The sequence below is a fragment of the Uloborus diversus genome, chromosome 2 (genome assembly GCF_026930045.1).
Source record: "Uloborus diversus isolate 005 chromosome 2, Udiv.v.3.1, whole genome shotgun sequence".
Classification (NCBI taxonomy): Eukaryota; Metazoa; Arthropoda; class Arachnida; order Araneae; family Uloboridae; genus Uloborus; species Uloborus diversus.
This window is the reverse complement of record NC_072732.1, coordinates 189,246,577-189,390,755: the sequence shown is the minus strand read 5'-3', so window position 1 is coordinate 189,390,755 and position 144,179 is coordinate 189,246,577. Positions and strand designations below refer to the sequence as shown.

General features: G+C 32.3%; 1 protein-coding gene across 3 annotated transcripts; it reads right to left on the bottom strand.

The window, feature by feature from the left end:
- Positions 1-27,782: 27,782 nt before the first annotated feature.
- Positions 27,783-129,489, bottom strand: LOC129216216 (elongation of very long chain fatty acids protein 7-like). Of its 3 annotated transcripts, XM_054850411.1 has the most exons (9): positions 129,407-129,489; positions 110,521-110,651; positions 48,377-48,495; positions 43,158-43,348; positions 40,411-40,491; positions 38,349-38,405; positions 36,079-36,184; positions 31,748-31,884; positions 27,783-28,885 (listed from the first exon to the last, which is right to left on the bottom strand). In XM_054850411.1, exons 3-9 carry the CDS (start codon positions 48,453-48,455, stop codon positions 28,628-28,630), a joined length of 909 nt encoding a protein of 302 aa, XP_054706386.1. In that variant the 5' UTR covers positions 48,456-48,495; positions 110,521-110,651; positions 129,407-129,489; the 3' UTR covers positions 27,783-28,627. The 3 variants fall into 3 exon arrangements, with proteins under 3 accessions (XP_054706386.1, XP_054706388.1, XP_054706387.1); XM_054850413.1 differs by lacking the exon at positions 110,521-110,651 and having other exon boundaries at positions 129,407-129,462; XM_054850412.1 differs by lacking the exons at positions 110,521-110,651; positions 129,407-129,489 and adding an exon at positions 80,490-80,906.
- Positions 129,490-144,179: the final 14,690 nt, after the last annotated feature.

Here is a 144,179-nt window from a genome sequence, read left to right as displayed (position 1 = left end):
TTATATGCTATGCAGCTAGCTTACATAGAAATAGCATGCCAATCTATGCAGATGCTAACTTACTATGCAAGCTTGTTCGAGAGCATGCAGTGGTAGGTACCTTAATAAGCAGTTTTATGCTTTTTTATGCTAGCTAGCATGATTTGCTACGCAGCTAGTTTATGTAGTAATAACATGGCAACCTATGTACAAGCATCACATGCTATCTTGCTGTTCAAGCTTGCTCGAGAGCATGTAGTGGTAGGTACCTCAATAGGCTATTTTATGCTTTTTTATGCAAGCAAGAATGAGTTGCTATGCAGTTAGCGTACGTAGTAACAGCGTGGCTAGCTATTTACAAGCATCATATGCTAACTTGCTGTGCAAGCTTATTCGAGAGCATGTAGTGGTAGGTACTTTAATAAGCTATTTTATGCTTTTTTACGCTAGCTAGCATGATGTGCTACGCAGCTAGTTTACATAGAAATAGCATGGCAATCTATGTCGTAGCATCATATGCTAACTTGCTATGCAAGCTTATTCGAGAGCATGTAGTGGTAGGTACCTTAATAAGCTTTTTTATGCTAGCTACCATAAGTTGCTATGCAGCTAGCTTATCAAGTAATAGCATGGCAAGCTATGTACAAGTATCATATGCTAACTTGCTGTGCAAGCTTGTTCGAGAGCAAATAGTGGTAGGTACCTTAATAAGCTATTTTATGCTTTTTTTATGCTAGCTAGCATGAGTGTATATGCAGCTAGCTTACATAGTAATAGCATGGCAAGCTATGTACAAGCATCATATGCTAGCTAGCTGTGCAAGCTTGTTCGAAAGCATGTAGAGGTTGCAACCTTAATAAGCTACTATATGCTTTTTTATGCTGGCAAACATGAATTGCTATGGAACTAGCTTGTGCGGTAATAGCATGGCAAGCTAGATTCAAGCATTTCTGTGATTATTAGCTGTTCGATCTGATTCGAAAGCATATAAAGGTAGAAACCTTAATAAGCTATTATATGTTTTTTTTTTTTTTTTTTTTTTTTTTTTTTTTTTTTATATTTGCCAACTTAACAGGCGTAGTTGGCCAAAGTTTCTGTAAGCTTTGGGGAAAAAAGCAGCATGACATGCTATTGTATCACTAAGAAATGCTCATTTACATCACAATCTTCTGTAGATCAAGGATAGCCACAGAATCAGACCCGGATCTTCATGTCCACAGGCCCTGTAATGCGGGGCCCTACACCCTAAAGGGAGCACAAAAGCAGGCCCGTTATTTAGGGGGTGAGGAGGGGCAATTGAGCCTCCCCCCCCCCCCGACTTTGTGAAATCAATTTATTTTTCCAAAATCTGCACATGGTTTGTTGTTTCTCGCTATAATATGCTGAGTATACCCTCCCCGCCCCCTAGCAAAAATTTGAAATGACCCAGAAAGCAAAAAAGCGTGAAAGAAGGGCATATCTGACTTTTGGGCAATCAAGAGACAGGTATCAATTGCCCCCACCCCCCTCCTCTGCGCTGATTTTGGAAACCACCTAATTTGTATGTGTGTGTGTATTTTCCTGTTTTGCCCCATAAAAAGCATTGAGTATATACCCCCCCCCCTCCCATTTGTAAAACTTTCAAATGACGAACCCAAAGCGGATCTCTTTTTATAATTTAAATTCTTTTACAATTTAAAGGGGGGGGGGGGGCATAATCGCGTGAAGGAACACACTTTTGGGCGGAAAGAACACTTTTAATTGGAGAGTTCGCAGAAAGTACTTTAGATGCAATAGTATTAACCTTGCGTTACCTTCATGATGGTACTAACCCAAATAAACAGAAAGAACTTTCCTTCTTTCTTCTTAAAATCAGCCACGAAGTTACTGCAACCGAATTCATGGATAGGTGTAGAAATTTATAGAAACCACATATTTATCTTTATTCTTCTTTTTTAAATTTCCCTCTTTTTGATTTTATATTAATTATTTTCTATTTGGAAGGGAGGGGCAGCAGCCACCCTATACCCTCTCTGGATACGCCCATGCCGAGTGATATTCAAAATGTATATAGAGTTTACGTAAAATATAAATAGTTCAATTCGGAAATTTCCTCCAGTATATTTAATTTATTAAACGTTATTATTATTATTATTATTATTATTATTATTATTATTTTTTTTTCAATAACACGTTCATCACACAATGCGTTCGTAGTTAAAACTTGCCTTTTAATGTTCATTAACTAATTAAAGTTTCGCTATGCTACATAAATAAATATGAACTCTGTTTCTGAAAATCGTATGAACTTTGTAATAAAAAAGTTAGAAGATGACCACAAAATCTTCGAATTTTAGCGTCGGTTACCAAATTCAAATTTTTTTTGACGCTGTGTCCCAAATTTTTGTATTAGTACGGAGGGAGTTGGAAATTGGCTCGTACAAGAAGCAGGGGAGGACCGCCCCGCCGGCCGATACGCCCTCCCGCCAATGCGCCTTTTTTGCCCTCACGTCTAAACACTTAAAAAAAAAATATATTCAAATTTATTTTCTTTTTTGGAGCAACTTCCTTATTATTATTATTATTATTATTATTATTATTATTATTATTATTATTATTATTATTTGAGCAAACAAACCGGTTTCGACTTCACTTAATTTTTTTTTCTTTAACCCCCTAATCCTGTGTACTAGCTTCTCCCCCCACCCTTTTTTTCCTTTTCTTTACACTTTTTTTTTTCGCTTTTTTTTTTTTTTGTGTGTCCTTTGGAGGCCCAGGTTGGCGCCCTCTTGTGGTTCTCAGTCCGCTCCTGACAAGAAAATCTTATTGGTGTTATAAGATAACTCTAATTTTTGGTTAATGTCTAAAAATAGTCCATAAGTAATCATTGCTTGCATCATAATAAATTATAATGAACTGTTTGACTTATTTTAGTACTGTTATAAAATATTGTCCTTTGTCATTTAAGATTTTTTTTAAAAACCAATAAAAAAAATTGCAACTCGATGCAGTGCAAAGAACTGCTAAGGTAGCAGAAATGATCGCCCTATTTTTATACGAAAATGCTTAAGAAAAAATTATGAATAGTCAGGGGTGTCCAACCCCTTAAGGGCAAGACGCACCCCCCCCAGAAATATCACGAAGACCCCCCAAAGCAAAAGCCCCCCCCCCCCCCATCATAAAACTTTCAATGGCGCAGTCTGCGGTTGAGTCCCTATTTTAAAACATGATGGGACTCAATCGTTTAAGAATGCTTGCTGTGACACCGGTGCCTGTTTTTTTAACTACGCAAAAATTACAAGGAATTGTCCCAATTGCCTTAACAAAAAACGAAGTTGAATTCACACGCAATTATATTGAAGAAAATACACAATATGTCCCCAAAACTATTTAGAAGTATCCCCAAATCGTTCCTGAATTCTGGGACATGTCCCCAAACAGAGGTTCAAAAATACGCTCACCTTGACTAAAAAGGAAAAAGTAAATTAAATTTGACACATATTTGAAAAATGAAACACTTAAATGAATCCAGGAAAGAAAGTTTAGGTTTGCACGTGGATGTTGAAAAAAAAAAAAAAAAAACTTGAGACTTTTCTGTTTTCCCCGTCTCACTGATTAACTGTAACTTTCTTCTTTCTCTGGCGCCACCAGCGCGCGGAGTAAGAGCGAGCACGTGGTCTCTCGTACAGACTCTCTACGCTTTACCTGTGGAATTACGTTATTTAGGAGGTAAGTTTTATAATTTATTTTACTTACAGTTATTGCAATCTCTATCATAATTCTCGCAAAAATCTCGTCATTACGTTACTTAATTTACTAATGTGTGTGTGTTTTTTCCCACGGCCAATTAACATGACGGGGGAATATTCCATAAATGTGCGATGTGTTTTATTTTTTTAATTTAGTCTTATATCGTGCGCTATTTAATTTAATTTTTCTGTGCGTACTGCAACGATATGTTCTAATTTTTATTCCTCATTCCAAGTATTTCTTTTTACGAAAGTAACTTTTCGATATAAACATGTAGGAAATAAAAAGTTTAACTTTATCTGCTTGTGTCATTTATTATTACCCTAGATTACGATCCATAATTCGTAACCATTTATTCATAGCATGAGAAAGATCGAATGATACCATCTAAAAAACCCTTAAAACCAGCCAGTCGTGTAGTTCCTCAAAATGTAGTTTTGGATACATACAAGGGTTTTGAATAGGACAGTAAAAACCTTGCCAACCCTGTTTTCATTTGCACACATGCATAAGTAAAATCGAAATTTGTTTACTATTATCAAAAAAAAAAAAAAAAAAATTAATTAAAATAAACTCATGCATACAAATTGAGATTTTAGCCAAGAATTCTACTTCTGTGTATTTAAGTAGATTAAAATCAACTGCATAAATAAGTTGAATGTTCACATTGAATAAATGTTTAATATAAAATATAGTTTTAGACACTTTCGGACACTAGGGTTTTGAATAGGACGGTAAAACCAGGGTTTTTACCATAGTGTCCAAAACCTTGCCAACCCTGGTTACAAGTGTTTATCTACTAGTTTATTTCTGTTTATTATGATCTATAGTCTAACCTCTGAAAAGCAAAAAAAATTTAAAATTTTTTGTTTTAATTTATTTTAGGTTTTAATTTATAAGAATGTCAAAATAATTCTACTTCCTTAAAATTATCTCTTGTTACAATCATTTTTATTCAATAAATTATGAATATATATATAATAACCAGAGTTATAACAAACACTCATAGTAGATAGTCAGTTCTTGGGGGGGGGGGGACTGTTATTTTAAACATTTTTGACTCAATTTTTAACAATTTTATAACAAATTTTAGTCTTGGTATCCATGTCATAATTACTTATTTTGCCTTGTGAAATATCAGAATAAACATTTATTATCAATTAATTTATTTCAATTTCCTTGTTTTATGTGAATGGCTCGAGTGACCACAGATGCTGCACAGCACGAGATAAGACAAGTCAACAAACTTCTCTCAGGTCAGTTTAAAATTCTGTATGTAAACTTTAATTCAAGAAAGAATTGTTCAGTTGAAGGGGGAGAAGATATTTAAAAAGAAAAACAAATTATTTTGAATTAAATTTGCCTTTTTTTGAGTTGGACATTATACTTGACTGTTCTGAATTCTATTTCACAAAATATATTTTATCAATAGATTATTTTTTAGTGAGAGGTAACACTTTAAATTGAAGTAGATAAATTCAAGGCGCCTGTTGTCTACTTAAACTTCTATCTCCAGGTCCTGATTTTTTAGAAATTTTTATTACTGTGTCATAATATCTTTTGTTGGGCATTTTTGTTGCTGATTCAACTTACAGCAAAGAAAAAAAAAAGAAATATTAAAAAATGGAAAAAAAATAATTAGAATTTTGACATCATAAATTCAAATTATGTTTTTTGCAATCACGAGTGTGTATGTAGACGTGTGTTTGTGTGTAGGCATGTGGTGTAGGGGGTATGTGTGTTTGTGTCTGTGTGCTGATATAAGTGTGTATGTGTGCGTGTGTGTAGTTGTGTATGTATGCGCGTGTGTGCAGGACATGGATGCAACCTGGAGATGGCTTTCCCTATAGGAGCAGCATCGTGAGCAGCCGTTCGACGGTGATGGTGCGGGGGGGGGGGGGATAAAATGATAGGAATTCAAAACAGTCAAGTGAGAACAATAAGTAATCGTGATTGCTCAGAAAAATTTCTATTTTTAATCTCATCTTTTGAAAATGGGTATATGGTTAGGCTTATCATTCCAGCAAGTTGTTTTAAAAGATTCAGTATATTTTCCTTGAAATGAATATTAATTCATTTGTGGTCAATTTAAAATGATTTAAACATAAAAGTATGCAATGCCATGACTTTATGAAATAAACTTCGCTCCATCATAACAAATAATAAGAACCCAGCGGTATACTTATTCTAAAGCTTGTGTGCACCTGCGCACAAAATAACAATTTCTTCAGAATATGCTGGGCCCAGCCTGTTGCTGGTCTTCACATTTGTATTTGATTGCAATCAGATGCTACCAATTTCTCTAATGCACCTTTAAATTCTCAGAACTCATCCTCGTTTCAATCCAAAAAATATACGTCACAAAGTACCATTTTGTCACCTTATAAAGATTTGAAAAGTGCAATATTGTCTGTAATTTCAACAAGAGCTTTAGATTTGACAACTACCTGCATGAGTTATTTAAAACAACTTAAATGTATGCTAGCAAATACAGGAAATATTGACAAAGATGTTTTAGAAAGGCTAAGAGTTGAAATTGAAAAAAAATAATGAATTAAAAAACAAGAAAATAAAAATAGTGGGAAAAGAAAGATTCCATTCAGAGGAAGTATCTGGAATAGAAACTGCTAAAAATATGCTTATGAAGCAAAGTTTAACCATAGGTGCCTGGGTATAAATATTACGCGTAGAGGAAACAAGCAAGAAAGAATTTATCGGCAAATATATGGCTGTTGAGGGCAGGGCCAGATTTGGAAGTGTGGGGACAACGAAGCAGTGGAAGCCCCTAATCAGGGTTCGAAAAGATCATCATAGTTTCAGAAATATCTGATACTTTGATATATATCCTTATATTTTTATATGTATATATATATATATATATATATATATATCTGATTTTTTTGGCCCTTGAAAGTTAGGATGTTTTGTAAAACCTTTATTGCGGGGTCCCCGGGGCGGTAGCCCTGCCTGCCCTCCCCTAGTTGAGGGAAATATTATCAGATGAAATATTTTTTAGAAATCCGAGATGGGAGTTTTTATTTTATTTTTCCTGATGTAGACAACATGGGTTTCATTGAAAAAACATCAAATAATAAAAAAAAAAATTAATGGGCCAGAATAAAACTATAGAGGCCATTACTTTTTTTTAAGAATGACAAGTATGGATATCATGCATTGAAAGAAACCTTATTAATATTTTGTCAAATTTACTGTTAGCACTATTTTTTTTAAATTAAATAGTTAAATTTTGTTAACTGACTCTTAAGTCTATATTATCACACTGCAATGAACAAATAGTATGCGTTTTTATCGCTTCTTAGACTTTATAATACCCATTTTACCCCCACAGGCTACCCATTTTCACCTGCATGGGGTAAAATGGGTATAGAAAACGACACTCCTCTCAAAAAATAAATTTTATCAAATTATGTATGAAAATCATTTAATTCTACTCATAACATATGTCATGTATACATAACACAAAAAAAAAAAAAAAAAGAAACAAAATATTTTGACAAAAATATTTGAGTCAAAATCCAAAAGTAGGCCATGGGTTTACCCATTTTACCCCACCTGATCCTACTAACCGAATATTCGGTTCCAACACAATTCAATATTTTGCAACCAAACAACAAACATTTAAATATTTGACAATTCGTAAACGAACATGTTTTTTATACATGAAAGAAAGTTACTGTCGAAAAAATCACAATACAACATTTTTACTTATTAATTTTATCTAAAGTAAATTTAATGTAAAAAGAAAACGTATATATGTTAAATTTTAAAATCTTATGACACATTACATTAGCCGTACTAACTGCTTTAAAAACTATTGCACACTAGCCAGAAAAAAAAATCATAATGTTAAGTTGTAGTTATAAATATGCAAAATCAATTTATTGCTTAACTTTTTATATAAAATACACAGCTAAGAAAAAGAAAGGAGAACAATTGGTTGTCAGTTATAGACTAAAAACCACCTGTCTGTCCTAAACCCAACCCTGAATAACACTTTATCAGTTACCAAAAAGATTGACAGATCAGAAAATTACTTGAAAGAAATGTAATTTATTGATATTTTAAGCAACTTGGATTTGTATTTGTAAGGAAACAGCATGACATAACATATTATCGTGATTAACAGTTACCAAATTGTATATCAGGAAAGAAAGTAATTATCCATTTATGCGGATGCAGATAAATATAAACCAAATTAGCCATTTACAGTATTAATTTATTTTTTCTTTTGAAATGATTAGTAATAATTATATTTATTGTAGATTAATTTACATTACCCAAAATGGATTAATATTTTCAATTTTGAATTGCTGTAAAATGTAAGCAAAAAAAATTTCAACAAGTATTTGGTATTTATTCTGCAGAATATGGTATTCAGTGCAATTATATTTTTTGTGATACAATATTTCGTGTTGAGGTTTTACAATCTGATTTGCTCGATTACTCTCGATATTATAACAATCTATTAAATTTTATCCGCTATACAAATTAGAGTGGAATTTTGTATTTCAGTAGATTTTATCTTAATTATAGTTGTGTAGATTGTAAAAATTGAATACATCTTTTTTATTTTTTAATTCTTTATTTCCTTGTGTTTTTGAGTTTGTTAACTTTGAATCGTATTCCCAGTCATTGGATTATTATTTTCTTATTCATATTAGTGTCCTGCACTTGTCAGTGAAGTGCTGTTATCTTTTTTTTCTTTAGCAATATTTGAATTTGATGCTATTTGTCTTAATCAGTGTATTTTAATCTAAAACAATGTGTCTCAAGAGTCAGCATGTCAAATACAGTTGAACTTGTTTAATAAGGTTAAGTTTAGTTATTTAAATTAAAAATTTCATTATAATACATACATTAAATTGAAAGCAGTGATGTTACCATCAATTTTTCTGAGGGTAAACTCCCGGTAATCCACTATACACAGTATGTGTATGCGATCATATGCATAATTTGAAAATTTTTGAAGCTTGAGGGCGTATGGAGTATACCTTATGGTAACACCACTGATTGAAAGTCTTGGCTCAGATGAACAAAAATTTGACTTCTTTACTTAAAGTGTTCAAGATTAAATGCTGTAATTTCCTTTTTAAGAAATAATACAACATTTTGTAAGGTAGTAGAAGCATCATTGTATATTGAGAAAAAAATTAAAGGCCCGTCCATTTGTTTACCTGTGGGCATTTCAATTTACTTAAAGATAAATCTTCAACTTATATAAATTGCAACTTATTCAGCGATTATCCATTATCACCTTCCTTTTTCAAATGTATGTACAACTTTCTGAATGTACGACTAATTAGATTACAATAGGTATTAGTAGTAATATTTTTAAAAGCATTTCTTTTTTTCACAGTTATCACTCATTCACGATTCTTACGAATAACGGCTAATTTGAACAAAATCCTGGGTTTTTTTATATTTCGCATTTGAGTTCAACTCTCAACATGATAGTAGTTCAATTTTACTGTTATATCACTTCAATAATATAACAAGCCAAGTGTACTGAATTATTGTACTAAAAAATTCTTTGTGGTGATATAAAGTGCCTTCTTGGAATACTTATTTACCTTTTGATTAGGGGAAATTTGGAAATTATTTAATATGATAATTTGGAAATTATCATATTAAATTAATCTTACAATTTACCACAAAAAGCATCTTATCTCCTTTCTCAATGCAGCAGCTGATGCCAGGGTTCGTACGGGTCATGGAAATCCTGGAAAGTCATGAAAAAAAAATAACAGAATTTCAGACCTGGAAAAGTCATGGAAAATTGAAATTTTCATTGAAAGTCATGGAAATTTATTTCAAGTCATGGAAAAATGTCCTGGACAAAAAGAAAGGAACAGTAGCTAAAGGAGCATTAGAAATCTTGAGTGATTTAACAGTATAGCACATAAAAGCTATTAAAAGTGGAAAATTGAACGATCCAAAAATCAAATCTGAATTTTGAAATCTCATTGCATCCACTTCTGTCGCAGCCGCTTGCCATTTTTTGCGATTTGATTTTACTGCCTAGACATCACGTATTTTGAATCTTCTGTTATTTTCAACACTTATGTTTCATATTCTGTAGTAGCAAAATTTCACGTTCTTAGTTTTGCCACGCCCACTCAAGAAAAAAAAGCAATTGCGCATGCAAGTACGATTCCATCACTCGTAAGGACTTTATTATTAAATTTATCAGAGTTTATCTTAATTTGTTGAATGTTTTAGAAAATAAAGATCTTAAGTCAGGCGCGATAGAATACAGAAAAGAAGGAATTCTAATGCTCTAAAACAGTAGTGCCCAACATACGGCACGCAAAACTAATCCATGTGACCCACTACTACGTTCAATGTCGGGAATTAAACGTGCTCTGGAATTTCTGAACCTAATAATTTATATGCATTTGAAAATATGCAAATTTGTAAACAAAACAAATATACTTTTGAATCAGAAGATTGATTCATCACTGATTGTTTTTTTTTTTTTTTTTCAAAAAAGATCTGGTTTAGAAACATAAAGAAATAACTATGTGGCTTTACTTTAAAGAACCAAAATACTGTCAAGTTACGTGGATGATTAAAGGCACTGTTGACACTAAAAAGTAACTTTTGAAGCAAATTTATTGAAACTTAGTGATGACTCATTCAACCTTTGTCCCATTCAATATCATTTTGCCTGTTTAAAAAAAATATCAGACATTTAAGCATCATCATATTCGTTTCACTGCATTTTTACTTTACTTAAATTCATATGATGAAGACAAAATAAGAATAGTTTAGTTATTTAAGTGTACACTTATATTTTTTCCATTACGAGTAAATGTTTCAATGAGGCTGTGGCATTCATATAGACGTTTTGCTAACGCTCATTTCCAAATCTTACCAAGTTTCAGATTTAATAGTGAATTAACAATTCACTTCGTGTAACGAGGTCATGAAAATTTTCATTGAAGTCATGAAAAAGTCATGGATTTTTTTCATGCAAATAGAGTATGAACCCTGTGATGCGCTAGAAATCTCTGTTTCGAAGGTTTTAGACAACATTAGATGGTTTATAATTTTAACAAGATACTGAAATATTTGGCTTCCTATTTAAATTTTGTACTCATATAAGTTAAATTTTAGACAGGGAAAATTCAGGGAACTTTAAAAATTTCTATTAAAATTGGAAATTTTACTATTCCAATAGAAATTCCCAATTTTAGAAATTTAAGTTGCTAAACGCAATGTCTAAATATATTAACTACAAAATAAATAAATAATGAAAATGAAATAAAAAATTACATTTTTTTATACCTAAGTAAATATTAAAATGTCTATCATAAGAACAATAGGTTACATTATGTTTTTATTGACATATAGCTTGAATTGTACAAAATTAATTCAAAGAGATTGCGATAAGTTGTCTATTCTGTTCAGTTTAACTTTTTCCTTTTAAGATGTAAGCAATACATGGTTAAAAGTTTTTTTTTTTTTAATAAAAAGTTCGGCCTAAATGTCAGTTACCATGCTGCTATTTCAAATATGATAAATTTTTCTTTACTTATGCTTAATTGTTTTTCCCCCCTGTAATGAAGCTATCAGCAAATAAATGTTAATATTAGTGTTCTTTCATTTTAAAACTGCATATTCATATAGGGAAAACACTTGAAATATCCCCCCCCCCCCCCGGACTTGAGTGGTAACCATGTTAATGAAACAGAGAAAACTTCATCGCAATTTTTTTCCCCAATATTTATGAAGCACGGAAGTACATTGCTTGTACATGCAGCAAACAATAAGCGTCATGATTTTTCTAATTGTGTATTGATTATTAATAAGGGCTGTAACAAATACTTTTTGAGATATTTATTGCAATTTCGCAAATTAATTTGTTAAAGATAGCCAAATGTTGTTAGGTACAAAACATGTTCTTTTTTTTGGGGGGGGGGCTGAAAGGAAATAAACTTTCAGAAAGTTAAGTTGTTTCATCCCCTCCCCATCCACTCATCCCTTTATAATTATACTTCAAGGCATTTGAATTAATTGTTTGTTTTCATATGTTTCTTTTATCTATCTAGGATTGGCAAAAGGTGCAGAAAAGTTAAGTGGTGTAACTTCTGGCTCTTCATGATTATGAGTTATCTTTTTCCCGTTATAATATATATATTTTCTGTATTACTTGTTTCAGAAATAAATGTTTCTTCTTATAAATTGGTGTGTATATTTTTTAGTCTTTTTTTAGATTGAGTTCAACTTGCTGAATAAAATCCCATATGTGTATAATGTATAACAAGACCGACACTAATTTTATTGATTTACTGATAAGTAGATACTGATATGTTGTTAAACGATTTTTTTCAAGCCTAATGCAGCATTTTTGTAAGGTAAAATTTCTACAGGTCATCTTAGAACAAAAGAAACACTAAACAATGCAAATCGTTACTAAATAATTTACATTAAATGTGCATTGTGAAATCCTGAAATAGAGGATGGATTTGATAACTTAGTGTTTGTGATAAGAATATTTAAAAGTTATTTATTAAGCTCCAATATAATAAAAGAATACATGAAGGTTGAAATTTAAAAAAATTGTTAACAGTTACTATTTAAACGTTAATTACTTTTTACATGAACCTTTTTATTATTTTTTAAATATATATATTTTTAATTGCTGTAATGCAGCATTATTAGTTTCATTATTGATATTTTAATGAATATACAAAAAAATTGTTTCATACATAAAAATAATCTTCACAAAAAGGAGAGGAAGTGTTATACAACTCTGCCTTTTTTATGGGGATGCTACTCACTAAGCTTCAAGATAATGATCTGAGAGTACAGTGAAAATGTATTATATGCATGTTACAAAGTCATATACACATAGCAGTAATAAAGAACCAGGAGTAGTTCAAAAGAACAAAAAAAAATGGTTAACATTTTCATTTCTTCTTCAAAACTAGAATTCAAAAGTAAATACAAATTTTTTTGGTATGACTTTTTTTTTTTTTTTTAAATTGAAAACCAATTAATTTTTTGTAGGGGAATTTCAAACAAGGATATTTTACAGTTCAACAAATTATGAATTGATTAATAATCAAAACAAATAAAGTTCCAGCCTTCTGGAGCTAAAAACGTAAGCAAACATTAAATGAAAAGAGGCATGTTTTTATTTTCAGGAAGATTATTGTAGATTTTTCAATAAGAAATGTACACATTTAAAAGTTTTTCAAAAACTAATTTTTAACTTTTAATGTTGACAATATGAAAAAGCCGACACTGAGAAGTATAATTTTGGGAAATTTTGAAGAAGTATAAATAAAGTTATCTTACCAGCAGCCAACAAAAACAAAGTTCTAAAACATAAAAATACGAGAAAAGAATGGTAGAAAAGCCTAAACTAAAAGCATCAGATTTTAAAAATCATGTTAGGAAAGCAACTGATATGGAAGGTAACTGGAAAAAAATGCAGCTGGTGGTAGTAAATTACTGCTAGAATAGCAGCAAGTGGTGCTAGTATTGCTGCTAGGCTAGCAACTTGTTCTAGTAACACAAACTAGAATTTGTATGCTAGCTAGCATTAAAAGTAGGCCAAAACAGTGCATGGCATGCCAGCACTTCTGCTAGAACTAGCAAAAATTAAAGCAACACATGGTAGAGATCTTGTTAGAAAAGCTAAAAAAAGAGCACTGGATGGTTGCTAGCAAAGAAAGAATAGCATCTGGTGGTAGTACATTTATGCTAGAATAGCAGCAAGTGGTGCTAGTAATTGCTGCTAGGCTAGCAACTTATTCTAGTAACACAAACTAGAATATGTATGCTAGCTAGCATTAAAAGTGGGCCAAAACAGTGCATGGCATGCTAGCACGACTGCTAGAACTAGCAAAAAACTAAAGCAACACATGGTAGAAATCTTGCTAGAAAAGCTTAAAAACGATCAATGGATGGTTGCTAGCAAAGAAAGAATAGCATCTGGTGGTAGTACATTTCTGCTGGAATAGCAGCAAGTGGTGATAGTAATTGCTGCTAGGCTAGCAACTTATTCTAGCAACACAAACTAGAATTTGTATGCTAGCTAGCATTAAAAGTGGGCCAAAACAGTGCATGGCATGCCAGCACTTCTGCTAGAACTAGCAAAAAATTAAAGCAACACATGGTAGAAATCTTGCTAGAAAAGCTAAAAAAAAAAGCTCTGGATGGTTGCTAGCAAAGAAAAATTAGCTCCCGGTGGTAGTAAATTACTGCTAGAATAACAGCAAGTAGTGATAGTAATTGCTGCTAGGCTAGCAACTTATTCAAGCAACACAAGCTAGAAATTGTATGCTAGCTAGCATTAAAAGTGGGCCAAAACAGTGCATGGCATGCCAGCAAGTCTGCTAGAACTAGCAAAAAATTAAAGAAACATGTGGTAGAAATCTTGCTAGAAACGCTAAAAAAAAAGCAATGAATGGTATCTAGCAATGAAAAAATAGCATCTGGTGCTAGTCAATTACTGCTAGAATAGCAGCAAGTGGTGCTAGTCAATTACTGCTAGAATAGCAGCAAGTGGTGCTAGTCAATTATTGCTAGAATAGCAACTCATTCAAGCAACACAAGCTAGAAATTTTATGCTAGCTAGCATAAAAATTGGGCCAAAACAGTGCATGGCATGCTAGCAAGTCTTTTGCTAGCTAGCATAAAAAGTGGGCCAAAACAGTGCATGGCATGCTAGCAAGTCCTTTGCTAGCTAGCATAAAAAGTGGGCCAAAACAGTGCAAGGCATGCTAGCAAGTCCTTTGCTAGCTAGCATAAAAAGTGGGCCAAAACAGTGCATGGCATGCTAGCAAGTCTGCTAGAACTAGCAAAAATTCATGCTAGTTTATGCTGTTTTACTTGCTGGGAATAAGCATGTAACGCTATGCTAGCAAAGAAATTCTAGCATGAATTTTGACCTGGGTGGCACGTTTTGCATGTAACAAGCGAAAAAAAATTTGATTTCTTCCAATGCTTTAAAATCTATTACGTGACTTGGCTTCGCGAATGAAAGTCTTCACTCCCTCCATTTTATCTCTTCTCAATGGTTCGGACCCTCTTCTGAAATTTTTATCAAGGCTAGTCCGCCTTGGTTGAAATGAAACAATATTCAGAAAGTTAAAAAGAGAGAGAGAGAGAGAAAGGTAAACTGGTTCTTTTCTCCTTCGAAGTGACGAAGAAGTGAAATGGTGTTGAATTATTTTGTAAACCTTTAAACGAAACGAAACAAGTTTTGAAGTTCTACATTTTTTGAACTTACTGTTTCCCATTGATAATTCAAAGAAATTGCAGTCAAATATTTTTTCCAGAATTTTACACATGGAGAGATCTTTTTACTGGCGTCATCTGTTGGTGGTTAAGAAAAGTAGAACCTCTCGTATTTAATGTTCCTTGTGCAATAGGATCCTTGCTGACCACGAACCCGGATAATTAAAATCATCGGGCTTGCTTTCTTGTTGATTTTTGTCAAAAGTTTTGCGTGAAATTTTAGTGAAAAAGCTTAAGTGAAAGCTTTTTGGTTCTGAAGTTTCAAGAAATATGAAGAGTTATTTATTTATTTATTTATTTATTTATTTTTTTTTTGTAAGAAGTAAAAGTACTGAACGAGTTTATAACATGTACCCTAGTAAAAATAAATAAATAAAAAATAAGCACACGGCACAGGTCCGTGATCCGTCAATTAGGGGTTCAGGAGGATTAGAGGGGTCAATTGTCCCCTTCTTACTTCGAAAAATTAATGTATTTATATTGAAATGGGTGCTATTTTTAGTGTAACTTCCATCAATTGCGCGCCTTCCCCCCCCCCCACCCTTCACCCCCAAAAAACTGGAATAATTTGAAATGAAGGGCCTGCCCTAAACCTCTCTAAATGACGAGCCTGGTTGAAAAACGTTAAATGCTGAATTTGAGAAGAAAAGAGCCTAATATATGCTCGGGACTTTTATGTACATTACAAGCATCACAAAACTTATCAAACAAAGAATGAATATAAATCTTGCCAATGGTCTGTGATCCTATTGCCGCAGGAGCGACAAAAATTCTATCTCCTTTTCAAAAGATTCTAGTTATTTTAAATACCAATAGATGACGCCAGTGAAACTTTTCGTCGGCGTTTCGCAATCTTTTTCGAGTCTGGGACCGATTAGATTTGTAATAAAATTTCGCGAACCAAAAATATATTTTTTCCCTAAAATATTGTACGATTTATATTATGATTTATTTACAATAATATTTGAATGTAAAGTCAAGTAATTATTGTAGATTAGGATTGATTGGGGTAAGTGGGACCCCTTTTGAGAACAGTTGGTTTTGGAAACCTCATGCAAAATTTTGGGAAAAAAATGCATAAATATATAAATAAACTTATTGTCTTAATTTATCTTGCTTGAAATATTCTTAGCGAGTATATTTTTTAAAAATTAGGTGGGTGTCTCACTTACCGCCCTCCTTTTATTTCTATTGAAATCGAGCATATCCAAAAAAAGGGGTAAGGGGGGTTTACTTGATAAAGTATGCAAATTTTTAGTATGAATTAAATTTTTGTAAGTGCATCCATTTATAAGGTAGTTACTGTCCTTCAAATCTGTTTGACTGAAAATTTTAAAATAAAAACCAAAACAGTTACAATTGTGAAATTTATTGAAGAATGTAGGTACACATTTTACTTCTGCATATAAAGGTGTGTTAAATAAACGTAATACAGTTGATTAAGATCAATTTTGGCAAATTAGTCAAAACTATAAATTAAAAAAGAAATTGGAAACACTAAATGGCTGCGTTAATTTTAAGTAGGCTAAGAAAGAACTATTTTCATTTTATCCTTAGTAATAATTTCAAAATCATCTGCAACAGCCAATAAAAGGTCACTATTTCTATTCATTCTTGCAAATTCAGCAGTATTTTTTAAAATTTGTATCATTAACTTCCAACATTAAACCTACATTGCACTTTATGATTTTCTTTGATGTAAGTTTCACAAATACATAATCACCAGATGTAGTAGTTTTGTAGCTGAACTATCAATTCCTTCTAGGCTGTCAAAGTTTTGGACACTACAATAAACCGCAGTAAAAACCCTAGTTTTTACCGTCCTGTTCAAAACTGTTCGAAAGTGTCCGAAACTCGATTTTTAACAGAAATAGTATTTTGTGAGAAAACATCAAAAACAGAATAAAGTGTATGAAAATATTGTTTTATATTCAGTATGAACATTCAGCTTATTTATGCAGCTGATTTTAATCTAGCTACATAGAAGTTGAATTCTTGATTAAAGTTTTCAATTTGTATGCATGAGGTTTTTTTATCTTTTTCTTTTTTTCTTTCTTTCTTTCTTTCTTTTTTTTTTTTTTTGACGGTTTTGTAATCAAATTTCCCTTTATTTGTGCATGTGTGCAAATGAAAACAGGGTTGGCAAGGTTTTTACCATCCTGTTCAAAACCCTTGTGTCCATAACTGTCCAAAACTATTTTGAGAAATTGTATTTTGTGAGGAAATATCAAAAGCAGAACAAAATGTGTCAAAGCTATGTTTTCTTTAATATTTTTCAATGTGAACATTTAAGTATAAATATATATGTAACTAATGATATACAGTTGATTTTAATTTAGTTACGTAAAAGTTGAATTCTTTATTAAAAATTTCAATTTGTACGCATGAGTTTTTTTTTTTTTTTTTTCCCATAATAGTAACCAAAATTTTCGACATTTATGCATGTGTGCAAAAGAAAGCGTTGAAAAAATTGTGCAATAATTGACTTAAATGAAATAAATTACAATTTTTTTTGTAGGGTAACACCCCCAGTAATTGGCACGGCACCAGTGATTGGCACTTCCAACAGAAATGTCCTAAAAAAAGACTCGTATCCAATTTTTTTAAAACAGAAGGCTATATACCAACTGAATGTACATTAATTTTACAGAGTATAACTTCAATTCATGTTACTAAATGGCAGCAGTACGTAGGAAAGAGAAACAATTGTGGCTTGTGTCAAATCAGCCAGTTTTGTTGCAAAAGCTTCTTCTCTGGCTTAAGGGAAGCATGCACATAAATCCATTAAAATCTGTTTCGTTGTCAAAAGATTTGTTTAGTTGAAAGGTGTTACTTTAATTGTGTAGAAGTATATTTTCGTCCCTATTTGGAATTTTAAAATAATGATGGGTGCCATTTACTGGTGCTTCAATTTTGCTAGTCCCCAGTAATTGGCATGTGTGCCAAATACTGGCGCAATAGCGTCATTTCCGTGATGAAACTGAGTGAGGTGTCATTATCTTCAGTTTTTGCGTAGATTACGAATATGATAAAGTGGAAATTGAAATCGGTAGCTTTTGTACAGTAATTGTCAAAAAATGCATCAAAATCATTAATTTTTGAAGTTGCGGCTTCTTTGTCAATTGGAGTGACTTTCACCAGAAAAAAATCCAAATGAAAGTTAATCAGTAATTTATTTTATACTGAGGGCTCCGTCCTTTGTTCAATTCGCTCGCTAACCCCCGTTCGCCACCTACGGTATATCAATGCCGCCTGCAGCGGGTGGTTTTTTAAGAGAAAGAAAACCGGCTTGTTGCATTTGATAAATAAAAAAAAGAGGAAAACTTATGCAAAAAAGTATGCTATATGAGTTTTTAACTATACTTGGGGCAAACCTAACTTGGTAGCATTCGTAAAATCAAAACTGTAAACCAAAGGATGAAACAGCATTAATTTCACAATCTTTTCCATGGAACATTTCAAATTTATATATTTTATTTCTCTAAAATATTTTTCCAAGATGAAGGAGAGTGATTTAGCATTAATTTATATAAAACTAGTGGTACCCGCACAGCTTTGACCGTAATAGGAAAATTAAAAGGTCTTTTGGTTCGCCTGTGTGGCGAATTTTCTCTCCAGTTGGCTTGTACCCATGTTACGGTTTCACGTTATGATAATTTCGTATCTCGCCAATTGGCTTGTGCCCATGTTACGGCTCCATGTTATGATAATTTCGTAATTTACTCGTTCATCTTATGTTATTTTTGTTCTTAAAATTGGAATAGAAAAAAGACTACATCGAATTTTCGGAAAATCGCTTCGAGGTGCACACCCCCATGCTACAAACTAATTTTGTGCCAAATTTCATGAAAATCGGAGGAGCGGTCTAGGCGCTATGCGCATCACAGAGGTCCAGACAGGCAGACAGAGATCCAGACAGAGAGACTTTCAACTTTATTATTAGTAAAGATAAAGAAAACAAATTCTTCCCCATATTATCAAATTTATATGAAAAATGGGTTTAAAATTGGAATAGAAAAAGAACAAAATCGAATTTTTGAAAAATCGCTTCGAGGTGCACACCCCGATACTATAAACTAATGCTGTGCCAAATTTCACGAAAATCGGCAGAACGGTCCAGGCGCTATGCTCGTCACAGAGATCCTGACAGACAGATAGACAGAAATCCGGACAGAGAGAGATGCGGGCAGAGAGAGATAAGAACAGAGAAACTTCCAGGTTCATTATTAGTGAAGATAAAAAAGAAGAAAGATAAACACATTCTTCCCCATATTATCAAATTTATATGAAAAATGGGCTTAAAATTGGAACAGAAAAAGAACTTCATCGAAATTTTGAAAAAATCGCTTCGAGGTACACATCCCCATGCTACAAACTAACTGTGCCCAATTTCATGAAAATCTGCCGAACGGTCTAGGCGCTATGCGCGTCACAGAGATCCTGACAGACAGAGATCCGGACAGAGAGAGATCCTGACAGACAGAGATCCTGACAGACAGAGATCCTGACAGACAGAGATCCTGACAGACAGAGATCCCGACAGAGAGACTTTCTGCTTTATTATTAGTAAAGATTACCTACTTTACATTAACATTACTCATGTTTCTTATGATGATAAAATTTGTAAGTAATTTAAAAGTAAAAAATAAAGTGATTTTCCAGTTCTATTAACATGTGCCAATTACTGGATCACAAGGTGTCATACACTGGGGTATCAGGTGCCAATTACTGGTGATTTTGGTAACTTTTAACATGCATAGTTTTATAAAAGTATCGATTCAAATATTTTTGATTTTAGTGAACCAAATAGATGCACAGATGTGCACTCTTTGATACAAAAATATATGCAAGAGAGGATTTTTTTTCTAAGTACTGAAAACAGAGGTAAGTTTAAGGACAAACTCTTAAAGTTCTAATTACTGGGGTCTTTACCCTATTTAAAGAATGTATTATATTAAAAATATGAACTAAAAAAGAAATCGAACAAGTTTTAAAGTATAAATGCACATAGTTAATCTTCAATTTATTGTTCTTCGATCTGTGATTTAAAAAATAATTTTCGTTAATACATCATGTAAAACATATTTGCAAAGACCATTAAGAAAATTAAGCTTTTTTTTTGCACCTAAATATTTTACATTTAATTACACTCCTTTGAGTTATATATGGAACTTAAATTAGTTGTCTTGGTAGTGTTGTGAATTTCCTTTCATAACTCAACCAACTGTTACATAATTAAGTTTTTATGTAATCGAGTTATTGAAAGTTTTTTAAGAAAATGTTCTTTTTAAATGAACATTTTGTAGAAAAGTATTATCAAATACTCACATTAATTAAACCTCATTAATATTTATATTTATGCATTACAAATATTGCAGCAAATACGAAATGATGGGATTGCACCCTTTTACTTTTAGCATACTTTTGGACAGCTTAAGATACTTTTGAACAGTTTCCGACAATTTTGAACGGTAAGAACCACCTGTGCTGTCCTAAACCAGTTTCGGACAGTCCAAAACCCGACCCTGGTCATTATAGTTGTACGGTTAAAACCATCTGTGCTGTCCTAAACCAGTTTCGGACAGTCCAAAACCCAACCCCGGTCGTTATAGTTGTCTTGTATTTCACTAATACAAATCTTCACTATTATGGGGAGAACCACTTATCCCATGGTGAGGGTACCCACTTATCTCTTAGAGTGAAAATTTACGGGATAAGGGAAACCCCACCTCTCAAAATAATATTTTATGCAAAAACTCCTGATGCAATATGTACTTTAAGTTTAACTATACACGACTATTTTAATCATTATTAAAATTAAAAAAAAAAGAAAGAAAGAAAAAATAACTATAACCTGGAAAAACTTCTTTGAAAAATGTTGCTTGAACGAGCAAAAAAATATTTTTCAGACTTTTTTTTTCAACTAAGTTATATGAGCTAGAAAAAAAATTCCACGAAACCCAAATATATGCAAAACCAATCACTGATCGAACATGACATGATCAGTGTAAAAAAAAAGATAAAAACCATATCCATATTTCATTTTTAGCGGGATGACTCACTTACCCCAGTGACCCCCTTTCTCCAACCAACCCTTTTAAGTAAGTAAACCGTTCAGAAAATTGCAGATTACATAAAAAGTACTAATCGCAAAGTGAATGTAAAACTGTCGCATAAAACGTTGGCATTGTTAATTGTAGTATTTAATTATTTTTAATAAATATTTTTTTAACTTGGATAATATTGAGATTTTTTTTTTAATACTAAAGACTATTTCTATAATATAAGCTTGGTTTGCCCTGAAAAGTATGAAGTAAAATAAGTTTATGATTTCTTGATTACAACACTGAAAAATTGTAGTTTATCATAATAACCCTTATGTTTAGATGAAGCAGCCGAAAATATTTAACTTAAAAATTTGAGAGAACAAGTAAGCGGTGTACAGCTTAGTACAAAAAGCTTTTACTACACTGCTGGTATTTCCTCTTTTCCTAATTTTTAATTTTAGTTTTATTGCCTACTTTTGAATTAATCTTAGTAGCTTTGTATTTCGGTTAGGTGCAATTTTTGAGCGTTATAATCGAGAAATCATTTTCTAATTTATTCATACTTTTTAGTGCGAGCCAAGCCAGTAGTTTTTTTTAAGTATTTCTTTTAGTTTTAAATATGTATTTCCGTTTCGAAATATATTTGACAGAAAACTTTTTGAAATTTAAAACTTATTTACCTGCTACCAATCCTCCTTTAAGGAAAAAACCGGCATTGACTTGTTTAAATATAAGTATTGCAAATAAAGAAAGAATTGCTTAAATTTACCGTTCATCTGCTCTAAACATTGCAAGTTTATGTGCTCAAATTTAAAAGCAGCTTGGAACAAGTAAGGTAAACACACAAATAGTAGCCACTATTTGAAAAAATAGGAAATGTTTATTTTTAGATATAATTTAATACTTTGTAGAAATCTTTATTGTAGTATTACTTATTTGACAATGACCTACAAATGTGCTAGAGAGAGAAATGTATTGTTCGTAATTGCAAAAGTATCCAGCAACTGGAATAATGACATGAATAATTAACTGTACAATGGCGTTTAGAACAACCCTTCGTAAAGCAAAATATTTAAGTACGCCACACCACGCTTCACCGTTTTTTAAGAAAAACACAACACTGCAAGTGAAAAAAAAATCTGGAAACACAGGGACCCATCCCCCTAAGAGCAAAGGCGAACTGTAAATGATCTAAGCAAATACCACGAAGACCCATTCCCATTCGGGCGCCAGCTTCCAGAAAAGAGCGAGAAAAAGAAACTATCACCCCCCCCCCCCGCACCATGACCCCCTTAAATTGCCAATTCAGGGCCAGGACCCCCCTATCCCTCTGTGGCCATCCCTAAAAAGCACGACTTTAAGGCAGTTATGTGCAAATCCTCATATAAATAATAACTAATGATTGAGTAACTCGCGAGTTTTAACAATGAAACTCGTGCCACGACATGATGAATTGATAATATGTTTGGTAATGTTTAACATGCAGGGAAAGGCTTTATTGGGACAAGGCTGAACTCAATCGGGTAACTTAACTGTTTTACTGGTAAGACTGTCATTTTAGGAGAGAAAACAACGAACGCTACCTACTGGAGTTTAGGGGTAATCCACTGGAGTTAGGGTTACGATTTCAAGTATCAAAATATCACCAAACAGGCAATTTCTTCGTTCAAATGTAGAAGCAATTTTCATCCGTCATGCCTTGACGGGCGATTTTCTAGTTTTTGAATACTTATTCCGTCATTTAATTTGAACTTTTAAGCCTATTTATCAACAGTTGTAATTTTTACAATTAGTGTTAGATGTTTAATATAATGATCATTTTACAAATAACCAGCAAATCTACAATGGGGGAAAACTCTGTCCATTCATAATCACAAAAGCATCTAGCAAACTGAATTTTTACCCAAATAATTAACTACATAAAGATTTAGAGAACGATAAATCTTTCAGCACATAAACTAATCGTGCCACACCACGTGTCACCGTTTTATGAGATAAACACAGCAATGCACGTTAAATAAAATCTAAAAAACACAATTTTAATGAGAGTACGAGATAAAAAACATTTATTTTGGAAATTGCCCTGAAAGAGATGTCTACATTTTTTCTGATGATTTTCAAAATTATTATTGGAGCTGTTTATTGTTTTGATCTTTTGAGAATTAACCTGCTAATCTGCAAAGGATGAAATTTTGGTCTTTCATAATCACAGAGGCATCTAGCGAATGGAATTACTAGGCAAAAAATTAACTATAAAGATTTTACGAATATCCATTCTTTCAGCAAAGAAATTAAGTGCGTCACGTGTCACCGTTTTCTCAGATAAGCACAACAAGTGAAATAAAATCTGAAAAACACGATTTATTGAAATTACGAGAAAAAAAAAACATATTTATTTTGAAAATTACTTTGAACAGATCCTACATTATTACTGATATAATTATTGGAACTGTTAATTGTTTTGGCCATTTGACAAATAACAGGTAAGTCTGCAATAAGGAAAAATTCTGTTCATTCATAATTACAAAAGCATCTATCGAATGGAATTTTGCTACATTAATAATTAACTCTAGAAAGATTTGAAGGAAATACCTTCCTTTCAGCTCAGAATGCAAGTGTGCCACACCACGTGTCACCCTTTTGTATGATAAACACAACAATACAAGAGAAATAAAATCTTAAGAACACAATTTTTATACGATTGCAGCAAAAAAATAACATTTATCTTGAAATAAACCATGAACAGATGCCTACATTTTTACTGACATAATTTTCAAAATAGTTATTGGAAATGTTTATTGTAATAATTGTTTGACAAATAACCAGTAAATCTGCAATAGGGAAAACTTCTGCTCATTCATAATCACAAAAGCATTTTGTGAATGGAATTGCTACGTAAATAGTTTACTATACAAATATTTTAAGAACATACCTCCTTTCAGCTAATAAGGTAAGTGTGCCGCACCACGTGTCACCGTTTTGTCACATGAACACAACAATGCAAGTGAAATATAAAGTCTAAAAAACACATACCAGGTGGGTTTTCAGAGCGGAGTTTCACACATATCTAGCCAAATAAACAATAAACACGCATTCTCTCTCTAAATAAATAGCGACACGTAACTAGAAATCCAAGCACTGCGCCGAGTTACGTTTTCAAGTTCAAATTAAGCACGCAAAGGAGTTCCGCGCGTATTTGGGAAGTGTAGGTTCATCGACCGACAAAGTACGCGAAGCGTGGAAGTTCAGCATTACGGTCGCAAGCTCCTGTCGAGCTTGAACTTTTCGGGCCCAATATTGCATAATTAACGGGAAATTTTTTTGAAACAGTGACGTCATCTGTGTAAATATGTCGAGGAGTCTAAGGATGGCACTGGACAACCAGCATAAGGCGTCGGAATGAGCTGGTGGTCGTTATGATTTGACTGGATGGTGGCAAAATTCATGATTCGCTATTTTGAACCAAATAATTGTTCAAATCTTTTTTTTTTCTTTCCTATCAAATTTTGTTTGAAGACAAAAACAGCACAAGTGGTTTAAATTGAGCCTCCCCCCCCTGTTACCCCTAGGATTGCAGTAAAATCTTGATGGGGTTTCAGTTGGTCTGAGTTCATGAAAGTTCGCATTAAACAAAATAACCTACATATACAAAAACAAACTACGGTACATAGTAAAAATTGTATTTTGAGCTAATGAGAATGATATACAAAATTGCATAAGAGAGAAAATTAAGTTGAATGGGGTAACGGCACCAGTAACAGACATGCTTAAGACATCGCTCTCCTGTTAACTCAATTGTCTGAGTCTTTTAATATGTTTAGAATTTTAAAACTAATTTTCTCGCATGAAACTACATCTCATCTAACATTTGGCTGCTTCTGGATCCTCTGAATAAGTTAATTCTATTTTTATTTGCTCCATTTCGAAGAAAAGGTCCTATCCCCAGTAACAGACACCGAAAAATCTGATAATACCCAGGGACAGATAGGATGAGAAAAGGATGAGTAATGGACAAAATTTCTTTTTTCTCTTCAAAATGTGCAAAAGTTCTTTATTTTTAGAACTAAAGCCTTATTGAATTCCAATGAACATAAAACACAAGCTAACCTCGTGGTATCTGTTCATAACCTTCCACCACTGCCTTGTAAATTTCAACTGGCTCATAAAATTCATTCTGATAACACTAGATGGTTGCACCGTATTCATGGGCCCCAGCAACATCAGTTTTACCCGTCTAAATTTTTTATTATTTTAATCCAAACTTACGACTGTTTGTTACTGGACCCTTGTCTGTTACTGGTGCCGTTAGCCTATGATGTATTAGTTCACTTAAAATAAACATTAGATAAAAAGCTATTTTAACATGTTATTTATACTGGATGGGCATCTAAATGGCTGTCCGGATTTTGCGAAGTTAGGTTTAATAGAGTACGGATTAAGGAGATTTTACACTAGCTACTGATAAGGAGCATTCCCAGTACAAATCGTGTTGCCATCAGTACTATATTTAATTCTAATTAGATTTCGCCTCAACAAAAATATTTTAACTTTCATTCCACAAGAAGGTTCTTAGTCCGTTGTTTCGAAAACTGTTTCTATGTCCATATTCAAAAAATAAATGAACGCTAATGTCAAACCTTTATTATCAAAGGGTCAAAAATGAATTTCCTTTAATTATTCATTTCAAACACTTTTACTACTTTTTTTAATTAGTAAATTCCATGTCAGAAATTTTCTCAGCATTGCAAATATGAGCATTCTTTTAACTTTGCAGTGTTTCTGCTCTAAATTTTAACGATTCATATTTTATCTCACAAATAATACATTTAAAAAAAGATTTTAAAACATTTGAACGTGATTATATGTTTTCTCATTCGTATGTAGCCAAGTTTGCCATTTCCGATGTGAACATGAGCATTTTATAAAGTACTCTAGCCTTTATTTATCCATTTTTTATTCCGGTCAGCCGGAATATATTCGAGCTCGAATATATTCGCGCTGTTTGATGAAGTTAAACATCAAATGGACGTTGTCCCATCGCCATTATTTCAGTTAATTAATAACCAATATTCAGTTCATTATTTCAGTAATTGCTTTGTATGCTGCCTTATTGCTAAGCAGGAAAGCAGTATATCGCTGTTGAGCAAGAAATGAGAAATTATAAATATTAACGAAATAGGGAAACAGTTCTTCCCCACCGTATGCTTGATTTAGATGACGCTTATGCAGAAATATTGTTTTAACATGTACTTTGTTATAACATATATTGTTATAACAAAGACAATGACTCGTTTTTTCTAAAGTGTAGACGTCTTCGTTTCTGCATGGCACGACAGTGTGCTCCGCTTGCATTTGCATTGCAAGCATTTAAATTTTTAACTGTTGTAGTATATTTAAGAATTTCATGAAAGTGAGAAAAAGAAGGCAGCTAAACTTGCTAAGTGTTTTTCCAATTTCAATATTTTACTTGTCAGAAATATTGAATCAAGTTCGACTACCAAAGTTTTAACACGATCTGATCATTCTGCTAGCTTATTTGCATTAATTCTACATGAGTGGCAAGTTTGCCTTTGGTTTCACGTATACCAATCAACACAATTTTCCATAGAATAAATAAAAAAGCCAGCAAATGTGAATTAAATGGTTTTGAACGGAGATGTGCAGGCCGAAAGTTATAAAAATCAGACGTCAAATAAATTTGTTATTTTTTATTTGTCATGTTTCTACAACAAATTTATATTGTAAAAAGTACAAAAAGCTTTAACACACATTACAGAAAATTTAATTACACTACACAAGTATATGGCATGAAATAGAATATATAATCTGATAACACACTAAATGGAGCTGTGCTATAACGCAGAGAGTTTTTAAAATTTCTGTTCGTCCTTGAACAGTATCAAATAATTTCCGAATGTGTAACATTCGATTGATTTGTGATTGTACGTGCACACTACATAAACTTATTTTCTGTGCTTGAATACAGATATTCATTTAATTTATACTTGTGCGTGAGTGAAGACAGTCTTTGAATACCGTATTCACTGAAACTGATTGAATTATCAGAGAAGTATTTTATCCGTACCGCAAGCAACTGAAATGTTTTTTTTTAAAGCAATCATTATAAAAGTGAGGTAAATATTATTTAAAAAATTGCACCATTAAAAATACTGATAAAAACAAATATTCTACTGAAATGTGAAAGAAAAACAAATTAATAATAAATGTATATATATCAGACCTTTAATACTTTCATTTCTTCCTACCTAATAGTCTACACACAGAGCGATACATGTTCTGCATAAAAACTATTTATTTAACTTTGACTACTTGAGATCTCATAAACGATTTGTTTTTCAAAAAAAAATACATAAAATAATTTTCATAAAAGTCATTTCAAAATTTACTGGTATGGGAAACAAAAACATTTATCATTGTTAGTTACGCTTCGAAAAAAGTAAATATAAATAGACAATTTAAAAAACAATTACATTGATTTAGAGACCCCAACAGTTATCTGGGAACAATTTTGTAAAAGAAAGAAATCACTAGTCGAAGCTGATGCGTGATATGCAAAAATGAACTTCAAGGAATCAGCTAAAAAAAAAAATTGATCGATAGCTGAGCTGATAAGAATACATAGTTTATTTTTAGGAAAAAATCTGATTTTCTCTTCGGAATCAGTACAGTACGCATTTTTGTATTTATTCACATTTCTAATATTAATCAACAAAAAATAAGGAGACTATTCTGAAATAATTAAGAAACCGGGGGAAGTAAAATGGACTTAACCAAAATAGTATATATTCTAAAACAAAATATACTGATCTCGTTATTAATAATACTGATGAAATTGATATCAATTTTGAAATTTGTTTTAAACACTTAAATGAAAACATGTCCACAATTGCATAATCCTTTAATTTCATTGCGTGATGGGAAAGCTTCACTTTTGATCACAATCAGAAACCTAGAAAAGTTAAGCAATTTTTTTTAAGGATGGGAAATGATCAATAGCTGTTATGGATCTCATATTTTTCAGCATAACTGAAATGTTCTTTTCTGGAGGGGGAAGGGGAGGGGGGGTGAGATAATAACTTAAAAGTTGTCATAGATTTGGGTTAGACTGCTGGAAAAACGTCCACCAAATATTAACAGTGGCTGCGACCTAAGGGGCGCCCCGATGGGAGGTCACAATGACCGTCCAAAAATTTCCGATTTCGAATTTTTGTCTGATGATTCGGCAAAATTGTTAGCATTTGGCGATGTTTGGAATTCCATTCGGCAAAATTGAGAATTTCTGCCCTCCCAAAAATTTTAAGTTCTGGCACTCCTGTATGAATCCTATAATATTCACTGATTGGATTCATAACTATAGGATTCTCGTTAAATATACTTTTGCTAGCTGAAGTTGTATGACTTGTCCAGAGTACACATGCACATATCATGCATCAAACATCAGACGAATACACATTTCAAGAGTACAAAACACTCTTCATCAGTGACTACTGAATGAATTTAAACAGGCGTTTGGCGACATGTGGGGTCTCAGACAGAACTGGACGGACGAGCACCATTAGCTACAAAAAATAGAAGTCTTTCTAGTTGCACTTCGCTTTCGAGTGTCCATTGGACACGCTGTCTCCGTTGGCGACGGATTTGGCGCAACCATTTCCATTTTGAACTTTGGCGTCATCTTTCGCTTTCTGTGGAGTGAAAGATGTTTTGTAAAAATTGTAAAAGAGAACGAAGAATAATCCTGCGGCACACACGTTGATCCAGAAGGTGCTTTTCGTTGCTGTGCATCCGGTGACGGGCATTACCACGGTGACGAAGAGAATGATCAAAATAAACTGAATCTGAAAACAAAAAAAAAAAGTTTTTTTTTTTTTTTCAAATAAAGAAAATCAAACAGTAGTAGTTCATTGAAATATAGAACAAAACAGGCCTGTCATTTGGAGGGAAGTTACCCCCTTTACTAGCTTTGAGAAATCAATGTATTTCCATATAATGCGAGCGTGGTTCTCACTGTTTTTCGAAATAATGTGCACTGAGCACATACCACTCGTCCCCCTCCCCCGGTAAAATTTGAAATTACCTGAAACAAGACAAAGAAAGGTTCAAAAACAAAAGCGTTCATGAAAGGTGTAGTTGTTAAACCAAATAGAACCCGTAGAAGAGTCTGCAGAGCCTGCAAACATGCAGAAAGAGAAAACTGAGAGAAACTATTGACTGTTATGATGTTGTGAGATTCTGGGCTGTTGTGCCGTGTTTTGAGTGTTGTTTCCCCAAATGTTTCGACCGCATCTACCGAACACCAAAGAAATTGCCGTCTGGGCCACACCGAAAAATTGTCAGTCGCGGAACACACTTTTAGTGATGGGACCCAGGACATTAAATTCAAAGAATCCAAAATACTTTCAAGGACTTCCCACTATTACGCCAGATTGAACAGAGTAGCGATTGAAATGTTCAAACATCTCAACAAAAAGGAAGAACGAGTTAAGATAAACAAACTGTGGCATGCTGCACTTAGACGGAATATCCCGAGAGATAATTTTAGATAACCAGAAACAGCGACGGAGGTCTAGCAGCCATTCCCCAACCAGAATAGAGAGAGCTCAAGTTTCAGCCTATCGAAAGCAAGGACGAACGTTCATCAGCCAATCCTGGCCCAAAAGGAAATGAGTTCTAGCTCTTCCCACATAAATAGTGACAACACTTCGAAATCTGCATCAGTTGCTTGGAAGTCGCTTCTCTGGAAGCTTCGACTACGTAAACACTGAAGAGAACCGCCGCAGATGCGGTCGAAATGTTTGGGGAAACAAAACTCAGACCACGGCACCCGGAATCTCACAACATCGTTGACACCGACCGTGAAGGCCTTCATTCTTATATTGACTATTATATCTAACTGTGTGATTTATGCAAGTTAAAATAAGTTGTTTCTTTTTTATAAGTGCTTTAAATCATCCCAAGAGGGAGAAACAACACATGTTTTCATTGGTATTATACCAATGAAAAAATGTGTTGTTTTCCCATTTTTCAAGAAAAAAAAATCTGAAGGAGCATGATCTAAACATATGGAGAGTTACTTGTTTTCTATATTGACTTATTTTGTCTCTTAAAAAATAATCTTGTAGTAAGAATATTGATCGAATATAGTTTTAATTAAAAAATATGTTTGCCGTGAACAAGTTATTGGTACAAAACTGCGTCTATAACTGATTGATTGGCAAAAGCACACATTTGTAACGAAAATACTACCACCCCTTTAAACTAACAGATGCGCCCATTTCTGCCTATAAACCGGATGTCTGTCTTTCCGTGCTATCGGTGGTCAGACTGTCCTTCAGTATTCGTTAAAAGAGATCAGTTCAAAATAAAGATATTAACGCACACTAAAATGAGAGCCGAAATACCCATGGAAGCCACATAAGAGAAAATAATCGATAAGAAAGATATAGAAGAAAGTTTCGTAATGGCCACAACATACTAGTTTATTTTGTATTCGGAAAATTATTAGTAATGTAGCAATTTTAATTCATATTAAACGTTTGTCAAAAAAAAAAATATTTTATGACTTTGCATCGACTAATCCATTCTTTATTTCTGAATCATGTAACTAAAAATAGCCAACAGAAAAAAAAATGTGTTCACAGTTAAAGGTAGATTGACTAAATTAAAATTGATAGAAATATTAAATAAAATAGTAGATATAACATAGACTAATAATAAGAGTAGACCGAGCTTCCCCAGACTTGCTGATGAAAAAATTAGTTCATGGATACATCGTGTGACTGGTGGAAGGCTCGGCGAAAACTTTGGCGGCATGGTTGCCAGCTGGCAGGATTATCTATAGTTTGGCACTCGGCATGTATTTTAAGACGTAATGTATTTTTATTATAATTTTTTCCCCAGGTGCAGAGATGATTGAACTGTTTTTCTTTTAGTTATACATTATTTTGACATAAGTAATTAGTTTTTGATCGCAGTTTTCAGTAACTTTAATTTCATTCGGAACTACTACATCAGCGTTGGCGTAAACGTAATGGCGTAAACGTTTTGCATTGACGCAAAAATGTACTAATCGGTATCTTAAATTGATATTGTAGGTAAAAATCTTACCGTTTGCCGATTCTTTTTGTGCGCTTGCATCTTTAATTGCTTAAAGAGTTATCAAAATTGAATAAAGAAAATGCACAAAACTATCTAAACGAAAAACTCACTATATTAACAAAATATTTACAACTTAGAATAACAAATTTACAAATCAGACTCCATAAAAGATCATTCTTCCGTGTTTCATAAATTCTATTTATTTTATTTCTCGCTCGCGTTGATCGTCTGCTACGATCAACGCCCGCTGTTGCTAGGATATCCACCAGTCACATGGTTTGGTTTATGAGCAGCAAAAGGGTTGCCATAGCTCGGTCTACTCTTATTATTAGTCTATGAGATATAAGTATTGAAAAAAACCCTCAATTTTAAGTCTACATTTTGTAATAACAACATAAGAAAATAAAAAATAATTTGAGGATGTATTTACTACTTTGAGGAATTTAGTGTGTGCTGAATGAAAATATCCAATATATATCAAAATATAGGATATTTTCGAAAATATCATATTTTTGAACCCCAACTGAGTTTAAATAGTTGACGTAAATGAGTGAGGTACTGAATTCTTCCCAAGTGAGTGAAAAATTTAAACGTGGGCTTACCATTTGAGCAATGGTGAGATATCTCTTCCACCACAGGTATTTCCTCACGCTTGGTCCCATGGCCGCTAGACCGTAGTAGCTGTACATCACAATGTGCACAATAGAGTTGATGATGATTGGATATGCTTGGAATCCGCCTAAAAACAGAAACATGCCATTAATTAAAAATTCTGGAATCTGTAAAGTACGAGCTAAATTTGTAGATTCATTTCCAAATTATTCATAAACTAGAAAATGTCCCGTCAAGATATGACGGGTGAAAATTGCTTTTACATTTGAACGAAACAATTGCCTTTTTGATGATATTTTGATACTTGAATTTGTAACCCTAACTCCAGTGAATGAACCTTAAACTCCAGTAAATAGCGTTCATTGTTGACCATTCTTTCGTTTCTTCATTCCCCTGAAATGACAGTCTTACCACTGAAACAGTTAAGTTACCGGATCCAGTTCAGCTTTGTCACAATAAAGCATTTCCCTGAATATTTAACATTACCGAAACAGATTACCAAATTATCATGCAGTGGCGCGAGTTTCATTGTTGAAACACGCGGATTACTCGATCATCGCTTATTTTCTTTACTAATAATAAAGCTGAAAGTCTCAATGTCTGTCCGGATCTCTGTCTGTCAGGATCTCTGTGACGCGCATAGCGCCTAGACCGTTCAGCCGAGAACAAAAATATCATAAGATGGACGAGTAAATTACGAAATTATCACAACGTGGAACCGTAACATGGGTACAAGCCAATTGGCAAGGAAATTCACCATACATTATTTGTAAATATCCAGGCGAACCAAAAGACCTTTGAATTTTTTACTACGGGCGAAGCCGTGCGGGTAGCACTAGTTATATATAAGAGGATAGATTGTCCCGCGGTGAAAAAAATGATCGTAGTCATAATATTTTATTTAAAACTTGCTGTAAATTTTAAATTTCTTTCGAGTGCACTCTGCAATGCAGAGCTAACACAAGAAAAAAAGAAAAGAATCACTTGCTTACTTTCTTACCAGAGATAGACTTTGTATAAGTAGATGAAAAAAAAAGTCTTGCTTGAACATAAATTGCTAGTTTATTTTTCAAAAATTTAGCTTTATTGCTTGATGTTTTTAATTGGTAAGTAAGCTTTTGCAGATATTTTGTTCGTACTGTCAAGTCTGTTATCATGTTAATGGTAACAGATTGGAAAGATTTCCAAATTATTTGAAGGTAAAATGCGACAGTGAGAAGCAAAGGGATGTAAGTGGCAAAATCAAAAATTTGGAGAAAACCAGTATAAATGGTAGGTGAACTTCTTCTGTGTCTTAGGGCAAGAGATGGTATTAGTAACCCTGGTAGGTGCTGCTCAGCAGCATTATTTAGAAAAACTTTTCAATGAAATCTTACCTAGGACCTTATCTTATAATACTCATTTTACTAAAAACTTGAAAATGTCCTCTTACATCCCTTTGCTTCTCACTGGCTCAAATACTCTTTGTTAGAATTGAAATGATAACCCACCATTAAAGATTAAACTTTTATATAAAAGGCACAAAAACATATACAATGCAATTAGGTTTCAGAACTTTTCATAAACTTGTTTATCTAATGCCAATTAAATAAGTCTTGCAACGGAATTGGCAAATTGAGCCACAATTTCAGGAAACTCAGTTCAGAAAACGTATACAAAAATCAAAATTGCTTGATTTATCGTTATTTTAATTGCATCGAACATGTACAATGTACATGAACAACTATTTCACTTTTAATGTGAAATTTGATGTTTTTTTTTAATATTCCAGAATTGTATGAAAACGTACCACCTAATAGCGAATTTTTTGTACTCTATCGAAAGTCAGTGATTTAAATCAATTGACTTAAATCAAATATTTTTATCATGAATAAGATAATTTTTTTTACATAATCATTTTTTGTATTTCTTTTAGAATTCGAGACTTACTTTTTAAAAATCTGATGTGATTTGTTTCAAACTTTTTTATTTTCGACTGAAAAAGCTAATTTTTCCCTTTTTTTTTCCTTTCCTCATTTAACTGTCATTTGGTTTTAACGTACCCAATTGGTTTAACCAATCATTACTCACACGTTTTACTTCATACCCCTACCCAATTTGTTTATTTCTCCCTATTTTTCAGTATTTAAGAATGTTCTACAAAGCAATTTATAATAAGTTGACCAAAATAATGTGCATTATGCATTTAAATTGATTTTACAATATATATATATATATATATATATATATATATATATATATATATATATATATATATATATATATATATATATATATATATATATATATATATATATATATATTTGATATAATAATCTTTCAAATATGTTTTTGTAATTTTCAAATTTTAGTTGTATCTATTAACTAGAAAAGCACCCGTCAAGGTATGACGGGTGAAAATTGCTTCTATATTTCAACGAAGCAATTGCCTGTTGATGATATTTTGATAGTTGGGATTTTAACCTCCAACTCCAATGGATTAACCCTAAACTCCAGCAGATAGCGTTGTTGAACCACTTTTGGAGTTTAATTGTTGATCACTTTTCGTTTCTTCATTCTCCTAAAATTGCAGTATTACCAGTAAAACTGTTAAGTTTCCGGATCCAGTTCAGCCTTGTCAAAATAAAGCATTTTCCTGCATGTCAAACATAGCCAGAAAATATTATCAAAGTATCATGCTATGGCGCGAGTTTCATTCTTGGTGACGTCAGCGTTACCTGATCAGTGACTTGACTGTTATATATATGAGGATGTAAATTATTTATAAACCAAAAGTTTGATTTTTTTAAAATTAAAAAATAATGTATTTAAATCAAAATTGATTTAAAATTTTAAATATCCTGTTTGTTTTATTTTTTGTGGCACTCGTTTTTTTATGATCTATACTTTATTAATATTAATAAATGAATAACAAAATACAATACGATACATTACACACCTCATTGCATATGTATATTCATTCAAACAAATAAAAGTAAGCTCTACTTTGCTGAATAGATATTTAAAGGTTTGTTCTACAGGAAAATCTATCCGACAGAATATTGACAATATATTCCACATATCGGGTATCCAAAACAAAGCGATCTTTTAAATTCCGCTTTAAAAAACCTCTTTCACATTAGGTTGTTCATATGAAGCAGAAAAAAATCCTTGCATATTTTAAGTTTTATATTAATCGAGTTCCCTAACATTTCTTCCTAACATGGACTAGTGTGAAGTTTTTAAATTTATTAGAAGAAGAGTGCGAAAACAAGAATAGTGAACGTAACAGAAAAACAATAGGTAATACTTTAAAAATTTTGAAGGGAAAAAAACTATTAAATGTTCAATTCAAATATACTCAAAGCATTTTACTTGTTATCCAACTGTGTGCTTAAATATTTTAGAGAAGCACACATTCCCTTAAAAATCCGTTCATCAAAAATTCTACAATAAATTCATTAACTTTTCAATTTCATTTACTGCTAAGTAACATAGCTCACTTTCGAAAATTGGAGAATTCAAGATTAGTTCACGTAAAAGTAGTTTACCAATAAAATTCAGATGAATTTTGTTTGGTAAACATTTTACTACAGATTTCCTTATGGTACTATCACCACTTGTTTTTGAAATTCTACGAATTGCCTTCAATGCTTTCATAACACTACGATTTCAACAATATATCGTGCAGGGGAAGCGAAATCACAACTGCAGAGTTGATCGGAGAGGTAAAAACCTGATCAAAATGCTTTCATTGGATTGGTTAAAGCGTTTCACATAATCATGTGTAAAAGAGAAAACCCACGTGAGTAGCAGAAAACTTCTCTTAAAATTAGGTAATGACAAAAAAGAAAATTAATTAGTTTTGTACTAAGGAGCCGTAGAAGGTTTAAGATATTTGAACATTTGACTACAGTCGTTCTACGTGGCTTATAAAATTCAAATAAATTATACCATTGGTTAAAAAATGAGACTATTTATCGATTGATGCAAAAATATAAGACACGTGCAGTTAGTTTTCACCCTCAAAATGGAGACTTTGTATGAAAATTTTGCCAAGAGGAAATAAACGAAAGATAAAATAAGAAGTAAAATAAGAAATAACAACGTGAAATAGCACAAACTGCAGATTGCTGCAGACACGTCTTTCGCTGTTACAAGGAACGCATTTTTCAGGGCAGTAATCTGCAGTTTGTGTTATTTGACGTTGTTTCTTATTTTACTTTTTATGCACAAAAGTACTTATTCAACTTGATGCATTAGAGTACAAGAGTGCCCATAAACGCAAAGTGAACAAGGTTATAAATAAAGTGAAAGATAAGAGATTTGGTATAAAGCTTACTTCTTTCTGTTCGGAAGAAGATCCATCCACAAATAGGAAGAATGGTGTGATGTATCACATGAAGATTGGTGATTAGCTTGTCCTTCTTCCTCAACACGAAGAAGATCTAAAAAACAAACGTTAGATTAAAAATAAGGAAAAATTCCTTTTTAGAAAATAGTTTCAATGTATTGTTAATCTTTGGTTACAAAATGAGTCAGTTAATGTTGCTCATTTTAGGTCATATCAATACATGTATGCATTCAAGAGGTGTCAGGGGGAGGGTGCAGAGCAGATCCATTGGTTATGAGAAATTTACCCATTCCGGTGTGTTCATGGCTATGGTGAATTAGTACCCCACATACACAATGTGACCACTGATTGGACGGAAATGCAAAGATTCGGAACCCTTTCAGACGGAATTTTGAAATACATCTTCAAAAATGTGTTTATTTGGTAGACAGTGTACTATGGAAAAGAGCATCGTATAGACCAAATTTCAAGTTTGTAGGTAAAAAATTAAAAGAGTTATGACACGTTCAATAATTCGGACATATATTATTGAAATACATATTTCAGGTAAAAAAACGATGAAACATCAAACTTCATTGTAAAATATTCTTTGAACAATAATAAAACGTAATATAAGCATTTGAAATGATTAATAAAATATTATATGTTTTTAAAAAATCAGGAAAAAAACCTCGCTTTTGCGACGAAAATTCGTGGTTGGGAAAATGAGCTAATCCTATTCTCTCAATCCCTGTTTCTTAATGTTGTCAATCTGAAAATGAAAAATTCTTGCACAGATAGTAATAAGCAGACTGTATAGAGTTAACTACGGAATTGAGTAATTTATTCAATGAATAAATGATTAGCAGCTGTTTAAAGTTAATGTCCCGTATACCGGACCCCACGTCTGAAAGGGTTAACAGGCGGAATGGGCGCATCTATTAGTTTTCAGGGATGCCACCTTTTGCAGATCTAATTAAGCAGACTCTAAACTAAGCAGAGTCACATTCAAATGAGCGGAACATGCTCATCATATTTTACCCCTCCCCCCCCCCTCATTCAGATAGACTCCTCTTAACTGGACCTTTGCCAAATCCATATAATCCGTGGTCAGACTTTTTGTACACACTTCAGAAAATTCTAATTGCTCCTCTGTGTCAACCCTTTAGCCTTTTTATGTTAATCGGTAATTTTTTTACAAAATATTTGTATTAATGACGCTAGAAGCACAGTAAAGGTTACACTATTTATTATGTTAGGAACAAAATCAAATCTTTAAGAACATATTAACTAAGTACGTAAAGCTATGTGAAATTTGAGAATTCATTAAGTATTTTTCAATCTATATTATAACCCTATTTGATGATCCATTTATACGATCAATTATTTTCCTATCAACATTTAATCATTGTTATTTGCTAATGCATTTATGCGATTGATCCATTCCACAATTGTATTTTAACGGTACTTTATGATGCATTTATAAGATTTGTTTTTCATACACATTTTATTATTATTTGTTGTTGCATTCATGCAGTTATTATTTTTCATCCAAATTTCATCGTTCAATTGTTGTTGAAATTATGCGATTGATCCTTTTCCCATCCACATTTTAACTATATTTCATGGCGCATTTATAAGATTTTTTTTTTCCAACGATTGTTTAACCGTACTTGCTGATTGCCATTTTCATGTTGTTTTATATCTTCTTCAAATTTACCTTCAATTGCGCTACATAATTAAGTGTCTGGATGCTTTCCTTCGCAAAATTATACTGTAGACAAATGTTTGCATTTATATTTCACAAAAAGGTATAATTAATGAAAATGCAGCTTGGAACTTCGAAAACTCAACAGTAAAATAGTATTACGTTATCAACTTTCTTAAAGTAAGTTTGCAGTGCAAGAACGAAGCACAAAAGAAGACTATACATTCTGTCTCTGGTTAATATAATTTATGGTCATAAGTATTGACTTTATTGAATTTTAAATTGAAAATCGCAGATGATTTTAAGATGTTCATTGTGGCAATATTATTAATACTAACTTGCTGTAATTGACAACAGTGAGGTTATTTATATTAAATAATCTTGATTAAAGAAGAATAATGATAGGCAAAAGAAAATGATAAATTCACAATCCTTGTTTTCGACTTTTATTCCGTTAATAAAGATCTGAAGAATTGCAATTTTATCTTTCTATAAATTATCACTAAAATTTCGCCTTGGAACACATTTCATTTTGTTATTAAGTACTTCATCTTGGTAACATTATACTTACTGTATCAAGGAATTCTACATATTTCAGCATATATATCACCCAACCGCACGTTGCCAGCTGAAATTGTAAAAATAAAAAAAAGCATTAATGTATTTTTAGTAATTAGATCTTTTATTTATCAGTATTATTTTTATTAACTCAGGTTATAAGTAGCAAAAGGCACAAAATAATAAAATAATTAACATTTAGGTTATTGCATTAAAATATTTAAATATTTTGTAATGTTCCGTAGTTAGGTCAAAACGAAATGATTATGCGCTTCTGATTATCCTAATCGGAGTTACGAATATTCTCCTTTCTTTCTTTCTTAAAGTATGCCATTGTAATTAATTATTTTTAATTACTTCGTTCAGAATAAATTTAAATGAATTTTCATTCGATATAAAAATTTTCTGGAAAATTTTATTTTACTACACTCACCAAAATACAATTTGACTCATTCTTATTTAAGATGATCATAATATTCATAATTAAGATAATGAAAATTTCATAATTAAGATAATGAAAATTTCATAATTAAGATAATGAAAATTTCATAATTAAGATGATGAAAATATTTTCTTTGGTTTTCAGGGGACTTTTAAAGTTGTTTTACTAACTATCTAACAACTTCAATAACTGCTATAATCATGAAACGTCTCTCTCTGTAGACTCGAAAATAGTTTGATTCAATTAAAGAGGAAATTGAAGCATTTATTTTGTCACTCTTTCTTTTTTAGTCGTAAATCCATGAAGCGTTTGAGTATTTCTCAATTTTTGCATGCACATACGTTAAAGTTCGTGTTAGCTGACCAATTACAGATCACAGTCAATTTTTAAATAAATTTGAAAGAATACAGGCACTGCACGAACCGAAAGTAACTTGTAATTGATGCATTTAACCAATCATCATACCAATTACAGACCACAATCAATTTTTAATAAATTTGAAAGAATCAGGCACTGTACGAAACAAACGTAACTTGTAATTGATGCATCCAAAAAAAAAAGACAGTATAATTGACACATGTATTTGTAACAACGTTTCAACTAAAATTATTTGTTAAAGTTTAAAGCATTGGTAGAGGGGGGAAAGCAGGAGATGGATTTAAGAATTTGAACTCTTCGTCTTTAGGCAAAATCATGTATTCATTCATTCATTTGTTTACTTCTGTAGATTGAAATCTGGAGAACAAGTTAAATCCCACCCCCACCCCCTAATTTGCGGTAAATAAAGTTAGTCTACCAATCCATGAAGTAAATCCATGAAGTGAGATTAATCTATTCATGCTATCTTCTAACTCTGTACACTGCACTGCAATTGTTGGCTGGTTAACTGGCAAGACTGACTAGAATAAATTCAATCTTTGGCTGATTAACATGCAATGCTGATTAAAAGACGTTCAACTGTCGACTGGTTAACGTATCAGACTTGGAAGAAATCGTTACATTTTCTGCTGGTTGACGTATCAGACTGGAAAAAAGCCGTTAAAATTTTGGCTGGTTAACGTATCAGACTGCAAAGAATTCCTAAAACTTTTTCGCTGGTTAATGTATCAAACTAGGGAGAATTTGTTAAAATTTTAGCTTATCAACATACAAAAATGACAAGAATAAGTGTACCTTTCATCAATACTAGTAATTGTGTTTTTTTCTCACATGAGGGTTATATCTCCTTAATTTAGTCCAATATAAATGACGTGGATTCATCAAGGCAGAGTTAGTGGGCTTTAAACATGTCAACTTCATGAATAATGACCGGTAAATAAAATTGCAATCAAGGAGGCCAGTCGAATACGATAATTCAACCGGGAAAAATAGTCGAAACGTAAAGAGGATGTTCAGAAGTAGCAGTAAAACCGAAAAACATGTTTTCAATAACTGTAATGCAATACATAAATTGTCTTTACATTTTATGTACTTTGTAAGACAGGTTTTAACTGGGACATTTAATACCAATTTTTTTTTTTTTCAACTTCCAGCACTGCTGTAAAGTGTTTGTCCGGTATATCACTAAATCGATGGTGTGTGTGTGAACTCAGTTACATGACAGTTATTTTAACTATCACTGTATTTTACTTACCGTATATGTAGAATTTTCTTTTGTGACTACCGTATCTTTGCAGAGCACGGCAGTGTCTGTATCTTTCATCAAATAAAGAACCTGTGGGGGGAAAAAAAACAGCAATCTGAATAAAACTTTCAGAAACACTCACTCCCTTAGTTTTAAGGATTTCAGAAAGAAGTAATATTTACAAGAGTATCAAATCATTCACAGCAAATGCCTTTTTTTTCGACTAGTGGCACCCACACGGCTTTGCCCGTAGTAGAAAATTAAAAGATCTTTTGGTTCGCCTGGTATATTTAAAAATAATGTATGATGAATTTTTCGCCAAATGGCTTGTCCATGTTACTGTTCCACGTTGTGATAACTTGGTAATTTATTCGTCCATCTTATGATAATTTTGCTCGGGAAAATGTTCTTAAAATTGGAATAGAAAAAGAACCACATCGAATTTTCGAAAAATCGCTTCGAGGTGCACACCCTCATGCTACAAACTAACTTTGTGCCAAATTTCATGAAAATCGGCCGAACGGTCTAGGCGCTATGCGCGTCACAGAGTTCCAGACATCATGACATACAGAAATCCGGACTTTCAACTTTATTATCTTTATCTTCTTTACTAATAATAAAGGTGAAAGTCTAAGATAAAATTCCCGGCACTTTTTGGTTTTTTATTTTTAAAAAAATGAGTTTTAATATTTTTAAAAATATTTTTATGTAGTTTTGTTGAAAATTGATCATAGACATTATGATTAAATACCTTTTCGGGAATATTAATTTTAACCAATGGATGGAGTCCTATTTCATTGAAAGTCGTAGGTGTAAGAACACTTTTGAGAGTCACTGTATATGTGTGTGGATGTATGTTCCCAATACAAATCCACAGTTTACGTCGGACCTCGACCAAATTTGGCAGGGAGGTACTTGGGTACCCGAGAAGGAACGTAGGGAGGGGGGGGGGAGGTTCGAACGCCAAAAAGGTACCGAATCATTGGAATTTTAATTTTGCGAATCGAAAATGGCATTAAATGGATTTTTCTACCCGAAATAATTATCCGACCAATTCGATTTTGGCGCCATTCGAAAGCATGCGAAAAATACCCATAAGGGTCATATTTTCTTTCGAGATGCAAAAAAAAAGCTGTAAAATCATAGGGGAAAAAATAAATAGCATTATTAAACCTAACGGAATAGAAATTTTATGTCAAAAATTTATCGTTGCGAGGGTTGCCACTTTTTTGTCTTGACTGTGACTAAATGAAATTTTGTTTTTGTTTTGAGATACAAATTTTCTTTTTTTATTATTATTTGGCGATGTGTCTTCTTTCTTCTGGATTTTCGGAGTTGCGGTCAATTTATTTAGAAATTTTCGATTTGCCGTTTTCTTTTTTTAAGAATGATTATTTTGATGGGAAATTCACGATTTTTTTTTGTCTAATTGAAACCTCTGATTGTTGAACATGCATCACTTGACAGAACTTTTATTTTCGAGATAGACCGTGAAAAGCGGGCAATGCATCTAGTTATAAATGTCTGAATAAAATCATTCATAGCTTCATAAAATAAATAATTGCTTCATAAAATAAAGCAGAAATGTCAAAATTTTCGGAACATAGTTATTTGTTTTTACTTAGCATGTCTGTTTCTGAAATACCATTTAGTACGAGCGGTAATTTTTAGTTCATGTATTCATTGCTTAGAGTACATGTAAGTCAACTGTTTTATTAAACAAGCCATACTTGTTTAACAAAAATATTAGCAAGGATTTGTGACACCTCAAAATATTTTGGCTTACATAATGTAAGCCTAATTCATGTCTAAGTGTTTTGTCGGGGAAAGTTATTGTGCACATAATTTATCGAAATTTTAGGTAAAACGTGAGTTAAGTGAGTGAGTTAGGCAAAACTAGACCTAGAATTTTTTTTTTTTTGCTGCCACTAAAAGTCTTATGGTTTGTATCCGTTTTTCTTTTCTTTCTTTCTTTCTTTTTTTTTTTTTTTTTTTGCCTCCCTCCCCCCACTTTTTAGTCCCAATTCCCGCCTCTAAATGTATTTAAATATGTTTGTTGTTAACGTAAATAGAAACGAGCTGATGTGTGCATCACATGACTTCCTTTTACTCCAATTTTAATGTCCTTTTCCCATTATTTGCAATTTTAATGATATTCAATAGTTTACTCTCTAAATATCACAACCAGTGGACAAATTGAAACCAGACTTTTAAAAAAAATCGCTAAATTTGTCGCCAAGTTGGCGACAAAACTTGGCGACCAAAAGACTTGCGATATATCGCCAAGTGTCCGCCAAATTATAACACCACTTGAGTATACATCGAAATTAACAATGATTTCCCCTCAAAAAGGGGCAAAAGACCCCTTTAGAAACACTCGAATGCAACCAAAAGGGGGGGGGGGGTGCACAACTAGATCCCCCTAGGAATCTACGTACCAAATTTTAACTTTCTAGGACATACCGTTCTTGAGATATGCCACCTACATACGCACATACACACGGACGTCACGAGGAAAGTCATTGTAATTAACTCGGGGAATTTCAAAATGGATATTTCAGGTGTTTATACCTTCTTAAGCACTTATCCATGGGGGGTCGAGTCGAAAAAAAACTCAACATTAATTGGGAGGTGAGCAAAATGGAAATTAAGGCCGAATTTTGAGTGAAAATTTTTTTGTCGAATACAATACTTCCTTTTTTGTAAAAGGAAGTAAAAAACGATTAATTAAGCATGTAAAATATACAAGAACTTACTGTGCTGACAGAAACGAGGTAAGCGAGCACAAGAAGGAAATTGTAGACTATCATTGTCTTCCTGAGTTCGAAGGGTTTGCGGTCCCTCATAAAGGAAGGACCAATCACTTTGACTGTCATCAAATACGATGAACACAAAAAGATGGGCCAGAAGTTGCTTTTCACCAGGAACCAATTTCGCACCACTGGATCTGAAAACCAAAAACTGTGTGTCTCAAAAGGGAAGGCAGAAATTCATCAAAACCAATAATATCTCATTTCAAAAGTAAAGTTGCTTTGTTAAAGTTACTTTAAAAGTAAAGGCATTTTGTTAAAGTTAATTTAAAAGTAAGTTAACTTCGTTAAAGTTACTTTAAAAATAAGGTTACTTTGTTAAAGTTACTTTGAAAGTAAAGTTACTTTGTTAAAGTTATTTCAAATGCTACTACAGTCGAACCCGCTTATTAGAATATCGATTAAAAGAATATCCGCTTAATATAATACATTTTCAATGTACCAAACCAATGTAATGTGTTGTTTTTATCTCGGTTAATGGAATATCCCGCTTATTAGAATATTTTTTCGTGGCAAAATGGCTATTCCATTAAGCGGGTTCGTTAGGCTGTATGTTAAAGTTCATTAAGCTGTATGTTAAAGTTACCTTAAAAGTTACTTACAAAATAAAGTTACTTTATTAAAGTTACTTTAAAAGATACTTTAAAAGTAAAGTTTCTTTGTTTCTCTAGTAGACAATGAATGCTTTTATTTTGGGTTAGATTAGATCAAAGAACAACTTCATGATCAAAGGCGTACACATTCCTTGTTTACTATACTTTTAGACCGATAAAATAGTACTTGTGAAGAAACATTATGGTAAACTCATTATTTTTGAACGTTAAGTATAACAGTGTTGCTTGATCTTGATATGAAATTTATCTTGACTAAATGCTTGAAGTCATCAAATCAGAAGTAAAAACACATACAAAAAAAGTGAATTACAGTGTGAACGAACAGTGTTGCTTGATCTTGATATGAAATTTATCTTGACTAAATGCTTGAAGTCATCAAATCAGAAGTAAAAACACATATAAAAAAAGTGAAGCGCGATCAGAATTTCTTAATTTTGATACAGAAAAACCAACGCTGTTGAACGCAAAAGATTGATCCTGGTTTTCAGAGCGTAAATTATAAAAAAAAATAATAATTTGAATTCTGAAATTTTGAATTTAAATTATGTTTTTCGCAATCACGAGTTGCCACAGGGCCCTACTCATTGGGAGCTATTGTTTCCAGAAACAACTTCTGTCCCCCAAGCCTACCCTCCTACTGGGCGGCTACGTATGTACAGTTGTGTGTGTGTGTGCAGGCGTGTGTGTATGTGTACGCGCGTGTGTGTGTATGTGTAGGCGTGCGTGCGTGCATGTGTTGGCTTGTGTGTGTACGTAGACCTGTGTGTATGCACGTAGGCGAGTGTGTATGTGTGTAAAGGCTTGTGTGTATGAGCGTGTGTGTGTGCGTGTGTATGTGTGTGTATGTGCTGTGTGTGTATGAGCGCGCGTGTGTGTAGGACATGGACGCCATCGACCAGGAGAAACGGATTCCAGGAGGCAGTGATCGGAGCCGCGCCTGCAGAGGCCGGTGGGCGGTGGTGCTGGTGTGCCTGGTCAGAGCTGAAAAAGGAACCACAACGCCAAGGATCGTCAAATGAAAACAATAAGCAATCGTGGTTGCTCAAAAAAAAAAAAAAAAAAAACATCCTTTCCATCAAACTTCCTTTAGACTTTTTAAGAAACTCCATGCCTAAGTACGAGAGGGATTCGGAAAGAAAGTTAAATAGATGAGTGAGGCAATTAAAAAGGTAAATTTCAGATCAAAGATACTCTGAATGAATGAAATGTATCTTTAACTTTCATCACAAAACCCTGCAAAATCAGAATGGTAAATGGATGAGAACGACAATCAAACGTGGCTTTTGTATAAAAACATATTTATAGCCTTATTAAAACTATTACGGCTTCAAGATTTGAACAGCGAAAGGCTTTAAAATTACCCTGTGTTTCGATGGGTAACTTACGAATTATGCTCGTTAAGTTACACTGCTTGGCAAATAGTCATGAATTTTACGAGTGCGCAAGTTACTTACAAAGGCTAACAAAGACTCTAGCTTTTAAAGCTTTGGGAAAAAAAATCTTTTTTCAGTCAAACAACATAAAACAATGATGAAATCGTAAAAACATCTTACTGTTCAAGAAGTAAAATTTTTTGCTTCGCCTGAAATCAAGAAGCAGCTACACTACCGTACAGCTCAAAGCAAAACGTACTGGCAGCAAATCCTCATACATATACACTATACAGTGAAACCTGTGTATGTTGACCACCTGCGGTGCACTACTTTAGTGGTCAACTTAAACAGGTGGTCAACTTACAGAGGTTGATTTATATGATAAGGGCTAATTCCGTGCGTGAAAAAAGCGGTCAATTTAGACAGGTGGTCAACTTCACAGGTTTTACTGTAATAGCAAATGATCAAGTAACGCTCCTGACGTCATCAACAATGAAACTCGATCCACGCCATGATAATTTGATAATAATTTTTAGCAATGTTTGACATGCAGGGAAAGGCTGTATTTTGACAAGGCTGAACTGTTTTACTGGTAAGACTGTCATATTAGGAGAATAAAGAAACGAAAAAAAAAGGTCAACAATGAACACTATCTACTGGAGTTTAGTGTTAATATACTAGAATTAGGATTAAAATTTTAACTATCAAAATAGATCACCAAACAGGCAATTGCTTCGTTCAAATGTAGAAGCAATTTTCCCCCGTCATACCTTGACGGGCGATTTTCTAGTGGTTAAACAATATTAATAATAATAACCATGTTATTATTTCTCATCAGCACTAAAGCTGCTATCTGCAAGTTTAATAGTGATTTAATAGCATCTTGAGTGTACATATTGGTTATTGGAAATGCGTAACTTTAATTATGCAACTTCGCTTTCGCCATAAATTTGATTAAAATTGAATGCTTGAAACTTAGCGTATCGTTTTAAAAGACATTATTGCTACCTAAGGAACAAAAGTTCGTCAACAACTTTTTGAATAGTATGAGTTATTGCTAAATCGGTGCCCCGGTTTTGTTAATGAATTGACTTTTCCAATGACTGTTCACTGCATAAATGATAACCTTGGACAATGTTTTGAAGTGTTGTCCCTAGAGGCAGGAGACTTAATAATTCTAGAAACACGTAAAGTGTTTTTATCAAGCACAGCAGGGTGTATCTCTGAAGATGTAAACGAAAGGCTCGTGGCAATGATTAATAACTGCCATCGTAAATAAAGGACTTTGAATAAAAAGACAAAAATGCGACCGAAACCCCATTGTCGATTGTTATTAGGTTAGATAGCTGTTGTAAGAAATAGGTGGCGAGACCACTTCTGAAATATTAAATTCCATTCTTTATTGCACTATCACTTTTGAATGCGTGAAGGTCAGTAATATTTCTTCTTCATTTAGCAATCTTATCGATGATACCGAGAACTCATTAGTGGTGTTTGTAAATAGCTGTGCCATACGTCGTATTTTAATGAGGTTGTTATTATGTGTAGGAGAAGATAAGGCGATAGAAATATTGAGTGATTTTCATTTCAAGTCAAATGGTTTTCAGCTCCGATAGGAGAGTAGGCGAGAGAAATTTAGATGTTTTCCAGTTTAAGCCAAAGAAATTTTCAGCTCGCATAGAAGAGCAGGCGAAAGGAATGTTAATGGATTTTGATTTTGAGAAAATAATTTTCAGTTCTAATGCAGGAGTAGGCAAGAGAAATATTGAGAGAGTTTCGTTTTGAGCCAAAGAATGTTCAACTCGAATAGAAGAGCGGGCAAGAGAAGTGTTGAAGGATTTTCATTTCGGGCAAAAGTATTGTAGCTTTAAAATAATGCAGCTTTCGTGATAAAATGACCAAAATCATTCCAAGCATTTTTATAGGACTTTTAAATTTGGATTTTATACAAAAAGAAAAAGAATTCTAAAGCGTTGATAAGCAACATTGATCACATTATGCATCAAATTAAAATAGAAAGTGATACAACAAAAATACAACAGATGCACTGATTTATACTGGCAAATAAAACAAGTTCTGTATTAGTGAAAGTCAACAAAACTGATTTCTGAGTACAACATTCCGCAATGCATTGTTTCAATGTAGCATTAACGAACAACGTTTTACTTTTCAACCATGTTGCATGAAAAAAATTGTGATTAGAAGATAATTTGGCGAAATTCTCGCTATATGTTAATGGATTTTTTTTTTTTTGACTTTTCCACTAAGTTTAAGCACTGCTTAACTGAGCTGTAATTTTGTAGAGGCATTGCTTTATATATTTCAGAAAAATCTTTGAACAGAAAAGCTTTTTTTATAAAATTCTTTAGTTGAATGTATCTAATTGGATAAAAATGCCCAGCTGCTTCGTAACTAAAAAGCAAAAATATATATTCAAACTCACTCACAAAAGATCAGAGCTGTAGTAGAGGGGAAACATGATTGGGGGTGGGGGGTTGAGCTGTTCCCTAAATATTTGGTTTTTTATTTAAAAAAATAATTCAAATTTGATAAGAATTTGTGTCAAAACTCTTTGTTCTCTCTGTGTGGGGGGGGGGGAGTCCTCCAAACGTATTTTTTTAACTACAGCATTGATATGGACGACAAATTTCACGATGTGTGTTTTTTCCCATTGACGTTAATAAGACTATTTTTGTAATTATTCTAATATTTGAAAAAATGTTACTGGTAAATCAATTAAATTTTCACAATTGTATTTGAGCTTGTGTAATAAACATTACATATACATTGCCAATGCACAATGTTATAGAGATGGGGAAAAAACTTTTCTGCCAATCATGCATATAGATAAAAATAACAAGGTCGCATTTTGTTTCTTGAGTAAAAGCTTTTCAATTTATTAATATGACAGAACTTCTTGTGTGTTATAAGCTAGGATCCCCTGCACATTTGTACCTTATATATTTTTTTAAAAACGAATTGCAGTTTTTATACGCAAATGGGATTAGAGGATTACGTTTCTTCCGGGTTGTATATCAAAATATGGCAAGCCGGCATAAATATATTCCTTCATTCGTAATTATGTAGAAAATATTATTGGGGGGAAAAAACACAGATGGGAGGCTGAAATTTGCAGTGAAATCTTGTAGTTTTTGCATTGTTAATAAAAAGGACTTACCTCCGGTGTTTAAATAATCTTCTAGTCCATCAAATATCCCCATAATGTTAAATGCTCTTCTTTCGATGTAGTTAGTCATTTTTGTTTCAGTAAATATAGGTGTTCAGCAGAAATATTTTCTGGAAGAAAAAAGGGTACATTAATGAACGAAATAATTTGACTTATTTATATACGTGCACTTAAATGACAGGGTTATAGGACCATTCCACGGAAAACGGTTATTTTGTCACGCAGGCGACGTCTCTTATATTTCTTTTAAAATAATACTTTGAAATAATAATGAACAAATTTTTTCTGCTTAACAAATTACAAACTTACAGGTGATTTCTTTCGAAAAATAGTTCGTCATTATCTTTATAATTATTACTTTTTAATTACTTAATATATATAAACTCTCACATGAGGGACAAAGGGTTGACTTTTTCGTGTAATGGTTCTATATATATATAAATATATATATATATATATATATATATATATATATATATATATATATATATATATATATATATATATATATATATATATATATATAGTTAATTTAAAAAGTAAAAGGGATAGGAATTGTTTCAACACATTTTATAATTTTTAAGAAGTATTGGCACTGTCAGAAGCCCATTGTTAAATGAAAACCTTTCCATAAAACTAAAATCTTGCTGATTGGACCACATGGACATCTAGTTCAATTTTATTCTTCATTGTATAAAACTAGAAAAAGAAGTTTGTTAAATTTCACTCAGGGCAGAAAATAGGTAAATAACAACTTCTTCATGCAAAAAAAAAAAAAAAAAAAAAAAAAAATCCTTTTTTTTTTTTTTTTTTTGAGTTTATAAATTCAGAAGTTGCACAAAATCAACTGAACATTTTACGATGATTAATTTATTGGAAAAATTAATAATAATAAAACGAAGGGAAACGAAAAGACGACTAACCGAAATCATGGTATGTCAAGCGAGGGCTTAATGTTATGGTTAATTTATTATAAATGTAAGTAATTTTACTAGTATGTGAAGGGTTAAATGCACCTAATGAATCTGAGACATGCGGATGGGAAATGCTTGTTGATGGCTAAGAGTATAAGGTTCACTTTAGAAAAACGTATAATGATGGATTCAGTAATCAGCGTTGTTTATAAAATTAGACTGTGTTGATACTAAAATGACTAAGAAAACTGATTCTTAATTCATCTTGAATATACGTTTAACTTTAGAAAAATGCATAACGATGACTCCAGAAACCAGCATTATTTATACAACTTAGACTGGCATGTGTTGATACTTAAATGACTAAGCAAACTGACTCCCAATTCATGTTGAGCATAAGGTTAACTTTAGATAAATGCATAATGATGACCCCAGGAACCAGCGTTATTAATACAATTTAGAGTGGCATGCGTTGATACTTAAATGACTAAGTAAACTGACTCCCAATTCATGTTGAGCATAAGGTTGACTTTAGATAAATGCATAATGATGACCTCAGGAACCAGCGTTATTAATACAATTTAGACTGGCATGCGTTGATACTAAAATGACTAAGTAAACTGGACTCCCAATTTATGTTGCGTTAAATTCAGCTTTCCGTTCACTTATGGAAAATTGCTAATTCTTGCTGCAGGTCAGCACCTACCATTACCATCTGGAGCACGTGCGAAATTTAGACCGGTCATGTCCTAGAGCACTATTGCAATCTCCATCTGGGTCACGGACGGAAGAGTAAGCATTTGAAAATGACCTTCACTCAGAGCGATGCAAAAAACTTGCAAAATGTGAAGAAAAGTAAATTGATTACCACTTACTTTTTTTTTTCAAAAGTAAGGATTTCATGTGATTTAAAGGTAATTTGAAAATTTAAATAAGCTAAGCATCTGAAGATTTTTTTCGATTTGTATTAACAGGCAGATTCGCGGTCAATGTTTAACTTTCACCGGAACTGTCATGAATGAAAAAACGAGGATGATATTTGTTTATTCGTTTACTCTTGATAAAAACACTTAGTTCTTTTTTATTTCTGATTGAGAAAATTGTACCTGCAAACGACGAGCTCCTTTCCTGTTGTTTTTAGTATTAGTAGTGATTTCAAGTGTTTTGTTATATTATAAAATAGTGGCACCCGCACGGCTTTGCCCGTAGTAGAAAACTAAAAGGTCTTTTTGTTCGCCTGTATATTTACAAATAATGTATGATGAATTTCTCGCCAATTGGCTTGCCCATGTTACTGTTCCACGTTTTGATAACTTTGTAATTTACTCGTCCATCTTAGGATAATTTTTCTCGCGAAAATGTTTTTAAAATTGGAATAGAAAAGGAACAAAATCGAATTTTCGAAAATTCGCTTCGAGGTGCACACTCCCATGCTACAAACTAACTTTGTGCGAAATTTCATGAAAATCGGCAGATCGGTCTAGGCGCTATGCGCGTCACAGAGATCCTGACGGACAAAATGAATATTTTGATACATAATCAAAAAATTATAATATTTTTGTCCAAAACGTTATTTAGCTCGCAGCAGTTTCTTTTAGGAAATCGAATTTTGTATGTAACCCGAGCCGACATATAAAGTTAGCCCGTCAAAATTATCTCATAGTATTTATAATACTACCCGATTATATGAGAAAGGATAGTCAGTCGCACCGTCAAGACTCCACCACATCATCGAGTGTCTCGGAAGATAGGGGATGGGAGGTTTGTTCTCTGGAATCACTCAGTCACAGACTATTTTTTTAGTTGAAACTAAACTTAAAACGAGTTAATGCTGGAAGTTTTTTTTCTTCAGAGATTACTGTAATAATATTTTTTATCAATCGATACACAAAACTTTATCTATTGAATCCTCAGGAATTTTTTTTAGAAAATGCAGAAAAAAAAAAGAAAGTACTTAGTCTTTACATTTGTAAAAAAGATTTGTGTGTGTAACAAAAAAGTTTAACATATAAGTCAAGAATAGAGGGCGTAGTAAAACTTAACGCTTAAATAATTTACAGAACGATTAAAGTACTTCAACTTCTTCTAGATGTGAGTACGTTTTGGTCGTGACGAGAGAGTTCCAAATAATGAAGTTGAAGAAAAGTTGGATAAGATGGTTTTGATATCTTTTGGGTAGAAAATACGAGTTCTGTGTGAATTAATAAAGTTTAAATCAGTTATGTGGAAACAATTACGTGCTTTCTGAATGATGATAAAATGTTACGTGTTTGCTTTTTTAAGAACAGTTTTTTTTTTTTGCATCCGTGAGTTTTGGACTGTTTAGCGTTTAAAAACATATGCGATAGAGCCCAAATTTCAAGATATTCTACATACACGTGTTTCAGCCCTACATTGGATTCTTCAAACCTTTTTTCAAATAGAAAAAAAGTCTGAGCTTCTGGATGCGAAACGGTACTCACTACAATTATAAACAGTGCTCGAAACTAAATTTCCATTTATTGCAATTAAAATATAGAGAGCGCTGCACGTTTTGTATACATAGAATAAAAGTGCAAGCGTTATATATGATTCGGAGATGCGAGTGCATCACGGCAAGCCGCGAGAAATGTGGCTCTTCAGAAAGCAACGAAAATAAAATTTTACCGTCCATTAGTCGTGTTATTAATTTGTTGGTAAATGTCCGATCAGAACAAACGAACAGTGCACACTTTTCTTATGCTGAGAAAGATTACACATACGAGCTATTCAACGGCAGTTCAAAACAGACCTATTAAATGCTGTACGGAATTCCCTCCAAAAGCTCTAAGTATCTTAGAACATTGTTTCATTGCAAGAACTTAATGAAAAATCGGCTCAACTTATACATCAGGAAATTAAGTTTAGAATCCCAGGAGCAATATTTAGTCAATATCTTTTGGCTCAGTAATGAACATCTCTCATGAGATACTCCCGTTTATTCAATGAAACAGGGATCTAATATACTTGCTGTCAGGGGCGCCCCAAACTTAAATTTTCATGAGGGCGGAAGTTCTCAATTTGCCGAATGGAACTCCAAACTTCGCCGAATGATGATAGTTTTGCCAAATCGAAATCCAAAATTTGTCGAAGGATGATAATTTCACTAAATGGAACTCCAAATGTTGCCACATGATGCTAATTTTGCCAAATCGCCAAGTAAAATTTTCCGAATAAAGCAGTTTTTGGAAAGTCACAGTGATCTCCCGTGACCTCCGATCAGGGAGCCCCTGCCTGCTGTTTTTGTGCAACAATTGACTCGTTTGTTAAAATTCTGTTGCTTTAATAAGAGTTTTTTGCTTACTTTACATTTCCATTATCTTGTTCAGGTGCTCGGTTTATATACTCGCATATGCCTGAACTAATTATTTTTCAATTTATGTCTAAAATATATTTGCTTACGTAAGAAGAATGAAGTATTATTTTCTTAGTACTCAATTACGAAATTACTGTGCATAAATTTATTTTTCAATTTATGTCTAAAATATATTTGATACGTAAGAAGAATGAAGTATTATTTTCTTAGTCCTCAATTACGAAATTACTGTGCATAAATTATGCCTTCATATTAACCTATGTATATTTTAACTTATTTGTTTACTTCGAAAGCTATTGTGCAACCAAACCATAATTTATTTTCTCAGTAAAATAGAATTCAGAAGTCCAACTATTTAACTTTACTGCTAATGCTAAGATAGATTTTCGTTTTAATCTTGATTTATTGCAATTGTAATGTTATGCAGTATGTTTTTTGTTCTAGATCTGAAACTTTAAAACATTCAATTAATCACTAGTCATATTTGCTTTGAAGTAAAAGAAATGAAAGTAGAAATGTCAGCAATCCTTCCTCCGATACACATTAAAAACACTCTTTTATGACTGGAAAAAAAAAAACTCTTTCTGTAAACAACATTAACCTTCTTAGGAAAACTTTCTCATTGAGTAACAGCAGAAAAAAAAAGGACACCGACCTAGCAGCTGACTCCAAACAATAAATTAGTAGAAACAGATACTAAAAAAATGTGACCAATTGTCTAACAGATCTAGATCACCAACCAGGCATTTAATAATTTAACAAATGTTGCAAAAAATACACGGCAATGTACTTTCTTCCGTTTATTCCATCCAGTAAACCTTTCTGCATATGCTTCAGTTGTTATATAAACCAGCCTTGCACATATCGTCTGCACGCAAACGTCATCTATATTATTTATTTTACTAGAATGCTATGCTTGGTGTGTGGCTCAACTCCTTGAAAATCATTTGAAAACCCTTTGAGGCCTATAGAACAAGTGTCTCCTGGATTCAAAATTTATCAATGCATTTTCTAATACAATAAATAAATAAATAAATAAATAAAAACTAATTAAAAAAAGAAATTTAATTATTTTTTCCCTTTTATTGAAGAACTAGCGGTACCCGCACGGCTTCGCCCGTAGTAGAAAATTAAAAGGTCATTTGTTTCGCCTGTATATTTACAAATAATGGATGATGAATTTCTCGCCAATTTGCTATGCTAATTGTCTTGTCCATGTTAAGGTTCCACGTTATGATAATTTGGTAATTTACTCATTCACGTTATGATAATTTGCCCGATAAAATGTTCTTAAAATTGGAATAGCAAAAGAACAAAATCGAATTTTCGAAAAATAGTTTCGAGGTGCACACCCCTCTGCAACCAACTAATTTTTTTCCAAATTTCATGAAAATTGGCCGAACGGTCTAAGCGCTATGCGCGTCACAGAGATCCTGATGGAGAGATATCCCTACGGAGAGAGATCCAGACAGATAGACTTTCAGTTTTATTATTAGTAAAGAAAATATATGTACCTCAAAGTCAGAGGAACGTATGTCACATAATGATAATTTTATAGTAGAGAGGAAAAGCTTTTTTCTGGCGCATTCAAAGGATGGGACGTGAGCTCTTTTAACCCTGCGAAAAAAATGAAAAGGATATTTTTTTAAAGAATAACGTTCACATGGTTCGATGCGGAAGGCTTCTGCATACAATGCACTAATAAACGGAAAATCGCAATTTTTGGACTTACGTCATTCCGGCTCTAAGGTACAGATATTAGCAAAAAAAAATTTTATTGTTCAAAAAATACATTTTTTAATTTTGCTTTAAAAACTTCAAATTCATACTGTTATTTGCTTTTACTTTTGCTGTCAAGATTGGTGTTTCAATTGAAAATTAAATTTGAGCAATGTCATTAGTTATCATGTAATTGATCTGAATAATAAGTAAATGTAATTTTGGAAAACTGTTTTTCTGTATCTATAATGGACCACATGCACACACATGTTCCATCCGTTTATACAAAATTTAGTGAGCCAGTTTTCAGAAAACTTAGCATTCATGTTATTTGCACCGGCATTTAATAGTTTTACGTATGACCTTTACCGCAGAAATTATGGTACTTAAAGAGCTAAGGTTTATGTTTGATATCTCTCGGACCTATAGAGGTTCCTTTTGAACAAGTTTTCAAATATTGACTTGCATAATGATGAGTAAATATTTTAATTTGCTCATTATTTTTTATCTTTTATAAGACTGTATTGTTTTTCTCGAGGACACAGAAAGTGGAGAATGAGCTGGTTATTAAAAAATATATTACTCAGTTTCCTTGTAGATAAAATATTCAAAACGTTTGATATTGATACTCAAGAGGTGTTAGAAACTCTGGATTTGATTACTAAAGAGGACGGTTTGAGTACAATTATTAACGTATTAAAGTTGGCTATTCAGCTGTCAAATACATTTGATACGAGCAAGATAAGAGTTTCAAGGTACTTCCTAAGTATTTATTCGCGGTTTCCTTTACTGTTATAAATGGCATTTGTCTTTTGTTCTGTCTGTCCTAGTTATTTAATCTTTTTCCAATCTTCACTACGCTACAGCCAATCGGGATCTTCCCATGTTTGTTTTTTGTCCAATAGAGCTCTACTTTGGTTCAATTCTCGTATTCTATTGGCTGTTTTTGTTTGCTGCTCAAATTTTGATTGAAAAGCAGAAACAAAAGTAACCAAACTTGCTGTTTGATATTATTAAAGATTGAAAAGGAGTCTTTTGCGTAATCGAAACGAATCATATTAATAAGCAATAATTTGCAACTTTTGCGCATCGTTATTTTTATCAATTTACTTTCAATTTTATTGTTCCTGTTTTTCCTTGTTGTATATTATGATTTTTGAATACGGCGTATACTTAGAGTGAAAGAAAGACTCGAGTACGTTCGTAGTCCACATACTTATGCTTAATACGAATCCTTCGTGCCTTGTCTCTCTGAATGTCATCATTTTGGACCAACACTCTCAAAAATTCAACTTTTCAGTAAATACGAACTGAACTGATTCAGAGGCATGCTTACAGCTCGTACATGACGCATAATTTGAATTACATCCGTTATTGAATAATTTTGATTTGTACAAAAACGTTTAACATTAAAAACAACAAACATTATTAACGATTACAGTCGACTCCCGCTACAACGCGATCCGACTAACGGGAAATGGCTATAACGCGATTTTTTCCCCGGCAAAGAATTTTATTCCTAACGCGAATTCTTCACCCGCAACATGAAAATTTTCCGAAGAGAAATCGCGGTTTTTTCGTGAATGGACGTTCATCCGTTTGGCATCGCTGAGGGCGGAAGTTCCCACACCGTACTAGTCTAACCATCTCTTATACAAATATCTACTCCTCATTTTTCATTTATTTTTTTCATTCTATATGGGAAAGTTGATGAAATATAATGACACTTAAGAACGCTGTTTCATTTAAAGATTGTGAAGATAGAAGGAAAAAGAGAAAGTTTCAACAACTATAGTGCATTTGTTTTTCTTACTACATAATGTACGTACCGTAGTGGTTTGTTTTACGTCTTCCTTTCCCATTGATCATTGATTTTGTGCATCGTAGCAGTTTTTTTATGTTAAATAAAACGGTTTTTTAATGCAATAAATAAAAATTCAATTTTTGGTTTAACAAACAGTAATATATAGTTAAGAAATAGTTTTTAACAGTTTGAGGTGATGTTTACAAGTGTCTTTAATCGTATGGGTATGTTTATAAAAGTTTTTACACATACCCTTTTCCACAACGCGAAATTTCAACTTACGCGAGGGGTCTTGGAACGCATCCCTTGCGCAAGTCGGGACTCGACTGTATACTGAATCTTCATTTTTAAAGGAGGGCAATGAAATTGAACAAAAAAGTGGTATTTCTGTATTTAATGCAAAATATGGTAACTGTTTCAAAGTTGCCTAAGCTAAGATCAAGTTTTTAAATTTTTATCAAAGTGCGGTACAATTTAGCCTATTGTATGATAATAAAAGTCTGAAGTATGCAATTAAAAACATCTTGCACTTCTGCAATAGAAAAAAAAATCATCAATTCCTGCTAATCCACAAATATAAATACTCAAATGATTTTGTATCACACGTTGTACTTGAATTATGTGTATTATTCCTAATATTTTTGATCCTACTCGTCCATCTGTTTAGAACGATATTACATGGTTTAGAAAATTAAAAATTATTACCATGCAAAACAAACTGCATTTTTTTAAATTGTCTCCTCTGTTATCAAGGAGCAATATCTCGAATTTTAGAAAATATTTGATGTATTTCATCGCAAAAGAATCCTCAGCAGCAAAATACTTATTAATTTTAGATTATTTATTCTATTTCAAACCTATTATTGAGTAAAATCTCAAATATTTTATGCGAAAACTGTAAATGCAATGATTAACTAAGATTTTAACACTTACTTTTCTGCAAACCGAAACCAATTCCAACATAGAAAGTTTTTCATACTCCTTACATGTACGATTGAAACATCTTCCACCACTGTTATGGCAGAAATGCTACAGTGTCACGGAAACGCTTTTCGAAATTCTATTTTCTTTTCCTGCCCGATTCTGAATTTCAGAAGCTGGAACCCCTCTTTTGAGCATTCACTCACAAAACCATCCACGCACATCCTTAATTGATAGGCAGTTTTCGTGTTGTCCATGCAACTCAACAAAGCGGATCTTTGAAGTTTTAACGCCTCCGTAGCTAAGAACTCGCAGACGATGCGTAACCTTTTCGCTATTGTTCGCTTTTCAGCAGGAGCGGGAACTAAACGGATTCCAAGATTAGCAAAAGGTTAAATAACAACTTGTCAAGTACAATTTAATAACATAGACGTTTCTGGTTCATGTGCTTATGTCCGAGTGTAGGCGGATGCAGTGACATGTTATGGTTATAGTATTTCTATTTGACGAGCAAATCAGGCTTAGCGTATGTCCCTTGTCAAATGTCGAGTTTTCGAGGCGCTAAGGCGTATCATGTTGCTTTTTTGGACTAAAAAGGGTTTAAGCTAGTGTCGTGTAGACATGTGAGGCAGCGAGAAGCAAAGGAATGCAAGTGGACTATTTTAAGATTCGAGTAAAACGCGTCTAAAGATAAGGTTCTAGGTAGACTTTTATTGAAAGCTTTTTCTAAGTCATGCTGTACAGCAGCACCCCTACCTGGGCTACTAGTACATACTATCTCTTGCCCCAAGACAAAGGAGAGGTTCACTTACCATTTGCACTGGTTATTTCCAGATTTTAAATTTTGCCACTTACATATTCCTTTGCTTCTCCTGCCTCATGGATCTTTTACTACAGGGATTTTTTTTTGAATGAAAGGTTTACTTTTAATTAATTGTCTTTCCTTTGAGACATGCATACATAATAACCTTTTCCGGCTCGAGTCGTCAAACTTTTTGAAATATAGCAAAAAAAAAAAAAAAACACTATGAGCGTGTGTAATCGGTCATCTAGACGTAGATTCTGCAGTCAAAAAAAATTTTTGTTTGTTTTTAAGATTATATTTTTAGCAGTGTGTGGTGCCTCCAGTCGTGGACACCGCCCACCCTGGGTGGGAAGAAAACGTGATTGCCTATTCAACAGTTATGGTTTTTTCTCCAAAACTATAATTAAATACCTCAAATAAAATGAAGAAAATTTGTCGATTGTTTTAGAATTAATTTCAAATTTTCAAAAAATTCTCATTTTTTTGGGAAAAATTGGTGAGATTTTAACAAGAAATTGAGACAGCAGAAAAAGCCATTGTTTTGCTGCTGTCATCCATGATCGTTAAAGAGAACAAGATTTTAAATTTGGAGATAATTTATACAAATAGTAGAAGAAAATCTCCTCTATTTTGAGACAAAAACTGGAACTAGTAGCCCTGGTGGGTGCTGCTATACAACGTGATTTAGAAAAACCTTACGATGAACCAACAAGATGGTTTTTTGCATGCGTTTTACTCAAAACTTTGTAAAGTTCACTTACATATACTACATACCTTTACTTTTCATTTCCTCATATTTCACATGCTTAGCGTGTAATATGAATTTTAGCTTAAAACGTTCTATTACGGTAAGATTTAGAACATTTTATTACAATTATTTAAAGCCGTCAAAACAGTTTGCCGTTGCGTTTCCTGGTTGAAACAACTATTACATGCAAGATGCTGTTATGACTTACAGGACAAAAGGCCAGAATGTAACATTCATAAAGGAAAGTGGGCGTGAACGCTGTGCGTTTGAGTAGTTGTTGACACCTAGCGCAATAATGAAAAGGGTTAGCTAATTCTTATATCTTTTGCTGTTCGTTTATTAGATTATTAGAAGAAACTCTACTAGTTGATTTTCTATCAGTATACTCAGTAATTGAGGGGTTTCAAAATCATAATATTAGACACTGGAAACAGTTACAATAGCAAAAGTCACATTTATTTAGAATGTTCGCTAACTGTGCAAAAATTGAGAGTTTACTGTATTTTTCATGGTTCTTATCAAGTATTATAATTATTTCCATCCGTAGAAAGCGCGTTTATTAATTTAATAACAGCAAAAAAGACAACATATTGAACCAGATCATTTTATCAATACAGAAACAGCTATATAAATTTGTTTTTTCTTTGATTAGGAATTTATTGGCCTCTTAAACCAAAATTTTACCTAATTCGTATTTGGTTAACTTGCCAAAATTTAAAATCGTACAATATTTTACCCGATAAATCACATCTACTCAGAATTGATTAATAAAAGATCTGTAACGCATTTCCGAATTAAGAAAAAAAATTCTATAGATTAATATTTTTTTTAGTTCTTTCCTTAGAAAATAAATTAATCGTGGACATCGTGCACTCTTCATTTTATTAAATCTGCAGGATCTGCATTTTAAGAAAAGTAGATGTAGTTGTAGTTAACTACAAAAAATATAGTGTTTCGGAACACTGAACGCAGGTACAAATTGATAAATTGTTTGTGTTTTGAATTTGCAGAGTCAGTGTCTCAAAACTAGGCCGCAATCATTGTTTACGAATATATTAATTTTTTAGTAAACGAATTCAATTATTTGATATTCTTTTTTGTATTACTTTACTTTATTGTATTATATATATTTTTTATTTTATTTTCCCTCGATATTTAAAGTTTTCTCCCCCCTCAAACGTATCAAAAGCTTAATATTGAAACTGAAAAAACAAAAGGGAAAAAAATTTCTTGTCGGCGAAACTCGGAGGACACCAATTTTTTATCTTAATTAAACCTTTGTTAAATCACAAATAAAAATAAATAAAAACATGGAATATAATTAAAAACTGATCGTATGTATCTATGTATGTACCTATGTATCTATGTCCAAGTTTCTTCTCCGAACGACAGTGAACTGACCATCGAACCAGGTATCGATGGTTTCGTAATCTTCCCGTCATTATGTTTGGCTGTTTGACATAACCTTCCAATAATAATTAGCAGAGATATCAATCAAAAACTATTAATTTTGACACTTAGATTTCGACATAAAATCTCTTTTTTTCAAATATATCAAATCATTATTCAGTGCTTCATCTCAACTTTCCGCAACATTGCTTTTAATAAAATTTATATTGTGAAGAAAATCACTGAGATGAAAGATCTGTTGTCAATTTTTGTCTCGAATATCAGCAAGTAAAATCCTGGGTTTTGTTTTAAAGGCTTTTCCTGCAATCGAGGGATTTAAAATGTTTACTTTTTGGTTATTTTTCCGAAATCTGCCGCAAAATTTCACTGTTTTTTTTTTTTTTTTTTTTTTTTTTTTTTAAAGCCTGATTGTTGAACACGCGTCACTTGACATAACTTTCATTTTCGAGGTGGACCGTGCAAAGCCGGGTGAAGTAGCTAGTTTATTAATAAAATGCATACCATTTTTTATTCAATTAATTCGATTTATAGAAATGGAATTTAAAAAAAAAAAAGATTACAAATGGTGTTCTACAAATGCTTCTTCCTGCTTTTTAAGCAAGTGACCACACTATTTTGTTCTGTTTTTGAAATCTCAACTCATGGTCAGCGCTGCGTAACTAAATGCATTTAAGTGTGCCAGACTACTGTGTTGATATCTCGACTATGTTGACGATCGACTCAAAGTAAAATAACTTATCCATTCTGCAACAACCAGTTTTTTAAGCCAAGAAATAAATGATCGCTTTATGCCGTTTATTAAAAGGTATTCTGCATGAATTCTTGCATAGCGATTAAAAATAAAATACATACCTATATAAATAAAAGCGAAAAAAAAAACTTTGTTGTCTTTTACTAATACAAATATGTGAGCTGTTTAATTTAGACTTAATATTGACTTCTAATTCAGTTCAAAAAACACATCGAACTGAATTGGAATTTCAAAAAACATTTGATTTCAAAACACATGAGTGTTTTGAAGGCAAAAGGATTACATAACATTTTAAGATATTTAAATGTTATGCAATCCTATATAATGCAATCCTATATTATGCAATCCTAATAAAAAATCCCGTCTGAAGCTTTGCAATTTGAGATGAAATAAATTAATATATATATATATATATATATATATATATATATATATATATATATATATATATATATATATATATATATATATATATATATATATATATATATATATATATATATATATATTCGAGAATGTCTGAATGTTTCATCAACCGAATCAGCATACAATCATAAAAAGTTTCATCTTATTTCAAGTGATGTTACCTTTACGTGAGTCGCTTGTTTATTTTCAACTAGAAAATCGCCCGTCAAGGTACGACGGGTGAAAATCGCTTCTACATTTGAATGCATCAATTGCCTGTTTGGTGATATTTTAATAGTTGAAATTTTACTCTAACTCCAGTGGATTAACCCTAAACTCCATTAGAAGCATAAAATAGTTAAGTTACCGGATCTAGTTCAACCTTGTCAAAATGAAGTTTTCCCTGCATGTCAAACATTGCCAAAAAATATTATCAAATTATCATGCCATGGCGCGAGTTTCATTCTTGATGGAGTCAGCGTTACTCGATCATTCGCTATTACATATATGAGGATACCGACAATACTTAGTTCATATTTCAAGTGTTGCAATCTGGAAGAAATTATTGAACGTTTTTTTTTATTTTTTGCTTAAATAAAACAATATTATTCTGCGCTATCGATGATGCACTATACTAGATACACCCAAACTGCTTGCTGTAGTAGTTTTCAGTGCCACTGGGCCCGTAATTTAGGAGGGTCCAGGATAGTCATTTGCCTCCCCTGGCAAATAAATGCATTTACACGAAAGTTGGCATGTTTCCTGCAATTGTTTGAATATGGTTCACATTGAGTATATACTAAAGATGGAGAACCTTTTTTATCTCTGGAGGCTACACTGAAATTAGACAGTTATAAAGTAGGTCTCATAAGTTGATAAACATTTGTACAAATGCAACATGTATGTTATTATTCTAGTTTTGTATTGTTTTATCATTATATTACTCTGTTTAGAAATTTATAGAAAAAAAAAAAAGCATCACGTAGTTTTATTGAACGTAAGCAGATCCAGTAAAAATCTTTTCAAAGCCAAGTTTCAACAACATTAATCTTTAGTTATCTGGTATCTCCATCGGGGTAAGATGTCGTAGACTGCGGCATTATAATTTGCACGATATTTTTCTTTCATTTTTTAGAGGGGGGGGGGGCTCATTCTTGGGAATTCTTCGTGTATTTGGGAGAAGCACCACTGCTCTTAAGGGCCAAACCTGAATTACCTTTTTATTAACAGCTACATATTTAAATATCGGCAGACAACTTTAAATAAAAGTAATGCAGTAGAAATACAGGGTGTCCGAAACGTCCTTGACACATTCAGAAAAATCATAGAAAACCAACAAATTGTCGTATGAACTTGCGGTATGCACCATAATACTTCACAGGTTCAAGAGTTTTTATGACATCGGAAAAAAAATGAAAAGGGGGGGGGGGAGAAGAAAAAATGCATTTCGCAGCCAGGGTGTCAGTATATGCTATACTTGTAATTCTTCGTTCAGTAATTTTCATTCTTTTTTGTGTTTTCTCATGTCAACAAAAACGATTTAAAGTTCTTTTAAATCGTTTTTGTTGACATGGGAATTTTGTTGACATTACAAGCATAGCATATACTGACACCCTGGCTGTGAAAGGCCTTTTTTCTTCTTCTTTTTTCCCCCCTTTTAATTTTTTTTCCCGATGTCATAAAAACTCTTGAACCTGTGAAGTATCATGGTGCAAATTGCAAATTCATACGACAATTTGTTGGTTTTCTATGATTTTTTTACATGTGTCAAGGACTTTTCGGAAACCCTGTATTTTTAATCGCTTTTTTTAAGCATTCATACGATAAGCATTCGTTAAAATTTATGTTATTAAGTTCTGGAAAAAAAATGCAGACATATAGAACAACACCTAAACTAATTTAATTTCCGATTGAAAATTAAAAGGGGTATGTATTTTTGTTTTCTGCTTGAAAATAATTGAATTATTCTGATCAGAATTTTAACTTTAATGTTCTTACGACTAACTTCACTGTTATTTTTCCACCAAAATCGTATAATGTACAATTATGTGTGTGTGTGTTCGTTTGTACAAAGTACAGGACAAATATTAGACAACTTAGTGCTGTAAGAGAGTTCGAATTCATCCAAGTGTGTCACGCCTTGAAAAAGTTCGGGAAACCTTGCAAACACCGCACCCCGTACTCAAATGGGGTTGTTTCCTTCAGTCAAAAGTACTACTTTTAGTCACTAAAGTTGATAAAAAAAAAACAAAACAAAAAAAAAAAAAAAAAAAAAAAAACAAGGACCTAGAAAATACTTTTATTTTCTCAAGTTACTTTTTTTATTTTTTTTAAATGTCCGGTATTTTCAAACAAGGCGTGGTCTTGATGACGTCACAAATGACAAATGATGCTCTTTGGTGCATCTTTCTACTGAGTTTCCACGTTATGATAATCAAGAAGCGAATTATGTATTTCGCTCTACGCTTGCTATCAACCATATCGTTGCCAATACACGTGAGTAAAGATACGCATTAAATATTTTGCTCAGTGAATGGCATCACCGAATGGCATTTCGTCATTTGTGATGTCATCGGCAGAAGCGTAAACAATAAAAGCGCACCGATTCAAGTAATTTTTTAAAAATTTTAAACTTCAACAAATTTTTAAAAAAATGATCAGATTCATGTTTGGGTCATTCCATGTCAGTTCAACCACACCCCAACACCCACCATCTCAGATTTCAATGAAACTTTGTATACTTCTATGTTTCATAGTCCTATGTAACCTCCTAAAGTATTTCTTCTCTATTTAAAATTGTTTTTATTTTATGACCCTTCAAAGTTTTGAGATTTTGCGTTAGTTGTCATTCACAGTTCTCTCAGAATTAACTGCAGCTGTTTGCAAAAAAAATTATTTCTCAACAACTAAAGATAAAAAGTTTTTGAAAATTTTCACATTATACATTAAGACTTCAAGCATTTTAGAAAAAAATATATCAAAGATCTGAATTTATATTCAGCAATTGAAAAAAATTAACAAACTGAAAATTTTAAAATTTTTTCAATAAAAAAAAAGATTTTCAAAATTTTAATTTTTTGGCATGAGGGTCTAAATTAAAATAATTTATATATTTTTTTAAATGATCAGTAACATGTGTGCTAACATATAAAATGAGAATCTTCAGGGGACTTTGAGGGATTCTGCCCCCTTGCCCCCCCCTTATTTTGATAAAAGAAAAAAATCAATCACAATCTTACAAACTTAGCTAATTACTAATAACATCAAAAAAAATTTGAATAATGACATACATTGGTGTTTGAACCCAAATTTAAACATTTTAATACTCAAAATTTTTTTGAATTGAAAGTAGTTAATTAAATAAATTAATAATAAACAATAAAAACAGGCTATCGCATAATTCAAAATTTCCCTACAACAATTTATGCATACTAAAAATTATTGTTTAGTATGCATTAAGACAACATAGAAATTAAAAGAGAAATCATCTAATTCTAATTTATAACTAGGCAATTAATACAAAGTATCACAAATCCTATAAATACCAGCTCATAGTTCTTAAATTCCTTCTACCTTATGTCTGTTTTCCTACTAAGAAGATTAGAAAATATGTATGTCATTCTAATTATTGTGTTGTGTGTAATCAGATCTAGGCCAAATACAAGTAAAAATTTGATATCTGTCCAGTAAACCAACTGTGCAAAGAACAGACTAAAAGACAAATTCGAAGCTAGACACTTCTAGTTTGCAGAGCTTTTAACTTGTTTCATTAATCTACTGCAATATCAAACTGAAACATGGATTTGTTTTCCGCTTATCAAACAGATTAGCCCAGAAAAGTTCAATTTCCCGTGCCCCCTCCACAAGATTTTTCTGTATCCGCCCCTGAATTGCGGTATGTCGTTTAAAGCCACTTTTTATTTTATATAAATGATTTATAAACATTCTACTCTAAATATTCCTGTTTAAATACAGTGAAACTTCAGTAACTGGACACACTGATAACCCCTGTAACTGGACATTTATTTTTCTTAGGGTTGGCCCAATGCCAAATTCAATGACTGAAAATCTATCTAGCTTGACACACATTTGCGAGAACCCCCTATCAGTCCACACCCAATTGCTATTCTAGTTCAATTTTTGCTACCAACATTCTTTCATATTAACTTTTTCTCAGAGTTTTAGGAAATCTCTTTTAGAGAATTCTATCTTTTATCCAGGGGAGTAAGCAACCACTCTGCTGTAAGTGCAATTCTAAAAGGATAGGATAAAATACACCAAACTGTAGAGAAAGAAGGCACAATTATACCTGTATTCTAAATAAGTGTGAGCAGGACTTTTTATCTTTAACAGACATGACTAACAAGAAGCTTTTATCTCTTTTCAACAATTATGTATTTATGCTTCACAATATATTCAAATATATTATTGATTTTACTATATACTTTTCAAAGAAAGAAAACGAAAAGAATAGAAAATTCCTTTACTTGAATTAGTTTTCATAATGTGAATATTAAGCATCAGTAAGTAAGTTGTACACACAGAAACTCTTTAGGAATTAAAATTTTAGAACCCCAGTAAGTTGACGTCCACTTAAGTCGAAATTTTTTCATGTTTCCTTGGTTTGTTGAGTTATGGAGGTTCCATTGTAGTTTGAATTAGCACATTTTATATTAATTTCTTTTTTCTATTCTATTTATTGCACTTAATTGCATTGCACTAGTGTACACTCCCAAAAGCAGTTGAGGAAAAGATGCAAGTTATGTTGGGGGGGGGGAATCCAGACAAATATTGTTTTTTTCCCTTGCAAATACTAATTTAGTTTCTTATTCTCATTAAAAAATATACAAAAATCCATTGAATATGAGAGATGCAATTTATTTCCTCATTTGCTATGAAGGGAGGGGGGAAGGTAATTTACTTTATTTAGAACATATTATTACTAAGCAATCAAGCTATTAACTTTTAAGGGGTGTTAACTATTTTCAAGAAATGAAAAGGATGAATTTGTTGCTGTACAGCAGTAACACTAAAATGAAAAACAGTTCCACTATACTTAAAATACACCGCCTGCTCAGTTATTCCATCCGAGGACTGCAGTTTCGTGCTTTTTAGCACTCATCAGCCCGGAATAGGAATCACATGAGCTGGAGGCGAAAAATCTCTTAAGGGAGCCAAGAGAGCCAAACAAACTGATAGCTAATACAGAATTAGCAAGCCAGGAGAATTAGGGCAGTAACTTACTACAAAATACAGTTCCACTATAGCAATTTTTCTCAAACATAAGGGTTTAGGTTGGAGGGGGGGGGGGGATCCTGAAAGTGCTAGAAACTGCATGATTATAAATTGGTGTTAAGAGTTAATTTTTGTTTTTTGTTGTCTTAACTAAAATGCAGTAATCTGTATGCAGATATTATTGTCTGTAACTTTTAAATTTCATGATATCTTATTTTCAGAATGTCTATATTTTAAACAATTTTTAACTATTTCAAATTTTAAAAAAAAGCTTAAATATTAAATTTATATGTCTGACTTCAATATTAAACACTTTATATATATATTTTTTAAAAAATAATTGTTGGGAACTCTGTTTTCAAAGACATAGAAGAGCTTTTCTCTGATGCTTTCGTTTTTTCTGAAGAGGGGGGGGGGGGCAGAATCCCTAAAAGACCCAAAACTTTTTTCATAGGGGAAGTTAGGACTCATACTCATGATCATTTTTCATTGTTAAACATGATTTTTAAAACTGATCCTGATGTTAAAAATTTGACAAAGGCTTTTTTCACCAAAAAAAAAAAAAATCAATTTTTCTTTTTTCCAATTTTTTAAAAATTCTTAGTATAAACCAAGATTATTATAATATTTTTAATAAAAATATTCAAAATCTTAGCACTTTTTATGAAAATTTCCGAAAAGGTAAGTTTATTAGTTGCTAAGAAACAATTTTTTCCCATTAAACAACAGTTCAGTTTGAATGTCTTAAAAATGACAAAAAATGCAAAATCAAAAAATTTGATAAGTCTATAATATCAAAATACATTGAGATTGAAAGAAAAAAAAACTAAGGGGTTGCTTTTTACCACAAAATAAGGAAGTATACCGAGTTTCATCAAAATCTGAGGTGGAACATGTTAAAATCCCATTTTTACGGTAGATTTGGGGTGGAACTACCCCATATTTTACGTTATTTCAAATGAAAAAGAAGCTTAGATTTTTTTTACATTTGAGTCCAATGTTCAACACACTGTATATTTGAATTTTTGTCGTAATTGCTGACAATTCTGTTTTTAAGAATATGGAAGAGATTGTCTGTATGTTTCCTGCTTTTTTTTTCAGAATGGGGGGGAGGGGGCAGAATCCCTCAAAGTCCCCTAATGTTTTTTATTGGATAAGTTAGAATACATATTCATGATCATTTTTAAAAAAAATTATGATTTTTAAAGCTGACCCTCTTGTTGAAATTCAGAATTATGTCAGCACCTTTTTTTGACAAAAAAAATTTAAAATTTTCACTTTTCTAATTTTTTTAAAATTTCTTATGTAAACTAAAACTATTGAGATATTTTTTATCAACATGTTCAAAGTCTTTACATTTTATGCAAAAATTTTCAGAAAGATTATAGCATTACTTACCAAGAAACAATTTTCTTAATAAACAACATCTTCTCAGTTTGAGTGTCTCAAAAATGATAAAAAATGCAAAATCGCTGAATTTCAAAAGGCTATAAAATCAAAACGAATTGATATTGAAAGAAAAAAAATTAGGGGGTTGCTTGTAACCATAAAGGGATGAAGTATACCAAGTTTTATCAAATTCCGAGACCGTGGGTGTTAAAATCCCATTTTTGTGGTTGATTTGACGTGGAATGACCCGTTTTTAAGCATGCTTTTTCAGAAAGAATTACTTTTAAAAATTTGGAAACGACCCCATTGGCTCGAAATCCCATTGTGGGCCTTGGCCGTTGATTTCTGTTACAACAGGTTAATTTAATGAGGGGGTGCTACTTTAAGGGCATTAACCTGAACAAATGTCAAAGATGTTCTATCTTTTAAATGAAGAAAGAAAGCGGAAGTGTACCCGAGATAACTTCATCCCAGTTAAATATTAGAAGCATTTTTAATTGCTGAAAAGAATAGATACGTGTACCCATATAAACGCATTCGAAGTAACAGTTCTTTAATTCACATTTTTTCACTCTTAAAAAATACGGTCGTAGCCAATTTTCCACGAAACTTTTTTGTAATAAGTGGGATATTCAATAATCCGGGATAAAAAAAAATTACAACGATTTGGGGCTTGGAAAATGTATTACATTAAGCGGGATATTCTTTTAAACGATATTCTAATGAGCTATATGTTAAATAAAGATTTTGGCACTTTAATGTTTAAAGAATTTTGATGTTTTTGTAAGTTTCAGGTATTTAAAATCTAAAAGAAATGCTATATTGCTTTGTAGAAAATAATGTTTGTAATAAATGCAATAAAAAGAGTCTTTCAGATAAAGTAGTTTACAAATATGTGCTTCTTCTAACGTTGTTTTGTCTTACTTTAAAGTAGAGTTTGTACAATTCTTCACTAATAATAATTTTATTAAACATCAAATTGAAAACAAAAAATAATTTTTTTAGCAAAAGAAATATGCAATAAAAGCATTTTTTGGAACAGTTATGAAAAGTTTCGAAGAGGGTTAGAAGGATAAAACCTTCTCCCTTAAATACGGCCTTGGTCCTCATTCGAAGAAAATACCGATTGTTGAAATTTTTTAAAGGATAAAAAAAAGTATGGGTTTAACAAGTTTTCGTTTTTGTGAATGATTTGGTCTGCATTGCTCAAATCGTTGGAAACTTATCAAACACCCTTGGCCGTTTGGATTTCGGATGCGTTGCTTGCAGAATATTAATAGGATTCTTATTTGTGCCATCTATTTAATCGGCCGAAAAGTAGGCCATGATAGTTCGTTATTGCTACTGATTTTTATTTTATTTATTTATTTACTTATTTATTTTTTTAGCATTGAAACAAAAGTATGCAGCAACAAAGAAGTTAAAACAACGTTTCCGAAACTGTGGGTCGCGAGACGAACTTTCGTAGATCGCGACACAAATCTTTTTTATTTTTCTTGTAAGAGGTTATGTTTTGCAACTGATTTTGAATTCCTTTTTTTTTTTTTTCACAATTTAAAAAAATAAGAGAAAGGTTGAGTTTCAGTTGAGTTTTTGTGCGACGTTGGAGAAAATATGCGACAAAATAAGTTAAAAGATACTATGGGACAGCCGTTTGAATGCAAATTAATAATCTATTCAAGAACTTAATGTTCGGGGGGGGGGGGGGTGAAGGTGCTACTATAATTACGGTTTCTGAGAAATGGGTGGCAATCTTTTAAAGCGAGGGAACCTCACGGGTGAAAAGATTTTTCTTTTTTCAGTTCTACACAGGCTCGTCATTTGTGGGAGTCTGGATGGTCAATTTACCCTTTAGCTTTGAAACATTAATGTTGTTAACAGTGAGTGGTTTCTGTTGATTTTCGATAAAATTTGCATTTAGTATATCCTGCTCTGGAAAAAAATTCGAAATGACGGGCCTGATTCTACTCAATTATCACAGACAGTGCGGTAAGCCGTTAAATCATGTTAAAAAAACAACCAAATGAAGAGCAATCATGAACACTTTCACTTTCTTTTCAGTAAATTTGGCAAATCACTTGAATTGTTCTAACTTGACGGTAATCTTGGCGTCGCTTTGATTGGGGGGGAGGGGGTATGTTAATCAAGTAGTTCCGATTTTTCATTGTTTCTTGCAATCTTTTGGAACCGAGCTTGTACAAGATTCGTTTTAGAAATAATATGTATTTTTCTAATTTTGAACCTTTATCGCTATTTTTCCAAGCTAAAGATTTTTTTTCAAATCTGTAAAATATAAAATATTGAAAAATTGTCGTTTTTGAGAAATTATAATAAGTAGATGTATTTCAGTTCTTCTTCTCTAAACCAAACGTTGTGCCCTCCCTTCCACATAATGTAACAGAGAGGCAAGCCAACTTTACTTTAAGGTTCTGATTTTAGTAAAATCAGGATGTAAATTCTTTTATTGTTAGAAAAATAGTCGTGAGTTGAAAATGTTGAGAAATAATTCAATAATCTAATTTTTCTGATGAAATCGATGAATACCAACAGTTAAGACAAAGGTGCGATTCTCGAAAAAATATCCCTTGTGTAACGCTAAGTTTTTTATTTTATTCAAGTAATTATTAATCAAATATGGGATTAACTGTTATGCATTGATAGTATATTAAAGCATGTATTATTCCCCAATAGCATTATTGTCTGAAGGCTTTGGTTAGTTGGAACATTAAGAACATTTCAAAAAAGAAGTTTTGCGCCCCATTAAAAGCTCAACGCAAGAGTAGAAACAAGTCATTTTATTTCCCCCTGGAATTTAAAGAATAATAACCCGATCCAAACACAATCAAAATTAGAGGGTACGTTTTAAAAGAAAGAACATGAGGAATATTCAAATGGATTTGATAAAATCATAATTTAATGAGTCAGTTGTTATGAATTCAAACATATCGTGAGAAGGGAGGACTCTTGCAATGTTCCATCATAAAGTGTGCAACTAATTGTATATTGGATCAACTAGGGAATTCAGAGCAATAGTAATAAAGGCGTAATAAACGTTATTTTTAAGTAAAAAATTTTAAAAACTTGCAACGTACTCCAAAATCCTTACGATGAGACTACACTTTCTAATTGTTAAACGACATGAAAAGCCCAAATATATTCAGAATCGAAACTACGAGGTTGAATTTTCATACTGACGGTGCAATGAATATTCTTGCTTGGGGATTGAGTCTTATAGAGAAAGAGCCCATGGGTGCCAGACATACGTCATAGTATAAAGCCCCAAAATTTTACTGCGTAAGCGCACTGGAGCAGGTATGAAGGGTTCGCTATTAGTTAAGCTTACTCGCGCTGGCTTTGGCGGGCAAGAGGTAGCAAAGGCGCGAAAAAATGGTGAACAAAAACATCATAGTATAACACGTGATTTTTTAATATTCTATTAGGGGTACTATTAGGAGTTACGCCTTACAAAGCCAGACACTTAGCACGCTGGCTTTGCGCAGCCAGACACTTCAAAGCAGGGGAAAAATCGTGTCCAAAAACATCATAGTATAAAGCGTGATTTTTTTATATTTTGTAAGGGGTGCTACTAGGAGTTACGCCTTATAATGCCAGACACTTCGCACGCTGGCCTTGCGCAGCCAGACACTTCAAAGTTGGGAAAAATCGTGTCCAAAAACATCATAGTATAAAGCGTGATTTTTTTATATTTTGTAAGGGGTGCTACTAGGAGTTACGCCTTACAATGCCAGACACTTCGCACGCTGGCCTTGAGCAGCCAGACACTTCAAAGTAAATCGTGTCCAAAAACATCATAGTATAAAGCGTGATTTTTTTTTAATATTTTGTAAGGGGTGCTACTAGGAGTTACGCCTTACAATGCCAGACACTTCGCACGCTGGCCTTGCACAGCCAGACACTTCAAAGTTGGGAAAAATCGTATCCAAAACATCACACATCTGCACATACATCACATATAATGAAATGCCATTCATTGATGCCATTAGCCAAGAGCGCAATATTTAATTCGCATCTTTACTCACATGTAGTGGCAACGATATAGTTGATAGCAAGCGTAGAGCGCAATACTTATTTCGCTTTTGAATTATCATAACCTTGAAACGCGGTAGACAGCAAGCGTAAACATTCAGCGTGCCAGTGGAGATGCGCCAAGGTACATCATTTGTGACGTCATAAAGACCACGCCTTATTTTCAAAATCGGACGGTTTAAAAAAATATTTAAAAATTAATCGTCGGGAAACTGAAATTTTTTCTCGCTCCATGTTTTTTTTTTTTTTTTGCTTATTCTATCAACTTTAGTGACTAAAAGAAATACTTTTGGCTGATGTAAACAGCCCCTTTACGAAATTTTGAAACTGTTTTTTACTTTGTTCGATATCAATAACCTTGACCTATGTGTATAAGAGTGACGGTGTTTCTTTCTTTCTTTGTCTGTTTGTTTGTTTGTACCCGATGGGCAGAAGCCCCCATAGCACCTGCAGCTTTGAAACTTGCCATAAAATTCGAACGTACCCCGGGGGTGTGCACCTCGAAGCCCAAATTCTAAACTTTTGATTATTTTTTTTCTGAATTAAATGTTTTATGTTTTTTTTTTTTGCTTTGTTTTGTTACAGACCCCCAACCAATCGCGCCGGGAAAATAATTTTTTAACATTAGTGCAGGGAATTTAATTTTAAATATGAGGGCCGAAAAAATTTGAAGATTTTGGTTTTTTTTTACGAACTTTTGAAATAACCATTTTGCGTTTTTTTCCTGTGTTTAATTTTTTCTAAACCCATCCCACAAAAAGTATGGGAATTTCTTTCTGAAAATTTAGTATGTAGTAGTCAAAACATTTATCCCTCTTCAGAAGAAGAAAGTTTTCAAATATACGCGATAGCTTTTTTTTTTTCAATTTTTTAATGAAACTTCGAAAAAAAAAACTTTATTTTTCGCTTTTTTTTTGCGTTTAAATCTTTCTAAACCCATCCCACAAAAGATGCGAGATTTCTTTCAGAAAATTTAATATGTAGTAGTAAAAACATTTCACCTTCTTAAGAATTTTTTTCCAAAATTATGCAATTGCTCATTTTTTACAATTTTTTAAAACACATCGTATCTTCCAGCAATGGCCCACGGGGAATAAACTTTCTTCCTTTCACAACCTAGCTGTGACGTCATAATAGTGCGAAAAGGTTCCTTCCAATTGCTGTGACGTCCTGCCTAGATTTCGATTCGATATTGAGTAATTGAATCTAATTTGCTGCAACGTTTCTTTTTTTTTCTTTGCTTTTGCTAACGGTAGCACTTGCTTTTTTATTTACTTTTTTTAACTTAGGAATGCTTTCTTTTTTGAATCATCCCTACCCCGCCGGAAGTTTCTCTGTATCATTTTACGTTACATATTTGCGTAATTAATTTAATTAAAATATTGAGGGGTTTTTTTTTTGGCAAACGCTACTTCTTACACACTACGGGAAACAAGGAGGTTTTTTTTTGCGCTATTTAATTAAATGAATTAAGCTCCTAATAGCACCATTTACAAAATATAAAAGAATCACGCTTTATACTATGTTTTTGGACACCATTTTTCCCAACTTTGAAGTGTCTCGCTGCTCAAGGTCAGCGTGCGAAATGTCTGGCATCTTAAGGAGTAACTCCCAGTAGTACCCCTCACAAAATATAAAAAGATCACGCTTTATACTATGATGTTTTTGTACACAATTTACTTTGAAGTGTCTGGCTGCGCAAGGCCAGCGTGTGAAGTGTCTGGCATTGTAAGGCGTAACTCCCAGTAGCACCCCTTACAAAATATAAAAAAATCGCGCTTTATATTATGATGTTTTTGGACACGATTTTCCCCAACTTTGAAGTGTCTGGCTGCGTAAGGCCAGCGTGCGAAGTGTCTGGCATTGTAAGGCGTAACTCCCAGTAGCACCCCTTACAAAATATAAAAAAATCACGCTTTATATTATGATGTTTTTGGACACGATTTTTCCCAACTTTGAAGTGTCTGGCTGCGCAAGGCCAGCGTGCGAAGTGTCTGGCATTGTAACGCATAACTCCTAGTGGCACCCCTTACAAAATATAAAAAAATCACGCTTTATACTATGATGTTTTTGGACACGATTTTTTCCAACTTTGAAGTGTCTGGCTGCGCAAGGCCAGCGTGCGAAGTGTCTGGCATTGTAAGGCGTAACTCCTAGTAGCACCCCTTACAATATATAAAAAAATCGCGCTTTATACTATGACTAGCTGCGTGCCCGGCGTTGCACGGGCTACTTAAAAAATGAAAGAGATGTCCAATTGATGTTTTTGTATTACTCTGACATTAGTTTCTAAAGCGCTAACGAGTAAATAAATACGCGTAATGCAAGGTTTGCAAAAGACCAGTAGAGCATATTTTTGGCAAAAATCTCTTTAAAGTTAATCATAGTTATCAATAATGCAAGTTATGAGTATTTTCAGTTAGCACAAAAGATGAAAATATATGCATTATCAATTATAATCTGTGCTCACTTTAAACTGAATGAAATCTGATAGACTATACCTGAAACATTTGTATGTACAATTAAGATCAGCTTTTGACATAAAATGACACATACTTTTTGGTTGCTTATGTGAAACTAAAGCACCAAGACTTTATAAATACCAATCAGCATTAATTTAATACCAAGTCATCAGATTCGAATTAAGCTTTAGTTAAAATCCTTGAAAACAATATTTTTTTTCAACTCTGTTTCACTTAAAGAAATCCAAACACTCCTAATTTAACATGTTCTTTTAACGATACAAACTGTATTTCAAAAATAGAAACAGGAAGGAAAAAGAGAGTTATTACAATTCGAAAACTCACCCATGTGACGGGAAAAGGTCCAATAAAATAAACATAATTAGTCACATCTCCTATATGTACCAAAATATGAAGCCGGCGAATGATAAACTTACACTACAATCAATAAAGATAGCTAAAGAAACAACTTTCCTATGCTGAAAAAAGTTAAGAACGTTGAATGTAAAAATTAAAAAAAAGACAGACGATAAAATAAAGGCTATGTCCGAATAGTGCAACCAATTTTAAACTAATTTGAAATGAAATTCTGGATGGAAACGTTGTTTTAAGATTTGGACAGCAGCCAAAAAATCTCTTTTAAAAGAATAATTAGAATTTTACTTGCTCACCAATATGCAAAATGGCAACAGGAAAGAAATAAAAATTCCTGAATAACGTTATGTTAATTAACGTTTTAATTAATATCTCCGCTAATTAAAGTCGCACAATTACGAGATTGGTCCTATTGTTTCCTTTGGAAAATTTCGAATTGATCGGTATCTCATTTGACTCTCGATTCGCAGCGGTTCTCGAGAAGATAGATCTTTAGACAGACAGACAGACAGACGCGAACAGATTTTAATATTATAGTGGAAGTGGATGTTTTTGTGCACCATTTTTTCCCTGCTTTGAAGTGTCTGGCTGCCCAAAGCTAGCGTGCTAAGTGTCTGGCTTTGTAAGGTTTAACTCGTAATAGTACCCCTAATAAAATATTAAAAAATCACGCGTTATACTATGATGTTTTTGTTCACCATTTTTTCGCGCCTTTGCTACCTCTTGCCCGCCAAAGCCAGCGCGAGTCAGCTTAACTAATAGCGAACCCTTCATACCTGCTCCAGTGCGCTTACGCAGTAAAATTTTGGGCCTTTATACTATGACGTATGTCTGGCTATCATGGGCTCTTGGACTATTAAAACCCTTTCAGGCGGAATTATGAAATACTTAACCAAAAGTGTTTTTATTTGGTAGACAGTGTACTATGGTGAAGAGTATCTTATAGACAAAATTTCAAGTTTGCAGGAGAAAAATTAAGAGTTATGAAGCGTCCAATAATACGAACATGTATTACTGAAATACATATTTCAGATTTTAAAAAATGATAAAACATCAAACAAACTTCATTATAAATATTCTCTAAACAATGGTAAAACATAATAAAAGCAGTTGAAATGATTATAAAAAAGTTATATATTTTTAAAAAGCAGAAAAAAAAACTTGTTTTTGTGACGAGAATCCCTGACTGGGAAAATGAGCTAGTCCCATTCTCCCAATGCCTATTTCTTAATGCTGTCAATCCCTAGAGTTAACTACGGGAAAAAATTAGTAATTTATTCAATTAATAATGGGGTCGTTTTCAAAATTTTAAAAGTATTTTTTTCTGAAAGAGCATGCTTAAAAACATAGGATCTGATCACATTGTAAATAATTTGTTTAAGTTTAATATGAAAAAAAAATATTTAAATCGGTGTGCTTTCATTGTTTATGCTTCTGCTAATGACATCACAAATGATGAAATGCTATTTACATAGCATAATATTTAATTCGCGTCTTTACTCACGTGTATTGGCAACGATATGGTTGATAGCAAGCGTAGAGCGCAATATTTAATTCGCTTCTTGATTATCACAACGTGGAAACGTAGTAGAAAGATGCGCCAAAGTGCATCATTTGTGACTCCATTAAGACCACGCTTGTTTGAAAAATCGGTCATTTTAAAAAATTAATTGAAATATAATTGTTGGGAAACGAAAGTATTTTCTGAGTCCATGTTATTATTATTATTTTTTTTTTTTTTTTTGTTGCTTATTCTATCAATTTTAGTGACTAAAAGTAGTACTTTTGACTGAAGGAAGCAACCCTTTATCAGCTGTTTCAAATTCATGTCCGGTATACCGGACGCCACGTTTGAAATGGTTTTAACATAATAGTCATAAGGGTCATTCCTTATTGAGTTGGATGGTTTTCCGATACTTGACGCCTCAGAAGATTATTTCTTGTTTGAGAGTTGTACCATTCAAATTAATCTTTCACGTGTTGTCCTCAATCTCTGGCATGGGAGAAAAATGCCACTTCGCTCGTGCTATGCAACGAAGAATAGTTATTCTAAGCCTTCATGCTTAAGTTTGAGAAATTGCTGAAGAGAAGAAATAAAAGTGGATAAGAAGAAACGCTTTCACAAAGTTTACTTTTTGGAATTATAATTTGGGAACAAGCAATATTGGATAGGCAACTTGACATTGAGAGCTCAAATACGGACTTGTAATATTAAAAATATTCAACAACCGTTACCTTGATTTATGCAATAATATAAATAAATAATTTAAAAGAATGTTTTCAAAAGTATATTATAAAACGATAATGCCTCATAATAATGCCTCTCGATAATTGTTCTAACTAAACTGAAATTTAGCAAAAAATAAACATTTGTTCCAAAATGAGACCGAATTGATTAGAATCAACGGAAAGCCACTCTGAGATGTTTACTGAACTCCCGCATTGTTGGTGCTCTTTTTTATTCGTTTATTATTATTTTTTTAAATGTACATTTCACCTGAATTCGGTTAAAGGCTTCTCGCTATTTCCTTTTTCAAAATTTTTTTTTCTTGTATACAAAAGAATAAACTATCATTAGTAGGGAACAAGCAAATAGTGTAATGATGAAAAAAGTTCAAAAATGTAGCGATGAAAGAGCTATTGAGACATATTTTTGACTAAAGATTTGACACGGATTTGATCAATACAATTTCACCGTTTGCATCCATCTACAAATCGTGTGAAAAGATTTCCATTTCTGACTGAAACTCGCTTAATTTGGTGACTTTCCTTGAAATTTCAGCGGATTTTAATACCTCATACTTTGATTACGGGGACATGCGGGCAAATAATTTATGCGTCCAGAAACATGTTTTTCTTTCGCTTGCTACTTATTTTAATTTGCTTCATAAGGACACTGGTCAGACTTAATGCCGCTAATATTTTTTACTCTGATTTCGTTTAAAATAAGTTTTATAACTATAGTCATAAGTGTCATTATGGAAATGTTATGTAGTGTGGAACATTTTTAAATAGAAAACTTCGGAACACTTTACGGGAATTTGGATAGGGAATAACCTTAAATATATTTTTAATTAGTTGTTTCAATGTTTGTAAAATGATACTGTATGTAAATATTTTCATTTTCTTGCTATAAATCAAAATGTTTATCTTTTTCCGTTGGTTAAAATTAGAATAGAAATTACTATGAAATTTTTATAGCAGTTACTTCTGTGTAAAATTGCTACAACTTGATAACTTTGTTTAAAATCTTAGTGCTCTTAAATTTAATTCAAAAGGTTGCTTTATTTTTTGTAATTCATCATAAAACTGTTTTTTAGAAAATGTGTCTGTACATCTTTTATAGCATTTTTACAGAAGCACTTTTAATTGATATTATTTCGTACTTTTAAAAGGATTTTTTGTTTCATTTTGGAAGTTCTACAGGTATTTTCCAAATTTCTCGAGTGATATATTGAGAAAAACATCCCAAATCTTTCAAAAGATCTTTAATTTTTGCTCTGAAAGTATCAATAAATGAAAAGTTATTTGTATTTGAGTTTTTAATTTTTTTTAACGAAAACATAGGTTTTAACAAAAAGTTCCGTCTAGAACTAAACGAGCCCACTTTCCCGTATACCCATATCTACTTTCTAGTACATGATTAATAGTCTCAAAAATAACAAATCAAATTATGTTTGAAACAATAACAATCAAAAATTGTTTCAAACATATTTTTAAATATTTTAATCTGATTTCTAGGAATAAAATATGCCTCACTCATCTAAAATTCACTAGATGCGTAAAAAAATATAATTAAATAAACGAACAAATAAAATAGCAGCACCTTTTAAACAAAGCAGCTGATACACTTTTTTTCCATTATAAAAAATCTTTAACAGCTTTCAAAACGCAAAAATAATAATGAGGTTGTTTCCTTCAGTCAAAAGTAGTACTTTTAGTCAATGAAATTGGTAGAATAAGCAAAAAAAATAACATGGACCCAGAAAATACTTTTATTTTCCCAACAGTTATTTTTTAATTAATTTTTTAACATGTCCGATTTTTGAAACAAGGCGTGGTCTTGATGACGTCACAAATGATGCACTTTGCTGCATCTTTCTACTGCGATTCCACGTTATGATTATCAAGAAGCGAATTAAAATTGTTCTCTACGCTTGCTATCAACCATTGAAAGCGCACCTATTCAAGTATTTTTTTAAAAATGTTAAACTTAAAGAAATTATTTAAAAAATCGTCAGATCCATGCTTTTAAGCATGCTCTTTCAGAAAAAAATACTTTTAAAATTTTGGAAACGTCCCCATTAAAATTAATAAGCTCATTAAAATAAATACATCATACCAAAAAAAAAAAAATCGTCTGCACATATCTTTATGTAGAAATATAAATGACTTCAAATTTATCCGCCAAAAACTGAGTACTTGAATTTAGAGTGAAAATAAAAACAAGGCATATCAACAATAATTATTTCACAGTTGAAGCCATGGCTGCGGAGTCGGAATCAATCTCATTTTCGGATAAAGGAGTCGGAATCGAATATTCAAGAATCAGAGTCGGTCATTTTTCCTCCGTGTATAAATTTTTGCCAAAGTTACGAGGTCAGAGAGTCGGAGTCAGGTGCCCTAAAATTGTCGGAGTCGGGAGTTGGTCGTCAAGAGCTATTTCCAACAATTTTTTTTGAAGTAAATCTGCCTTCAAGTACGGAATCTACATTGACTTTTAGTTTCCCCGTAGGCGCTTATGTTAAGGGATTTGAACTGTTCAAAATTGAACGGAAAGTTGTTCAAATCAAAAAGATATTTTGTGTACAAGTTTTTCATCAAAAGTTTTTTTTTTTTTTTAAGTTTGACGTAAATTCGCCTCTAAGTTCGGAATTGCCTTGGATTTCCCCGTAGGCGCTAATGTTCAGTTTTTTTGAACTGTTCAAAAGTGAACGAAAAAATAGTTGAAATCAAAATGTGAAACATAGGATTGAGGTGTCCTTGCCGAGATCTTTCGAACAAAACAAAAATTTGTTCGAATCGGACTATTCACTCAAAAGTTATTAGGGAATGGGGGACAGACAGACAGACAGACCGACATACATTTTCCCCTTTCTCAATACCTTACTTTCCAATTTTTAATTTTTTGATATTTATTTATTTTATTTATTTATTTTATTTTTTGACTTTTTTTTTTGTAATATTTTTAAAATGCATTAAGCCTTCTTTCATGCTTCTTTCTCTGACTTTTATTGGGAAAGTAGGCTAAAAACAAGTTTGATCAAAAGTTACTGCACTATCAATGCTTTTTTTTCCTGCTTGTCATTAATTTGTGACTTAGTTGTGGCGTCAATTAAACAGGAAAACTTGAAACACGAATAAAAGTTTTAGAGTGTGGTAAAGAATATCCCTATATCGCCCAAAATATTAGCTCCTAGATAAATATTGCAATATTATATCAAGAGATGCGAATTGCGTGCTTAGAGCACATATGAGGCAGTGAGAAGCAAAGGGATGTAAGTGGACATTTTCAAGTTTTGTGTAAAACGCGTATAAAGATTACGTCTTAGATAGGCTTTCATGGAATTTTTTTTCTAAATCATGCCGTACAGCAGCACCTACCAGGGTAACTAGTACCATCTATCGCCTCAAGACAAAGGAGAGGTTCCCCTTCTATTTGTACTGGTTATCTCCAAATTTTGAATTTTGTCACTTACACCCCTTTTCTTCTCACTCACTGCCTCGTATGTAAAAAGTCTTTCGCCATTTTGTACACGCGAGTACATAAAACGGACATAATTACCTGCTGAGTGCTGCTGCAGTTTAACTGCCCGATTCAGCCCACGACAACGCTCCCCTCAACAGTCTTTCCAGACTGTTTACGAGTCCGAGTTCCTCCTTCCAGTCCGAAACGATTTGGGAAAGATCGCACCCTTCAGCAAGCTGTCTCGTGAGACAGAGATGGTGTGCTCGACATTTCTGTCGAAAACCGATCCCGATTCTGGGTCAAAAACGTCCTTGTCCAGAACTGGTTGCCAGAAATGAAACTGAAAAACAAAAGACGGACTGCAACTCTTCCAACCTTCGAATCGGTAACCTTAACTTTCCCCCGAGCGACATATGTTGACGACCTTTCTTTCGAAATGCCCTAAAGTGTACTAAGTGTCCTGTACGAAGGTGGTGCGAACGGAATAATAAGTGGGAAGGTTCGGAAAATGTTACTTTTTCTTCGTTCGACTTTCACTCACTTTCTTGATACCCCTCCCCTCCCCACGTCCCCACATTTTTTTTACAAGTAAGTAAAGTAAAAAAGCTTCAAGGATAGTTTCCAATTAAAAAAAAAAAAATCGATGATACTTTTTTGTTGTAGCGTTACCATCAAATAACCAAACTTAAACGCCCTTGACATCAATTCAATGCCATTATTTTCTCTTTCTACTAATTTTCAGTTAGCTCCATTTTGACCAGTAAATAAATGTGAAATCATTGAAACGCATTGAAAAACATAAGTATCACTTGATTCATTCGATGGCTAATGAAAGAACCACCTTAAATTACAGTGTCCTCCATCACGGGGTCCATTTAATTATATTAGAGGGTCCACCTTATGTCCCCAGGGTCCTCCCTATCTACCACAGATGTGGTAGGTAGAGAGGAGTTTATTCGTAAAGTCGGGCCTTGGAAACAGTTCAGCTTCAGTTTTAGTTATTTTAGCATTTGTTACAGAGGGGAAGTATAAAGTTACAGTGGAAATGCATTCTTTTTGTTGACAATTTTTCTTCTGACAAAATTTTAAAAACAAAAATCCATAATTACGTTTAAAATATTTAGACGACAAAAAAACAAGTTATTAAAACAATTATGATTGAAACCAACAAGAGTACATTTACTAAATACATTAGAACTCTGAATAGCTAGTAAAAGCGACTCTGGGATGGAGGTGACTGACTAAAATATTTATCAAGAGTAAATCTTTGTGAACTTAAAGGGGGTGCAATTATGTTTGACGTAATGGGCGTTTCAAGAGTTAATCTGTTTAGCTTTCATCCCGTTCCTCTTGTTAAAACAAATTCAAAATTTGAATGATTGCTGAGATACGGTAAAGAGGATTTTGCCTTGCAATTATAATTTTCTCCTTAAATTTGAGTAGATAAAATTTTTTGAAATGAAAACAAAATCTACTTTTAAGTACTAAATTATCTATAATTATTAGTAGTTCTTCGCCAATATTTCCCTACCACTAAATATCGATTCCGGAGAAAAATTTTTGGAGAAATATTAGACAAAAACTTGAAGGTTCCTTAGGACTTGGACTCCGTAGAAATTAAAATTTTAGTGGATATTAAGGTAACTCTTATAAAAGGCAGTGCTTTGACCACCGTCGGTTCATCTTATTGCAGTACCTACAGAGAAATTCTTTCTGAGAATTTACTGAGTTACAAGTAGTGTCAACAAAGAGTAAAAGTTTTATCTGTTTTAGAAGAATTACCCCACATATATTTCATAAAAATATTCATTCAACTGAAATGAATGCAGATCAAAATTCTAAAAAAAGCAATGTAAAAGCACGGGTGCCCACAAAAGGAGGGGGCAAGGTGTCACGGTGCAGTGTGTCCCGTTAAAAATTTCAGGCCTGGTTGTTTTTAGAATTTTTTTCTTCTTTTTTGGGGTGCTTCTTATTCTTGCTATGTTTTCGTGGTAATCAGGGCTCCGTAATTACTCTTGGGAGAGGTGGGGGGGGGGGTTCAAAACCATTCAAGTGGAAAGTTATAGAATTTTGAAAACACATTTTATTATCATATAGAGTACTTTTTATAGCAATTGCAATATTCGCTTTGAAGATAGAAACATATTAAAACGCAAACTTCTCTTATTTGAAATCATTGCTATTCCTATTAACAATATGTAGTATGAAGCTAATAATTCATCTCAAAAATGAAAAACTTAGAAGTATATTCATCTCTAATACAGATGACCGAATTCTATTAGAGATGGATATGTCTCTAAGTTTTTCATTTTTGAGATGAATTATTAGTTTTTTACTACATTTTTAATAGGGATAGCAATGGTTTTCAAAAAAAAAATAATAATAATAATTCACGTTTTAATATTGCAATTGCTATCGAAAATACTCGATATAATAATAAAATGTTTTTCCAAAATTCCAAAACTCTCCACTTGACTGGTTTTGAAAATAGGCTTCCCATACAGTATTAAAACTAATTTTGGTGGACTAATACTTTTTATAGTTACAGTGGTGAACGTTTCTTGGTATGCTTTTGCTGTAATCAGAATAATGCTTCTTGATAATATTGTTGTTTTGTGTTCAGTCATGGATGGAAGATTCTTGAATTATCTCACCAAAGAGCTGGTTGATTGAAAAAGAAAGAACAAAAAAGATCTCTAAAATATTTTAAATTCTTTGAACAAACCCAAGTGAGTGTTGGGGTTATTGGTTCTATTTTCATTTCCGTGTAGTGTTAGTTAAAAATGTTTAGTTTTCAGAATTGCATATAAAAAGTGCAGGCTGCTGTAATTTAAAAGTTTTTTTTTTTTTTTCGTCCGTCTTGGAACATTCGATATCGGTCGTCTCCTAATTTTTTTCGTTCTAAAATTGTTATTCCAGGCGTGGTCAGCTCTCAAACGCGATGAATATTAAACGGATCTATCTTTCATTCTGCTGAACTTTCAAAACGGTCATCATTAAGATATAAAAATTCTTGAAATTCGTCTATTTCAACAAAGGGGTTTTTACCGGTTTTTAGTCGAGGTCAAAAGGAGCACGGTTGCACATATCCCGAGGGATTTATTTCTTCTTTCTTTCCTTCTTCTTTTTCTATTTTCTTTCTTTCTTCTTCGTGTTCTTTTTATATACCTCCAGGAGTAAAAGGTTCGTGACTGCGCGAATAAAGTATTAAGGTTGTAAAAGAGTGTCATTGACCAAAATGAATTATTCAATTAAATTTGATCTAGTTGGTGAAGCAGGCGAGGAAGCTGGCTAGTCTTTTGTTTGGATAAAATCTCGGTATCAATAGAATATATGTGTAAAAGAAAACAGAAAAGGAAGCGAACTATTTTCAGCTCGTAAAGGGTTTGCTTTTTCATTCATTCTTGTTCGTTTTTCAAAAAGTGGCTGATGGATATGAGTGTCATATTTTTCAGTTATCCACAACACTTTTCCGGAGTGATTCACCCCCCTTATCTGCAGACTCCCCTTTTTGTGGTGTCATACATAGTAATTCTCATTTATTTCTTGCGCTTTTTCAATATATAATCAAACTTCACAAGTAAAGTATTATTTAAAGATTGTTCCCCTCACTTCAGGAGAAAAATAAACAATCAGTCCACATTTTGCCAATTTTTACAAAAATCACATTTTAATTTACCGGATGGATTCGTTTTGATAGTTTCCTAACTTCATGTTGCATTATTATAAGGGAAGGCTAGAATCGAGTCCCTACTGTGCAATCTGACTTTGTTGCACTTTTTAAGCAAGCATTTTGCGTATAACACGTACGGCTTCATTATTATGTGTATATGCAGCAAGAATGCTTTTCATTTAAAAAAAAAATAGCGTTACGTTAATTTTTACATATGTTGTGTTTACATAGTATGTTTACAACAGGGCTGTGAATTTCGAGCGTGAATGCTTCGCAAAGGTCAGGAAGTATAATTCTTATCACTCAAAGTGTGAATGTATTTTCACGGGAGAGGCTTAAAAAAACTTTCAAACAACAAGTAAAAATTAAAAGGAACCAAAAATTTTCAGGGTAAAAATGGGAATAACTGAAACTAAAAACTTATTATAGCGTACTGGATTATCGAGGAAAAAAAAAAACCTGGTAGAGCGTGTGGCTAACTTGGAGAACACTAATACGAAATTTCTCGAAAAATATTTCACGAAGTTACCTGTGCGTTAGTTAAAGTTTTTGGAAAAAGAAACTTTGGCTGGACCAAGATTTGATAACTCCAAAAATCATTTATAATTAGAAATAATGCGAAAGGTAACTTAAAATCTTATTATAAAATCGAACAAGCATGAAATTATGCAACGCAGAATTTCAATAACTGAGAGTACTTAGCGAGAAAATAGGTAAATATCTAAGAAAAGACGAAATGAAATGTTAACACATGAGATCAACGATACAGAGTAATATTACGTTTGCACAAGGCGAGCAGTCGGTGTCCCATAACAAAAAATAAGTCTTCTCTATTATTGCCACACACCCTCTTATTCTGTCTTTTTTATATCAAAACAATTGTTAAAAAACGTTTCAGGTAATTTGAGCAATGGCATCCCGTGCCGACTTGCATCTGAAAGTGCGGTCCGTACCAGCACTTCTGTACTAGACCGAATCGAAAAAACTTTTTTTTTTGACGGCGGGGGGTGGGGGTGGGGAGGGAATTCGAAAGTTCAGGTTGCTAAAAAGTTGCTCCTAATGCCGCTCATCCAGCACAAAAACGTTTATTCAAATTTTAAATATTTAATCGTCTCGCACGAAGCCTAAAATTTATAATTTTTTTCAAAAAATCAATTTTTTGTACAAATGTTTTTTTTTTTTTTTTGAATGCAAAGATAAATATCAAGTTGAAAAATATAAACAACAAAGTAGGTAATGAATGTTAAATATTGCGTGAGATCAAAAACTTCTGTTTAAGTATCCCACATAGAACTCAAAAGTATGGATTTTTACATGTTTAAGTTAAAAAAATTTCTTTTTAAATGCATATTTTTTAACATTTAAGTGCAAATGTTGATTTGAAATTGTTTTGAAAAAATGTTTTTCAACTTCATATTTTATAAAAATTTATCTATTAATTAATATATAAATATATATATATAGAAAAAATCTCTTTTGACGAAAACTAAAAATTTTAGACATCATGCCAATAAATTAAATGTTTTTAAATTTTGGATAAATGTCTTTGTTCTGTACGTAAGGCTATAAGGGCAATTTTTTACCAGCTTGAAATTTCAAATTTCCAGAAGTTTTTTTTTTTTTTATTATTCGGTCTAGCACACAAGTGCTGGTTCACTCCTTCAGACGATCACTTTAATTTTTTAAGTCATACTGACGTACAACATTCACAACGAAGAAGGTTTCGAGATCACCAACTTTCTTTAGTGAAACATTATGAAATTAGTATACAACTGTTGTACTTGATATTTTGAAAATATTGTTTGCATACAAAAGAGTAAAACCTAATGTATACGTACCCGCTCGGGTCTGACTGTTTGCTGTTTGTGTATGTATTAATAGGGTGAAGAATAATTACTCATTCTTGATACATATTTTTTTTAAATAAATAATAAGTTATGATTGTAGTAGAATGAAATTTTAATCATATTCTTATATTCAGCGTAATTTCTAAAAGGATAACCTAAAAAACAATATTATATGCGGTTGTTTAAAATGCATAGTTTTGATTAAATAAGCTTTACTAGAGTAAAGGTTGTAGGAATTTCAGAATATCTTCAAAATAATATTTTAAACTTATTTATAATATTTTAGTCTCCTGGAAAATAATGGTTAGTCCCCCCCCCCATGAGCGTTTCTTTTGGTTTTGATAGTAAACGGTAAACAGTTTATAAGACAAAAACCACAAAATATTATTTTCTTTCAATGGAAATTTATGTATTTCATTTGTATGATAACATTTTTGGTGTGGTGATATGGTTATATGTGCGCTGGCTAAATTTTGTTCTCTTATTTTAGAACGTTTGATTTTTGACCTTGTTTTTATAAAGTTCAAATTTTAAAATGCTGAATATTTGAAGTTACATTAACCTGCCTACTTTCTTCCTTAGCATTTCATCATTAATTAATTGCCTGCGTCAGCTAATAATCTCCATAATAATTATGATTTAAATAATTAGTTCCATAAACTGCATTTTTATTATTTAAAAGAAAAGAAGCTACCCGCCTTGTCTAGTGGTTAGAGGAGTCTGACTGGTCCCAGGTTTGGGCATGGATGTACTTTCTCTCTCCTGTCCTTGTCCTTCTTTTGTGTGAATATGTTGTTATGCTGTGAATGGTTGACTACCTAATAAACGGGTTCTTATAGCATGTGTGTACTGTGTGTGCGAACTTCACACCAAATTACGGTACAGTTGGAAAAGTGAAGCAACGCTCTTCAAATTGCCAGCCTAGCTGCACATGACAAAGACAACAACAATAAAAAAGAAAAAAACTCCGATAGGTGTAATTTTCATTAATTTCTTTGTAATTATAGTTTGCTACTAGTGGTGCCAACACGGCTTTGCCCGTAATAGAAAATTAAAAGGTCTTTTGGTTCGCCTGTATATTTACAAATAATGTATGGTGAATTTTCTCGCCAATTGGCTTGTGCCCATGTTACGGTTCCACGTAATGATAATTTCGTAATTTACTCGTCCATCTTATGAGAGTTTTGTTCTTAAAATTGGAATAGAAAAAGAACCACGTCGAATTTTCGAAAAATCGCTTCGAAGTGCACACCCCCATGCTACAAACTAACTTTGTGGCAAATTTCATGAAAATCGGCCGAACGATCTAGGCGCTATGCGCATCACAGAGATCCTGACAGACAGAGAGACTTTCAGCTTTATTATTAGTAAAGATTTTCTCAATTTAAATAAAACAGTAGTCTTCCTGCCCTTATTTTCTTAATGAATATAAAACGACACTCATCCTATTCTTATTTTTTAAATCCAAATAAAACGATAGTCTTTTTGTTATTCACTTTCGCAATCAAAATAAAACAGTATTCTCCCTATTATTCATATTTCGTAAGTCAAAAACTATTTTCAGAGGGGTGGGGCTGTTTTGCCCATGGCTTAGGGATCGGAGACCTGGAATCGAACTGTTTTTGGGGTAAAGGAGTTTGAGTCGAGAGTCGAAGGCTTTTGATTTCTAAGAGTCAGAGTCTGTCAATTCCTCTCCGAATAAGCAACTCTACCAGGGCTGTGATGTCAGAGTTAGAGTTGGACTGATTTTGGGATGTCGGAGTCGAAGGCTCATGAATTTCAGGAGTGCGAGCTGAAGTCTTTCATTTTCTCTCCGTGTCCGCAACCGTGGTTGGGCCCAGTTATGACTTGCTTCACTAACTAGTTACTTAATAGGGGAGAGTGTTGTACCTTGGGACACTTTTAATTTCTAAGAATCTATTTTTAGCAGCCATGTTTTTGTAATCTCAATTAGTAACCTTCGTCACTAAATGTTGCCATAATAAAAATCGGCATCAAATGAGTAAAATTGACGATATTGTGAGAAAAAAAAAATTCATGACTCCAAAGTAAATATTTTCTTCCTTTTTATTTCGTTTTCTGTCTTTGTGTTTGTAAAATTAATCAACTGAATTTTATTTTGTTTTAAAAGAGAATACTTTAAATATTTTGGTTATAAGAAAATAATGATAGTGCAGCTAGGTTGAACACCATGTTGGTTTTTCTTAAACCACGTGGTGATTGTAACTTGGGACTTTGGGATTGCAATATCGGACCAAAATGCAATACCGGTATTCGGTATTTTTTTTAACGGGATACCGGTATTAATACCGGTATGAGAAATTTCCCAAGAAACATTCAAAAATATAATGTTTCGTTGCCAAATTTTATTATTTTTTCAAAAAGTGTTTTATTTACATATTGTAAACAAAAATAAAATAAAGTAACAAATATCATAATAAAAAAAGGAAAGAGAAGAACAAAAAAAAAAAAAAAAAAAAAAACACACACAGACACACAATGCATCTATTTAATTTTCACTAAGTATGAAACTCATTTTAGTGAACAATTTCTTACAGTTAAAAATATTCTTTCTGAATTCACGCAGGCAGGTGGTACTGTTAGTAATGCGTGTCACGCTTTCTCTAGTTACCTGAAAGTCCTTCATCTTAAATTAATTTAGTCTTTAACTTGTTGGTTTTGAAAAAAATATTTTTTTGTGAGTGTGGGTGTTTCTTTTGTATTGCGTGGGAGGTTTTTTTTTAATCATTATAATACATAATCATTAATATATTAATCATTTTATAGCTAATTGTAACTGTTCTTCGAACGACAATTCTTTTCCAGTCTTAACATCATCTTCGGCGATTTCCTGTTGGTTAGAATTTGTTTGTGTTTGCTTTTTATTAACCCTTTGATTTGAAATTTACAATAAATTTAACCTTGTTAATTAATTTATTTATTTTTTCGTTTTCTTTTCGAAATTCTTTACAATTATATAAATGTCTGAAAATATGTTCCCCAACTGATTATGCCTTCCTTATATCTTCCTTATAGTGTAAAACTGAAAAGCGAGACAGAACAGCACTCTAATGCCGATGACAACAAATTACTGTCTGTTATACTAACAAGAAAGTTTTTCTCAAAATTCAGTACAATCGGAGACAAAATTGCTGCAGATTAATTTTCATACGAGGGCAAGTTTAAAAAATGGTGATTTTAAAAACGTTGTTCATATGAACTCAAAAAAGTACGATTCATCGACACCATCTAGTGATGAAAATGTCATTTTGTAATCTTTCTCCTACTTTTATTCATTGATGTTCCATAAATTCTTTCATTTGAAGCCAAATGTTTACTTCAAAAGATTGATTTCGGTACTGTGTCTCATCGAAAAAGAAATTTATGCTTAAAATAACAATAGATATCCAATTAGTTAAATTGAAAACTCTTTAATTAAAAACTATTTAATAATTTTAGCTAATAAAAAAATACCGACATTACGAAATTGCAAAATAGCTCCAAATACCGGTATTCCGGTATTGTAAACTCTACTTGGGACAGCCAAACATATTGTACCTTAGGACACGTTCCAAGGTACAACATATGCATGGTTCTTAATAACTAAGATATGTTTAGGAACATGGAACACTGTTCTAATCTTATGTACTCTTTTAAACGCATTTAATGATAGATAATAATTCATAATTCATAATTCATTAGTAAATATTCATGATTAAATTTACTACCATGGAAAAAAAAATATTTCCTGGTGCAAAATTGGTTCAAGTATATGGCTGTTTCATGAATTATGAAGACTTTCCCATAATACAATAGGATGTGTCCCAAGGTACAATAGGATGTTCCATTTTGGGGCAGCTTGGAACTCTTACTTTAAATGGCTGGCAATGTTTTATTTTCAAACTGTCTGCATAAAAAAAAAGTGTTTCATTGGAATATGTTAGGTTATTTTAATGTGACTAGATCTGTGTAGATTTTAAATCTGTAGATTTTAAATTTGATACAAACAGCTGACGTATAAATTAAAATGTGAAATGGGCCCCAAAGTATAACACTCTCCCCTACGCTTCGCAAGGGCAGTTTCTAATGCAAGTATATGTAATGTCATCTATGGATATTGTTTCTGGAAACCATTATGTGTTAAGATTCCATTTTCAAACTCTTCCAGGGCTCTAAAACATAAATGACCTTTTGTCAATGTGCTTTTTTTTTTTTTTTTTTTTGAAAATGTCGCTCAAAGTTCTCCATCGAGCATTAGACTGTGACATTAAAAATATAGTTCCGAACTTCGCTTGCGTGAATCGAAGCGCGAAAATAAGTGACAAATGAGCAATTTACACCTCGTGAAAACAACAGGCATTCCGTAAAAGAAAAGAGGTGATATCTCAGAAAATAGAATAGTTGAAACTCATTATGAGTATACTGTTACGTAATCTTGACTCAGAAAATATACCTAGTTGCGCTCCGGTGATTTTCTTTTGAAATCTTTCACTTCGACTATGGAAATTGAAAACGCACTTTAATTGTGTAATTAGTGATGCACATGACAGAACTGCATTTTGTAGAAATGAACATAATAGTTCATTCACACCACAAAAAAATTTACTGGCGTTTCGTGAATCGAAACTTGAATGTAAAATAATCAAGCTATTATCTCTTTCATTTCTAGCTTTGAAAAATAACAAGGAGAATGGTAGGTTCATTAAGAGTAGAAAATTTTCTTTCTGATGTTATGTGAGGATTACAAAAAACTTAAGAATTTGATTTGAATACTGCAGCGACTTTTGTGCGTTTTTATTTTCTTTCTTTTGTTTCATTTATTTATATTTAATGAGTAGCGCGATGAATAACTATTATCAATTGTTTTCAGGAAAATTACTCTAATATATAGAAACAGAAATAATGCATTGTAATTGGATGGTTATTAATAATTTTCAATCATACTCAATGTCCGAAAAATCTCAAGCTCCAGGTAGCCCGGGTAATTAAAAGGATTACCTTGGCTACTCGATGTTAATTTAAAAAATAAAATAAACAAAGTATTTGAAAACAGAAATAATACGTTGTAATGGAATGGTTATTAATAATTTTCAAGAATGGTTATTAATAATTTTCATAATTTATCATTTTTTATTAACTCAGTTTATGAAAAACCTCAAGCTCCAGGTAGCCCGGGCGACTAAAAGAATTACCTTAGCTACTCTATCTTAATTTAAAAAATAAATTAAACTAAATATTTGGAAACAGAAATAATGCATCGTAATGGAATGGTTATTAACAATAAAATGGCCTGTTTTCATAAGATTTTTTGAGCAACACAATTTAAACACATGTGGTTTTCGTGAGAAAAATAGAAACAGAAGTAAATTAGAAATTTATAATTCAAAACCAAAGGTAAACAAGAAAACTTAAAGACAAGACAGAAACGCGTCAGAGTTCTGCAATATTTGTTAACGGGTAGACCGTAACATGTTTATGCGCAAATAAAAAAGCTGTTTAGAGATACGATTGTTCATGTCACTACTTAGTAAAACGGGAAGAAGCCGTACGAGTAAAATAAGAGTCTAATAAAACAATTTTTCTCCTTTAGCTTCATTAATACTGTTGATAAGGCTCACTGTAACTTCGACACACGTGTGTTCGATTTCCGTTATACACGTTTCTTGTCTTGTTTGTATTAGTTTCATTTAACGTAAATAGATTCGGCGAAGAAGAAAAAATATTTACCTATATTTTTGTAGTTATAAAATGCAAGTTCATTGCATGTAAACTTGAAAATAAAAATTACCAGTTACTTCAAAACGTTGTGAATAACGCTTTGAAATTATCACAAGTTTCGAATGAAAATATCAAAACATGTTGAACAAAAGTTAAGCTACTATTTTCCACTGAACCATGTAAGCTTTTTTCTCTGTCGTCACTTGTTTCGCAATGAATGTTTTTATTTTATTCATATCTGAAGTATAATTAATGATTGCTTTCATCAACTGGCACTGTCTTAGTGTTAAGATAAATTATCTGAACCAGTCCCCTACTTAAATAATTTTACTGAACTGGAACGGGGCACGCAACTTCCTGCCGAAAAGATGAACAGTGTCATGGAGAGATAAAATAGTCCTAGATTACTCTCTTGTGCTTCAAGATTTTTGCCGAGGAATTTGAGAGAAATGAAAGTTGAACTAATGTATAATGAGTTGACATTCTAGCGTTTAGAAAACACCATTTTTTAATTAAGATGCAAAGCTGAAAGCAAAACTTGTATTTTAATTTTGTTTCCACCTAAATTGAAAGCAAATACAAAATTGCTATTCAATTTATTTCATTCTAATGCTGATTTAGGAAAAAAAAAATATTTGCTAAGAATATTAAAACAGGACTGGAAAAAGGTCACATAATGGAAAATATTTTAGGTGGTTGAAAAATGTGTATCTCTTGCAGAAAAAATAGCATTGAACTTTCGGCAAATTTCAGCAAAAATTAAATCTTCCCAGATCTTGTAACTCTAGTCCATTTATATTTACTCTACCTTTATTATTTTTCTTTTAAAGGATTTATACATTATTTTTCACAAATAAAACTCAGTTGTTTTTTTTTTTCAGCAAACAGCGGAAAAGTCAGTTTTGAGTAATGTATTGTTTTTTTTTAAACTAAAAAATATATCTCTCTGAACTCTGTCGCCAATTAAGGAATTTATTTCAAATTATCAGCACAAACAAGTAAATTTATGCAGAGTGGGAAATTAAAACGAAACATACAAAATATTCTGTAGAAACAAAATGCACAGAAATTAAATGTTTTTATATATTACGTAAAGGAAAAATATTGTTAAACTGAATTTGGTTTTGATTTTTAAAAATCATTCTTTGAATATGTTGACTAATAAAGCAAAAATTCGCAGCTTTCATGTTTTTTTTTTTTTTTAAATTAAGCATTGGAGTTATGTGCAGGAATGGTAAAAAAATGTTCGTTATTTTGAAGCCAACAAATTGAAAAAAACATATGAAAATTATTATTTATTTCAAACTAATGGCAACAAAAAGGGGAAAAAAAGGTTAAACGTCTAAATTCTAAACTTCTGAGCGTATTGATTTTTTTCTTCAAAACATTTTTAGTTCTTGGCTTTCAGATTTTTACTTTGGCTGCTTACCAGTTCGCCTTGAATAAATTATTATTGAATTATAGAAAGCTAACAATGTTGGTTTTCAGACATAAAATCATAAGAATATGCGCATAATTATTTTATTTCTTTTTATTGAAATTAACACAATATTTGTGAAATAAGTTTCGCCTTTTCTCTATCAAATGAAGACGTTTCTTGTAACAAAATAGAAGCAAAAAGTCGAACTTGACGAACATCTAATATGAAAATAAAACAGCCATCTCCATCAAAAGCATTGTGGAATACGCAGACTTGAATGTTACGAAAGAAAAAAAAGATACCTTCAGTTTTTCCCACTATAATTTACGCACCGAACTCTCTTATTAACTGGGCAACTTTCGCCGCATCGTTTGCCCAAGAATGCTTGGACTGAATCTTGCCTGCCTTGATGTAGGACCATCTACCTGTCTGATGATCGCTTTCCAAACGTGACGTCAGCACTGACCTTGGTAGTGGTGCTAAAAACCATACAACTGGTTAATAAGCCAAGAGGCACTTTCGAGGTAGGTAGAGAACTGGCATGGTTTTGGCCTTGACCTCAGGACGATAACCCGTTGAATATTATACTATTTATACATGCGTACATGAACATTAAACAAAAAAATAAATAAGTAAATAAAGGCTTATATCAATTAGTTTCAATTTGCAGTTAAGTTTTTCTTTCGCGCAAAAATTAACCGAACACTTATAAAAGAAAAAAAAGGGGAGGGGATTTAGAGGTCGTATGTTACTTTTCAGATTGATATGATAGTCACTTTAATTTTGCTATCGGTGAAATCTGAAACTGGGGAAAAACCGGAATTCTTTCGAAGGTTGGTGAGACCTTGTTGAGAAGGCTCTAATTGTTGCTTGCTGTCAGTTAATTTAATGGGAAGCGAAAGGCAATAAATCACCGTTTATGAGTTATTAGATTGCATTGCAATTTAAAAATGTAAATGTGGGAGCGAGACACATTTGGACAAACGAAATATGCGACTGTTCTATATGTGGGACTACAGGCAATAAAATAGGACAACTCCGTTTTTTACATGTGAAAACTGTCCGAAATATTTCAACTAGCATACATAAATCCAATAATCAAGAGCTCATATTTGCTTCAAATTTTAAATTTTTGTCAAGTTTTTTCCCTCACAAAATATAATGAGTGAATTGATTGGACGAAAAAGTGTGAGAAATATGAAAAAGGTTTGACCACAAAATAATGAAAAGATCTTAAAAACTTATGCTACCAAAACTATTAAATTGATACACATAATTAAAGAAAAATATACCAAGTTTTTTTTTTTTTCAGTTATAAAAGTGCCATGGGGAAAGCTTTTTGTAACATTATCAAGGTCTAACCTCGTACCAAGTTAGTTCTACTCATTCTGTATCATTACTTAGTCAATGATTCGTAATGCCTCACATTTTTAAAATTTTATTTTTTCAATGGTTCAAATTGCTGCACAAATGCGTTCTTGTGGTGTTTTTTGGCATCGCAGGTTGATAAATAGTGTTTTTGACGTTAATCCATGAAAATAAATTTAAAATCCAGTGGAACGAGCTTTATTGTGCTGTAACATGTTTGCGCTGTAACAAAACATATTGGTAGGTGCGGGGCTCTCTCAGGGTGTTTTGTGTGACGTAATAAAAGGCTCATACGTTAAACCCTAGGTATACTTTTCTCCTTCAGACCTCTGGTGTCGGGTATACCCGACATGAACTTTGAAAAGCTGCTAACCATTTAATGGTTGGTTAAATTACTTGATTTTTTTTTTTTTTTTTTTTTGGTTGACTCTTAACAATCCGCTTATTATTACCTATGCAAGAATTTTTCGTACTGGGATTGGAAACACCCCCAAACAGGGAAGTGGGAGATTAGAATTAGCACGTTTTTCCAACCATGGTATCTCGTCGCAAAAGGCGAGTTTTTATTTTTTTCTGATAGTTTTGAAAAATATATAGTCTTTTGTTTATATGATTTCAAATGAATATGTTATGTTTTATTATTGTTTGGAGAACATTTTATAATGAAGTATGTATGTTTCGTGGTTTTTTTTTTTTTTTTTTTTTTTCTTTTAGTTGAACCATTTATCTCGAAATTTGTGTCCGGTATATTGGACGTATAAGTCTTTTAATATTTTACCTACAATCTTGGAATTTTGTTTAGAAGATACTCTTTGCTATTGTACTCTGCCTGAAAAATAAAAAAAGTTAACTATTTTATTTTTACGGTTGAATTGGTTGAATTCATTATCAAGAATTTAAGTGTATGGAGTAGTTTCAAAATCATAAATTGTTTTCATTATTTTGTGCTAACCCAGTACTTTGTTCCTAGGTTTGACTGTGCAATGATTTGCGATTCAACATTACTGAAAACTCTGGGAATTTTGTAGCGGAGGTAAATATTTTGCGATATTACTTAGTTTATTCAAAATATTGATATGATTTATATGGAAATTAATAACCCACACAATGTTCATATCAACATCTAATGCATGTTTTGATCCTCTGAATACGATTATGTTCATTTGTATGAGAGTTACGCAGAAATAATTATCTTAGAACCGTGTTATAATAAAATTTAGAGCGTAATTAATAACGTTTTTAATAGAAAATAAATTATTAAAGAAGTTTCATACTGATACAGGTGGTTCTGTATCACCAAGATGCAGTTCTCATGGGAAGCTTATAGAACGATTCGACTAAATTATGATAAATATTACAGGAGATTTTCGGGTCATTGAAGTTATTTTTCCTCTCATTTTCAGTATGTTTTATTTTCTAAAATACTAGATTAATTTGCTATTCTTTCTATTTTGTCATCCGATTTCGTGCAAATTATTTTTTTCTTGAGTTACTTAAAATAGTTATTTTAATGCAATTTATCAATAGAGCCAAACAACATGGAACATAAAAACAAAAGGCCTCAAGTTTATAATTCACTAAACATAAATTTATTTTAAAATAAAATTTAAATATAAAACGTTTTAATGTGCTCTAGAGTGTAAAAAAAAACTTGAAGTAAAGATATTGTTTAAAGCTAAATTTGTAGAACATATTAAGCTCATAACCATACAAAATACCTGATCAGACTATGATGTTTTAGACTTAATATTATTAGCTTTTATTGCAACATAGTCAAAGAGAAATCAACAGAAAAATTAACTTGATTCTTTAAGGTCAGATGTGTAATAGATTTAAATTAAACATATGCAAATATTAATTAATAGTTGGAATAAAATATTATATATTTTAATCCTTTTATAATGACCCGTTTCAAAGAAACGTTTTCTCATCCGCTAGCAAAAAACCGTTTTTGTAATACTTTGTCTATTTTGCAGAGATTTGAGAATATTTGACAGCAAGAAAAATGTATTACAATTATTTTCATTAGAGTTAGTACAAGTAATAAAACAACATGGAACATAATTATGAACTTGATGGGATAAGCAATCGAAAAGAACTGACTGATTAGTACGTAAAACATGACAAAAATGTACTTTAGTCGTGCTAAAAAAGCTGCATTTTTCTACAGGCACCAGAGCAGTAGCTCGTATTAACGCTGTTGTGAATATCACCGTCAAATGTGTGTATTTGTCCATTCAAAAAACTTTCATTTTATCCTTCGTGAAAAAAAAATGCATTTTCTGAAACCTGCTTGCATTTTATTTATTAACTCGTTTGATTTTAACTTAAGTTGGTTTAGAAATCATTTGTTTAAAAATAATTTACTGTTTTCAGACCAAAGCTGCCTCTTTCGTCCGCGCGATGCAATTTTTTTCTCTGGTTGAAATTGAGATTAAAAGAGTTGAAAGGAGAGAAAGGTAAAGAATAATAATTTGTCCCTTCCTTTGGCGCATTCAAACGCTTTGTTCACTGACGCGACTTCTCATTTCAAACTCGTTAATTTTCTTCTGATACTTCAATATTTGCAACTAAATCTTTGAAATGCATTTCTAAGACCGGTTTGAAAAACATGTTTGGCAACACTAGCTTATTTGTTTTTTGAAGCTTGCTGGAGATAATGGAGTTGAAATTGAAACAATTTAAGGAGTTAGTAAAAAAAGACATAAGTGAATGTTTTTCAGTTAAAGTTAATCAGTTTTGAAAGAATGAAATTATTGTTTAAAAGAAACATTTTGCTCATTTTTTCATTGTTGAATCTGGGATGAAGAGACTATCGTTTTGAGTCAATTTTAGAAAAATAAAATACTGAGTTGGTCTGCTATGCTTCCAACAGCAAGAAGTGATGAATTTTCTTTCTTCGTCAGTGAGGGGTGGGTTAATCTACTAGAACAGAGTTTCCCAAACTCTTTCGATTCGCAGCAGAAGAAGAAAGAAGAAACTAGCATTATCTCACGGCACCCAAGTCTATATCTATTATATTATTCATACTGATACCGCGGGACTTTGCGGCACTCCTCACCTCTCCCTGCAACACTCTAATGTGCCGCGGTACCCATTTTGGGAACCTTTGCAGTAAAACTTTTAATTTTTCGCTAAATTGCCAATTCTTGTATTGTTACAAATAGACATGAAAAAAAGTACCATTTTTATCTCACCCTCCCCCCCCCCCGGGCCAGGAAAAAATCTAATTATCTCTACCTCTCCCAGGATAATATTCTGCTTGTGCTAGTGCTCCGTACAAATACGACAGGTTAAATTACACACTAACGTGCCGGCGGAAAGGCTGCTCAGTATAATTGCACCTCTAGGGGGAAAATGCTCTATCCAATATCAAAGTATATCCAAGTCCACAGCCGTGTTCAATGTATAGCATATAACTCGGTCATCGCTGCAGACGAATTCGCTGCGTTCCACATCCTTAGAACACTCGTCGAACACCCCGGGTGTGACGATTGCGTCACGGGAGCAAATACGGAAGACGAGTGCCTCCCAGTAGAATTCTTTTTGCGTTTTTTTAGTTCTCCTTACCCCCTCCTTTTCTGTTAACGAGTTCATGACCTCATTGAAAAGTTCCTTCAGAATTGGCGGTCACGGATGTCAAGGTGTTGCATATGAAAAGACTTAAAGCCTAAATCGGCTGCGGTTCGGTATTGTTTAAGAAGTTCGCTTTCGCGCGCGCGATTTGAGAATTCTGCCGTCCCTAATATTTATTAATCTAAGCCGAAGCTAAAGTTACAAATATCTGTAACAAAAAACTAATTTTTTAAAAGCTGGGTTTGTGTACCCTAAACACGCCAGCAAAAAGTGTTACTTCTAAAATTTATGTTTTGTTTAGGAATTTTCTAATAATAACAATATAATTTAATACAACAACTATTGATTTTTTAATTTAATTATTAAATAATTTTCAACAATGATATTTATATTTTATTTATTTATTTATTATTATTAATTTATTCATTTTATTTTTTACTAGCAGTAACCGCACGGCTTTGCCCGTAGCGGTCAAATATTAACAGGTCATTTGGTTCGCTTCTATATTTACAGTTATCGTCTACTATACGTGATTTATTTTTTATTTTTTTTAACCAATGGCAAAATTTCGTAAATAATGTACAATCAAATATCCAGTGTAACTAAAGAGTCAAGAAAAGAAAAGCTTTCCCATTAAATAACTAACAAATAACAACAGAGGGTAGCATAAATGCGATTAAAATGCTCAAAGAATGATACAAAAAGTAATCCAAAAGTTTAACCTACATCTGGATTTTTTTCTTTCATGATTACAAAGCACTCGCCTGCTAGGAAAAACTGAAATTTATTGATACATTTATTACAATTGTTACTATTTACAATTCGCAGTTTCAATACGCAGTAAACCAACCAGATAAATTTGATAGAGTTTCTTTTGATGTTTGTATCGGTAAAAAGAAACGTATTAAGTAATAGAAAACATATGATAATCTGACTGTATATGACAAAATCTGATGAATTGAATAAGTTTACTGATCAAGAACACTAAAAGCAAACTCATTTGGCTTCGAACCGAACTCTTCGTACCAATAACTGTTAAAAAGACACCTTCTGACATAACTACAAATTTTAATTCTCAGGAAGTTTGTTAATGACTATTTAATGTGAAGAGAAGATATTAAATGAAACAGTTCCTCTCGAAGCAGTGGCGCAGACAAGAGAGGGGTCCAGGGGGTACGGAATAGGTCTTGTTTTTTTCCCTAATTGATTACGATTCTATGAAATTTGTACGTAGATTAATTTCAAACAATGGTAACAATAATTTAAGTTCTGCATGAAATATACACTCAGTCATTCTCGGCTGGAAATGACTGAGCTGGTGGTGTATTTCATGTATATCTGCTTTAGCCTGGCTAATTTGCGGTAATTTACTGAATTTAAGTTCTCTTAAAAGAAAAAAGAAAATTATTATGCTAAAAGATTTTTACAGATATTGTGCACTTTTCCTATTACGAATTGCCTATAAGAAGCAGAATAGTAATTATAAATGAATACACTGTAATAACCATGTTTTTAGTTTTGTAATTATAGGTTAAAATCTGATTCTGTGATTTTGAATCCATTTTTTAATTATGAGAAAGTGAAAGCGTAATTTATTTTGCTTTCTCGTTAATTATTTCGTCCTCGGGAATCGATAAAATCAAGTCAATATGTTGGACGGCGTATTGAAATATAATATGAGAATAAGGCTTTCGATTTGGACCCTCCCTTTGTAAAATTCCTGTGTGCGCCACTGACTCGAAATGTAAAAAATTGCTCTCACGAAGCTTCTAGCTTGACATGAGATAAGGTCCATTCAATTTGAAAGCATTTCATTGAAACAATTAAATCACTTGGCATCATTAAATATGTTTCCTTGTTTAACGAACATTTTCCCAAGGGCAACATTATGTAGTCAGAAGAAAGGCAATTGTGATAAAAAAAAAATTTTTTTACTTAAATTTCAAGCACGTTCTTGACGTTCCCAAAAACCTCTAAATAGCCTATCTTCTTCAAGAGAATGGAAATACAGTGACAGTAATATTTCAAAAAAGATCCGGATAATGTAACGTAACTGGAACAATATTTCTCTGTTCAAATCTTTAATCACAAAAGACATTATGTTTTCCTGTCTCGTAGTTAAGTCTATCCGTGAAGGTAGCTGGAAAATGCTAATAAAATTAATGAGCCGTTATAAGGTACTTCATACCTTGATATGATCAGAAATCAAGATCAACACGCTTGTGTTTTAATTTCAAGGTGAACAACAACTTCCAACCGATGCACTTTTTGAAATGTACAGCTTTTTAACAGTGTCATTGAGTACATTGCTTAAAATTCATTTTTCGTAATAGAGTAATTAGAAAGTGTTTAAAACTCAAAATAAATTGTGGTAATTATAAATTAAATATTAATCAACTGTAAAGGACTGTCTTTGCAACGAATGTAGCGTAAAAAGGAAACCTAAAACTTTGGAGAAAGAAATTGAAAACTCATGGCATAGAAAAGTAATCTTAAATAACACCCTGATTTGCTATGTTTTCTGATTTTTTATCTGGGAACTCAATGAGCCAGGGCTTTCCAAAGTGTGAACTGTGTGCCGTGGCACCCTGGGGTTCCGCACTCAGAGGCAAAGAGTGCTGCGAAGTGCCCACTGAATCAATATCTATACTAATATTATAAAGAGTGGGCGGATTTTTGTGTGTTTATATGTTCCAGGTAATCTCCGGAACCACGGCAACGATTTGAAAATTTTTTTTCGCTGTATAAAAGGTACATTCTTACTAAGTGACATAGGCTATAATTTATGCATATAAGTAGTCATACTATTTTTTAAAATCAATAGTTTGTCTTCACTACCAGTTTCTGTTTCGTACTGTTTTGTTCTTATTTACGTAAAAACAGACCCCGATTGCCTCGCATCCGTAATGACCGAATAAATGACGGTTCTCTTCGAACTGAATGCTGAGGAATGGGAACACGTGAAAGAAAAAAAATTTCGTGATGCCAGCATGAGAACCGCCAAAAGCTTTATATGCGTTTGAGGCTGCAGAAGATGTATGTAGCAATAGCGTTTTGTTAGCCTAGAACATTATAAACCATTTGGAGTCACTGAATGTTTATGCTTCAAAAACCTTAAACTATAGTTCTAAATGCATGCAAATTTTAGTTAAATGAAAAATAGCTAAGATTCAATTCGAGCAAATTAGTTTTTGTGTTCAAACAGTGTAGATAGACTTTAATAATACGTGTTTCTAAACGTTGTACTTTTGCATGCATTTAGACCTATCGTTTAAGGTTCTTGATTCATAGTAAAATTGAAATGATAAACATCTTCTAATGAATTCAATTAAGTTCATTTAGTTTAGAAAATTCTCAACTGAAAGAGTAATTGCACCCAATTACCGTACTTTCAAAGTTAAAAGTTAAAACAACAACGAACAAAAAACATTGGATAGAAAAGAATTTGACAAAGAAAAGGAAAAAAAAAATATTTGCTGAACTATTCTTCATAATGACCGTATTTAAGCATTTAAAAACGATATCATAAACTAATATAGCTGAAAAATATCCTATCAGAATGAAATTGCCAAAAAAAGAAAAAAAAATCTAGTCATATGAATAAAGTAATAAGAAAATGAGCTTCTGGGAATTAAAAAAACTCACCTCTTATTAGAATATACAATATTCATCCTAATAGCTAATCTGAATTTTGTCACATAAGAATTCATTTGGAACATTTCCGTGGTCCTACATATTTCCAAAGCCGCTTCAACGTTTAAGATCCTGCCAGCCTATCAGCATCATATATAAAGAACTCTGTCTTTTAGACGACGACAAACCTTGGAAACCAACCTTAGATGACACACGTAGCTTTCTGACTTCGGTCCTAAACTAAGAGGTTTTTAATAACTATTTTAACTTTTATGTCAACTTTTAGACCCTATTGCTTTATGGGAAACATTAAAAAAAGGTCTCTGTGGCGACATATTGCAGGAAGACCGCAGAAATATATGATTGTCGTTCAATGTCAAGCGATATAAAAGTTAAAGGAAAATTTGCGAATGAAGCGGACACTCAATAGGAGACTTTTGTTTACCATCGCCGCAGATAATCAATAAAAACAATTCTTTTAAAACATGATTGTTACATGAAAATCAGGAACGTAAACTAATGTTGATCGGAATACTCGGTGGTCCGGAAAAAAATAATAAATTCAACACTATCCAAAAATCAATCAACAGGCTTTTGAGATGTTTTTTGTACGGAACTGTTGGGAATTTACTTAGAGTCATAAAAACTGACCATTCCACATTAAAACTACTTTGAATATCTCCTCCAAAAAGAGTACCTATGTTTAACAGGAAAAAACGGCCAATTGGGAAAATTCCTTCAATAGGGTACTCATCAGGACTTCATGCTTTTAAAATTAAAGGCGATTATCCCAATATTTTTATTGCACAACTTGAATTTATCTAACCTAGTCAATGAAGTTTAATTTAAATTCATTGCGGAATAATGTGATTTCGACTCTTACAGCAGCAGATCAGCTGTCTCATAATCTTTGCATCCCCATGGTCTCTACATATTTCCTTTTCCAATTTCAGTGGTTACAATATCCAATGAAAATTTCTTAAAACATTACCATCAAACGTAAAACTATACGATACATAATGCAACGTTACATACGGGAAGATTGTATTCTTTAGTGGGAATTAGGTGTTTGTCTCTTTTGATCTGGAAATTAAATAAACCATTTTTTTTCAAGCCTCATAAAGACGAAAAAAAAATATTGTTTGCTATTAATTTTCAAATTAAATAGTACCTTCATGATAGTTATTTAAAATAGATACACGTAGTTTTTTTTTAACCCGAACTAGGTCGGGACGGGCCTCTAGTATACATATATGATTCAGGTGCCAAGAGAAAATTCTAACTCTCCAGAGAGCGCCACTATTCGAAAAAGTTTGGGAACCCCTGCAATAAGTGAAATTATTGTCCAGATAAAATTGAGCCACTTTATTTTATTCTATTTTTAAACGTTTTTTCTTCATCAGGAATGTTTACATCTGAATTAAAGAAAGTTCTCCTTTTTTTAACCAATCCGTAGTATTTACTTTCAATAAAAGTTAATATTTAATATTGTGAAACGGATAAGTGCTTATACTTTGCCTTCTTTTCCTAGTAAGAAAAACCCCAAAATCAATTAAATTTGTATCCGGTTATACGTTACTCAAACCTAAGCAGTAAAATTTCAAATGGTACAATTTAAATCTCTCTACCATAGAACGCGGAATATGCCTTCGCCCAAATGACGCTTGGAAAAATTCTTGACAAACATTGCGTGTTCTCACAATAATTTCAGGCTATTTTAAATATATTTCTTATTTTGACTAAAAGTAAGAGTTCAAATTTTGAATTTTACCAAGTATTGAAAATTTTCAATAAAAAAAAATCACGATTTAAAGTTTTGTACTCAAATGAAAAAAAAAAGGAAAAAAATCTCAGAAAATAAGTAACCTTTACATATGTCCCTAATACCTGTCGAGAGTCGCTAACCCTGTCTAGTAGTCAAAAGAGTTTGACTGCGGCGGGGAGGTCCCGGGTTTGACCTTACTTTGTACTCTTGTCCTTATTTTGTATGACTGTGTTTTTGTACTATGAATGGTTGCCTATCCTATAAATGGGTCCTTATGGCATGTGTGTAATATGGAAGTCGGACTTCACACCAAATTACGGTACAGTTGGAAAAGTGAGCAACGCCCCCCAAATTGCCGGTCGGCTGCCACATGACAACAACAACCAGTCGAGAGGGATTTCAAGCGTTCAATGTATCCAGATTTCAAAAGTATGAAGTGTCATAGATAGAGATGACGAAATTCTCACTTTCTCCAAGGGTCTTTAATCATCATTAACTTTATGCTGTATCAGTTCAATATTTATTTTCACTTGCATACTGAGCCACAAAATGTGCAATAGAAAGACTGAAAGCATGATTTAGATAGAAGTTTTAGCTCATGCTTATCCTGTCCGAAGATTTCTCAAAACCAAAATACATCAGCAGTTTGTAAATATTAGTCATTAATAAGATTTTTTGGTATTTTCTTAATCTGCCTTTTATTTTTAATATTTCCTAAAACCAATTTTGAAGGAAAAAAACTATCTGTTTGTTTCATATACACCAAAATACAAAAATTGATTTTAAGGGGAGGTTTTTTTTAACAATGACAATGAATTGTATTTCTGTATGTAATTGTATTCTGTCAGGTAATGTTGACGATTACATACTTAACATTTCATCATAAAGGAATAACCGAATTGAAAATTTCGTATCAATTCATACCTAATTTCTTTCTTCTTTTTTGACTCTTGTTCAACATTTACTCTCTAAAAGGTTTCGATTAAATTAGTTTTGCTTAAATGTATTGAACAAAATACGAGATTCCACTGCAATAATAATTCTTTGATGTGACTTCAAATAAACAGCCTCAAAAAGATCATCATAAAACAAACTTCCGATTATTATGTCGTGAAATCAACGCCACCTGGATTTGCAAAAAAAAAAAAAAAAATGTATGATGTAAACAAAATAGTCAACCGTGACCGATGAAGACTTTCATTCCCATCCTATTTGGGTGGGAAAAAGGAACGGCGATTTTTTGGTGAATAACTCTCATTCGTCATGGTCGCTTTGCTCAAATTGCGTTACGCAATGTAAGAAGAAAAATAGAACATCTATTCGTTCGACGTAATATTTTTATCATTTCTTTTCCCCCCCTTGCGCGCCAATACTATAACAACATTTAAAAAGATTTTTAGAAACGCTGTTTTTGCCACACCAACAATTATTTTGAAAAATATTATCAACGTCTTATTGGAATTTTACGCTTTGTATTTGTGTCAAACTTTCGAAAATTCGTTATTTGTCTCAGAAAGGCATGTTACCGTTGGGTAGTCGAGTTTCTCCAAAATATAGTAAAATAGAGTTTCTTGAGCATTTATAAATTTGAAAAAATAACTTTTCTAAATGGGGCTCCAAAACAAATGTGGTTGTTTCCTTCAGTCAAAAGTAATAATTTTAGTCGGTGAAATTGATAGAATAAGCGGAAAAAAAACCATGGACCCAGAATATACTTTTATTTTCTCAACAGTTACTTTTAATTAATTTTTTAAAATGTCCGATTTTTTAAACAACGCGTGGTCTTGATGACGTCACAAATGATGCTCTTTGGCGCATCTTTCCACCGCATTTCCACGTTATGATAATCAAGAAGCGAATTAAAATTACGCTCTACGCTTGCTATTAACCATATCGTTGCCAATACATGCGAGTAAAGATGCGAATTAAATTTTTTGCTCTGTGAATGGCAACACAGCATGGCACTTCATCATTTGTGATGTCATCGGTAGAAGCTTAAATATCGATTTAAGTAGTTTTTAAAAAATGTTGAACTTCAACAAATAATTTAAAAAATGGTCAGATCCTATGTTTTTAAGCATGCTCTTTCAGAAAAAATACTTTTAAAATTTTGGAAACGACCCCATTAGAGACAATTGAATAATACATTTCAAAATACTACTGTTTTTTCTCATACATTTGCATTCAGAAATAAATCGTCTGTAATTATCCGTAAAAATGTTTATAAAGGCACAAGATGATGACCGGTTTTGGCTACTACTAGTGTATGGGAATATTAAGTTTTTAATAGAATAAAAAAAGTGAACTAAAACACACCCTTCAGTGGACGAATGTATCATACAGACAAACAAATGAAAAACTAAGTCTTTGGATGAGTATAAGGTTTAAAAAACTTATATCTAACAAAATGATAATGATGTACTTGTTTTTAATTACATTGCACAGTGTTATATGATTCAAGATAGCTTTAGCTTATGATTAATTGTCGAAATTAGTTAAAATTTAGATTGCAGATTAGTTAAGTAAAAGCAGGACCAAAATTTAAAATGAAGTCTTCAAATATTTTTGTTGAAGAAAAAAAAATTAAATTTGCAAACAGAATTGTCGGAGATTTCATGGAATATATTTTTAATTTTTCACGAAACAAATTAAAAAATTTAAGATTAAAAAGTGAAATTGAAAAGATATCACTAATATGCAATTTTGGCGAAAACTAATGTGAAATTAAAACTCACTGAATAAGTCTACAAATACGGTGGTTTTAGGTAGAATCATTATGAGTTTATCAATATTTATTCAATTCCATCGATGGTTTAAAACTTTTATGGCAGCAGCTAATAATTATTAATTTCAACATTTAACTCGAGTTCATACTAAAGGAGCAACTACTCAAAGCTCCCGATAGTGTTTTAAGAAATTTCGAGTCGTTTAATGAAAACAATTATAAGTCATAGAATAATACACACTCGGAAAATAAAAACAATTTGAGCACGAATACTATTAATAAATGAACTTTTTTTTATTAAACAGAAATAATCAGCTGAATCATAATTAGAATTGAAATTATTATTGGTTTTTAGTAACAACAAAAAACTCGCACAAAGAACTAAAAAAGAACTCAAGAGTGAAAGGAATAATTGGTGTGAGAATCATATTTCTAACATCAATGAAGTTTCAGTGAGTTCAAAAATAGAACAATCCAGGGTTAATTACTCAATGTACTGTTAATAATAAGGATTCGAGTAATTTTGTGTCATTAGTTTGAGGAGTAAGAATAATGGAGAGAAAGAAAGGTTCTTAATCAGCAAAAACGATGATATTTGATGAAACACTGATTCCTTACTTGGATAAATAGCATTTTTTGTGATTCTTAATTTTTATATGAATGAATGGATACCTTGATGTTTTTCAAATGCATACTTTTATTCTGCGATAGGTAATAAGTGTTATCCAGATACTTTCATTTAAAAAAGGTTTATCAAAAACAATCATCCAAAAAAGAAGTTTATTAAACGTCAATGAGTCTTCTCGCGTGAATTTTTTACGCTCCATTCATAATGTATGCACGAATTAATTTTAAAAAATGAGGGCTTTTTGAATTATATATACAGTGCAAATGCAATATAAATATTCAAAAGAGAAGTGTTCAAGAAATACGGAAATTTATTTATAAAAACTACATAAAATTGGAGAGAGGAAGCGAAAGATGGTTTTACCATCCATTGTTCTACTATCAGAGTTGAAAACAAATTACCCAACATTTAGTCCAAAACCTTGAAACCAACCTGACAAAATGTAAATAATTATGATGCAGTTAATACAGAAACTGAAGATACGTGTTTCGGGGCTTCAAGGACACCTATTTTTAATGCAAAACAGTGAGCTTATTACGTGAGCATACTAAGTTTTATCTATATCTAGTTTTATCCATCCCTTATCTAATTTATTTTTTACAAAAATGGACGTGTCCCATTTTAAAATAAATGACTTAGCTTGCATATCACCAGAACAGTTGTTTTATGTTGTTTATATCATAATTTTTTTTTGTTTTCCTATAATCTCCCCCCCCCCCCCAAAAAAAAAAAATAATGAAAAATGAAACAATGAAAAAAAAAAAAAAAGTTTGCCGCTTATAATGTGACAGTTTCTTCTCAATTTTAAATTCCAACATCTTTGGGATAACTTGGTAAAAATATAAGAATCACAGATAATAAAGATATACCAATGGCGTGTTAAAATAGATACATCTGCAAACGTTGTTTAAAAATGCTCCAAATTCTACTATTTCAGAGAAAAGAGCAATTAAACTAATAATTTATTAACAAACAGATACAAGAAGTAAAATGGAAAAAAATCTATAGACATTTACAAAATGTGTATTTGCGAAATACGAGCAAATATTTTTTTTTCCTCTAAAATTTTTGCTACATTATTTTTGCTTTATTCTTTTATTGTTATTTTAATGCAGAATGAAAAAACACCAAATTTATAAAGCAATTCACTAAACATACAGTTTATGATTGTAGTTCTTTATGTCAATTCAATATAATTAGGGCTATATCATTTATTTTATTTCAATAAAAATCATTAATAACGGACAAAGCTCGTTCAGGTTTCAGAAAATCATATGGGAAGTGTTTTTTTTTTTTTGCCTTTCTCCCTCTTGTGAAATATTGGTAAAAACATAAATTAAAACATAGCAAAAAAAAAAAAAAAAAAAAATGGATACTTAACAAAAGAAGACTTATCGTTATTTTCTGAGTTATTAACCTTTAAAATTTATGAGTTCAAAAGTGAAGAAACCACACAGTTATGTTTGAATACATAACTATGAAAAATGATACCTTGGTTGGAAGATTCTTCCACTGTTCATCAGTCATGTGGAAGGAAAAAACAGCTTAACAGTGTAATTCGTATAAACGGGTTATAAACCATACAATTAAAAATCACTGTTATGATAGATTTGTATCAATTAATCCAGGTAGAGGTCCCAACAAGTTTTGGTAAATTCAGAATTAAAAGTGTAGTAAAGCTTTTATTCCTTGACGTAATATTGGATTTATTAACTGCAACTGATAAAACTTTGATGCGCACCTGCGCATGGAAAAAAAAAAGAAAGAAAAGAAAATGCTAGAAATATGAATTTAACTTATGAAAGTGAAAGGTATTAGCTTTGCGTTGATTAATTGTACTAGAGATGCGTTCAAGATAAATTACCAAAACCCAAGGGAAAATTGTTTTAAACATTTCTTCTTACTAATTAGTAAAAATTTAAGCTATAAATAAGCATTTTGAAAAAAAATATATATGCATTAAATTTGCATGAAAACCTCAAACGGCTCTTTCAATCAATGTTTTCATAAAATGCTTAGTTTCTTCAAGGTTTCGTTTCCTCTTCTAGCTCAAATTGTTTTTGGTAATGCCAATTTATGGACTGGAAGCAGAAGTAAATATAATATCAATTTTGTTCAACATCAACTGTTGTTTGCTATGTTGTGTATGAATAACATGAATGCATGATGTTAATACCCACAGTTTGATAAAATTGCTGTAATTATTTAATATGGGACAGCACAGTCAAACTATTTCTTTTTAATTATTTTTGACTAAGGTGGCTAAGTTGTGTATGGCTTTAGTTTTAAAATGTTTCTCAACATAGCGAAGAAGTGATCCTGAAATATTGATTTGGCAATCCTATACAAATTTATTAATGGTTTTAAATATTCCGTGATTAAAAATTATTTTAATCTTAGTTTAATATCAGTTTTCGTATCTTGATTTACATTTTAAAACATTTTGAACAATTTCAATTTAATATACAGTTAAAAGAGGATTTCAAAAAAGAGAGAGAACTTTTTTTTTTGTTACAAGTTGGTTTTGTTGGTAATAAAGGTGAATAAGGCTTCCCAGAAATATAAAAATATCGTTATCTTCTGGTGAAATGCCAAACTTGTTGTAATGTTCAAAATAAATGAAGAACAGACTAGGTCACTTTCAACAACGTGGGTTAGTTCCGCACTACTTAATATACATCAGTATTTTGGACTTTTAAAGAAGCTGGATTATAGCCTGAGTTTTCAACTTTTTATTTCATGATGAAGTTATTCATTATCCAGTAACTTCGAAGTAACTATTTGGAAGCTACTGTCAAATGTTGATTTGAAGTTGAACTCGCTCTTCCTATATTGCACTGTAACTCTTTCGTCAATTTTTTGTGATATATGCAGCAATATTATTACAGTGGGATTAAATTAGTAAAAAATAGAGACAATGTGGATCAAAGTTAAGGTGTAATTTAATGTTTGTAAAAAAAGAAACTAGTTGAGATATGACAGTTTTAGTGTATATTATTGAGGAAAATAAAGGAAAGAAAAGTCATGTTTACCATTTAAGAACCATGTGCTCTGAATTCAGAATTGAATTCATTAATTATTGAATGTAAAAATTTATTCAGTAAGGTTTTTTTCCCCCCCTTGAAACATTAAAATCCTAGTCTAAGCAAAAAAGAAATTTAAGTTTAAAAAAATAGGCTGTAAATTTATTTTTAAAATATCGCTTGCTAGAGGAATACTTCGATTAAAAAATTCGTATTCGTACTGTTATGCTCCTACTTTTATAAAAGATTGTTTTTTAATTGAAAATTGAATGTAGCTGATGTTCCTTAATTATGAAAACATTTCTGAATTCAAGAATAAAAGTATTAAAATTTTGGGCAACTGCTGTACCTTTGCATCTCCTTTGAACCAGATGGACATATATCCCATTGATTAATATAAAATCTAATGAAACAATTTTCCCAACAGTTGACATACATGTTATTTACTACGCCAATTTAGTAGTTTTAAGTATTAATCTCATACTCCACCACAAAGGTAAAGGTCATAGGAGGGCTAAAAGACTAAATTTGACTTAAAATAAAAGTTAGGTTTTTAAATAAAGAAAGAAAAAAATACCATAAAAAGCATAAGCTTGTAGGTAAAAAAGGCCTTTGCTCACCTGCCACTTTCGATTTAAACCAAATAATTAGTAATCCCAAGAATCGGAACGTATTTTCGCAAACCTCACGAAAGCTAGAACACTCATCAAATGGGTTAGCCTAAATCACACAGTGAGTGGTCAACACTTACCCCTCTATGTGCTTCCGTTCGATGAGGACCACAGCATGCCTCTGAGCAGCCCTCTCTTGTGCCGGCTCTCCCCTTAGTGCCGCTGATTACGTATCCCAGTTCCGTGTTTTGAGGCTGACCGGTTGCGCGTGCTGAAGAAGAGGTAAGGAGAATGAATGAATAAAAAAAGAAAAAGAAAAAAAGAAAGAGGAAGAAGAAGTGGAAGAAAGTAAACAAAATAATAAAAGGGCTCGCGAAAATATGAAACTGTCAAAAGAACCGGAGAAGAAGAAAACTCGTTTCGACAAGCGGTTAGTTCCAGCATGCGGCCTCCAGGCTTCAACTTGAACTTGATTTTTTGGGATGGTGGAGGAAGGAAAGGTCAGCGGATGGAAGGGAGGTCTGCGAACGAAATCAGGTCGCGCGGAGAAGAGGTATTTGCCGACGGATCGCCTTGACGCGGGTCGGGGTGGGACCCGGAGAGTGGACCGAGCAGCGGACCTCACTTTCGCGGATGGGAGGGATCATTATGTCTGGCATGAAAGACGGCACAGCACCCACACGAAAAAATCAACAAGAAACTTTCTGCTCTTCGCGATCTTTGAGAAGCTACTGTGTTGTGCTTAATTGAGCGGCCAGCATTCACTTGCGGCATGACGAGGGGGGGAGAAGGGTGTCATAACCTGAGCATGGCCCCCTTCCTCCGGGGTACTAACCTTTTTTTTCATTATTTTTTGACAAATCCAAATTATATGACATATTTGTGAAAGCCCCATATCCACAAGTATGTTCACGGTGCAAAAAAAAAAAAAAAAAAAAAAAAAAAAAAAAAAATGTAGGACATATCCCTATAAACTCCGGGTGATAATTCGCCTGGGCGACAGAAGTAACTCCTTGGTGACTAGATTTTTTTATTTTCAAGGCAAGAGAAAAAAAATTATGAATATAGTTTTTAATCTGTCGCATTTTTACTCTTTTGATCATAGGTATAAGATAAATTATATATTAAGCAAAATAATATTGAGACTAGTAATAACAGTTCAAATTTTTTAATCATTAACATTTTTACTTTTCTTCCGAACAAAACAAAAATAAACTTCACTGAAATTTTAGAACGAAAAAAAAATTTTTTTTTCTTCAGATTACAGAATAAATTGAATCTATGTTCCTATCGAATAAAAGTTTTGCTGATTTAATATCTTTTTTTTAAATAACTTTTCATTTTGATTTTTTGAAGGAAAAGTGAAATTTTTCGTCACAAAGTAATAGATGGACCTGCACCAAAATTTTCTCTTCAACCGTTAAGCTCAGAAAAATAATTGCTATATGCGGCATCCAAAAGGTTTACCTGGTGCCTAAGGTTCTAAAACTTTTGCCAACCCTGGTCATAGCAGTCCTTACGTGTTTCACTAAACTACTTTTTTAGGATAGGGAAGTATTTCCAAACGCCTCTCAGTTCCGCTTTTTGGGCTATGGTATTTGAGCCACACTTATAATTATTTTGAAAATGTTTTACCTGTGTCTCGAGCAATAAACGGGTACAAAAATACGCTTAAATTTCATTAACATTTCGTCATGTCACTTAATAGTTTAATGCAACAGGGGTAAGCAATTTTTTTAATCTTTACATTTGATGCAAAGATACTCCTGACTAGTGATGTAAAATACCCGGGTATTTATTTTTAGGGGTAAATACCCAGGGTATATACCCGGGTAAATACCCAAAATGGGTAAATACCCGGGTATTTATTTCAAAAATTTATATTCAACTAAAATACTTTTCTGTATGTATTCCATTATGTATATATACAACCAATCATATACAAAACAATAAATTTTTGCCCAAAAATTGTATTTTGATCGCATATTTAAAGAATTATTGTGTGAAACAGCTTAACAATCTAATATGATATTCACATTAAATGTGTTGGATATGCCTAATCAACGTTGATAGCCAAATTTCAGATATGAAAAGCCATTCTACAAAAAGAAAAAAAGCTTAACTGGTTACAAAAAAAAAGCAAACATCAATTTTTTAAGGTCCTAGTCTTTTATAACCCAGTAATATGTCCCTGCATGACATCAAAATGTAACGAAATGTCGCTCAATTTATTATTGCTATTTATTTACCTATATCTTATGCAGAAATTTCCTCCAAACTTAGTTCAATTGTTCAGGTGTATTCCGTATCACACACACACACACACACACATATATATATATATATATATATATATATATATATATATATATATATATATATATATATATATATATATATACACGTAATATACATAAACACTTAAAATTCATTTAAAATTTTTAATCTTTTATTTTAGGGTTTACGTTTAAAAAAGAAAATAGTCACCTTTTATTACTACCTAAAATTTTTTTGCAAAATGCGTAATTACTAGGGGATTTACCCTGCCTTCGGATAAATACCCAAAAAAATATTTACCTTCCCACCCTACAGGGGAACAAATGCAAATGAGCAAGGCAACAGAAAAAAAAAAAAAAAAATTTTTTTTTTTTTTTTTGCTTATTAATGTGAAAACTGTTTCTATATTTTCCATGTTATCACTTAAATATCAATTTAAAAAAATAACACCATAGTGTCTTAATAACTTCTCAGTTTATTCTTCCAAACATCCCTCATACTTCCTTTTTTTCATTTTGGATATGACTAACCTAGATTGTAATTTTGAAATCCTGAAGTTCATAATGAATTGCTTATACTTCTCCAATTATGACATTGAAAAGAAAGATTCTTTGGTTCACGATACGTTTCTTTCATGATTTCATCAAGTCTTCCAATAAAAAATATTATAAACTGTGTAATACATATGTATATATCAGTTTTACTAATTATTTCATATTTAGATTTTTAAAAAAAATTCTCATTAACTTTTTTGCATTTTTTATAAAATACCCAGTTTTTGGGTATTTACCCAGGCCTTGGGTAAATACCCGGGTAAATACCCAAAAAATATTTACCTACCCGCTGGGTATTTACCCGATCCACATCACTACTCCTGACACAATTATATTTTTATTAAATAATTTTGTTATTTAAAATAAAATTTATTAATAAACTAATACTTTTGCTCTATTAATACTGCAATGACGAAACAAACTGTAGATTTTGAAAGCTATGGTTACAACGTAAAGGAAACATATCTCATTAGTTTAGAAATAATTATTTAAACCATTGAAAAAAAAATGTATTTCCCCATTCCATTGAAAATGGTCACTTTGTCCAGCACGTGACGGTTCCTATCTTAACATATAAAAATCTTCTGTGCGGACGTTTATCACCACAAGGCTTTTAAACGGCTTTACCGATTTTGATCAAATTTTTTGCGTGTAATTAAGTTGTGGCAAGCATAGTTTCGAAGCGCGATAGATCGAATCGGAAATGTTTTTGTTAATTAATTAATTTTAACATTGGATGGTTACTTCTCCCAAATGATTAATATTTATTTTAACCTATTGTTGAGCGAGAACTAAAATAAATATTAAACCCGTTGCCAAAGGACAAAAGGAAACCCAGCTCTGCTTTTTGTAATGAAATTTCCTACTGTGATATGTCAATTGAGAATAGATAAAACGCAGAGAGAGAGAGAGATAGTGAAAGTGAAGCCTTCATTTCTTGAAAGCAACGATTTTAGGTCCAGTGATATATTTTAAAATCAAGTACTGGAAGGTTCCCGCAAAACGTGTGTTCTGTCGTCGCAGTTGAACCATGAGACCGGATCGGTGCTTTAGTTTTTCGTAACCAAATGAATAGAAATTACAGCACCTAGCAACATTTGTTTCTCGGTTAAAATTCATCCGAGTTTTGGCACCAATGTCAAGAATACATTGAGGATTATCTAACTAATCAGTACATTATTAAAGGAAAAGATGATGGAATTTTAAGACGAAACAAATTTTACTTTCGTTCAGATAAATTACAACAGTGTAGTTTTGTACACAAAAGATCAGTGCAATGGAAGATCTTCATCTTTGGTGGAAAGAACAAATTACGCAATATATGAAGTTTTAAAAGTTTTCGTTCAAAAGATTGGACTGCTAATCGGTCGGAGTTGGCTTCACTCACTGATCGGCTGGATTACAGTAACGTGGTGGCTTGGCGACCTTGTCTATAAACAATAGAGTTGCGTGATTATTTGTTTACATTTTAAAGCTACTGTTAATGTAATTTGTTGTATTTTTTGTTTATTTTCCGAAATATTTCAAATTGCAAAGAATTGTTTTTCGTATTTAAAAATTTTTTAGTCCTTTTAGTTGAAGAATGTGTTTATTTTACATCGGGAGGGGGGAGGAATGAATGATTTTCGCTTATTCAGAGAACTGTTTTACCTTTATCATTTTTTGAAACGATATTCTTTCGATTGTTTTGTTTTTTTTCATATGGGGATGTTGTAGCGGGATTTCCCGTTTGCTCTAGATAGGTAGTTAGTTTTGTACATTTAATATCTGAAGATGCTTTTTATCCTCTGAGAATGGTTGAAGGAACAAACCATCAAGTACGGGAGAAAAAAACGGTTAATAAAACAAATGCTGAGTGGGCATTAGATAAATCAAGTTGTAATAAATAGTATACGCATTCTGACACCAAGCAACTTTAAACATTTTTTTTTACTAATTTTTTTCAACAAAACGGTTCAAACACTTGATAGTTTATTGAAATTTTAACTTTTCAATTTACAAAGTCTGAACAGAACAATGTCTGTCGAGTCTTTTAGTATTTCATAAAAAGAAATAATTTTTGAAGAAAGTTTTTTCTTAAGAAGTCACACATGCAATTGTGATTTCTTAAGCAACAAAATTTTGTTCATCATCCTTTTAGATTATTTTTTATGAAATGTATGAAGCGCGTCACGTGCGAGACAAAATTACCGTTTTCCGTGGAATGGCCCTCAATGCTATTTTAGGGGAAGAGTGCGCCCTCGCTTTTGAGGGAATTGGTGCCACTCATGTTAAAAACAAAAAACTAATTGCAACCTTTCACTAAACTTCAGTTTGGAACTGTTAATGGCTGTGCTGAAAGCATTCTGATATAATTTCAATACTTGTTTAAAGTGAATTGGGATGATGACAGCAACATGCAGCTAAAAAGAAAGTTGATGACAAATATACGTGTTTTTTTTTTCTTTTTAATTAAATCATATTTTTTCTGACTCCAGGAAAAGGGAAAAAGATGCCTAGATACTGTCTGACCTAGAGCCGCTATATAGATAAACCGACGCATCAGCTTAAGTTTAGCCATTTTGGATCGGATTTTTCATTGTTGCACTGCTTGGGTTACCGCAGCAAAGTTTCGGATTTCGCCAAATTTGCAGAAAATAATATTTTATTTTATAAACAATTCACGTACCGCTAATAATTGCTTACAGTGAATCATCACCAACGCGATAACTCGCCAGAAAAGACAACCACTCAAACACGCGCTCCGATCCAAAAAGGCTGATCTTAAGCTGATGCGTCGGCTCGTATATATAGGGGCCTTAGTCTGACCATCGTTTACATGGAAAGGCTAATATCCGGTTTCTAGGCGGAAATGGACGTATCTATTACTTAATAGGGATGTTAGTTGGTTTGTTTCAAATGTGCACTTTTGCCTCTTTATTATTTAGCCTTAGTTTTGTAAAAATGAAAATTTGCTCACAGCAACATTTTTTAAATCTAAAGTATATTCGATGTATATTCTCACGACAAAAATTAATTGATTTATTTGTTTATTACAAAGTTTTTAGCTTACCATTTTACTTTTACGTTCCTGAACGAAATGAAAACATTTTATTTTCTTTTTGTTGTTCCCATGGTAACTATTTTTGTTTCTCTTATTTTATTTTTGAGAATGAAATAAATGAATAAGGCACTAGTGACATTATAAAATGAGTGCATCAAAATCCCATCGTTATTTTCCCTTCTTTCCTGCTAGATTCATTCAGATGGAATCGTCTTTACTTGGCAGATTGCCGAATTACATACAATCCGTGGTGAAACAGTACTATACAAGACAGAGTTGCTTCACTCATTTCACACTAAATTTTGATGCCTTTTAAACTATATTTCTTTATCTTTATTCTCAAAATTAAAAAATGTTTTAATAAATTAAAAGTGCTGCATTTCATAAGACATGATTCTATAATTAATAACACTGCATTTTCCAGAGATAGTTCCTCCTATATTTTCCAGTTATCCATAATTTAATAGCCATTATTTAGATTCAGTGAGGAATGGAGCATTATTTTAACCGCTAACATTCATCTGAAGAAGTAGAGAGGTTAAAAGTAAAAAAAAAATATTTGATAACAAAGAGGGCGACTTAAGATATATTCTCCCTTAAAATATTTTTAATAGATCATTTGAAGCCACCTTTTTTGTTTTTGAAGCGTATCGTTTTATGCATGGTCTTTGAAAATCTGAAACGCAATTTCGGGGGGACGGAAATGATGCAGTTTTTGTTGCCATAAACAATGAAAAATAAAAGTAACAAAAAATTTTGAAAAGTGTGTATACAGTTGGATTTTTGGCCGTTTGAACTTTTCAAATAATGCAGGTTTTCGAAGCTTTCTTAGATTAAAATCAGTTTAGAAGCATAATCCACATAACTCAAGTTCAGCCTTGAAATTAATTGTTAACTTTTAATTAAAAAGTAACTTTTAATTACTATTATTTTTCATTGTTTTTGGCAACAGTTAAAAAAAGGGGTGTCGTGGATTTTTTGTTTTCTCGTTGTTAATAATATATTTTATTCATTAAAATTTGCAATTTTGTTGTGAATATGCCTCAGTCATGTGCAGAAAGAACAAGAGCGTGTGAGAAAACTTGCAGGTGAAATGACAGTTCAGAATGTAAAAAAAAAAAAAAATTGAAAAGATAAGTTTCACTCCTATCATATGTTTTTGCAACGCAATATTTTGTTTCTTTATTTTTTGCATTAAGCCAAAGTATCGGACTCGCTCGTGTAAGCCCCATTTCCAAAAACATGTACACGTTGAAAAAAAAAAGGACATACTTTGTATCCACGTTATAACATAACCGAGGTTTTGTGAAACTTGTGAAAGACAGTAATTTGGTACAGCAGAGCAAAAATTGGCCTGGAACTAAATATCCAGCCACTCTGTACTTAAATCACGTCACGCACTACTGCATGTAGAATATTTTTTATAAGGGGTTGCCCAAAAATATATCACACTTTTTTCTTCTTTTTTGACCCCCTCCCCCCCTGTTACAAAGTTTATTGCTTCACCTTACTCCCCCCCCCCCCCCCCCGTTGTTTCATGTCTCGCTATTTTTCATTATCATCTTCCTATATTTAAAAAAAAAAAAAAAATATGCGATATCATTCTTTTTACCTCCTCTCTCCCCTTGTCACAAACTCTCACTATTTTACGACTACCTCCCCCCTCGCACCGCAAAGCATGACATAGTTTATGGACACCCCCTGAACTGCATTTAAATAAACATGTATTAACAGAAACTAATAGTTTTATAGTCTGAATGTACTTCTGAAACATATAGTGTATTTCTTGGAGCATAAAGGGGTTGGTATGGAATGCAGAAATGGGTATCGTAAATTAAATTTAAAAAATGCTCGAACTACGAGACTCTAGAGATTTCGCAAATTAAAGTAAATGGCGCTTTTCCGAACCTGTAAATACTGGAGGACAAGATGGCACCTGTGGTATATCAAAGCGTTCTGTCGCAGTGTTTTACTGTCGACTCTAATGCAGTTGCTGCAAAATCTAACATCGAAGCAAGACATGTTCAATATAATATTAACTAGTAATTAAGATAACTATACACGTTTAAGATATCGTATTGGCGATCTATACATTGTCTCGCAAACAGAGCTCATTAATTTCGTCATATAAAATGGTATCTTTCTCTTGAAACAAATAAGATGAGAGAATATTCTAGAAACAAATTACTTATGCTTGAAACAAATGACATGAGAAGATTTATTTTCCAGACTCCAATTGTTTTTGCGTATGACTTTTTTTTCTTATGTGCCATTCTTTTTAAGGCAGTGTTCATGTTTCGAAATAACTAATCTGCCGTGGACAGGTAAAGGACAGTAATTAAATTTTTCATTTCACATTTTTGTCATCCTTTGTACGTTAGCTTAATTTTACAGGCTTGCTTGTTTAATTTCCGCTGAAGCGTTATGTGTTTTTGAAGAGATGAGTCTGTGCTTACAAGAGCACACTAATTGTATTCACAAATTTAAAGTTGCCAGTATTGACTAGAAATTAGACGAATATTCACGAAGTGAGTAACAAGTTCTTTCTTTTTTTTTTTTTTTTTTTTTTCAGATTTCTCATTCCAAATGTATCTTCCAAAGTCGTCTAAAACACAACCAAATAGCAGAATCGAAGATCAGGTCACAACATTTAGTTCGAGTTTAAAGACGAATAATAATAATAACAATAAAACACTGAGGTGTAAATGCACTGCACACCTTCATGACCCTCACGAATTTTTGTTGAATTTCATGACTCTAACGATGAAAAAAAAAATTGCGATCCAAAATGGCTAAAAATCGAAAACATTCAATGAATTCGGAACCAGTGATCTAAATTCCCCCAAAAGTATCAAAAAAAAAGAACACATATATGTATATATATATATATATATATATATATATATATATTTCTTTCGAAAAACCATATGAGGTAAAAATCAATCTGTCTTCTTCGTAAAGAAGAAAAAAAAAAAAACTTTCAAAAATGCAAAAAAAAGTCCCAAAATAGCCACCAATAAGCGTTAAAAATTACCACTGAACCTCGGTTTTCCTATTCTTTAAACGTACATTTTAGCTGTTCTTGGCTTAGAAAGTTCGAACAAATATCATCTTACGCATAAAAATACGAGTTTTCGATTGATTCTATCCACCAAATTCGGAAATTTCTGATGAAATTTTGCTTGAAATTGGAATTATTAACAAAATTGAATTTCAAAGAGACACTTTTTTTTATGAACCGATAAGTTTTTACCTTACTATTTTGTGTTTACTTATGATCTAGTTCACTTTTGTTGGCGTTGGCACTGAGTATAATGTGAAATTTAAATGAAGGTATTGTACTTAGTGCCAACTTAAGGTGAAACAGATTACAGTCAATAACACAAATAAAATACTGTATTTTCACGAGGCTTTAATTTTTGTGGCTTTCGCGTGCCGGTCAGAATCGCGAAAATTTAAGCCTCGCGAAAAATTTAACCTTCATATATATAATCAGGTTTAGGTTCTGTTCTTATATTTTCAGCTCGTGAACTTACTGATATCCTTATTTTCGCAAAAATTACGACTCGCGAAAAGTGATTTTACAGTGATTCCATGCAGATTTTAATATCTTAACATTTACAAGCTCTATGTGCTAAGAAAGTAGCAGAAGACGTGATTTAATAAGATTGATTAAATGAAGGTCAAAACCTGACATCTGTGTTATTTGCTGAGTGAGTTTACATGACAGCTTTTAAACTCATTTCTATGAATCTTAGGCGGAGCTGTGAAAGGTGTGTATAAGATGCATTTCGAGGTTAAGTATTTTTTCCTGAACACTAATGACATTAATGAGATATCAGTATCGCAGCTTGTTAGTGGTGACGCGTAACTCTTCTTCGTTGTTTTTAAAATAATATGTCGCTATTGTTTCATATTTTTGTCTTGATTTGGAAAATAGCAGGCCCTGATCTGCGTACCCTAAGACCCCGCACTGTTTCACCACGTTCTTAGAAGGCTCAACAGACGAAGAAATTGAAAAACAAAGAAAAATAATAGCACTAGAATTAATAAACGTTGCAAATATACAATGTTGGCCTCTTGGGAGGGACCCTACAGATTTTGTTGCACTGGGGCCCACAATTTATGAATCCGGGCCTGGAGAATAGGATACTAATCTTAGTACTTTTTAAGCACTTTTATTATACTTGGCCTGATTGTCACGGAGAAATCTGAGGCCTGGTTATGGTTATATCTCTGCAACTAGACCACTTAGAGACTTCGGAATTTCACTAAATGATTTGCTTAATTTTAAAGTATAACTTAGCGCTGAAAAATTAAAATTTTGAAATAAAATTATTACTTAGGCTAGGATGGAAAACAGCAAATTTCATGTAATTTCCCTAGTAAATGTTTAAATATAAAACCCATTGTAACAAATTTTTTTGCCTTGAAATAGTAATGTTAAAAGCAATCACAATGAAAATTTTGAATCAAGGCTTCTCGGAAACAAGGATAAAATTAGCAAGCATAAATCCTAGAGAGGAACAAGGATTAAATTTTAGTGTCAACTTACTTAAAGATTTCGGCACATGTAATAGGTTTTTCCCTTTTAGTACGGAGCATTTATATGAAAAAAAATAAAGAGAAGTTTCGTGAGGGTAAAATTATTCTATTTCTGAAATACATTTACACTAAAAAGGATAAAATAACAGAATTAAAAAAAAATACTAAGCACTTTTCATAATGCACTCAAAAGGACAAAATAATTTTTCTGGGTCAGAAAGGACAACTGAAGAATTTCTGTAGTTTTCCAAAATTCCAAGAAAATGACACCACAAACAAAAGAAAGTGTGGTTCAAGTCATTTCAAACTAAACTTTTCCAATAAGAAAAATATGCATGTTTCAACACTCAAAGTTATGATTAAAGCTAGATAATGAAAAGAGAGAGAAATTCCTTCATGACTTAAGCTGCACTTTGTGGTGTCACTTTCTTGAACTTTTCGAAAACTAATTCTAAGGAATTCTTAAATTGTCCTTTCTGACCCAGAAAAGTTATTTTCTCCTTTTGAGTGCATTATGAAAAGTGCTTAGTATTTTTAAAAAAAAATTATGTTATTCATATTGCAATGTGAGTAGACATACCATTCTTAAAATTAATTTAGACAAAGAAATTGCAGAAAAAAGCTTCTTATGGCAAATGTTTGTGAATACATTTTAATCTTTTTGGGATTTCATTTTCTTAGTAATTCGAAATGGATAATTCCACTAGTTACGGACTAAAATTTTAAAATCGAAACAGCAAGTACTTTTCACAACATTCAGGCCAAAATGTATATTACACAGAAGAATTTTCCTGCTGAATTATTGTGTTTTTATGCTGAATGTAATGGTATAATTTGACTCAAACAAATTATTTTGAGCTATAGGGTAAATGACTGGCAATGACTGGTTCATTTCTCTCCTCTTAAAATGAATGCTGAAAAAATGGAGGTACATTTTTCGGTGTTAATGTATTTATGTACAGATAATTATTCACCTTTGATTGTGCAAAAATGGCAACACACAACTGAAAATGGCAAACGTCAAGAATTACAAAATCCAAAATACACGACAATAATTTCATCTATATATTCACCTCGCAGGAATACATTTTTTTTAAAGTTTTAATTGTGCTTGTTGTTTCATGTAACAACTTATGTAAAACCAAAATATGAGTAAGTATCGAAAACATTAAGGCTAATTTTAAAAAATGTAACATTTTTAAAAGTGTTTTTTTTTTTTTTTTGTCCATGTTCATACTACCGTGGGCAGGTAAGTAGCAGTATCTGCAAAAATGTTTTTTTAAAAGATATATTTGATGAAACGCTTTTTGCATTCAATCAAGTCTGAAAACCGTTGGGAAACTTTAAAAAAAAAAAGTATTAATTTGAATTTTTGGCATCTTGAATTCAAATTATGCTTTTCGCAATCACGAGCATGTGTGTATAAATGCGCATGTGTGTTTGTGTAGACACATGTGTGTGGGTGCGTGTGTGTGTATGTATGCATGTGTGTGCGTGTTGTGGATGCAGTGCTGTGTGTGTACGCGCGTGTGTGTGTGTAGGCGGTGGTGTGTGTGTGTGTGGTATGTAGGCATATGTGTTTGTGTCTGTGTGCAGGCATGAGTGTGTGTAAGTGTATGTGTGTAAAAGTGTGTGTGTTTGTGTCTGTGCGCAGGAATTAGTGTGTGTATGTGTGTGTAATCGTGTGTGTGTATGCGTGTGTGTGTAGGATAAGGACGGAACCTGGAGACGGTTTTTGTAAGAGGAGCAGCATCGTGAGGCCGGTCGACGTGGTGGTGGTGCTGCCAGATTGTGCTGGTAAGAAAATAAAATGATAGGAATTCAAAACAGTCAATTGAGAACAATAAGCAGTCGTGATTGCTTAAAAAAAACATAAAACTAAGAGGCATTTAGTTTGATACAGACGGTTTTTTCCTAGAAAAAACCGTAAATAAAGTTAACGTACAAGCAAAATGACAAAAACGCAAAAATATAAAAAATACAAAATTTGCGGTTACTGTCATTTTCCTGCACTCGGCAACATAATCTAACATTTGCTTCTAAATGTCATTTCCATCGTTTTAAAAACTAGTATTTTATTTCATTCACCTACTAGTGGCACCCGCACGGCTTTTCCCGTAATAGAAAAGTTAAAAGGTCTTTTGGTTCGCCTGTATATTTACAAATGTATGGTGACTGAATTTTCTCGCCAATTGGCTTGTACCCATGTTACGGTTCCACGTTATGATAATTTCGTATCTCGGCAATTGGCTCGTGCCCATGTTACGGGTTCCACGTTATGATAATTTCATAAATTACTCTTCCATCTTATAATATTTTTGTTCTTAAAATTGTAATAGAAAAAGAACCACATCGAATTTTATAAAAATCGCTTCGAGGTGCACACCCCCTTGCTACAAACTAACTTTGTGCCAAATTTCATGAAAATCGGCCGAACGTTCTAGGCGCTATGCGCGTCACAGAGATCCAGACATCCTACAGACATCAGCCGGACAAAGAGACTTTCAGCTTTATTATTAGTAAAGATTTGGAACTCTATTTCTGCCACTTTTTCTATATAAAATAGAAGTTCCATTTGAGAAACCTGGTTCTATATTTTTGAAGTTTCATTACCTCTCTAGCGTGCTGCTGATCGCGATTCTTAAAAATAAAATGTCATATCAAACTCAAAAAGCATCATTTTATAAGCTAATCAAATTCTGAAATAAATAAATAAATAAATGAATAAAAATAGTAAATGTAATTTAAAATATTTTAAAGAAAAAAATTATTCCCGCTAATCACCTCCCTCCCCCCTCCGGTTGCTTTTTTTTTTTTTTGCTTCTAATAATTCTTGGTATTAACAGGAAGGTAGCGGATGAAAGGATGCAATTATTTTCAAAACATGAGCGACCTGTTTCAATTCAATTCCTTTTTTCAAGTATTAATATTGTATTTGAATGTTCATTATCGCATTCCATTTCGAATATTTTTGTTTTCAAAAACTCAGGCTCTCAGGAAGCTGTATTCTATTTTGTAGCAAAACAAAAACAAAATCACTTTAATGAAAGCTTAACCTATTAGGAAAATCACACGGCAATAAAAGACATTATTCTTGCGATAGGTGTCGCTGTCAAAGGGACACTGATGAACAACAAAACGTTTTTCGGTGCTGATTGAGGAAAACCGTTGGAAAACGTAAATTAAAAACATAAAACTAAGAGGCATTTAGCTTGATATTAGATACTACTGCACTTCGGATTGCAGATCTAGGTGAGACTCATACTTAAATTAGAACTCAAAATGCGAAAAAATACCGGACGTTCTATTTCAGAGATGTCAGGACTGTAACCAGACTTTTGTTTCGGAGGAGGTTTCATCAACACATTCTTTGAAACATTTATATGGTCCATCAAATTTAGTTTCACGTGTATTCTATTGATTTTTGCTGCAATAGATTATCTAAATTAGAGGGAGGGGATGTTCTTACAAAACGCCATATTGTTACATAATAAAAGAATTTCTTAATAACTTCCATAAACTACCATAAACACACAATGAGCTTGTACAATTTTTTAGTCATACTCAATTCATTTCACATATAAAATTGAAATAATAATAATAATAACAATATTATTTTTGTCACTAAAAATATATAAAATAATAAAATAAAAAAATAATGAAAGCATTTCTTTGGATTAAAAATTTTGGAGGGGTTTTGAACCCTAGAAACCACCTCCGTTGCATGCGGCCCTGAATGTGATATTTATACATCTCCTCATTAGAATGGTATTACGATTTAAAATTAATTCAATCATTAACCTAGTAAGACTGAATTCGAACATTATGCTCTTGTTGTTCGAAATTACGTTCCCCTTTTCTCACGCTATGTTCATTGGGCTTTGGGAACTTTCACTTTAACAGATGGGAAATATGGGGCTCGTTGGACCGTGGTGCACATTAGGCTCTGGTCTCAATAATTTTAAAACTGTTAATATTTTTTACTTTAATTTATGACCAACAAATAGTTCCCATAGTCCTACAAATCCTGTAACAAAATCACATGGTACAATTATATTGAACACATTTCGGAAGCAAATTGTATTGCTATTTATTCTAGTGCTGAGTGATTTTCTCAAGTCTACAACTTTATCTTTTTAAATGGTTTTAATGAAGAATGATGTATTATGTTAAACACAGCCCCTAAAGTTATGCTCTTTTAGTTCATAATTGTTTGAAGTTTCTTGATTTTTCGTGAGAAAGAAAAAAAAAGCAGCATTTCTTCAAACTAAGGGCGCGTGGTACGTTGGTGCACTTTTAGAAAACCTACAAAAAATAAAAACTTTTAGAAAAATTTAAAAATTAATATTATAGTGTAAGCAACAGTAAAGTTGATGAAGACCCAAGTTGTGCTGAATCTTGAGGAAATAATCCTGGCATAAATAGTGCAAACGTAGAAATTGGTCAATTTAATACTTTAATACGTTATTATTATCTTTAAGCTTAATTTTTTTGGTAAGGAAATGTCATTGGTTCATAGCAGAGCACCCTCAAGTCTAAAAATGTTCAAACAAAATAATAAAATCATCAGTATCAGTAATCAGTATCAAAGTATCCAAATGTAGGAACTAACTTAGAAAGTAGGGAGTCTTCGTGTACATACTCAAAAAAAAAAAAAAAAACTGATATAAAGGAGAGTTTTGTAAGCTTTTTCCTGTTCGTAACTCAGAGATATTTTATTTCGATTTTTTAAAAGTTTTAATTTCAGTACTTTATTTTTAAAGCGTTTTTTAGTTTCGTTTGCTCCAAACAATTTTATGCAGCTAGAAAATACGCTAATTAGCAGGCTTTCCGGCATTCCAGACCTCTTACCTCCAAAATGAGAACGATTTCATAAACTTAAATAGAAATGAAACTATTTCACCTTTTTGAAATTAATTACTACTTACCACAGCGTACCAGGATCGCTGTCATTTTCACCTGCATTGTTAGTATTAATGATCTTAAAACGCACAATATAAACCTTTTAATTTCATAATTATGTAACTCTTAAAAGTAAGAAAAGAAATAGTATCTTAAAGAAAAATAAACTATTTTTTATCCGGATTTGATTCAATAATTGCTCAACCGCACAGAGAAAATTATTACTTTTATGTTATTGCTTGAATTAGTTGTTTATAAGAACGTCACATGTGCGCAAGAATAAAACAATATTCACTTGTCGTATTTTCAAACACAGTAAATTTTCATTATTACTACAAATTAAAATACTTAGTACAGAACAATACAGTGCTAGGCAGGTAAGGGCAGTATTTGCAAATTTTTGTTTTTCACTTTTAGCATTTTTGTCATCTGTTGTACGTTAGCATTATTATACAAGCTTGCTTACCGTATTACCATTCATATTCTGCCGTGCTACGCACCAAAGTGGTATCTGTAGTTGAGCTCTAACTGAGAAATTTATTTTTAAAGTTTTACGCTTCCATGTATTTGATCCAGTTCAGATTTTTTTTTTTTAAATTTCCAATTCATAAATGATTACAGAACATTGTATTTGGTAAAATACGTTACAAAAAAAAAAAAAAAAACGAGCTGATGTGTGCATCACATGACTTCCTTTTACTCCAATTTAATGTCATTTCCCCATTATTCGCTATTTTAATGTGATTCAATATTTATTCTCTAAATATCACCAACAATGGCCAAATTGAAACCAAAAAAAAAAAAAAAAAACTCCGCCAAATTTGTCGCCAAGTTGGCGACAAAACTTGGCGACCAAAAGACTGGCGATATATCGCCAAGTGTCCGACAAATTATAACGCCACTTGAGTTTACATCGAAATTAACAATGATTTCCCCCCAAAAAGGTGCAAAAGACCCCCTTAGGAACATCCGAAAGCAACCAAAAGGGGAGGTGCACAACTAGACCCCACTACGAGTCTATGTACCAAATTTCAACTTTCTAGGACATACCATTTTTGAGTTATGCGAGATACATACGCACATACGCACATACGCACATACACACATACGCACATACATACAGACGTCACGAGAAAAGTCGTTGTAATTACCTCGGTGATGGTCAAAATGGATATTTCGCGTGTCTATACATTCTTAGGCACTTTTCCGCATGTGGTCGAATCGAAAAAAAAACTCAACATTCATTTGGGGGTGAGCAAAATGGAAATTAAGGGCGATTTTTGAGTGAAAATTTTTTCGCGAATACAATACTTCCTTTTTTGTAAAAGGAAGTAAAAAATGATGACAATAACTCAATTCTGTTAAAAAGTGCAGATACGACGTCTCTGCTTAACACGGCAGCATAGTATGCAGTTTGAGTGGTTGATCTTTTTGTGCAGTAAATGTAAACAGAATATGAAACTAGTGTCGTTGCAATTTTAAACTTGAAACGATTTTTCAAGTTAGTATTTCAGTGGTAAATCTATCTTTGACAGTTATATTGTTGCGTAATTTCGTTCTGGTTCGTTCTAGTGTTAGGACGTTAACAAGTGGATAGTTTGCTGTTCGGCACTTTGCTAGTTCAGAACAAACAAGAAAAATAGGACCTTCACCTTACTATTTTTTTTTCCTTCGACACGGAAAGAATATTTGATCCTGGGTCAAATGTTTCTCTTTTCCGTGATTAATTGAGGCTACAAAGCTGTTGTTGGAATAAAGAAACAGCAATTCTTCATTTGGAAAACTTGAAATACATTTTATTTTAAAACGTGTTCTTTAATCCACTCGCTTTAAAAATTCTTCAGCGCTAAATATTATTTTTAGTTACTTTTTTTTTCAATCCTCATTATTTACAAGAGACCAAGGCTTTGAGAAGTGTAGTAAATTGAACTTTAGAACATGCTTTAAAATGCATTACGGGACAGTACATTGAGAGTTAATTATTGACAAAATTGAACGACATGGTCTGTTTATTTTTTCTTTCGTATTCGAGTTAAATCATCTGTTAATGTTAAGATGAAAGGATTTCTTTGCTATTAAAATCATTACTAGCCATTAACACTTTAAATAACAATACAATACATTTTTATTCCCCATATTTAAGTACACGTTGAAATTTGTTAAATGAGAATCATTAAAATTTTGATTACATAAACTTTTTAAACTACATTTTCTTTTTCTTTTTTTTTTTTTTTGGGGGGGGGGGTTCTTTGTTGACTTAATTGATTTTATTGGCTCAAGAATCTTAATATGCGCCAGTTTTTAAATACGCTTCATGTGTAATCATGTGTATGCTTCATGCTAAATCATCTGTTAATGTTAAAATTAAAGGATTTCTTTGCTCTTAATCGCAATTAACGAACAATATAAAACATGATCCCTTAAAATCAAGCAAGTCTTATAATTTTTTAACCTGCTTTCTCAGTAAAAGTCAGAGAAAGACGAAAAAAGCATGAAAGAATATCTTGAAAATATTATTAAAAAAAAAAAAAGGCAAAAATAAAAAAATAAATAAATAAATATCGAAAAATTAAAAATTGGAAAGTAGGGTATTGAGATGGGAAAAAATGTCTGTCGGTCTGTTTGTCCCCCCCCCCCAAATAACTGTTGAGTGAATAGTCCTATTCGAACAAATTTTTTTTTGTTCGAAAGATCTCGGCGAGGACACCTCATTCCTATATTTCATTTTTTGATTTGAACTATTTTTGTCAACTTTTAATCAAATTTGTTTTTAGCCTGCTTTCCCAGTAAAATCAGAGAAAGAAGAAAAAAAGCAGGAAAGAAGGCTTAATGCATCTGAAAAATATTACAAAAAAAGTCAAAATAAATAAATAAATAAATAAATAAATAAATATTGAAAAATTAAAAATTGGAAAGTAGGATATTGAGAAGGGGGGAAATGTATGTCGGTCTGTCTGTTTGTCCCCCTCCCCTAATAACATTTGAGTGAATAGTCCGATTCGAACAAATTTTTGTTTTGTTCGAAAGATCTCGGCAAGGACACCTCATTCCTATGTCTCACTTTTTGATTTGAACTATTTGTTCGTTCACTTTTGAACAGATCAAAAAAAAACTTAACATTAGCGCCTACGTGGAAATTCAAGGCAATCCCGAACTGTGTGGCGAATTTGCTTCAAACTTGCAAAAAGCTTTTGATGAAAAACTTGTCTATAAAATATTTTTTGACTTGAACAACTTTCTGTTCAATTTTGAACGGTTCAAATACCTTAACATTAGCGCCTATGTTTGAAACAGTTTGCGATTTAAGCTATTTTTGAGATTATTGATCAGGTAGTATGGGTATACGAGAAAGTATGCTCGTTTAGTTCGAGACGGAACTTCTTGTTTAATAAGACTAATTACATTTTTTGTTTACAAACAATTCATAAATTGCTTTTTTCCCCCACTCTATTTTCGCTTCAACTTTAATATTAACCAGAAAACAAAACAAAAAATAATGCTTAAAAAAGCGAGAGAAATTATTGTCCTCAAAAGGTGCATAGTTTAAATAAACTCTGCTCTTTAAAAAAATTTAATTGAATGTGCAATTTATATCGCTGTTTTATCATGCACTTTTTTTTTAGAATCCTAATTTCTGCGGAAGAATATGAGTTGTATTCAAAGAGTTAAAGTAATATTATACAAATTACCTGGTGTTACACTTACGGTTTCAGCAGATTTGCCGGAAGCTTTCTAATTAGACGCTTGCTGCAGCAATTTTTAGCCTCAAAATGTTAAAAGGAAAGTTCAGCTGATAGAGATCAAGGTCATAAAATTGGCAACAATTATTTGCGGAAGAAGCGGGGAAAATGAAAAAATTACCATTACATCAGCAGACGGAAAGAATATAGCATGATCGGGTTTTTGCGTTATGTCACAAACCTTTAAAACTGCGCATTTATTTTTTTTATATGAAATTTGGAAACAGTGAAGCTCTCTCATCCACCAGAATCCACAAGGGTTCTGGGGATCGAACGCCCAAGGCCTCCCCTTCCACTGATCTCATCCACTGCCTTTTCGTCTTTACCATTTTATTATAAATTCTTAAGCAGACTTGACTCATTTGCCTAAAACATATTTTTTTCCCTCGAAGCATTAATATTAGGTACTGTTTTTCTTTCTTACTTTTTTTTTGCGAAGCATTTTTTTCCACTTAAACAACGGAGCATTCGTGACTGATGCGGACATAGTCTAGAGTTAGTCAATAGTTATAGGTGGTGTGAAAGGTTTGGTCGGCCTGATAATAATGTCAAAATATAAGCAAGATTATTTTCCCTATTGTGGTTCTTTGTTTTAACAAATATAAATTCCATTAGAATGCGAAGAGAGCAAAAGATCAAATATCAATATCAACTCAAATACAGTTGATGCTATTCGATTATATTAAACTTTATCTACAAATAACAGTGCGATTGAAATATTTTTACCGCAACACTGGACAATGCATGATCTAATTAGTTACCAATGTTAACTAGGAAGTTACCAATGAATAATCTTAAAACGGTAAGCTCAACCTACAGTCGTATCATATTCTATATAAGCATTTATAGTTTATTTTTGATTAGCTTGTTGTGTCCTTATGGAATATTTTTATGCTTATTTGTATCCCAAGCGATAGATGAGCAGTCAAAGCAAACAAGTTTCTAGACCAATATTTTTCTTATCCTTAACCTTTCTTGCACAACACACTTCCTTATAAATATTTTCGATTATACATTGCATTCCCTAAGACGTGTTTGTGTTCTATTTTAGACACCACGTGAATTTAATATTAATGAATAATTACTGGCGAGTGTGATCCTTTTGTAAAGTTATGTCCGAGGAACGGAGCTGTTTTTTCGGAACGCGTAACTGGGTTAAACATGATACCGTCACTAGCTTCTAAAGGGCATAAAGAGCTCATCATCCTTCTATAATTTGGGTCACACCGTTTGAAAAGAAGTTCACGATCATTGCGTACCTTGTGATCAAAATGGATTCGGACTTGACCACAAGAGTCCAATCGAAACCTCTAGCCAGAAGCTAAAATAAAATTACGATTAAAGTCTGATAAAATAATACAAGGTCGGGTTATGAGAAGGTGTTTGTAAACAGTTTCTCGTTGTTGTTTTTATTTGGTATGCTGTGCTGTTGCTCCAATTATTTACTCAAAACGCTTCTTTTCTTATTCAAAATTATCCATGATTGTTATTTAGCGACTTCATTTAAACTGTTTATACAACATACAGTAGAACCCGTCTACAACGATACTGTTGGGACCTAAAAAAAATATTGTTATTGGCAGGTTATCGTTATAGAGAGTTTGATTATTCATGCTGATATTTTGCTTTGGACCAAGGAAAATATCGTTATAAACAAGTTTATTGTTATAGACAGTATCGTTATGCACAGGTTTCACTGTATTTGAATTAATCTCTGCCAAAATAAATCGCCAAGAAGAATATTCATTCGAACTTATATTTTTCCGAAATTATTTCAGTTACATTTTCCCTTAATTAAACTATATCAGTAACAGCTGCGAATGTGTTAGAAAATGTAATTTAATCGTATTAGATTCAGCTTGTTATCCTCATATAGTATACTAGGAGTACCCACACGGCTCTGCTCGTGCTATAAAACTAAATAGAAAAAAAAAAACTCTTAGAGCAAGTGTAAATTTCTCATTCCACTCCGAAATAAAAAGAAAGATCCTGTTTCATTAGTTAAAATGTGCACATATAATTTTGTCTGAGCTCCAAACATAGTCCATAAAGTAATTTTGAGAAAAAAAACTGATATAAAGATTACACCTGTCCGTCAAAATTCTCTCGAAAGGATTTTTTTTTCATTAATTTATGGGAATGATTTTGTAAACTATATCACTCATTATGCCTCATTCATTATGCGTTGGGGGCCTTCGTGGCTTTGTGGTAGAACTTCGCTTCCAATGCCGGTAAAAGTGGGTCCGATAACCTCGCATGCTCTGAGTGGTGTATTTCCTTTCTTTACGCTGAAAATCTTTCTCATGTTGTCTATGTGTGAATAAATAAAAAAAGTCCAAAATCTCGCGGCAATGGCCCTCAATCCTTCCATGGTTATTAACCTAAAAAGCATTATTTTCTCTATTGTAATTAAAATAGCAGGACTGTGGACATTACCGTACGCTATGGATCGCTGTGAAATAAAATCCCAACAAAAGATAAATGTGAAAAGGAGCCAAGTTCGATCAAAATGAGGCCCTGGATAGACGGTGTCACCGATAAAATAATTCAGCTCTAAACGGGTACCAAGTTCCATAGCTGTTCCTCAGAAGCTGGATTGTCCCATGTTTTCCAATTCATTCAGAAAACATTTTTTTTTATTTTCTTTGTTTCCGGATTTTAAACTTGCAGCAAGTTTTGGTTGTCAAAAAACAATTTCCAAAACATGAGCCCACTCTAATTATATAGTAACTTGGCAAGTTTAAATCCGGGATGAAAGAAAGTAAAAAATTGCTTTCAAAATGAATTGAAGAACACGGGGCAATCTGATTTCCATGAGGAACTGCTATGGAACTTGTTATCCGTTGAGATCTGAATCTTGTCGGTTACACCGTCTACCCACAACCTCATTTCGATCGAACTTGGCTGCTTTTCACACTGATATTTTGTTTGGATATCATTAAGTTTTGAAAACTAAATCATAGTAATGTTCTTCTTTACAATTAAATGTAAAAGCGCGTACAACTGAGTGTTTGGTGCTATCGTCAATTATGGGCTATAATCGTTTGCTTCTGTAACAATCAGCAAGGCCATGGCCGAAATACATTAGCTCTTGGTCTTTGGCGTCGACAAATTTGGCGATAATTGGGAAAATTGCTAAGTCTCTTAGTTTTTAAACTCTTCTCACAATTTCTACATTATCCGGGGGAATTATCATAACATAGATCGTAAAATATGCAGAATTGGCGAAAATATTTCCCCACTGCTTAATAATTCCGTGGCGCCAAGTTTGTGGACCATTAAGAAATTTAAATGAAGCGAAGCTAAAAGACGTAACCATGGCAATGTAAAACAAAACATCAGCAATTTTAATGGAGATTAAATTTATTCGAAGTTTATTTTTAACGGCTTGTAACTTTTTTTCCTTTGGAGATAGAAGGTTATTTTTGCGACCATAGGTCGAGATATTTCTGGAGTAAAAAATGTCGCACTTTCCAAAGGTGTCAAAAAGAAAACTGTTTGACAATTCTTTCACTTTTTATTGATAAATTTAATGAAGAAAGTATTGCCAAAATTTCAGCTAAGCCTAAAAAAGTTCGAACTAAAAACGCAAATTACTCCCGTCGTAATGAAGTTAGAGCATTGAAACAAATTGCTTAGAACGCGAAAAATTCTACCCTTTTCAACGATATAAAATATTAATATGTGCAAGCAATTTTTTACCCCTTTTAGTAGCCAATAATAGGCAATTTACGTGAAATTTGGGCCTAAATTAAAATTAAAAAAGAACTATTTATCGGATTTTTTCGAACTATAGCCTATGTTACTCAGTAAGAAAGCACCTTTCATATAGTGAAAAATTTTTTTCAAATAGGTGCAGGGGCTCCGGAGATTACCTCGAACATATAAACACACAAAAATCCGCCTTCTCTCTTTATAATATTAGTAAAGATAATAGTCGATGGTTGTAAGTAACGCTCCTGACGTCATCAACAATGAAACTCGTGCCACGGCATGATAATTTGATAATGTGTTTGTGTAATATTTACCATGTAGGGAAAAACCGTATTGAGACAAGGCTGAATTGGAACCGGTAACTTAACATGTTTTACTGGTAAGACTGTGTCACTTCAGGAGAATTAAGAAACGAAAAAAGGCTCGGCAATGAACGCTACCTACTGGAGTTTAGGGTTAATCCATTGGAGTTAGGGTTAAAATTCCAACTATCAAGATATCACCAAACAAGCAATGGCTTCGTTCAAATGTAGAAGCAATTTTCACCTGTCATACCTTGACAAGCCATTTTCTAGTCTTGTAATAGTAGCAAAAAGCGGCTACAATGTTTTTGAAAGTTAATTCAAATACTAAAACTGGTGCCGTATTTTTCTGTTTCCATTTCGCCCTTCATGAACATAGGCTGCATGAAGTGTTTACTGAAGAACGGACCAAGTTTTTGATTCTTTTTTACTCTTCTGTATCTAATACAGAGAAGAAAGTATTGGATTCGTGCAAATTTTCGAATTGCGAATTTTGACGGATTCGAACGTTTTGAGGTGTGCCCAGTCCATTTCGATCATTTTTGGAAAATGTCTGTGTGTGTGTGTGTGTGACCAGGTTCTTTTGTGGCCGCTCTACAGCAAAAACTACCGCATGAAATCGAACGAAATTTGATACACATATGTGCCCCTGTGTGAACTTGTGCCCATTGGTTTTTGGCGCGAATTCCTCCAAGGGGGTGGAGCAATGGGACATTTCTTAAGTTATGCGTATCTGATATTCCCTAAAAAGTAACTTGCGGAATCAAACAAAATTTAGTCCATATGTTACCCCTAAGATGTACAGGTGTTGATTCAATTTTGGTGTCAAAAGCTTAAAGGGGGAATGAGCTATAGAACGTTTTTTGTCGTCGCTTTCGACTGCTGTATCTCAAGAAATAATAAACGAAATCAAACAAAAATTTATCTACAAGTAGCCCTTAGGGGGTACAAGAGCTGATTCTATTTTCACGTCAATAACTGAAAAGGGGTTGGTACAATCGAACCTTCTCTCGTTTCCTTGTGAGTGCTATATCTTAAAAAGTAATGCTTCGTTCTGGATGAAACTTGGAATAAATGTGTACCTTTATGTAAATAGGCGTTGGCGCCAATCGCTCCAATGGGGGCTCACTATTTTTTTTTTTTTTTTTTGTGCAGATAAAAATAGTTTTATGAATGTAAAAATATGAAAGATAAATCGCAATTAACTGTCGTCTGCGTTTTTTTTTTTTTTTTTTTTTTTTTTTTTTTTTTTTTTTTTTTAATGCAGTACTTGTAATTAATTCAAGAAAGGCTTTCAAAGTAACTTTCAATTTTCGCTCTTTGCTTTTGTGATAATTCGGAAGTTCAGGTTGTCAAGTTTTTATGTGCGTAATTTTATTTTTGCTGCGAATATTGCTTTCTCGTCATGCATGAAGAGGGATCAGAATTCAAAAGAAAGATATAGAAGAAAGTTTCGTGATGGCCACAACATTCTAGTTTTATTTGTATAGATATTGAAGATATTTAAATTCTTTTAAACATGCTTTTGTTAGATTCACCTGTATGAATGTATGTATATATCTTGTAACGGAATCTTGCCTCTCAAACTCCGCCCACTTCTTGCAATCGGATTCTTTTGAAATTTGCCATGTGACCTCCGACTCAACGACAATGCAATATTCTATAATCAAAGTAATTAATTATCTGTTAATCATTAGTTTATTCCATTTTTAATCTATATTTGCATAAATCCATTAATATAAGGACAAAAAATGCTCTCAAAAATTAGAATTAAATATCGATTGAAGCCCCTGATTTTTCTGCATCAGATAAAATTTGTTCTAATGTTCTAAGATAATTAGAGAACATAAATTTTAATTGTTTTAAACTAATTTCATGTCAAAAATTAGGTAAGCCTTCAAATGAAAATTCATTGTTGATCACCGTCATTGTTTAACAATGATTTTATTAAAATGTGTCTCAAACGTTTAGATATGATTTCCTCGCACATACGGGTGGGGGGGGGGGGGGCGGGTGGAGAGTTTATGGACATAGAAAATATCGAATTAGGTTGAAATAAATATTTTTTCTTAGAACAAAAAAAAACTATATAAAAAAATATATTAATAGTTTCAAAAACTAAAAAAACACTGTTTTGTAGCAATATGAACTAAAAAGTCAAACATAATCTTTGGATGTTAAGTATGGTTAAATAATTGACCAAACAATTAACTTTACTGTAAAAAAAAGCGTGTGGGGATTCATATCCGTTGTCTTAAAATTCTTCCATTTGTTGTCCTTGTAAAAAAAGTAAATAAGCAGCGCCCTACGGTTTTTATTTATGTTAAAGTTAATTGTTTGGTCAATTATTTTATCATATTTAACATCCAAAGATTATTTTTTACTTTTTAGTTCATATTGCTACAAAGGCCTATTTTTTTTAGTTTTTAAAACTATTAATTATATTTAAATAAATCGGGAAGCGAATACCCTAAGCATTATTACTAAATAATTAATATACTGTTTACAAAACATGTTTAGTGACTGTTTTCTGTTTTAGTGACTGATTGTTATAATTTCGTTGACATTATTTTTCCAAATTATTATTTGAAACAAATTCACTTTATATTGATAAAATGTACATTTCTCTATTCATTTTTCTCTTAATTTCTAATTAGCTTATTTTATTTACAATAAAGTAAGACGAAAAAAATATTTTTCTTCTTATTTTATTGTAACTTCTATGTTTATGTCACCACAGTGGTTTCTTTTTGACCTTTAACAGTAGGAAGCTTGCGTCAAAAACAATTAAGTAAAAAATATTCATCCATTTTTTTCCTTAAAAGAAGAAACTAATTAAAGCACTAACAGCATTCACTAAATTCCATTGAACTACAATTTCAAACTACCATTATTTCCCATCCATTAGTGTCTTAAAAAAAAACTTCAGAAAACGCATCGGTCAAATAATAATGACATCATAAAAACAATTAGATAAGAACGGTAGCCTTTTAATTTCCCTAGTATGAGGTTTAATCTGCCAAAACGTCAGTCACTCATATGATATGATCTCGCATGCATCTCGGTAGCCTTGTCAGTTATAAAAAAAACAATGGCGGAAGCCGTCTTATGCCTGTCATCAGGTGTAAGCACGCCCGTTTTTAATGTTTCAGACATTTAATACTAGATGTTTCGAAAAATAATTGTTTGTTATTTAAAAAATGTCGATATTCTCCGGCAAGAACTGTTTGGAAGTACACGTTATCATGATTTTTTTTTTGAAGTTTTATTCAGGGTTCGTTGATTTAAATCAATTTATTTGAATCAAGTTATTTTTTTTTATCAAAATCCTTAATTAAAATCAATTCGTTTTATTTTTATAAATTAATTTTGCATTTTTAGAATGTGTTGCTCTAAATTTAACTATACTGCATTATACTATCTTAACTTCAACAGACAAAACTACATAGATCCCTCTTGAGGTGTGTGATTTTATTTCTTGCAATATTGCTTTTACTCTAAAATTACAGTTCAATTCAGTATCGAACCTAATAAAAATTTTCAGTTTTTCTCATACACTATCACTGATATAATTAAGAAAAGTAACTGCTCAACATATTCTTTTACGCTGAAACGTACATGATGATGGAAACCATATTTTTAAGCAAAGCATAAAACAAAATCACTTCTTGTCGAAGTATTATAACGTATTTATAATTCTTAAAAATGTATTGAATAGTTACAGAACTTATCTTAGTTTGAAAAGTAAGCTGAATAGATTTATCTACTGTATGAAATATAATTATGTTTTTAATGTAAAGTAATAAATAATTATAAATTTAATTTAAAAAAATCTGTTTTAAATTAAAAAAAACCACTTAATTAAAAAATCCGACTTTTTTGATTTAAAAAAAATCACGAACCCTGGTTTTATTTAGGGCTGTCAAAAAAAAAAAAAAAGAAAAATGAAAAAATTACGGATGTTTTCACATTTATATTTCTCTGACCAGAGAACCACACGGATAGTGTAGTAATGAAAACAAGCTAAGATAGGTTGCCATCTGAAGGGCAAATGAAGACAGATTTCGGCACAGAAATTATTTGCAATCGCGCCCCCGTCATTGAAATACAGTCAACTCTCTATAACTCAAAGCCCTATAGCTCAAATGTTCCTTTCTTTCGAAGTCTTCATTCGGTCCCAAAATAATTGAGTGTTTTCAATACAAAGTTGTCTATATATCTTGAAGGTAACTTTTAAGTCGAAGATTTTACGCTATTTTCGTTTCCATGTTATGTATATAAATGTAGCCTAAATAAGATACTCAAAAGAAACTAGATGCGTAGTTTATTTACAATAGTGCTCCTTAATGCAGACAGTGTTGAAAGATTACGAGAGAATTTGCCGTGGCTTTTTTGCCGTGGCTTGATGACCTAAAATTCTATTTGTTTTTACTCTGTACACTTCATACATTTCTAAATGATGTTTGCAGCGAATTACGTGTATTTATTGTTCGTATTCATCATAGTTTCTTCTTAAAGGTATGCTTAACAAAATTTATTTTGAAAAATATTTTTTTTCCGCCGGTTAATCGGCAAAGTTTGACCGATTATAAAAAATTGGCTAAGTGGCCGATTATGACTGATTAATCGGTGCATCCCTACCATACTGCAATTCGAAAAAAAAGCGATTAAAATAAGAAAGCATAAATTTAAAAAATATGCTAATAACAAATACTTTTCACCACTTTCTTCTCAAATATTCACATAAAAAAAATATCACCTAAAAATAGTTAAAATAACTTAAAAAGATCTAATTCTTTATTAATTGCTCACATTCTAGTCGCACTACGTACAAAGGTACTGCCTTTTCGTTACTTAACTGAAATAAATAGCTCTGTTTCTTACTTGTAAGCAAATAAATTATGTTCCATTTATTAAAAGTATGTGTTGACTTTTCCTATTTTGATACCCTGTTCAACTTACAATTACCTTGTCAAGAATGACATCCCTTAACACGCTTACTTGACAAGTGGTTTACATTCACAGCATGATAATTGTTAAATGGCAGTTCTTTGTAACAGGTGTATCAGTCGCTTGCGTATAATCTAGCCGATGTTAAAAGAAATGGATATGTAATTTATTTAGTCAATGTTGTCACTCAAAACGTGAAGAACTAATTTCCCTTCGTTGTGGAAGTAAAAAAACCGATACAAGGAAGCCGTGGTGCTTGTTTTGTTGGAAGTGTTTATTTGGTTCGACTAAGATTTCTTGAAATCAGAAGTGGCGGATATCTGGCGTTTCATCACTTTCTGGCTATCTTGTTTCTTAAAGTTATCAACAATGAGCTAATGACATCACATGACTTTCTTTTACTCCAATTTAATGTCATTTCGCCATTATTGGCAATTTTAATGCGATTCAATAGTTTACTCTCTAAATATCACCAACAGTGGCCAAATTAAAACCAGATTTCAAAAAAAAAAATCGCCAAATTTGTCGTCATGTTGGCGACCAAAAGACTGGCGATATATTGCCAAGTGTCCGCAAAATTGTAACACCACTTGAGTTTACATCGAAATTAACAATCATTTCCCACAAACAGGGGCGAAAGACCCCCTTAGAAACACCCGAATGCAACCAAAAGCGGAGGTGCACAACTAGATTCCACTAGGAGTCTGCGTACCAAATTACAACTTTCTAGGACATCACGTTCTTGAGTTATGCGACATTGCGACATACATACGCGCATACGCACGCATCACATACATACGTACGTACAGACGTCACGAGAAAACTCGTTGTAATTAACTCGGGAACTGTCAAAATGGATATTTTGGGTGTCTATACGTTCTTAGGCACTTATTCACGTGTAGTCGAGTCGGAAAAAAAAACACTTAACATTCATTCGGGGGTGAGTAAAATGGAAATTAAGGTCGATTTTTGAGGGAAATTTTTTTCGTGAATACAATACTTCCTTTTTTGTAAAAGGAAGTAAATATTATTTTAAAAAATCCACCGAATCTAAAGTCTTTTAGCACATATACTTCATCAACTCTTACTTTAAGTGTAAATATTATTCGTTCTTTGTTTCAATTTAAATGATTGTAATTAAAACTGATAAGTACGATTCCCGATTTTATAGTTCGTATTTAATTAGGAATTTCAATCTCATTAGGTTAAGCTCTTGAATAAATTATCAAAAAATGTCAATCAAATAATAACACCAAATAGTGCGTAATAATGCCAAAATTATATCTGTAGTAAAACATTGTTGACAAACTATCGTGGAGACGAGAGTTGAAAATAAATTTTAATCCTAAAATGCCTGACTTTTAGGAAACCTTTTAAAAGAATTGGTTCTCATTTATTGTTCAAACAATTGAGGAGTTTACTTTAAGTAACATTAATAGTTAAAAATTCACGTGGCAACATTGGGTACTAATTAAAAAACCAACAAAACCTTTATAGTTAAATATGTAAAACATTGAGAAATATTTTTAAAATACCTAAGTCGTTCAACATTTAAAGTTTTATTCTTCGTAGAACAACAAGATATGGACATTTTCTATAGTATGAACTAAACGAAACAAATGTACATGCAGCAAATGTTGAAAAAAAATATATTTTTATTTTCCATTTACACTACCCTGCTATTAGCAAGTAAAAATTGAATTGCATTTTCAGAGTGTATCTTCTTAACTACTAGCTGCGTTGCCCAGCGTTGCAGACCTCTTTGGATTTTTTTTAATTCCCAAAATTCATTTATTGTCCGGAGTCAATACACGGATTTTCTGGCAGAAGCCCCCTTTGTGAATTCCTGAGTATCAAAAACCGCTGTGCCAAATTTGACAAAAATCCAATGGTAACTATCACCACACACGTGCAGCCATTTTAATAGATATAGATAGGCAACAACAGAGCTAATTTTTGTTATATTCAATTTACTAATTTTTAGAAGACTAAACTGACTACGTTGCCAAATAAAATATGCCATATTTTAGAGGTTAACTAAGTTTAAATGAGAGCCGACGCATGTACCGAAATCAATCAAGTATCAAAAGAGACCAAATGCTGAGTTAAAATTAATATTTTTAGTAAATTATATTTGCATTTCGTTTATAGCACATTTTGCAGATTATAAATTTATGAGATTTCGTTACATGAGTTTAAGACAACTAGTGGCGCACACAGGATTTCTGCAAGGGGAGAATCTAAGATCGAAAGCTTCATTCTCATATCATACCACAATACGCCGTCAAACTCATTGACTTGATTTTATCGATTCTAGGGAACGAAAAATAGTAAAAAATAAACTATTGAGTAAATAATTAGCATTATTTAATGAAATATACATAAATAAATTACCAGAAAGCAAAGTAATATGCGCATTAACTTTTCTCATCATTAAAAAGTGGATTCAGCATAGCAAATTCATCGTTGCAGAAGCAACGATGAATTTGCTATGCTAAAGTGAAGATTATCGAAGTTCATAAAATCTTATTTAATGTAATTTGTAATTACAAAACTAAAAACATGGATATATTACAGTATATTCATTCATAATCACCATTCTGCAGGCAATTCATTATAGGAAAAGTGCACAATATTTTTATAAACCTTTTAACATGAGGATTTTATTTTTACACTTATTAGAACTGAAACAATTGTTACCTTTGTTTGAAACTACTTTACGTAGAAAATATATGGAATCCTTATGAATCGGAAAGAAACACAAGACCTATGGGAGGGGTCCGGAGCCCCTCCCTCGTGTGCGCCACCCATTGAAGACAACGCTTTCTACCCTACTTTTTACGGATATTTTTTTAAAGTGTAGACTAAAAATAAATAATTCGCATGGAACTCCTAACATAACAACGGTCACGTCTCAGGGCTTGATAAGATGACAGTAACTGCTCCCACGATTTAGGTGTGTAAAACTAGAGTTCCGCTATTTATAACAGATAACAAATAGTGTTCTTGAGATGCGAGGTGAACATGGCGCATATGGGTTGACATATTTGACCACAGCGTACTTTTCTGCTCAATAGTATTCCAATTGGGTTGTTATCGAAAATTTAAAAGTATTTTTTTCTGAATTAGCATGGTTAAAAACATAGGTTCGACCATTTTTTAAATAATTTGACGAAGTTTAATATTTTTAAAAAAATATTTTAATTGGTGCGCAGATTCAATTTTCTTTTTTTCGCTTCTGCTCATAAGTGATGAAATGCCATTCACTGATGACATTAGCGCAGAGCGCAATATTTTGGCATAAGATAAAGATAATTATTGGCATCAGAAAAATAAAAATATTATAGCAGAATGATATTAATGAATTTCATGTTTGCTTCAGAAAAGCAACTCAAAATTATTATTATGAATGTTATTAATATTGCTGTTTATTGGCAAACATTTTTCTTAACAGTGCGTAAACATTCATCGTACCAATGGAGTAGCGCACCAAAGTACATCACTTCTGACGTCATAAAGACCACGCCTTATTCCCAAAATCGGAAGCACAAAAAAAAAAAAAAAAAGAATAAAAAGGAACTGTTGGGAAAATAAGTTTTTTTCTGGCTCCATGTTATTATTATTATTATTATTATTATTTTGCTTATTCTATCAATTTCAGTGACTAAAAGTAGTACGTTTGACTGAAGGAAAAAACCCTTTTATCCTTTTGTTGAAATTGCTAACTGATCAAATTGTTTATGCTATTTACAGCCGAGTACAGTTTTAGTGTAACAATAGAATGTAACTTCAGGGCTAATCTCTCCCCTATAATTGGAAACAAGGACGAATTAGCGTGGGAGCTTGCGGAAGTTCTTGTGCTTCTTTTCTATTTTGAATGAATTTTACATATTATACGAAACTCTTGAGAACTCCTGCACTTTTCTAAAACATGATGGTAAATGTTAACTTAAAATATATAATTACTAGAAAATCTCCCGTCAAGGGTGAAAATTGCTTCTACATTTGAACGAAGCTATTGCCTGTTGGGTGATATTTTGATAGTTGAAATTTTAATCCTCACTCTAGTGAATTAACCCTTAACTCCAGTAGATAGCGTTACTCTTTGAAAATTTTTTCGATTCTATATTTCTTTAAATTTGTCTTACCAGTAAAATAATTAAGTGACCGGATTCAGTTCAGCCTGGTCAAAATAAAGCATTTTCCTGCATGCCAAACGTTACCAAATAATATCATCAAATTATCATGCCGCGTAGCATGTTTCATTGTTTGTGACGTCAGGAACGTTACTCGCAATTATATGTACGAGGATACTAACGTTAACTATTATTCCGTGGAAAGGTTAAAGCGCAGTAACTGAAAATTTTTCATATTTTTGAATTTTTGCCATCTACTTTAGCTTTTTTGACAAAGTTGCTCATTTGATTTAGGTTAAAAAAAAACATGAAAAAGGCGTCCAACTCCAACATTTTCCTATTGTTTCAGAACCTATGGAATCCAGAGCACGTTTCTTCAAATTCGCAAACTCATGTTTGCAGATACTGCGCTTTACCTTCCCAGGAGAGTATATCGGTGTAATACAACCTTGTATAAATTATTACTTAAATTCCAAAAATGATACTGAAAACATTTAACGGAGCTATGAACTAATTTCTTCGGGTGCCCCACGTCTTCGATCTGCAGGGGCTGCACAACGTTTCCTTGTGTAGAGTCGTACTATTAACAATCAGTAGGCTTGCAAGTGGGCACATCTAGTGCCTTTCCTTTCACTCAAGGGAGAAAATTTTTGAGACCTGTACTAAATGTAGATTAGTACAGCCATCTCCAGATCATCTTTTGTATTGTGCGGGACTATACAGATAGGACATTTACTCCAGTCCTCTCCTGGTGTACGATTTTTTGAAGGCTCTTGGGCTCATGGACCTGGTCTAGCCTGCGGCTAGACAGGAGGAATAAGTCATCATCATCATCAGCAACAACTTTTTTGACATCTAAATCTAGCAGCATCATAATTTTTCATTTGTTATACTGATCTAATTTGTTCGTAATGAGTTAAAAAAAAAAACTGAACTTTATATTGGTCCATCTTTTGGATTAACTTTTAATTTTCATTTATTTATTTGATTCTTTAGATCTTTTTAATTTCTTTGGTATCTTTTTTGATTTTATTTTTATTGTAACACTTGATAAATATACAAGAATGTATGAAATGGCTTTTATTGAAAAAAGTCCGTCTAAGAAAAATAACACGCTATTTTAAAGATTTACACACAGTTAAGTGTTCATATGAAGGTATATTAGGAAATTACATTTGTAAAATTATTCATATTTTCATTGATAAATTGACGCTTTAAATCTTGCCATTTTTGTCTTGTAAAATTTTCGAAGATATCTATGAGTATATATGAGATAAGTTTTGCATTCATGGGAGGAAGGGAAAATGCAGTCATTTATAAGCTGATGTTTATCTTCGTTGAATAAAATTATTATAAGAGCAGATACTTGCTGCGGCTCTTCTCCGGCCGACCTTAAATATTTAAAAATAGAAGATTTTTTTTTCAATTTCAGCCGTTATTCATTTTATTAGTATATATTTGTGTTCAGAATTTTTTTAGTGCGGGAAGTAAACTTCAGTTTCAAAAATTCCCGGAGGAGAAACCCAAACCGTATGCATATCCGAATATTTTTATGATTCCCCCCCCCCCCTCTATTCACGCACATCTTTTAACATTGACCCCCGATGAATTAGAAGCTGCATTTCCTTTTATTTTA

Bases quoted from the DNA above. Each gene is read 5' to 3' on its own strand.
- LOC129216216 (XM_054850411.1), bottom strand. From the start codon at position 48,455: ATGACTAACTACATCGAAAGAAGAGCATTTAACATTATGGGGATATTT. The intron at 40,492-43,157 runs GTAAGTTCTTGT...TTCCCCCCACAG, and splicing joins ACCTCGTTTCTGTCAGCACA to GTTCTTTATTTGATGAAAGA. The intron at 36,185-38,348 runs GTAAGTATAATG...TTTGTTTTTTAG, and splicing joins ATGTAGAATTCCTTGATACA to ATCTTCTTCGTGTTGAGGAA.